Consider the following 134577-nt stretch of genomic DNA (forward strand, 5'->3'; position numbering starts at 1 on the left):
CTTACTAATGGTTTTATCCGACTGTGATGCAATGATTGTAATTATCCAACCCTCGGGTTGCAAATTTGGTAATAATAATAATAATAATAATAATAATAATAAGAGAATAATTTATTGTCATATTTATACATAAAGGCATTAAATGAAAATTGATATGATCTATCGATGAAATAAAATAGAGTAATTAAAATCCATTTTGCTCATAAAAAATACGTACTGCTGATGGGTAAAAGCTATTTGAAGTTGTCATTAATGACCGTGTAGTCGATTTGATGACACGGGTATAAGTAAACTATATGCTTTATAGTTTATACTTACACCTTCACTCATGAATACTGTGTACAATTGTACCCCTAGAATCGGCATCACCGGTATGACAGACATGGTAGTCCTAGGAATGGAAGTTCAGGAACTGTCGGCTATAGTACCGTACAGGTAAGTGTTATGTGAGGTATATTCCGATTAGTATATAAGACGAACGACACCTGTATTGAAATATATCTCCAAAAACGTCTTAATTATCCTTTGAAGACAGACTCTTTGTTGAGGTCCTTTGCTGGGAAAATTGATGAAATCGAACACAGCAGTACCATGCATTTTATTAAGCTATATAAATCATAACCTACTTTTGACTTTGCTTACATATTTGTGGTCAGGGAATATTATCTGTGAGGTTGACAGCAGTTGAACTGAATCTTAATAAATACTCGCATTTCAACGAATAATCACCCCTTAATCCGAATAAAGCGCTTATCGCCACTATTACATATCATCTCTACATCTCCAGATATATTTGATTCAAACCCTTAATGATAACATCAAAAGTTGCAACTTTACAGTAACCCGCCCTAAATTTTGCCACATAAGCGATACATTCAATCTGATTGGAAAGTTACCTTATCGATGTTATATTTCCTTAACTCGTTTAAAAACAACGAATTACGTTAAGAGTCAATATTTAATCCAGTTATCACCCCCATAAGTCAAACATAAAACCTGCAGTGTTCTTTTCTGATTGTCACATATTGACTTATTGGTTTAGTCATAGAGTATCTTGAGTGGGCTTTTTTTCTGTTTTTTTTATTTCACCCATGGTACAGTGGCGGGTTATTTAGGGGGTTGCCAGGGGGGTCCCGAAAAAAATTACAACACTTGAAATTAGAATTTTGACTAGCTGAATCGTAGTTCTAAACAGAAACAAATTGCACCGTTCACCCCTAAAATACCATTTTTGGGGCCTGCTGAAGGGCCCCGAACCCCAAGCCTACGGGGGGTGGAGGTGGAGTGGGGATGGGGGCAGGAAGGTCGGCTTCGCATCCGCAGACCCCCCTCTTCAAATGATCTCCGACTGTGCCGCCCCTCTCCCCGTGGCTCACAGTGAAACAGTGAATATATCACATGGGGCATTATTTGAACCCTTTGGTCGTCGAATCTGCCACTGTGCCACTCCTATCCATGCTCACTAGATTGCTGTCAACTTAGCCGGCTTAAATGTCTGCCCCACCTACTAAAAGCTGTAAGGGGGTAATCAACTTCCGTGCGCGCTCGGCTGACAGCAAATATACAATCATAGGCCAACTTACCTACTATAATAAGTCTGCCCTCAGAAACCTGCACATGTTGCAGTGGCATTTGGTCATTGAGGCAGGTGAGTCTATTTCAGCCTGGATACACCTCCTCCCCCTTAATAAAAAAGGTGTAACTTCACAGGCAAGATGACAAGCACGTTTTTTTAACACGAAAGCGTTACTTGGCTAAATAGTTGTTCTCATGTCATACAGTTGAATGTCAGAAATTGAATGATAGAAATCTCGGGAAATTTAGAGGCCTGCAAGCGCAGGGAAATTATATGTAAAGAACTACATATATAAGAAAAATTTTAATATTATACTTGTCGTACTGGTATTGTATTATCTTCATTCTCAATTATTTATTTTTTTGTGATTAACATTATTATGTTGTAAATTGTTGTACCGTACTTATGACAAGAATGTCACGGTAAATAAACTGCTACTAGCCGGTTAACTTTGATGTTGACAGCAATAACTTTCAGGTGACATCAGATGACACTAATTGCTATGTTTCATTTAAGTATGACACATTGGTCTGGATACAAGGTTAAGCGATTTCTTCTCTTTGGTCTTATTTCAAGATCTGAGTTGTCATAAACATTTTTATTAATCAGGACACTTTTTCTCTGCAGTTTTTTTTTTAGCCATAAATCACCCACATACAAGTTTATCCCACCATTTTTCATGGGTCTGTCACAATTGACAACCATATTCATTGTTTTAATATAAAGAGGCAGATCTGAGACCAGGCTGATGGCTAAAGACCGTCGAAGCAGAGCTGAAACAATTGGGAGATAACCCATAAAACACTGCCCTTGATTGTGATTGCAGAGAGCACGGGAAAATCTTTGACGCCATCCAGCTAGCAAGAGGAATTGGGGATGATGATATTTATTGTGCTTCCCAAAAACCTGCTTTATGTAAATGAAAGTAATGATAAATTAATTTTATTATAAAATTTAATGTGAGTCTTGATGCGACTGTCTAAAACAATGGCCTGATGAAATAATGCATGTGTACATGAAAACAATATATTTTTTTACTTCTAAGGTTACAGAATGTGTAAAGCCTATAATTAAATGGTTGACAAAAATAACACGTGAAGGGTATCAGGATACATAGGTGGCCTCAACATGAGTGCTGCTTTGCACGTTTTAATATATTACTAACTACATGTAGGCGTATGTGTGCGTCATGTGTGCATAGTGCGTTGGGTGTATAGTTCACTCTTTTTCACTAATAATTATATAGTCAATTGACATTTTCCAGACGCCGTATATAAATATTAAACTTCGTTCAGATCCATTAAGGTCGACAAAAGGAACAAATTTGAAAAAATTAACAACGCCATTTAAAGAATTTTTAAAATATGCACGAAGAAACAGAGATGGTAGCTTGGAAATTTCATGCACGATATTTACGACCGTTTTTCTACTCCTCCGTGAAATTGCTACATTGCAGGGAATCTTTTACAAAGATCATATTTCGAAACCATTTTTCAGGTAGATCTACAATATAACAGGGAATTCATCTCGGGCTACGGGGTCCCATATAGTTATTACAGTTTAGGGTTAGTTGGAGTATTGGGGTTAGTATATGGGACGAATGTCACCTGTACAAAGTTATGGGAAACGGACTGCGATTCCTAGCGGACTGCCATTCCTGTCACTCCGGTACCCACCCGTTGGGCAGATCTCCCTTTGCGGAGCAGACGGTGGATTCTGCCTACTGGGAACTGAAGTCCAGCACAAAACCTCTAATCTTGATAATTTTTTCTTTATTTATACAATTTATGATGTTTATGTTTTGTACAAGGTTGTCCATTCTGTTCTTCCTCAGGGTATCCCTTTGATTTTGCATGGATTTTGAAATTTCTTGAATGGTAAAAGCAATTTATTTATTAAATGTTTACAAAAGTAGAATGTAAAAAAAATCTTTACACTAATGTCTAAGATTCTTGTACAATTAGAGCTACATGTTAAGTACAAAAACATTGGTTCTGATAGTCTAAGAGCATATCATAACAGGCCCGTAGCCAGGGGGTGCTTGGGGGTTTCGAAAGAACCGACCTTTTTGCTTGGAAAAGGTCCACTCTGGGTACAATTTGACCTATGTACATGAGGATTTTATGGTAAAAGGTCCACTTTTTTCAGAAAACGACCCCCCTTCCGAAATAACTGGCTACGGGCCTGCATAAACCTAAACAGTACTTATCAGGGGCGGATCCAGTTATTTTCTGACAGTCTTCCAAATTATCTTTGTTGATCAATCCTTCATTTTTGACCGTCTTCCGACAGAAAAAAATTAAAAATTAGATACCCGTCAATGTAAACTTGAATATCTGACCGTCTTCCGGAAGACCCAGAAGATGGCCTCAATCCACCCCTGCTTATGATTTCATTGAAAAAAGGTATGATTGATACATTTGGGGTATGAAAGTAAGAAACATTTAACCCGTCCAACAAAACAGAAGTCTCTTACTTTTCCTTCAGTTGGGATAAAGATGAGTACCACAAGGAGTAAAAAAAACTTGCCGGAATGAATTCTGAAGAAATTCAACAGATGCCCCCCCCCCCCCCCCCCCAGCATTTTCTCAGCCTTCAGCCCTTTTAATACATCAATTAGACCATAATAGACAAATGAGTCATTTACTAACACTACCTGCAGATTTTTTTAGCACTAACACCCAAATTAACCACAAAACCCACTAATTAACCAACACACCGTAGAACTAATTAGCATCAACACAGCGATACCTAGCACTAACATTCATCTGCTCTGGTAGTGCTGGTTAATTTGTGGGTTATGTGGTTAATAATGGTGTTAGTGCTAAAAGATCTGGAGGTAGTGTTAGACTGGGTTCCCATCCCAAGAATGACTGACTAACAGGATTGTTCCATCTCCACGGGATTTCTCTCTAAATTGCTTTCAGCTTAGGTGGCTGAGATGTCTGGCATGCCTGCTTAACTATAATCAATTACCCTCGAACAGTTTCAGTAGGTGCCCCAGACATCTAAGCCACTTAAAGGGATAACTTTTCGTTTTGGCCAAAAATGAATTTTTCTGGAGTAAACAACAATTTTTCCATACTTACCAATGGTTAATGAATCCATTTTTACATTCAAAGTTAGTCCCTGTTTTTTTTTTTCTAAAAAGTTTGTTTTTTTTGTCAAAATCTCTTAAGAGATTATAACAGAGTATAGCCATCAATGGAGGTCACATGGTCTAAAGACAATCTCAAATATCAGAAAAATAACTATAACTGCTGTTTTTGTAGTAAAACAGAATATATAATATTTCTATGAGTTATTCACAATGTTTTTATTGTGAAATATAGACCTCATACAAAGAGTCATTATCCCTTTAAGTTAATTGCAATTAAGCAACAAACCACCTTGGAGATAGTTCCATCCAAAGTAAGTACGATATCTCCGGGAATGGTCTCTTAGGAAACGCCTAATTCGTTTATTATAAAGCCTTTCAATAGCATGTGGTCATAATCGTCTCCTGGACTTGTGACCCACCAGTCAGTAGATCTCAAAATGAAACTTAGGCTGTATTCCCAGAGCGTTTAGATCGATCTATCCCTGCAGTGAGTCTCACTAGATTACTGTCAGATGATCCAGCTTAAATGTCCGTCCCGCCTACTACAAGCTGTAAGGGGATAATTAACTTTCGTGTCCGCTCGGCTGACAGCTATTCAGCGTGAACCCCCAGGGAGTTAGGTCGATCTAAAGTAGATCGATTTAATCTCTGGAAATGGGGTCTTAGACTGGGTTCCCTTATCTAGTTTGATATAACAGGATCAATCCATCTCTGAGGATTAATTACTCCCTAGTGGCTTCAGTAGGCATGACAGACACCTAAGCCGCTTAAGCTGATTGCAATTTTGCAAGAATCCCCTCAGAGATAGATCGATCCACAGCTAGTATGATAGGGTCTGGGAATGGTCCCTTAAGCTCAGAGTCCAATAAAATAGGACCTCCCCTTGGTGTTGTGTACAGGCTGAGGGTGAGGTTTGGTCACGCACCACTCGTACCACACATTCTTCTGAGTAACTCGACGCCAGAAGTGGATTTCTAATACGTCCCCTGGCACCAGGTGTATGGGGTTCTGGAGGACACAATTAACAGACATTAATTCAAAATTGAAATGCAGTAAAATTTCTAAATTCAATAACATTTTCTGTCATTTTTTTATTAAGTGAGATGTGCAATGTTGTGGGATATGCAAATATAGTCCTTAACTAAATTTATCTAATCAAAAAATTAATAAGCATACTTGTTTGTCTTAATCATCAATATTACATATAAAAACTGATAGACTTTATCTGCAAAAAAAAAAAAAAAAAAAAAAAGTCCACTTTCTTATAACAGAATATCATTTCTATTGAAGTAAAAATATGATAACACAGAACTTACAAATTATATGAAACAAAACATATTTATTCACTCACTTTTATTGGAAAGAAGATTGGAAACCAACTAAACATTCCAGGGGAATGGGTCTCTGGAGTTATACCTGGATACAGAGAATACACTCAATTAATCATTATCTTATCACTTGTAATTGTGGGTAATTATGCTAATATGAGAGGATTGCCACAAAAGACATTATATTACATAAAAGCACACTGCATTCAAAGTTAACAAATATGAAGCCAAAAATGAACCAATTACAATCAACTTCAAATAGTATTTTTCACACTGATATAGATTAACTGTAATAAGAATTTCAATGACTATTATTCTTTTAACTGTTGAAAATTTAGGTACAAGAATAACGTTAATCTCTGTCCCTCTAATCTTTTATAGCTTCAAACACAATTTTTGCCTTGTCCAAGTAATATTTGGCCACTTACTTAATGTCACGTCGCCATATAATCTAGTGTCAAAATATCCTCCAAATCCATGGAGAACACAGTCCTGAGTGACAGAGAATTGGAGACTTTTATACCGTGTATTGTCTATCAAACCTGAAAATATATTGAAGAGCAATAAAAAATTACATTCTTTCAATAAACCATATAATGATATAAGTATTATATAAATGTGACTTAGTGCAAAGCAACTGGCAAATACTAATTTGATCAATCTTCACAAATACATTTTAAATTATATGCAAAATATCTTAACTAACTTTGAAAAATAAATATGCTGGCACACAATTTGGGGGAGAGGAGGAGGGGGTTTCCACCCTCTCCTTCCACCACTGGAAAATGCCCCCCCCCCTGCCCCACTAGAAATCCCGAACCAACCTGTATAAAATAGCACTGGGTAATTGTTAGCTGTCTTTGCTTACTGTGGTCTTATTAGAGAGAAGTTATAATAATAAAATAATAACAAAGAAAAATAAATTAAAAAAATAAATAAACAGTGCAGGAGGCGGTCATAATAGTTAGGATAAAGGCTAGCAGCACTGTTACTTACCTCTGTTTGGATGAACAAAAGTAAATAAAGACTGGCAGTCTGCAATATTAAAGACGTTGTGCAGCCTGACAACATATGGTGTTTCAAATGGAGCCTAGAAGCAAGAATGCAAGTTCCATTTAAGCAGTGTGTGAAAATAATCACAAGTATCTAACATCTTTACCAAATTGTTTTGTAATTGTATTTATACTAAACAATTCATATCGCATCCCACCATTAATGCTATTCATGAAATTTTTAGATTTGCCCTAATTGTAAACAATGACAGCATTGTAGCAGGTGATAAATTAAATGTGTTGTGATGAGTGTGAAGCCACTGTACAAGACAAGACAGCATAGTGTTGGATGTGACAGCATTGTGTTGGATGAGACAGCATTGTGTTGGATGTGACAGCATTGTGTTGAGTTGGATGTAACAGCATTGTGTTGGATGTGACAGCATTGTGTTGGATGTGACAGCATTGTGTTGTGTTGGATGAGACAGCATTGTGTTGGATGTGACAGCATTGTGTTGTGTTGGATGTGACAGCACTGTGTTGGATGTGACAGCATTGTGTTGGATGTGACAGCATTGTGTTGTGTTGGATGTGACAGCATTGTGTTGGACATGACAGCATTGTGCCGGATGTGACAGCAATGTGTTAAGCAAGACAAACTGGTGCTTGGTATGATAGTATTCTGTTTGACATAACACTATCTCCCCCACCTCTGGATGTTTATCTTTCTCCCTGCACTGTCTGACCTCATTATACAGCTTGGCAGACTGGAGAGGGTTCAAATAGGACGTGTACTCACAGGGAATGCTAATTCCGTCCTCTGAAATGTTGGAGATCTTTGAAATTTCATTTTCTAGTGCCTATTTACATAATATTTAGAAATCCAGATTATACTCCATACACTTGTTGGCACAGTAAAAGGAAAAAGGAATGAGAGGCTAATATCTATTCTTGTTAACGTTTTTATAATAATTGTTTGAAAGTAATAAGAATACAGCAATTTTCACAATTCGATTATATTTGTGCACCATCTATAAACACTAGAAATATCTTTTTTTGGTTAATAAAACAAACTACAAATTTGAAAATTGTTAAAAATCAACAAACATTATTCAAATGTTCGCATTTACCTTTGAGAAATCTTTGAGCACCATCTAAACACTCTGGAGAGAGTTCATTGTCGCTAAATGACCCGAGGAGTTCACTGACTAAAATGTCCGCCTTCTCTGGCGCCTCCCACTCTCGCATGTCACATGATACTACCGTCACCTGGTTGCCCCACATCTCCGCTTTCAGGTTCTCAAGACTGATAGAAAGATAAAAATAATAACAATAATAATGCAGCAAAAGTTGTATCACTGGATAATGAGTACAATATACAAAGAAAGAAGAGTCAAACTTGAATGGCTTGAATTTGAGTATTACCCAATCTTTTTCAAAGCTTACCGCATTCTAAAAATATATTGTTTTTTTTCTTCCTTTTATTTTAAATCCACACACAACTGAGAATTTCAATTAATATAACTTCCTTAATTGCTTCATAGGAGACACGTACACTGCTACAGGACATCAATGTACACACAAACATTTTATTTATTTTATTTCAATCTGTTGGTAAATTCATAGTGAAAGTTTCAAACCTAATACAGGCCAGCTTCTTGATTTCTAAGTGTCCACAGAGTGCCTTGCGGAAATTTGATTAAGTATACATTAAACCTGAGTGATGCTCAGCGTGATGGACTAAAAACAAACTTATTATGTTCAAATAAGTTAAGAAACATTATGATTGGTCAACTTACGTGACAACTGCATTTGGGTTTTTCTCCACAGCGTATATCCTGAGCTGCCTGTCTGCATTCTTGGCTGCGGTAATGGCTGCTCTCACAAGAGGACCCCTGCCAGCGCCCACAACCATTAATATGCTGAAATGAAGGCAAAATGATACAATGTGGCAAGCCATTCTTGCTGACCCCTGTCTTTAGATTCTTTGTGAAACACTCCTAGTCGACTGCAGCGTAGTCGACCTAGCTAGGTTACTCAACTCGGGCTAGTCTACTATGGACTTAAGATTCTTTGTGAAACGGGGGCATGGGCAACTTTTTATGAAAGGTACTTGCAATTCACCTGCTCTCAGTTTTCAACTTTCAAATATTTTTTAATATATAAATTTGAAAGTATTAAGGAAGAGGGTGACAGTTTTCAAGAGTAAAATAAGTTTAATTTTATATTGTCACCAATTATAATTAGCAAAAACTATCCACACATGCCATGTTTAAAATAGTGCACACGGAGTAAACTTATTGCAGATATGAGGCATATTCACGGTATTATGTCATAAATACTGAACAATAATAAGTTACAACCTTTAAAGAATAAACACATACTAAAAAGCCTTACTGATGTCAAAGCTACATAAAATCTGAAGTTATAAAAATCAGAAAAAAAAATCCTAGATCATTGTTTGAAAATTTGTCTTAAAAATAACTCATAGAAAATTCAACTCACGTGACTTTTGAATCTTTCTCCTCTGGTAAAACCCTGTCAAGAAGAGCGTAATAAATTGCCTGGAAAGAAAAGTTATCAACATATTAGAAAATGTACTGTATATAGTGTATTCCAGACATTTTAAATCCTGCACAGTACTTCATTTCCCAATTTATCAAGTACTTTTCAAAATTTCTCAAAATCATTCATAAACAGCCAACTTAACTTTTTAAGAATCAAAAATATATTTTTATGTTTTATCAAAACAAGTTCAGTTACGTCATGACTCGTATAGGTTTAATATAATAATGCGTGCTACCTTTTGGTATTGGGAGTATTTTACAGGATCCTTTTCAAACGTCTCATACGTCTGGGATTCCAGATTGTCCATTAGAGGCTGAAAGATGAAGATTGGTGCAGCACCTGTTAAATTTGAGCCAACCCCAAAAGTTAAGAGCCATGCAAATAAACCTACCTTGTGGCCTCTCGTGCAAGTAAACACTTCAGCTGGTCAAATTTGTAACAAGAATTTTAATTTAGCTCAGTTAAAACAAGTTAACTTGTAATCAATGTGACTGAAAAAAACAACAAAACAATTAGCTGCTTAACTCTTATCAACTCTTCTTTTTTGTTGTTAAACTTCAGATAGTTTGAAATGGTTTCACAATTGATTCAGGCACTGCATGTGTGACTTTATGACTGTGTGTGCGTGCGTGTGTGCGTGTGTGTGCATGGGTGCCTGTGTACGTGTGTGTGTGTGGAGGGGATGAGATGGACAAATTTCCCCTTTTTTCTTTTCATTCACAACAAACCAAACATAGATGGCGCTGCTGTGATCCCATCTCACCTGTAGAGGGCACTGTAGAAAGTCTTCATATCCCTTAGCAAATGCACTGACGGTATCAGGCGGGTCTCTTGATGCAAAGATATGTTCCATGTACTGGTAGTATGGCCTGATGCCTTTCTCTGGGTGGCGGACGACACCACTTATTATTAGTTGAACATCTAACTGAAAAAATCAAAAAACAATTTCCTTTCAATGATCAATGTTAAGCTATTTTTAGACCCCGATTCCCATTCCTAGGTCAATCGCGCCTACAAAGCTGCAAAACGAAACTTAATTACCCTTAAACAGCTTCAGTAGGCGTACCAGACATCAGAACTACTTATACTAAATGTAATTTACAGAGAAACCCCTTGGAGATGGGTCGATCCTGCAAGGTTGATCTAGGTATGGGAACGGGGTCTTAGTTTCAATTGACAGGCAGCATGTGTACAGTGTAACACTTAATACTCAATGGTAAATAAACTTCTCTCGATACCCTCTGCAGGCTAAGACTGCAGCTAATATAAATATTGCTCTCAATAACTAGTAGTTATGCTTTTTCATGTTTAAACAGTTCAGCAATCAACAACAAATATGAATATAACAACACATAGATGATAAATCAATTAAAAATGGAAACATGCCTGTTTTCAAATCAACATAAACAGCATGTTATCCTTCAAACTTACGTCAAACAATTTTTTCACAAAATTTTGATGTCCCTTAGAAAGCACAGGAAAGCCTTTCTTATTGGACAGAAATATACTGGTGGGTAAGATGGCCGCCTTAATGTTCTCCCCACACCAGCGCCTTAACACAGCCTCGTCAGGAAGGTCAGCTGATAGTTCGAGTGCCAGTCCAATTTTTTTCGATGTGTCGCATATGGTGCGGAATAGGTCCCACCTGATGGATGACATAGAATGGAGCAAATTTTTTTAATATGTCATTTATATCAAAATATTTCATGGGTATCATTTCTGATTAACATGGGCTCCAAAAACTGTGTGAGCACAAACTTAAATGATTTTATGTCAAATACTTCCTTTACCTAGTAAATGCTAATGAATTTATTACTTCCCTGGCCAGGCATATTCTTTTAAACTCAAAATGAAAATGCAGATTCTGGTGGTTTACAACATTCATTATTGAATTTCAATGGCAATTTTTAAAATAAACAAGTGAATAAAAAAGAAGAAAAAATCCCCACCATTTCCAAGTATCGTCCTCCCAACTCGTGGTTTCCTCATCTGTCTGCTGTGACTGGAAGACTGCAGAGGCGACCTCTGCTGGAGATCTCATTGGCACCTGGACCCAAAACTAGAAAAACCAAGAAAAATTCATACATGAAAATGATCAAATACAAGCTGAAAATCTTTCATACCATTTGCTTACAGGTTTGACAATGTTTGATAGTCAACATCAATATCATACATCAGTGTGTTAATGAATTCTAAACATTGCAGCCTTTTCTTTTGTCATATATTTGTGAGAGTGGGCAAAAATTTGTTCTCCAAGAAGTCACAAAAACTTTATTATATAATTGGTAAAGAAAAGCAGAAATTAATTTCTGAATCAGTCCCTGGCCTTTTTGCAATCAAAATCACAAGAATCAAAATTAAAATATTCAAAACAACTAAATCAACTTCTAATTTAAATTTTATTTAAATCTAATAACTTTTAATTAACATCAAATAATTTTAAAATACCTGCTGGTTTGGTCCTTGTGTTACATGTTCATTAAGAAATCTGGCAGCATTGACACATTTCCCGTGTTTTAGCTTCATCAGCACTGCTGGTAAAGTCAAATGTGCAGCAAAAGCCAGCTCCTCCTGGAAAGCCTGGGCAGGAACAGAACAAAAACCAGAGAAGTGGTCCAATAAGCTGCTATTCACACTTGACCTGTATTTAAGTGTTTTCAATCACTTCAATAAGTTTGAGGATAACAAGACACCCACACTGTTATCCATTTATTGTTTTAACAGTGAAAAGTGAACAGCTTTGAGGACAACTGTTTGTACACAAAAAAAATTCTCTTCAGGACATATATCCTTTGGGAAAATTGCTTCAAAATTTTATCATTAATCAACAAGAATTTTTTTTTCAGATTCAAGACTATGGAAGACAAGTTTTTAGGTTAAATATTACATTACCCTCTAAAACAGCTTTAACAAACACATTATTGACATCTTTTTCATCTTTTTTGAGATAAAATACAGCATGTAAATTTACAGCTTCATTAAAAATCATACACAATATCAATTTGCAAATCAGACTGCATTCACTGTCAAGTGGCATGTCTTACCTTCTCCGAGTTCTTTCTAGTACTTTCAACCTCTGAGTCCAAATCTATCCATGGGGAGATCTTTCCTACAATCAAACTGCCCCAATCTGGAAAAGTTCAATGCACTCAAGATTGAAATTAGCACATAAATTGTGCAACCTGACCTACATTGCTTATGAAGTACAGTGTTCAGATCAAGAGTTATTCAATGAACAAACCAATCAATGTGCATTTGCTATTTGTTAGTTTAAAGAGAAAGGGCAAAATATAAGCCTCAAACCAGTGTCATTCTGTGTTAGTGAGGACCACATGATAATAGAATTTATACAGACCAGCATTTATAAAAAATATGCTGGACTGAAGGCATTTTTCCTGAACTGACTGTGAATTCCAAAACTTTTTCAATGACATGTTGTAAATTTGATGGTGGTCCCTTAGACTGACTGTGCACAATTTTCTACCAGTCCTCAGGCCTTATAAATAGACAAGGCATTTACTAACACTACCTGCAGATCTTTTAGCACTAACACCCATATAACCCACAAATTAACCAATACTACCAGAGGCCTGAGTCCTTGAAAAGTGAATCATGAAGAGTGAGACCACCAGTTTTAGTGAAGATCCTGTAACTTGAGTGACAACTTACCCGTGGAGGTCAACAGGAGGTCAGATCTTGTGAGGGGCCCTTGCCGTGATTTGGCACTTCCTTCTATAAACTCTCTCTTGTAGCGCGGATGGACCATAGGAATGCATACAAAATCAAAGCTGAAATTGTGAACGTAAAATGACAAAAAATCTGTACAATGTGTCTTGAGGGAAACATCAGAAACATAATAAAAGAGGATGCTAGACATATCAAGTGTGGAGGGCCATGTGTAAGATAAGTGTACAAACTTCACATTTTACCCTCTTTAAATTAAGTTTATAATCATATCATAAGGCAGATATTGATCAAGTGGGTGGAGTTTGTTCAGCATCATTTAATTATCCATAATCCATTGCTTATTAAATTATTGAACTTCCATTGAAGATTTCTGTTACCTAAGCTAATCTTTCTACAAGTATATGAACACAACTAATTTAAAAAACTCTGCAGTTTGGGTTATGTACTAGTAAGACTATTTTATTAAATTTATTTTTAAAAAATACTCGACATTCTGATTGATTTTAACGTGTTATATGACAGTCTTGTATGACAGTCACAAGCGCCGTTCTGAGCGCTTTTCAGATCTATAATTTAATCAAGCTGACACAAAAAAATGTGGTGTTTCTCCATAATGCAGTACATTACATGTGCATGTACCAGTAACTTGTACGAGTAGTTGAACTTGTAGTGTAGGGTTATGATTTGTCGGCACACACATCATAGTGAGTTTGGAGAAACTTGCTGAGTATTATAGTTTGTTCCTTGCTAAACAATACATATTTGTAAGAAGTTACATACCCATCCTTTGTCGCACTCTCAACAGATGTGTTGATATCTGGACAATAATGAAGGTCTCTCCCGCACGACACGCGTACTGCCATTTTTCGTTTAGAGCTGACCTTGACCTTTTTGGATTTTTACTATTAAAAAGTCCACTTATATGAGAAATACATATTATGATAAATACATCATTTTAAATAAAGAGGCTTTTTGTATTATAGACGAAGAATAAACCCCAATAAAGAAGCTCATTATCACATTGAAGTGATTCAAAAGTGCGAGATACCTCATTCTGTGCAGAACGCTTTCAAGATGTCTGCGCCCTTGGAGACGCACGCTTCGGAGTTAAAACGATACAAAAACATCCCAGTTGTTGTCGTTGAGAACCACAATGAAGTGCGTTACTTTGTTGGTTACAAGGGAACGTTTTCATGTTAACACTAGATATTAAATTGGCGTGTTAATTAACTCACTGATGTGTTATTACGGTACTTAGTGGACGTAATTATTGTGCCTTACAAGTTAATACAAGTACTTTGTAGGTGCTCCATTAGCAATGGACTAACTCAAAATCTTCAATTTCTACATGTATCCTTCGTAATATATTAATCGTCTAAACATTGACACTCATTTTTGCATTCTAATACCCGACACGGGGGCGCGTCTCGATAGTCCGAAGGTTCATTGGTCCGAAGGTTCATTTGTCCGAAAAGTGGTAACGTTTTCATCGATTTTTTAATCAAGAGTTCATTGGTCCGAAGGTTCTATAGTGAACATTCGGACTATTGAACCTTCGGACTATCGCTACGGCCCCCCCCCCCTCCCCCCCCCTCCCCCCCCCCCCCCCCCCCCCCCCGACACAATGAGGAAATTTAATCACTCAGGCACGTCCTGAAATGATAGCAATGTTGTGTTTTTCTTTTCAGGCATTGCCTCACATCTACAGGAGCATTGGTTCCAAACATCTGCCACTGAAAGGAATCACTTTGATCCATTTGGATGCCCATCCTGATCTCCTCATTCCCAAAGATATCACGGCAGATCAAGTCTTTGACAAGGAGAAATTGTTTGAGTCAGTGGTGATTTTGATAATGTTTTTAAGTTAATTTGAATAAAGTTAGATTAATGAAATAAAATAAAAATTAAAAACAATTAAAATAAAACAAATAATAAGAATAAGAAGAAGATAAGTAAACATAACTTAGGAACAAATTTAGGATGTATACATGCATCCTCTACATGTATTAAACTTTACAATGTACATAGATACAAAAAACCATATGATATTATACTCTGTATATAATATATCTTCAAAACCCCAAATCCAGAAATTTACTCTTAGTAAGATGTATTTGATTTTTAAACTACTTATTTTTAACAACAAATAAAAATATACTCATTGATTCATAAAAAAAGTATAATAAGAAATAAGAAACAATGTAATACTAGTATTAAATATATCTGGATAATCAAACTGAGTGCATTTGATACATTGTAGGTCACTGAGCATTGAAAACTGGATTATCCCTGCAGTATATGCAGGTCACATCACTGATATTGTGTGGGTGAAACCTCCCTGGGCACACCAGATGGACGACCAGGAGATGGTCTGCTGCTTGGGAAAACACAAGACTACTAACAAAATGATGTGGGTAGAAAAATTTTGATCATTTCAAGTGCATAGAAGCCATACTTTAAATGATCTACTAACTTAATTAGGACTTATGTAAAAAATATTTCATCAATTTCAAAAAATGAGAATAGTCAACAACTTAACTGTATTTTCATTGATCTTTTAAACGTATTTCTGTTGGTTTGCATTGTGATTTTACTTACCGGTATTTACACACACACATATATACATATACATTATGTGTAAAGTTTGATTTGTAAATTTCAACTTAAAACCATTTTTAATTGAATAAAAATTTATTTTTATATCAAAAATCTGATTCAAACTGTACCGGGGTACAACATGCATTTTAGGATATCCTGCCCAGAAAACTACTTTATCAGTGAACTGTTGTTTGCCCCAGAAGAAGATTTGCTAGAAAAGAAAACACTACAACTGAAAGTGCTAACAATGGACTCTTCTACAGAATTGGAAGCAGCAGTGGGAGGAGATAGAAATTTTGATAATATATCAGAGTCAGCGTCAAAATGCTGCTGCGAGACTGTGCAATCTGAAATTGTTTGTGATGATTCTAAAAAAACAACTGGAATTGTCTGTAGTGTATGCTGTAATGCTAAACTGGAGCAAGCTGCAAATACCTCTGATAAAAACTGCTCCAAACAAAATCTTCTACATGCACCAGGAGTTAAAAGAGTTTTGTTGGATGAAGAGAGGGATAATAAAGATGACCAAATAAAAAGAGTAAAACTTGATAATGGTTCAGGACAAATATCTGATAACAGTAGTTCAAAAGACATACAGAATGTAAACAATGACAGCACCATCACTAGGATTGTAAACAGTGTAGAAAAGGCATCTAGCAAGGCTTATATTCTTGACATAGATTTAGATTTTTATTCCACGCAGAATCCATTTAAAATAGCTTACACTGAAAAACAGTTTGAAATACTAAACAGACTGTATTATTTCAAAAGACCTTCACTGGGAAGAGAAGCTGAAGGCACCAGGGAAAGAGAAGCCCAGTTAAACTTTTTGCAAAATGTATTCAAAGATTTGTCGACTGGAAAGACATTCCATGAGATAAAAACTTCTACACAGGAAAAAGACCTCCAAAAGTGAGTCATTAGGTGACATATTTGTTGACATTTATATATTTTCCTAGAAAAGTTTTTGTGATGTTCTTCTGCTGCTTGATGGTATTGGTTGATAACTTAATCTTTATCAGTGACTTATTATATATCTGAGATAAGATATGTTCATCCAGTTTTTCATGAAGTAACTTTTCAAGCAGCTTACGCTATTTACATAGAAACAAAAATGTAACCTGTTTATGCGTGAATAATAATATTCATTGCATTGTTTGCATCTCAATCATTTTTTAAGCATGAGCACACAACTCACCCAAAATGCCAAAAGTTTTGAAAAGTTATTAAACTGGCCACATAATTTTTTTGAACACATTTAATAAAAAATTAATAAACTTTTAGTATTATCTTTTAACTGTGTTTTATTATCCTACTTCAGGATAAAATTGGTTGAAGAACTGGTCACAGACCTCCAGAAAAATACAGCTTCCATTGATTTTGAATGGCTTCATGAGGTTGGTTGTACATGTGATGATACAGAGTTACCTCATCATATAAGCAGCCCAGAAGAGATAATTGCCCTTGTCAGGGCCACTAAGTCATCTCTGGAACTTCTCCCTGTGAATCCTATAATGATTACTATATCCAGGTATGGATTGGAATGAAACAAAATTTAGTGTGAATTAAAAAGTTAGTATTCATTGTATATTAAGTTATAACTGCTCTTTAATGATGACAAAAGAATGGTCAAGTATTTCTGAAAGTGTAAGTATTTGATTTCTAGTCATAGGAAAAGTTGGATGAATGGAACATGGCCCTTAATGTGTGTGTGTTTTTTTTTTTTTTTGCTTCTTTTAATTGTATGAAGAATGTTTTAATTACTTATTACATAGAAAACATACAAAACTTCATTGACCCATTATCAGGAAAAAATATTGATGAGTTCTTGAAGTTTTCCAACTTTACAAATATTAACCCTTTTAAATGGCTTATGAAAAAAGTAATAAATTAGATTATCAAATGCCCTTTTCAGGTCCAGTGAGGATGACTACTGTCCCCCCAGTCAAGTGGACTTTATCCAGACCCAGGTACTGGACATGCTGAAGGAGGTGTATGGACAACTGGACATCAGATATGATTATGAAACAGAGTGACGGAGTTCTGCAGTTTTCTGGGTTTTTTTTTTGTACGGATGGACTCCTTGCTCGATGGTCTAGTTCTTTTCTTTTTTTTTTTTGTCATGCATGCAGCCTTTATATTTAATACACAAGAGATGCACATATTTTGGCAAAGTGGATATTTTTTCAGGACACAATAGGTTGACAGTTGTAGTTATATCATTGAACCTACAATACTCATTATCATGAACACCAACAACGTTAGTTTTCTTTAAAATATTTTGAATATATTATGAATAACTAGGGATTGATGTAATAAATTTAATGCACTCTCAGCAATTTTCTCTAGGTGCACTGTGATATATGTTGGATTAAATACTAAAACAGATTGCCATTAATGCAGATTAAAGTGTGGTTCTAAAATAGTTTATTATAGTTTAACAAGTGTTTTTTTCTAATTTGATACTTCAAAATAGAGTTCTGTTTTATCCCCCAGAAGAATATAATTTTACAAGTGTGTTTTTTTCCACATTATACGTCAAAATGGAAGTTTATTCTCTCCCCCAGAAGACTACCAGTTCGATGTCATGGCGGTCCATCAATACTCGTCCTCGTTCTTGCACGCAGCTATTACGTCTGGGTGAGGATAGTCTGCCAAAGATCGTTCCTAAAAAAACAACAATGTTTTGATTCAGTAAACAATTTTGGGACATTTCATAATAAATTGAAGAAAAAAAGCATTTCAGTCACGTTTTGTGTAGTATTTGCATATATATTTTTTTAATTCTTTTGCTTAATACTAAAGTGACCTCTCACATCACAAGAAATTCTGTGTGTAGTGACCCAATTAAAACAGTTGAATCGTCAACGCTAATTTTGATGCTGCATTCAGGGGTTGATTCAGAAATATTTTCTGACAGTCTTCCAAATTATCTTTGTTGATCCATCCTCCATTTTTGACATCTCTTCCGACACAAAAAATTAGACACCCGTCAATGTAAACTTGAAAATCTGACCGTCTTCCGGAAGACCCAGAAGACGGCCTAAATCCGCCCCTGGCATTGTTCGAAAGCGTAAAAAAGACACAAACAGGAGAAAAATAACGAAATTGTGAAATATTCATAACTCCTGACATAAATATATCTACGAATATCATGTTTTTGAATCCATAATTAACAGTAGAGACCTGGATTTTGTGTATGAAATAGGTGACAGTGCAGATGTGAAATATTTCAGTATCATTTATTACCGGTACTGACCAATTTCTTTCTTGTTTCTTCTACCTGTGCTTTCATGGATGCCAAACATTGCTAAAAAGCAATAATAAATAAATAAAAAAATAAAAAATAAATAAATAAATAAATAAATAAATAAATAAATATTATTTCTATCTGAAATATTTTGGTTTCAATTTTTTGTGGCTCTACTGAGTAACTGCAAAGTAGAAACAGCATTAGGGGGCGCTGAAGTTATTGTGCTTAGTTTCCAGTTTTAATTTTTTTTTCAAAAACGATTTTGGCAACCAAAGAAAGTGTCGTTATGTCTGGAAGGAACATATATTCTAGCTGCATATAATTACAGCTGGGAATCTAGGTCCGGGTAGGGCAGTACATCCTAGGAAACACGGCCATATTACATGTAGCTACTGGTTACCATAATCAAGGAGTTAACTCCTTGCCACCTTGCCATAATCGTTTTTGATAAACGAAACTAGAAATTAACTCCACCGCTCTCATCTTCATAGCTTCGTATGTGACATTTAAATACACCATTGAATCTGAAGCTTATAAATGATATTTCTAATATGTTATTTGTTTCATCTCAAATACTCGCTAAACCTCACCATCGGCGACTGGCGTCTCTCCATATAGCATTCCACCACAAGGGTCCACTGTTGCGATAGAGGCTCACATTTCTGCCATGGGTGACTCTCGCTGCGAGGCTTCCACGGTGCTGCCGATCTTTGGACACATTTGGCAGCGTGATATTTGTTGGTTGGTTCCGAAGAATCCTCCATTTACGTCGATTGCTCAGTTTTAATGTATTAAAGATTTGATATCGATAATTTAGATTTAATGCTATCAACTCTTTCAACGCAAGTGGTTTTCCCGTTGGTTGGTTTGGTTTCCACTGCAACCAATCTAGCTGTGTGACGTAATAATACTCATGCGTTACTGACGTCACAGACGATGGTGATTTTATGGCGTCACATTTATCTTTACGTCACAATGGTTAATGCTATCGGTACTGACTATAGGAACTTCTCATAAGTTCAATAAAATCAATAAATAAAGGGAAAATTGCAAGGAATTTTAATCTAATCTTATTTATTTATTTATTTATTCATTCATTTATTTATTTATTTATTTATTTATTTATTTATTTATTTATTTATTTATTTATTTAATATCTTGGGTGTATTTAAAGGTCCAACGCCTATAACCAGGCTTTTGTAATCAGGTTTTGAGAGAGAGAGGAGAGAGAGAGAGAGAGAGAGAGAGAGAGGGGGAGAGAGAGAGAGAGAGAGAGAGAGGAGAGAGAGAGAGAGAGAGAGAGAGAGAGAGAATTACAAACAGGACAGGTTTTTTATTAATAAAAATACTGTTTTCGCCTTGGCGTCATGTTTAATAAACCTAACACCACTTTGCCTATAAGCTAAGTATTAAAATAATATATATAGGTCTGTATTAAGCAGTATTCTGGCTACAGTAAATGTATTGCAATAAGGGAGAGATACGGGTTAATGGAGGAACGCTTGTCTAAAGATGAACAGGTACAACGTAGAAAGATTGAACAAAATAACCGAACAATGTCAAAAGAATTCAGTATGGTACTGTCAGCAAATATCATGATAATAAGGTATCGGGCTTAAAATGGAATGCAGAACATTTCTTTATTACAAATTCGACATGTTCATTCCTTGCATCATTTGACTTATTTTGCAGAGTGTATAGTCGTTACATGTAAAACTAGCATAGTATTATAGACAGAATATCAATAATCACAAAGCGTCGTCGTCTTCATCCGAGATGGATTCTACTGCTTCAGCTTTTTTCATGTCCATTTTTAAATTTACCATTTCTTCCTCATCGACAGGTAATTTTTCTTTGTCCTTGCTGCGGCGAACTCCTTTCTCATTGCCGTCTTTCTTTTCCACAGCGTCTTTGAATTTCTTACCCTTATCAAAACACTTATGTTTTATGGTAAGTGCAATTAAAGCCGAGATCGGTGGGAACATCTGACATATGGACTGAATTATGGGAAAGATGGCCGCCAAATCCCCTTCAGGTTGGGCGAGAGAAAACTGAAGAATAAGGATAGGAATACCTATATTCTGTATGCCAGTTTCTAAAGAAATCGTAATGGCTCTCTTGCGGGGCTGCCGAAATATTTTAGCGATTACAAACCCAAACAAGAATCCGCACCATGGCGTTAACGCCCCGACGCCAATCAAACGCGGACGTTTACCCATCAGTATCCACATATAAAGATTTACGTATACCCCAAATGAGTACACATATACAATAAATATTAACGCTAGGGGGCGTATTAAGCGCTTCGTTTTGTCGGCCATGTGAGGTTTCCAGAGGCGAAAGAGAATGCCTATTAAGATAGGGCCGACCAGAGACGCTATGGTGACGGCAATGGAAGCGTATGGGATCTTGATCTTGCTTTCGTCGATGTAGAATCGCCCCAACAGAAATAACCACAGCGGCATGACGCCTAGGAGAAAAAACGTTTGTTATCTGAAAATCATACAGCTACTCTTTTTATGTGGGAAAACATTATGGCAACAATTATAAAATTAAAAATGAAAAAAAAAATGAAAATTTAGAATATCTTTAAAAAATTAAAATTAAAAAAAAAAAAACAAATTAAAAAATTTGTCTCCGTCAAATTATCAACGTCATCTGCAGAAAAGTTGCAGAAAAGTCTTCCGAAATTGTTTTCACGAAAAATCCAAAATGTTAAATATCAAAGAGTAAGTCTCGCAAATGTGCATGCCTTACAGAAATCAGTGGCATGAAGCGCAAAATGCGTCATTGTACATGCATATGCATGGGTATATGTGTGCGGTGTGGTATGTGTGTAGTAGCATTGCATAGCATAGCATATAGCATTGTATTCCAAAGTGTCATACCCAGTGACACGCAGGTGCTCAGAAACGTCATAGTAATGCTGAGCTCCAGCTCCCCTCCTAGCAGTATAGTCCAGACGTTACTGGACCCACCCCCGGGACTACAGCCTATGGTCAGAAGGCCCAGGCCGAAAGCGTCCTCGATCTGTGTGATCTGGCCCACGGCGAACGCCAACTGGAAGAGGTAATTCAAACTGGAACTTAATTGTGGTTTCTATCGGGATTCGTTTCGTATTTGCAGATTTATTTCTTAAAACAAAATAATAATAATAATAATAATAATAATAATAATAATAATAATAATAATAATAAATAAATAAATAAATAAATGAAATTAAAAGACAAATAAATAAAAAGGTCCAAAGTATTAGCCTGTTAAAAAAGAGTAGTTTTTCATCATCTTGAACAAAATAATAAATATTCAAAATCTTACTGCATCTTTTTCTTGTCACCGTATTTGCAAAATTCTCATATTGAGAAGGGGGTACGGGATAGAGGGCTTTCGGCCTGAAGCCGAATTCAAAAATAAACACTTACTAGAGGCATGAGAACATACTGGGACGCAAAACCAATAGCTGGCGCCAGAGGCTTCTTCAAAATGTCCCTGACGATGCCCATGTCTAAGGTGCACCCCATCAGCATGGTGAGAAACGCCACGAATGCTGACGTCACGACCCGAAACGCGGTATCTATGGGCCTACGTTTTCTGATAACTACGACGTCCTCGTATACCTTGAGTATAGAAGTAGTATTGTCACCCATATGTGCGTCGTCGGAGTTGGTCTTAAAGTTGTTGTTGTCAATTTTATCGGCGATTTCGTAGAAATTCAAAGTGATATCAGCTCTGCCCAAACGTAGTCCTGTTATTAGTAGCTGTCCCGAGCAGGACATACCGCTTTCAAATTCGCTACTGTTTTTGAATCCCTCTGTTGAGAAAATGAAGTTATTGTTTTGTAAGACCCTATAGTTCAAAGTGTCATTGTTGCCTTCGTGACGGTAAATAGTGACGTTTTCCAGAGACGAACCAGTTCCAGAAGTCTCGTTGCTGCCAATAGTGTTCTCATAGCGGTCGTTGATATACTGCACGCTTGCTACCTCAACATCTGTTACAGCCACGTGAACTGAAAAATTCCTCCACTGCGGACAGCTAAAATTTAAAAAGACGAGCTTTTCCTGTCCTTCCACGATCAAGATATGAGAGGGATCAAATGAAATGTTGAAGTCATGCGACATGGCGGGTACCGCACATGTCATAACAATCCAAAACGCGATGTATGGACTTAAAAGCATTTTGTGCTGTTCATAGACCGACAGTGTGTTAAGATATCACCTCGACTTTTCCTGTTTGTGTTCACACGGATAAGATAATACGGCTCCGATTACTATTCTTAGAGCGCATTCAGAACACCGGACTATCCACAGATCAAATACGGCTGACCCACTTGAATGCTTGTTGCGTAATCCCCGCGGGGAATCTCTTCAGTGTCTAATAGGGAATGAAGCGGCAAGCTTTTTAGAGGATCGCCATATTTGATCCGCGGATCTGTTAGCACGCTGTTCTGAATGCGCTCTCATATTATTATCAGTTTTATTTGCGGTCAACGATAATATAGAGGGTGAGGTAATAGGTTATATAAATGGAGAAAAAACACTTGTGGACCCGGAGTTTTTGCTATGGCAACACGAGGATGAAAAGTTTGGGATTGGGAATAAGTTTTCTATCATTTCATGGAATACGGGTGGTAACATCTCTCAGGTCTGTCTCGCTTCGCTCTAATATTGTTTCTATCTTTCTTTTTTGTTTGGGGTGGGGTGTGTGTGTGTGTGGGGGGGGGGGGGAGGGGGGAGGCACAACTCCCGAAAACTCCATAAAATCTGTTTGTAAATAGCAAACACAGATAACATACGTATTAACACTAGTTAATTTATAAAGAAGTAGAACGAAACAGCAATAACACAAATACGTTAATGAATACTTCCAAACTTTGAAGAGCTTTTATCAGTTTAGGGAATATGACTAGGTGGTCATAAGTAGAGCAAAAGGTCTTCAAAGGCCAATCTCACACCAGTTTTGTCCCATATAAAGACCTTATATACCTAAACGATTAGTGCCGTTTTACACTTTTCTCAATTCTATTTAATTAATTCTAAATTAATGCTTTTTCAAGCCTTTGAATCAAGCATATTTAGAATATTTTTTCAAGATAGGTTTGCCACAATATATGTAAAACAAACAAACAAACAATATCCTTTAGCTGATAACAATGCTCTTTTTCTCTCTGTGTCAAGCTAAGCAGATACTTTGGCAGAGATGGCAGGATATTTACTAATGAATATGAGCCGCATCTTGCACTTTCCTAATTAATAAAGAAAATCAAATATTCTTATACCCGTGTTCAAATCACGTGAAAACAAGTCGCTGCATCATGTAAACATTTATTTATTTATTTATTTATTTATTTATTTATTTATTTATTTACTTATTTATTTATTTCGGTTCACTTCTTTGTGACCATGGCGTACCGAATCCAACATAAAATAATAATAACAATAATAATAATAATAATAATAATAATAATAATAATTAGCAGAAGAAGAAGAAAAAGGCCAAAAAAAAAAAAAAAAATAGAAAATTGTTAATATTTTCTGAGCACTTGGCTCGTTCACAAAAACAATTAAAACTCCTTCAGTAGTTCGACGGGCACCAGTTGTATGGTTTGAGTGTTGACGGTTAGGCCTATTCATTATACAACGTTTTATATATATATATATATATATATATATATATATATATAGACCTACAATAAGTGCACTGACATGGTATAGCTGGCGCAAAATCAGAAGTGCACACGTGACAATTTAATCATTGACAATTGTTCCAATTACTAGTCCCAGGCATGCGTTCACCAAGGACCTGGGGATCTCAAAGGCTACCCAAAGCGGTGTCAGTTATGCTTACATATCATTTCACTGCGGAAAAGGCAGCGTTAATTATTTGCTTTATCCCAATCGATTGTTTCATTAACTGCATGGCAGCATAAGTGAAATGTAATCACTCGAATTGTGAAATTGCAGAAAGGCACATTACGCGTGTAAAGCAGTTTGCAGCAATCCGCTGTCTTAGTACTTTCAGATAAAACTTCGACTAGATTATTTGCTCTGTCCACAAAGAAATGCAACGTCATACATATATACGTAATACATTACAAACGGTGTTTGTGCTCTATTATTTTTCTGACTTAGGCCTCTTTGATTTACTTAAAGTATAAATAACGTAAATTAGGGGTTTTAAAGATTAGCTTGTTGAGAGTTTGCATTGTATTCCGACAGATGAAGAAATGAATTAAATAAAAAACAAAAGCGTCAATCAAAGCGTTCAATATTTGAGATCGATTTATCTCCCAGGGGTGGATACGGGTGGATTCTTATTCCTGTATCTGGCACCAAAGGTTTGCCTTTTCTTTTGATGCAGTCACGTCTATCATCACCAATACCCTAGATACGGGAAAGTTGCTTCGACATTCTGGGCTGTTTTTATAAAAAAAAGCTATAGCACGAAAATGGGTTTAGACTTCAAGACCAAAAATTGAGCCTAGTTTAATCCAAGACAAATCTCTTGTGTTCTATTTGTGTTTAAGAATTAAGTAAGTAATCAAGTAGTAATCCAAAATTGGGGTATATATATGTATTTCTCGTTACAAAACAGACGCGATAACCCATTAATTGCTGATTTACTTTGTGTCAAAGATCATTTGAACTTAAAGAATAGACCCATTTTTAGTACATAGCTTTCTTGAGACTGGCTTAGAGACCATTCCCACAGATATTTAGATCGATTTATCCCCCCCACCGGGAAGTCTCACTAATTTGCTGTCAGCTTAACAGGCTTAAATGTCTGTCCCGCCTACTAAAAGCTGTAAGGGGGTAAATAATTCAGCTCCCGGAAACTGACGGCAATTTAGCGTGAACCCCCAGGGAATTAGGTCGATCCAGATGGATCGATTTAAATCTGTGGGAACCCAGTCTTAGTTCTACCGCGTGAGCAAGGGGTGCACCGCATGTAATCTATAATGGATTACTAAGTGGCTATTACGGATACCCTTACGATGACATCTGACAACTGCCTTTAAGACACCAGTTTGCTTGGTTTCAACTTTGCTGTCGAAAAGGGTGACCAGGAATATGACACCGTCAGTGCGATGTATCGTACTTTTCATTGCAGCAGCTAACAGTCTTTTCTCCTATTCCTTGGGCGTTAATGTAACGTTCAGTCCAACGAGCATTCTCCTTATTGAGGAAAGAGGTACAGCGCTTCACTTCAACTATAGTTGTTATGGCTGGATGAACATTTCCATACGCGCTTGGACCAAGGACAGTCGGGTTGCCAGTGCGCGGTACTTTGACGACAGTTTCCATGGTGACAACAGTTCTGTTTCTATGACGACAACCAACCCAAGTGCTGTTGTTACTCCGCAGCTAAATGTAGAATGCAGTGGCAAAATTCAAATCAATGCTCGGCGGCTTGGACGGACCGAGATTAGCTTAGAGTTCACGTATATAAAAGAATATAACAACCAAAAAGCAGGCTCTGTACATGTGGAGCTTCAAACTGAGACCGTCGTCTACCCTGACCTGGTGGTCATACGTGCACCACGTCTGATAGATCAGATATTTAGGTATGTCACAACAACATTGGTTGCTATTATCACGTTCTTTATGGGCTGCACGTTGAACATAGAGACCGTGAAGGGGATTCTGAAGAAACCAGTCGCCCCTTTGCTGGGGTTTTGCTCTCAGTACGTGATGATGCCTCTGGTAAGTGGTTCTTAGAAACAAAGGGACCATTCCCAGACCCTATCGTACTAACTGTGGATCGATCTATCTCCGAGGGGATTGTCGCTGTATTGCAATCAACTTAAGCGGCTTAGATGTATACACGCCTATTGAAGCTGCAAGGGGGTAATTGATTATCGTTTAACAGATTCAGTACGCGTACCAGACATCTAAGTCTTTTATGGTGAAACCAATTTACCGAGAAACTTCTCTGAGATGGATAGATCCTGTTAGATTGATCTAGGTATGGAAACCCAGTCATAAATACCTAGAAATGATATGAAGTCGTTGTGATATACACTTTGTTCGATTTTAGAGTTGTTTTTCGGTGAAATGCCGGGACTTTCTCTAAGCATGTATGTCAAATGAAACCCTGTGACCCTTTCGTAATATATTCTTTGTTCTGGCAAGTGCCGCTCAAGTGACAATGAATTTTCTCGTTTTTTTTTTTTTTTGCTGATTTGCCTCAATAGGTGCGAATCTTTAATATTCACGAGAACCTATGTCTTGCAGAATACTTTGCTTGTTTTTGCTCAAAAATAATAATTATTATTATAATTATAACAACATTTGTTTATATTTCGCAGCTGGCTTTTGCAGTCTCTCAGATCACTCAAGTGGAACCAGCGTTTGGATTAGGTCTTCTGACCATAGGCTGTAGTCCCGGGGGTGGGGCCAGTAATATCTGGACCGTCTTGTTAGGAGGGGAACTGGAGCTCAGCATCACTATGACGTTTCTGAGCACTTGCCTGGCTCTAGGTGAGGAGAGAGAGAGAGAGATAGAAAACTATCTACTCTATTAAAACTAATTACCTTGTAACTCGTTGGAAATACGGTTCCCCGCAAATACTTACGAAATTGCCTATCACTTCTACATATGTATAAAGACCTAATACAGATAACGTTATTTTGTTCTAGGCATGATGCCCCTGTGGCTATTCCTCCTGGGCCGTTTCTTCGTCGATGAAAGTAAGATTAAGATTCCTTACGACAACGTCGCTACAACTATTGCCACCCTCGTGGGACCTGTCGCCTTGGGGTTGCTTTTACATCTATGGAAACCCAAGCTTGCAATGAAGTGCAAACGTCTTATACGCCCACTAGCGTTAATTTTTCTGATATATATTTACACGTTTGGGATGTACGTCAACTGGTTTATATGGGGTTTGCTGGCAGACCACTCTTATCTTCTCGCAGTCGGTATCATCACACCTTGGTGCGGATACATATTTGGGTTCTTCCTTGCAAAAATATTCAGACAGCCTAAAAGACGCGCCATAACAATCGCCTTGGAAACCGGGATCCAAAACATCGGTATACCAATAATCATTCTGCGGTTCTCGCTTCCTCAGCCTGATGGAGACTTGGGGTCCCTGATGCCTTCTCTTCAGGGGCTGTCACAGATGCTGCCACTGTATCTCATACTGATTGCGTTAACCATTAAACGTAGGTGCTGTGATAAAGGGGACGACGAGGAGAGTGAGTGTGAGTTGAAAGATATTAGCAAAGTTGAGAACAGTGTATGCAACTCAGCGTTTGAAAAGCACGAGAATGGAGTAGCACTAGACGCAGAAAAGTTGGAGAAAGACAACGAAAATGGGAAAAAAGACGAAAAATAGGTGTTTTAAATGACCGGTAGAGACGTAGATCAGGCCTCAGATTCCCGAGCGCAAACGCCAATATTAACGAGCCGCACCTCAGATTAACAAGCACAACGAAAAGTTACCGAGCACAAACTTAGCGTTTCCAAGCACTAGCCGTAGATGCATGTCTCTATAAGCGCAATCAGAACAGCAGACTAACAGATCCGCGGATCAAATATGGCCGACCCACTTGAATGCTTGTTGCGTAATCACCGCAGGGAATCTCTTCAGTGTCTAATCGGGAATTTTAGCTTTTTAGCGGATCGCCATATTTGATCCGCGGATCTGTTAGCACGCTGTTCTGAATGCGTTCTCATATTATCATCAGTTTTATTTGCTGTGAACGATAATATAGAGGGTGAGGTAATAGGTTATATAAATGGAGTAAACCACCAGCGGACCTAGAATTTTTGCTATGGCAGCACGAGGATGAAAACTTTGGGATTGGGAATAACTTCTCTATCATTTCATGTGTAACGGTTCATAACAAAGTACGCTTTTCTTTGTTCTTATTCTTGTTTATACAATACTATTGTGCTGTAAACATATACAGAGCGATGAGCAAATAAGAATGCGATCATCATAATAATCTTATTCGTAGCTATAATCTGATGCTATTCTTCCAAATGTTCTGAGGCTGGAGAAACCATCCTTAAATCCTGATAATAAACCTACTGAGCACCCGTGGCATGAATAAATACATGTAATAAATGTGAATAAATGGTACTAAATATGGATATCTCAACCGCTAGTTTGTATTTTTTGTGGCACTCATCATGTTAGTTATGGTATCTGGAATGGAAATCACCATTCATAGCAATTAACATCTGTGATGTATTCATTTATAGATAAAAGCACATGAAACTGGGTGCGGGACAACCTTTTTGACCAGTGTTGTAGTTAATTTATAAAGAAGTAGAACGAAAACAAACACGTGCGAATACTTCCAAACTTTGAAGACCTTTTATCAGTTTAGGGAATATGACTAAATCGTCACAAGTAGAGCAAAAGGTCTTCAAAGGCCAATCTCACCCCAGGTTTGGCCCAGATAATGACCTTATATACCGTAATGATATGTGCCGTTTTACAATTTTCTTAATTCTTGGAAAAAATAAACTAATCCTTTTTCAAGTCTATAAATCAAGCACATTTAGACTATTATTTCAAGACAGGTTTGCCGTGATATTTGAAAAAACAAACAAACAAAACAACCTTTAGCTAATAATAATAACAATTTCCTCTTTGTCTCTGTATTAGAATTTAAAGATACATACATCTTTGAGTTGGGCTTGCTGTTATTTTTATTCGTGACGAAATTCAACGTCCCGTGAACAGTTAAAACTTCTGTTGCGCGCTGAACTTGTAATGGAAAAGAATCAAGCAAAGCAGATACATGTACATTGACAGATGAGCCTTATCTTGTACTTTCCTAATTAGTAAATAAAAATCCATATTCATTATACTCGTGTTTAAATCAAGTGAATACAGGTCGCTGCATCCTGTATACAGTTTATTTATTTATTTATTTATTACGGTTCAGTTCTTTATGACCATGACGTACCGAATCCAATACGTAGAATGAAACATAATAATAATAAGAAGAAGAAGAAGAGAAAGACGGAAAAAATAAGAAAATTATATATATATATATATATATATATATATATATATATATATATATGTATATATATATATATATATATATATATATATTAGCTCATAAACAAAACAATCTAACACTCATTCAGCATTCTGAAGACTTAAAATTCTCACAAGTTTCTCTTCGACGGGCACCCGTTCCATGGCTCAAGTTGAGAGTTATTCAACGTTTGATTTTATACATATATATTATCAGGGGCGGATCCAGGATTAAATATAGGGCGGGGGTGGGGGGGGGTGGGGGGGGGCGCGGATGCAGAGCCGACCCCACCCACCCCCACCCCCACCCCCCTTGGCGTGGGGTTCGGGCCCCGAAAAGTTTTGGTATTTTAGAGGACGAATGGTGTCATTTGGTACTGTTAAGAAGAAATATTCAGCTAGTCAAAATTGTAATTTCAAGAGGGCACCATTGGTGTGATTTTTTTTCAGGAATCAAAGGGGGGGGGTCAGGACCCCCCTGACACCCCCCTCTAAATCCACCACTGTATTATCATATATATATATATATATATATATATATATATATATATATATATATATATATATATATATATATATATATATATTGACCTACTATTAGTGCAATGTCCCGGTATGGCTGGCGCGAAATCAGAAGTGCGCACGTGACAATTTAATCATTAACAGTTGTCCCAATTATTAACCCCAGACAAACGTTCACCAATGCCTGGGGACTTCAAAGGCGACCCAAAGCGATGTTGGTTATGCATATATATTAGTACACTGGTAAAAGGGCTGCGTTATTTATTTGTTTATATCCCGCGATTGATTGTTTTGGTTTAATACGTGGCAGTGTAAGTGAAACGTAATCACTGAAATTGTCAAATTGCGGACAGGCTGATGACAATATTTACAGCAGTACGCGGCAATCCGTACTTTTAGACAAATCTTGATTATTTATTTATTTGCTATGTCCACAAAGACACAACGTGATACATTTACGCAATACACGAACAAACGCTGTTTTTTTCTCTTTTATTGTCGCTAGATTAAGACTTAGACCTATTTAATTTACATTCAAGGTACTTTACGCACGTGAGGATTTTTACGATTAGTTTGCATTGCAACAGATAAAGAAGAAAATTAAATTAAATTAATAAAAAACAAACAAAAAACAAAAGCGTCGATTAGAACATTTAAAAACCAAACATCTGAGATCGATTGATCTCCCAGGGCGTTCTAGTTTTGGATTCTTATTCCTGTACCTGGTACCAGAGCTTAGAATTTTCTTTTTATGCAGTCACCGTTATCATCATTAATACGCTAGATATCAGGAAGGTTGCTTAAACGTCCTGAGCGGTTTTAAAAAAGAGATATAGCAGGAAAATAGGTCTAAACTTTAACACTCAATTTTGGCCTATTTTAATTCAGGACAAATCTCTAGTGGTTTACTTATGTAAAGTAATCAAACATTGATCTAAAATTTGGCATATGTTTCTCGTTTCAAAACAGGCAGGATGACCCATTAATTGGGCGCTACTGATTTACTTTGCGTCAAAGATAATTTGGTCTTAAGACTAAATCCGTGCCAGTCAATAGCTTCTCTTGTGAAACCGCCCCACAACATACATAGGCGTAGTTCTAGCGCGTGAGCAGCACGTGCGCCTCATGATAATGTAATATATAATGGATCGCTTAGTGGCTATTACGGGTATCCTTACGATGGCATCTGAAAACTGCAGCTGCCTTTAAGACACCAATTTGCGTGGCTACAACTTTTCTGTCGAAAAGGGTGACCAGGAATATGACACCGTCAGTGCGATGTATCGTACTTTTCATTGCAGCAACTAACAGTCTCTTCTCTTGTTCATCGGGCGTTAATGTTACGTTCAGTCCAAAGAATATTCTTCTTCTTGAGGAAAGAGGTACAACGCTTCACTTCAACTACAGTTGTTCTGGATGGATGAACATTTCCATACGCGCTTGGACCAAGGACAGTCGGGTTGCCAGTGCCCGGTACCTTGACGACAGTTTCCATGGTGACAACAGTTCTGTTTCTATGACGACAACCAACCCAAATGCTGTCGCTATTCCCCAGATTATTTCAGAATGCTATGGCAAAATTCAAATCAGTGCTCGGCGGCTTGGACGGACCGAGATAAATTTAGAGTTCACGTATATTAAGGCAAATAACACCCAAAAAGCAGACTCACCGGTGCTTCAAACTGAGACCGTCGTCTACCCTGACCTGGTGGTAATACGTGCACCACGGCTTGTAGATCAGATATTTAGGTATGTCACGACAACATTGGTTGCAATTATTACGTTCTTAATGGGCTCCACGCTGAACCTGGACACCGTGAAGGGCATTCTGAAGAAACCAGTGGCTCCTTTGCTGGGGTTTTGCTCTCAGTACGTGATGATGCCTCTGGTAAGTAGTTCTTAGAAACATACATACCTAAAATATGAGCGCATTCACAACAGCAGTCTTAGGCTGTATTCCCAGAGCTTTTAGATCGATCTATCCCCGTGGGGAGTCTCACTAGATTACTGTCAGATAATCCGGCTTAAATGTCCGTCCCGCCTACTACAAGCTGTAAGGGGTAATTAACTTTCGTGTCCGCCCGGCTGACAGCTATTTACGTAGCGTGAGCCCCCAGGGAGTTAGGTCGATCTAAAGTAGATCGATCTAATCTCTGGAAATGGGGTCTTACAGATCCGCTGACCAAATATGGCGACCTAATAAAAACTTAATTCCCGATTAGACACTGAATAGATTCCCCGCGGAAATTGCGCAACAAGCATACACAGGCCCGTAGCCGGGGGGGGGGGGGGGGGGGGGGGGGGGGGGGGGGGGGGGGGGAGGGGGGGGGGTTTCGAAAGAACCACCCTTTTTTGCTATGAAAAAGGTCAAATCTAGATAAAATTTTATCTAGGTACATGAAGGTTTTATGGTAAAAGGTCCACTTTTTCAGAAAACGAGCCCCCATTTTAAATTGCTGGCTACGGGCCTGATACAAGTGGGTGGACCATATTTGATCCTCGGATCTGTTAGTCTGCTGTTCTTGATTCACTGTTTGTAATCGTTGCTTTGTTGGGTTTAAGAGGTGTTTTTCCGGTGAAATGCCAGGACTTTCTCTGGGTTTTTGTGTCAGATAAAACGCGGGCACCCTTTCGTAATATATTCCTTGTTCTGGCAAGTATCGCTCGATGAACAATGAACTTTCTCACACATAACGGATACAGGTAGTGCATATCTTTTGCCTAAACATGTCCAAAAGATGCGAATCTTTAGAGAATCTTAAGAGTTTAAATGTTAAGAAGACACTATGTTTTGCAGATTAATTTGTCTTTTCTTAATAATAATAATAATAATAATAATAATAATAATAATAATAATAACATTTGTTTATATTTCGCAGCTGGCTTTTGCAGTCTCTCAGATCACTCAGGTGGAACCCGCGTTTGGACTAGGCCTTCTGACAATAGGCTGTAGTCCCGGGGGTGGGGGCAGTAACGTCTGGGCCGTCATGTTAGGCGGGGAACTGGAGCTCAGCATCACTATGACGTTTCTGAGCACTTGTCTGGCTCTAGGTGAGGAGAGAGAGAGAGAGAGAGAGAGAGAATTAGAGAGAGAGAGAATATGTGTGTGTGTGTGTGTGTGCCACTGTGTGTGTGTGTGTGTGTGTGTGTGTGTGTGTGAGAGAGAGAGAGAGAGAGAATATCTACTTTATGAAAACTAATTACCATAAATTGCCAATCACTTCTACATATGTATAACGTCCTAATACAGAGAACATCATTTTGTTCTAGGCATGATGCCACTGTGGCTATTCCTCCTGGGACGTTTCTTCATCGATGAAAGTAAGATTAAGATCCCTTACGACAGCGTGGCTACCACTATAGCCATCATAGTGGGACCCGTCACCTTGGGGTTGCTTCTACATCTAAAGAAACCCAAGCTGGCCATGAAATTAAAACGTCTTATACGGCCACTAGCGTTAATTTTCCTGATATACCTTAACTCTTTCGGGTTGTACGTCAACTGGTTTGTATGGGGTTTGCTGGCAGACCAACCCTATCTACTGGCAGTCGGCATCATTACACCTTGGTGCGGATACATATTTGGGTTCATCCTCGCAAAAATATTCAGACAGTCCAAAAGACGCGCCATAACAATCGCCTTGGAAACCGGGATCCAAAACATCGGCATACCAATGCTCATTCTGCGGTTCTCGCTGCCTCAGCCTGATGGAGACTTGGGGTCCCTGATGCCTTATCTTCAGAATTTGTCTCAGTCGCTGCCGCTGTATCTGATTCTGATCGCGTTAACCATTAAACGTAGGTGCTGTGATAAAGGGGACGACGAGGAGAGTGAGCGTGAGTTGAAAGATATTAGCGAAGTTGACAACAGTGTGTGCAACTCAGCGTTTGAAAAGCACGAGAATGGAGTTGTACAAGACGCCGAAAAGTTGGAGAAGGCCTACGAAAACGGGGAAAAAGACGAAAAATAGGTGTGTTTAGAACGACCGGTAGAGACGTAGATGCAGGTCTCTATAAGCACATTCAGAACAGTGGACTAACACCTCCTCGGATTAAATATGGCCGACCCACTCGAATGCTTCTTGCATAATTCCCGCGGGGAATCTATTCAGTGCCTGTCTAATCGGGAATTAACCGGCAAGCTTTTTAGAGGGTTGCCATATTTGACCCGCGCGATCCGTGAGTCCGCTGTTCTGGATGCGATTTATGTGGTACGTTTGTGCACCGCCTGTAATCCTAGTTTTTGACCGAGACTGCAGTTATTAAAAAAATCTAGACACTCCTTTTAATTATTTTTATCATTATTATCGTTTTTTATAACGGTGTCTGGAGTTGTACATTAACTAATTCACTGGACTCTTATTTAAGATCTATGCTTACATGTTACCCAAGAAGTAACTATAGTCGGATCATCTAGCTTGATTCCGTGCAGTTGGACGAAAACGCTTATCAGTATTCCGAATACCAAATGAAGATAACCCGCACGATTAATCGTGTCACCTACGAAGGACAATTTGGGTCGCTTAAGGATGCCGATTGGAATATTTTAACTGATCCGATCATTCAGATATTTTTTGTGTATGAAGGTTAAAAAATTGCTTCCCTTTGCGAGTAATCAAACTGTCTCCCGCCTTGTTTTCATCAGCTTAACACGGGCATGCGTATATAGACAGTTACGTTCATATTGTCGTTAACTAGAGAACAAAAGCGCGTCATCTGTTATCATGTTTCTATATTAAAGTGTTCCATTGCCTATTAAATGCATACAAATACGTACTTTAACCAATACAACCCGTCTCATTCTATTTAAAAAGACTCTGATAATTGAGGTAGCATGTAGTAGTTAAAAAAGAAAAAATAATAAGAATAAAAAAGTTAGTGATACGGAAAGCAACTTGATCGAATCCCCGTTTTTTTTTTCTTTTTTTTTTAAATATATATATATATAAAGGTAACAGTTAAAACTAAACAAAACATACTTTGCCTGCTACGACTTTTGATAATTTCCATCAGACATTTCGCAGTCGACGTAATCAAAAAATAAAAATAAAGATAGACAATAGAAATGAACAAAGCAGCACGTCTTTGAGTTTGCATAAAGTCTTTCAAGGTTATGACGGTAGAAAGGCACGTAAAGAGAGACCAATATCCTCTCCTCTCGTTCAATATCCCATGGCACAACCTGATACAAGTGGTATACATTTGTCCCTCTTTTCTGTCAGCTAAAAATCCTTAATTCTGACCTCCCAAACAGTGACCTTGACCGAATAAAATCTCGACCAGTTAAATTGGGCTTTGTTCCACTGTCAAGTTTCATAAGTGGAATCTGTCCAAAATATAAGTCCCTATAACTGCCAAATCGTATTTTCTGTTGACTTTAAATTTACTTCGTACCTTTGTTTGGGTAAAAAGATCTTTTTTTTTTTTTTTTTTTTTTTTTGCGAAAATATGCATGACCAAAATGGCACCTAGACTTTATATATATATGTCCTGGAGCCCCAATGAAACACATAAAAAACTACAAAGGAAACACTTCTAGCCTCATGCATGCAATGGAGTGAATGGTTGTGACCTGTCGGCAAAAAAGAGCTTTATCTCACTTTATTTGCGAAAGCCAGGTTTGTCTGCATAAATTTTGCTAATATTTGCTCGACTGTTGTTACTGTCACTGGCGCCGTAGAACATACTCAATCTTTCACTGTCAAAATCAGTTTGTTTTAGTTTCGATTTGTTAGGTTCAAGATCGGTCGCAATTATATCTAGCCCTGTCTTCTCTAACGCAACCAACGTCAGCTTGCTAGAATCGCAACCATCTTCAACAGGAGCATTGATTGCTAACGAAATACCTTTGATTTTGTGCCACTTATTTATAGACATTTCTTTATCATTTGCCATTGAAATTTAAATCACAGTTCTGTTTTAGTAGACCAAAAAACGCAGGAAAAATTCTTAACCAATTTCTTCATCCTTTCAGCTTTTACCCTTTGAATACGTAGGTAATAAATAGCTTATTTTTACAGTTTTTTTATCCAACTGGCCAATCATTTTATGCACAGTAACAACCGCCGGCCACTTCCTGAACGAGGTCACAACCCTCAGTGGCAATAACATTCTTCAAACACCCTCAAAATTTGAACAATGTAAAAAAAAATATATAAACGTATGGGGTAAGGAGACCCCACAAAAAATCGAACAATTGACCATTGAAATATGAATAAATTTATTCATTCATTTCCATGTCAACAGTTTGCAGTGACATTTTATTCTAGTATTAAACTTTCATTCAAACATTATAAATGTTTAAAGTAAACATGGCAAATGGAGCGCAATTTACACATACCCCTGTATACGTATAAAATATTCTTTAATTGTACAATTAATGACTGATTGGAGATTACAAAACAGCATATTGACGAAAAGCAAAATGTACTTGTTATATCATTTAATTCAAAACCAGGATGTCTGTGCCTTACGTGTACAAGATAATATCAAACTTAATCCGCCACATAGTTTGTCGTGTGATTGATGCTTCCTTCACTCTAATTGTTCAATCGTTTTATTTTGAAGTTTATCTTTATCTTTTGCTGTTGCGCGAGGTAGTAAATAAAACTCTGTTATTATCTTTCATATTAGTTATAAACTACTTTCTAGTTAGTCCCCGCGTAGATTTCTTCCCGTTTCTATCTCTACCTCATGCAATCTCTTACGGCCATCTCTCGTTTACATTACACGCAGTTGTATAAGTATCATAAGACCATGTCAATCAACTCACTTGCTATATAAAACACTCCCCGCCCCTTTTTTTTCCTGGCTGTCAATTACTAATATTACATTATTGATATTATGTGTCCCTCACTTCAATTGGTCAGTCGTCTTATTGATAATATGTCCCTCACTTCAATTGGTCAGTCGTCTTATTGATAATGTGTCCCTCACTTCAATTGGTCAGTCGTCTTATTGATAATGTGTCCCTCACTTCAATTGGTCAGTCGTCTTATTGATAATATGTCCCTCACTTCAATTGGTCAAAACCACGGACTACGACAGGGTCAAAATTATGCTTGGTGGTTACGTCAAAGGTCAATATAGAATTTTATCATACACTGAATTCTCGGATATAAGATTGTGTTCTATGCTTATTATACAACAGGATGAAATAATATTTAATTTATATTTGATTATAAAAATGTTGATAATTCAATTCCAAAAACTGCGCACAGACTTCGTGTCCCAAACGTCTCGACTTTTTCATGAATTTAGACATCTCTGTAATACTTTTAAGTACATTAAAATACATTAAAATGTATAAAATGTATAAAGAATCATCTGAAGTCTTACTTGGCTCTTTCTGAAATACAATATGTATTGAAATGTACAAAAATATAACGTTTTATAAAAATAGTTCATCTTGAAGGATGTCTTCAAATTTCTTCAAATGGCCGACAACTTGTCGGAGACGACCTCCTTGTCTTGTCCACTTCCTTTGACGTTGCTATTACCATTCAAAACCACACCATCTGATTTCAAATTCTCCATTTCTTCTTCTTGTTTCGCTTGTTCGTACTTTTCATCCTTGCAACACCGTTTCTTTATTGCCATCACGGCGATGGCTATCCACAGGGGGAGAGGGGTAAATGTGGCGGCTGCCGCCACGGCGACAATTCCCAGGTCTCCAAGCGGTGGCGGGAGAGTGAACTTCAACACCAGCATCGGTACGCCAATGTTCTGAATGCCCGTCTCTATTGCTATGGTGATGATGCGATAACGAGGCTGGCGCAGAATGGCGGCCACCGCTGCGCCAAGAGTGAAACCCACCCACGGCAGCATGGCGCCCGCCGCGAGTGTTTTCGGGGTGAACATCTGGAAGATGTACAAGTTGGCGTAGATTCCAAAGCTAAAGATACAGAGGATTATGATGACCATGATGGGTTTGATTAATTTTCCGATTTTCTTGGCAAGTTCTGGTTTCTTGTAGCGTATTGCGACACCAATAGAGACCGGCACCATGATGCTTACGAGTGAGATGAGAATGTTTTGATAAGGAATGACTATCTTGTAATCTGGTCCTTGTAAGTAGAGCTGACCTAGGGTGAACAACCACAGCGGGATCATACCTAGTGAAAAAAAATAATATCTATACCTTCCAGGGTGACCATAACATTTCAACACCTTGTTTGGTACGTGTACAACAACAGGCGCATTCGGAACAAGTTGATCCACGGACTAGCAGATCCGCAGACTAAATATGGCCGATCCATAAAAAAGCGATGCCGCCAATCCCCTGATGGTCTCCCCTCATCCAAACGCGCCTTCGCTGCAGGGGCCTAGTAGTTAAACTTCAGAGCCGAGATTCAATCTGTTTAATGGCGCATGTGGAGGCGGGGAGCCAATCAGGGAACAGGCGGCTTGCCTTTAAGTGGGGTTGGCCATATTTAGTCAGCGGATCAGTTAGTTCTGAATGCGTTCATAATAGTGACACTGAGTATATTGCAATGGCATATATGCACGAGAGAGAGAGAGAGAGAGAGAGAGAGAGAGAGAGAGAGTGTGTGTGTGTGTGTGTGTGTGTGTGTGTGTGTGTGTGTGTGTGTGAGAGAGAGAGAGAGAGTGTGTGTGTGTGTGTGTGAGAGAGAGAGAGAGAGAGAGACTGAATCTTGGAACACTTACCGAGTGAAGCCACAGTGCTGATCAGTGTCATTGTCACACTGAGAGAAATGTCACCATTGAGTAGGTAGGTGTAGACGTTGCTCACTCCACCCCCGGGGGAACACCCCAGGGTAAAAAGCCCCAGACCCAGGGTGGGATCCAATTGTAGAGCGTGTGTCGCGGCAAAGGCAGTCTGGAATGAATTCATATACAGTTATATGTACAGGGTCAATGAATTGTGCGTCACATGGACACGATAAATTATATATAGAAAGAGCACAATTTTACAAACGAGTCCACATACTAATAAAGACAATTCATTGAAAAGAAATGATACATACAACCTTTTAGATGTTTGAAATTTTTTAGCCGATTTTATAGCCTGCGCAATGCATCAGATAAATCTTATGAGTTGACGTTTAACCGATTTTTGACTTTAACTTTACCAGAGTACTGCGCGTGGAAGAATGAAGATTAATAAGAATAGTCAAAAAGGTAAATGGATAGATTAATAAAGAAAAGAATATAGATCGGGAAAATATTTTAATATATATTGTATAAGCGTGTTTTATTTGCATTATAACAATCAGTGGGGGTTACATTGCTACCCTCTGTAGCACACGTACCTTATATTTCTAAAGGTAAGTAAGGCACTTTGGTTAACGCTCAGGAGAGGCAATCATGCACTAACGTAACACGATAGCGTGAGTAAAAATCACCAACAGCTTTCAGAAGCGAGGAAGTCTAGGTTAGATCTTCGTGTAGACGAACCGTCAAGAGAAAATGTTAAAAAATGGTATCTTAACAACACGGGTATTTTTAAAAAAGGCACGTGCAGTTGTAATGAAGTATATAGAAAATGCATATGGTTGCATTCAATATTGGAAAAGGAGCTTTAAGTGGCTTTATATCAAAAACCAATCGCAAGCGGTGCAAGTGCCCTTCCATGTCTTACGCAGCCATCTTCTCATCTTACCCACTTGGGGCATGAAGCAGAACTTTTCCCTTTATAAACCCAGAATTATCCCAAATTGAACCTGTTTCCCTCAGCGTATTGTGTCTCTATAATCCAATAGTGCCATTTGACAACTTGACGCCTTAATATGCACAGGTGAACCCTGAACTCTGCAGACACCTTTTATACAAGGGCCCCGTTTTCAATTTGATAATCTTTTTAGCCTTACATCCACATTGTAAAATGACTCACTAAAAGTGCTACCGGCCGTTCACTGCTAAGACTGCTGCCAGTGTTTAAAGTAGTTGAAAAAGATCGAATTCTACTCGTATAGAAATTGAGGAAAATAAAATTGAATTAAGGAAAATGAAATCGTATTTTGACCTCATTTTTTTGTCAAACGTTTGGTCGTCACTTGGGACCTAGACTAGGAAATAAACCTACATGTATGGGGTTTGATGGAATAATTTCTTTTATAAATCCCCGACAAATATTGGGAACATTTTACAACAGATATGTAGAGATAATGGAGACCCAAGGAAATACATTGTGTCTGCTAGCAGCCAGTGCATTTCATGTTCTAAACACTTGCATATAAGCTTTGAATAAACAAATAAATAAATAAATGATAAAATTAAATAAATATTAGGAAATATTAGGAAAAATAAATTAACTTGCAATGGTAAAAGAGTGAATACTCGAGGTGCCTTAAAATTTTTCCAGAAACCACCCATTCAACTATGATGAACTTCTATATCAGGCAATGTAAAAATTCTCAGACAAATGACGTCTCTGTCAGTTTGACGTGATTGCAAGGTGACCAATATGCTGGTACGTGGTAACGATAGAGCTAATTGGATCTCATATAGTTAACAATCCTCATCATGCAAATATCAGAAAATAATGAAGATGATGATGCCGCAAATGCAAGGTAGTCAACGTCGGTTGTTTAAGATATCCTTGATAATTGCCAATATCCCAGAAAGGTAACGCAAAATAATGAGACGCCGTGGAAGCTTAGGAGATGTAAATCCTTATTTGTCAAGTCATCACGGGCAGGCATACGTGCACTGGTCCTAATTACGACTGTAACACATTTTACACGGCGGATAATGTGCTCAGCGACACATATTAGTTTCATGACGTTACTGGTTCCCTTCAGTTTTGCTGATCAAATTTTACCTGAAGACGAAATATCACAGGAGTTTGGGGGGGGGGGGGAGGGGGGCTCTCGCGGGCAAGAGGCCGTGTTAACCCACACTGTTTTAAGAATGTAGAAAGCAGAGATTTTCTTACTTGTCGTGTTGAAACCCAGAGACTGCTTTCATGACTTAGTCTAAGAAAAATTTTTTAGTGATCAAGATGAATTTTGAGATTTTATTAAAGCAAGCATTTAATTTTCATGGAAATTTCAACACTATTTACCCTCATAACCAAGGCATACTATATATATATATATCCACAAACGTTGACAAAGTTTGGGTCAATTACCAGAGTTTTTCAGTTGAGCCAATCTAGTAATAAAGGAGACTGGTGAACTCGTAACTGGGAAAAGTGGAAAAATATGAGCTCGAAAACGGGGTTAAGTTCGCAGTTTCCCCAACAAGTTAGGAAAAGCATACCTTTGTTTTAAAAAGGAAAATGCTAAATTTATTTATTTATTATTATTAAAACACATGCATATATACACACAATGGACAATAGAGGTGTCACCCCCTGAATCAGAGTAATCAAAGTTATAATGCCTGGTCTACTTATAACGTGACTAATGAGTATAAAACCGCTGTACCATGGAATTGTATTGTTGGTTTTTTTGTGAAATTTGGTGTTAATAAAATGATACCAGGAGCATATCATTCCACAGTCATCTACATTGTATCTCCCCCAAAGTATTGGTTCGGTAGGGGTGACACTTCTATTGTCCAGTGTGTGTAGATCTATTGCCTTTTATATGGACCCGGTGTTCGAAAGGATCTACAGGTGAATACAGAAATGTGTCAATCATATATAAGACCCCATTTCCAGAGATTAGATCGATCTACTTTAGATCGACCTAACTCCCTGGGGTTTCACGCTAAATAGCTGTCAGCCGGGCGGACACGAAAGTTAATTACCCCCTTACAGCTTGTAGTAGGCGGGACGGACATTTAAGCCGGATTATCTGACAGTAATCTAGTGAGACTCCCCGCGGGGATAGATCGATCTAAAAGCTCTGGGAATACAGCCTTAGTCACTAAGCGTAAGGAAGCACCCTTTGTCAGCTCACTTAAGCCGTGCACTGTCTTAACAATAATATTACGTAGAGTGAAAACGCAGTACGTGCTCATTAGTGCTTCGAGAGACAGGGTGGATTTCAGCCGAGATACATTATTACAACTATCGGGTTAAGCGCATCCTTATTCACGCTATACGGGACAGACAGCTGATGGAGGTATAAGGGTGTAAAACAGAGGTTTTTGGGGTTTTTTTCATAATACTCAGATTATAAAAGAAAAGCCCAGTGACTTTTGACCAGTGATATGAAGGCGTATTCACTCCGAAAACGGTAAATAGAGCGTGTTTTATATAAAGATTTACGGTTCACAGCAAAATAATTTGATACATTTATTGAATGACTCAACACCTGTCGATTGGGCTTCTTAGTACTCTGTGTGCGATGAAGTTTTATTTACTTTGTTTCTTGCCTGCTTTTTTATTCACTTATTTAGTCTTTTCAGACTTTAGAACCATAATTTAGATATAATGTTAACTAAAAAAACATGCTCCGTCACATAGGAGACTAATTGCCCTTAAAATATAGTATTTCCCTTTTATTTTTCACTTGCTCTTTCACATTTACAATGCTACATGTATACGTCGAATGTCAAGCCAGTTGGGTTTAAAAATCAGAGGCAGTGTTTTTAAACAAGAGGAAAACAATCAGTGTAATTATAGTACTGAAATCGGTAAGAACACAGCATTTCGTTGTTCTTCTAAATAAAAAAGAGTAAATATGCGCACTGTGGTACATCAACGCAACTCAGTATGACCAAAGTGCTGTACCGGGGCACATGTACATTTAACACATGGAGTCATCGCAGGCAACACACACACACACACACACAGAGAGAGAGAGAGAGAGAGAGAGAGAGAGATGCCCAGAATCCAAGTTGGATTGTAAGATTACCCGTAATACTGAGTTGTATGTATATATTTGCCCGCTAATAATTTAAAAACTTTATGTACCATTGATGATGGTGATCGTTCGCATTTGTGTGTGTGTGTGTGTCTGTGTGTGTGTGTGTGTGTGTGTGAGAGAGAGAGAGAGAGAGAGAGAGAGAGAATGAGAGAGAGAGGGGGGAGGGGGAGTGAAAGAGGGATACTAACAGGGATAGATAAAAATAGGGATTGAAGGGATAGGTAATTTTTTCTTCCACTTACCAGCGGCATAATTATAAACTGACAGCAAAATCCGATGGCAGGCGCGAAGGGTTTTTTCAAGACTTCTTTCACTACCGCCAAGTCTGTCTTGCAGCCCATGCTTATGTTGGCTATCACAACCAGTAGGATGACCACCGCAGTAAAGATGCCATCCACGGCCCGGACTCGCCGGATGACACTGATCCGGTATCTGACCGGGAGATCTTCCCATTGGGGCTCGCCGCCTGCTAGGGACGAATTTCTGTAGATGGAAAACTCCAAGTGGGTGAACCCCAGAAATGTTCCTGTTATGGGTATGCAGTGTTCCCCGCACAAATCTGCCGTTGTTTCCACTGAAGTTGAGGCGGTATCATTTTTATTTTCCGCTCTCAAACTGTCGTATCCTACCCGCATCGTCTCGTCTGCTTTGACTTCAGTTTCGCCGAGGGGCACGACAGCAACTTTAACCCCACCATTATCCGAAAAAGTACTGTCCTCGGCACGGAGCGTGAGTAACTTTTCCCCGTGGGGTCGGATCTCCGCTCGGGCGGGGTGGGAGTATCCGACAGTCACCCGCACCAGCAATGGAGCAGAACCGCCCAGGTTTTTCGCCCAGTCGCGAAGAGTGAAGTTGAATTTAACGTTTCGTGTCTCACCTTCTTTCAGCAACTGTATCTCCGGAGGATCGAAATCAAAGGTTACAGGACTCGATACGTTTGCCCCAGGGTCGCTACTGTCTTGCAGATTTGAGGATACAGCCTTGGGCACGCTCTCCCCGCTTGTCGTTAACGCCACGACAAGGAGAGCAGTTACGACTCGCATCTGAAACGTCATATTTCCCCCTCACCAACAGTCACCAGTTCGGGGAATACGTCAGCCTGTAATCCTTCGATAAAGATAAAAACAAATGTAGAAATGTTCACCCAAATAAAGTTATCAGCCCGGCAATAGGTCGCAGACCTATCTGAAACGCTGTCACGGTTTCTTGACTTCTATATGTATAACGCACTGGTATGCACCCGTGGTATACTACAAGTAGCAGCTATGGTGTTAAAGCACGGTGTAAAGTTCCCCTTCACTCCGCTGCTGTTGTGACGAGCCAGCCCCCAGTGCTTGCCTGAAAGGGAAGTATAAGACCATAATTGAGAGGACGATTTCACACGGTTTATAACACAAAAGCGCACTGAATTCTCCGTGTTTACCGAAGCGATTGATTTCAGCGTGTTTCATAAACGTGGTCGAGAACGTGTGACGCTGGAGCTGACGCACTAGTGATGAATGGTTCACACGTCCGTACATGTGAACTTTACTGGAGAGAACTACATGTGTACGTGCACTTATATTAAGGCCATATTGACTCGACCAACTTGAGTATAAAATTATTTTGTTACGCTGATTGTATATATATTATGTATATTCTGAGCTTGTAAAAATAATTTGTACTTTTTGCTCACGGTGGAATAAACTATCTATCTATCTATCTATGTATGCTTAATGTACGTTAAATATATACATGTGTGAAAATGGGAGTATGTAATTACAAATGTGTATGCAAGTGCACGTGTTTTCCTACAGGTCTAACCCCCCCCCCCCACACACACACACAGAGAGAGAGAGAGAGAGAGAGAGAGAGAGAGAGAGAGAGAGAGATTCAATTTCCAATAATCCCACGCGGACGCAGTGGAAGCACGACAAGAGAAGAAATACGATCACACAAGGACGCTGATCCAAACGCTAGGAAGTAATCACGTCCTTGAAACCGCATGTTTTTGTGAACGCTCTTTATATTGAAATACCACAGTCCAATCATGTACTGATAAAGTGAACAAAATGACAAATATAGGTTAGGTAATCAATAATAAACCCTGACTGTGTTAACACAGTAATGCAGGGGCTTTTCACTTATACTTTAAGTCAACTTCTCTATGGCTCAAGGACATTTTATTTTTGCGATATAAGCTGATGTTTTTCAGACTTCTTGATAAAAACTCGAAGCCTTACATAACGGCGTATCACACACTGGAAGACTCGCTGACGAGATAGTGCAGATATTGTAAGGGCACACAGCCTCGGTGATTCAGCGTCAATATCATATTATCAGCGCGTTGGACACACATTTAAAACATTGGCAAACATTAAACAAGTCATGTATACACCATAAAAATAGTTATACTCGCCCCAGTGATAAGATAAATGTAGACACATAGAGACCGAGATGCTAAAGGAGAAAGTTTCCAAAAAGATTTCAGTGCTGCAACTGACAAGCACAATGTGTAACGAAGTAATATGTTCACATACGATTACTTCCTTGACTTACTGAATATCACTGCTACTCCACTTGTCTGCTTTCCTGTTGTATCGCCTGTCTTGTCGAACCTCAGACCTTTTAAACGTGGTTGCGATTGTGCTGTAATCGCTCACCTGTGTGGACGCTTAATAACGTCAACCTTTTAAATGTCCCTCTGTCAACCTCGAGCTGCTTTGATTAACATATAGGTCACAGCCCGACGTGAGATTTTTCAATTGGGCCCACAACTCGTGTTTACTTTTCACGACACGATGGTTACATATAGTAGTACGGTGTTAAGTTCCCCTGTTAAGTAGTAGTAGTAGTAGTAGTAGTAGTAGGTATTTATTTCAAAGAAGTTATACAGTTTTATAACATTAAATATGAGACTAAAACACTAAAATCTTCTCCTGCAGTAGACGCTGCAAAGATATCAGTCTAGACAACTGTTGCAAACTGCAATTAACGTTTAGAATATGCAATAAACTTCAATGAACACTTAGAAAATATAATAAACTGTCATAAACATTTAAAAAATATCACTTAATGATAAAAATGACAATTTCTTACTAATTTAAATTCTGTCTTTGGAAGATTCTGTATATTTCGTCAGCCGTCCCACATACTTCGCGGCAGTTCTCCTGTTCCCAAAAAGCCGTTACAGACACAAAGTTCCTATTTGGATGATTACCCCTGACTTGTAAAGAGGTGCAATGGCATTTAATATGAGGTACTGTCTGAATTTGGTCACATTTACACAGGCACTTTTCCGGTGGCAGGCGGGACCCAAAACCACGCCCCACAGCCAAGCCATGTAACAACAAACGAAGCCTATAGTTACAGTTATTCGTTCGTATTTTATTCTGTTATGGGTTAGGCTCGAATGTTGCTTGGTGTATAACTTATTTTTTATATTTTTCGGACTTCTGAACAAATTCTTATATGCTTTCTACGGGCCCGTAGCCAGGGGGGTTCGGGGGGTTCGAAAGAACCGCCCCTTTTGCTTGGAAAAGGTCCACTCTGGGTGAAATTTGACCTAGCTACATGGAAGTTTTTATGGAAAAAGGTCCACTTTTTCAGAAAAAGAACCTCCCCCCCTTTTGAAATTGCTGGCTACGGGCCTGTTTCTATGTCTTTTTCCAAAGCGTTCCCGCTCAACACCACTGCGCATATATTACACGCAGAACTTTTGTGAATGGTATTGCAAAGATACCATGTATAAAAAATGGGTCGTCCAGCATTACGGAGCGGCCTTGAACGATTTTGGACATTAATTTGCGTTTAGCTTCCTTTACCCTCGCTTTCGTCGACGTGGAGATTTTTCAATGAGACGAAGCCCTTTATGTGGTGGTCTGCACACCCAACGCTGCTTTAATTAAAGAACGGTACACTACTTCAACTACATGTAATGCACCTTCGACCATTGACAGTGCTTTTGCAGAAAATATTTAACTTTGTTCTTCGATGAAAATCGTTTTAAGTTATAGTTTAACCAGGGAATGAAATGTAACCTTTATTTTATATCACTCAGTCTTTTTATATTTGAGAAAAATAAATGATAAATATATTAATATTTCTCAAATCAATTTTCTCTGTTCCCATGCCTCCATATATCTTTTTTTATTATATCTTTATGACTGAAACAAATGACACTCAATCACAAAATTCCGGTTTGGGCTAAGGATACTCGATAAACTTTGCTTGACGTCATAATCTTTATAACGTTACAAATAACAGGCCTTGAGGGGTAGTATCTAGACCGTGGAAAAACAGCCACATCCTTATCCATCCCAATATTCTTAAGAATATTTTGTTGTTATTTTATTGTTAGATAAATTTTATTGTCATTGAGGTCAGTAAATGGGACGGAATCGATAACAGCCCAGACAGTGAGGACGAATATAAGAATGGACCCACCGGGCCGAGTAACGCGCTGACAAAAGATCGGGAAAATCTGATCTCTCTAGTTTCGAGTTTCTTCAGAAAATGTATAGAGGTTCAATTTCTTTTAAACGTTCGCTCTCCAGGTGAAAGAGATATTCTAATTTATTGGAAGGTAATACTTAAGAGCGGCATGAGTAGCATCAACTTTGCAGCGATTCTTTAGAAAATGGCAATGACAACTAGGACGGAAGTGTTTAACTTTAAAACGCACTATTAATTCCCCTGGAACCAATCCCTCTCCTGATTTATAGTGGACTGAAAAATGCACCGTTCCAATCCAGTTACTGCCCCCTTTTATCGGTTTTCTTGGATTTCGTTTTTGAACAGTGTTTTTTTCTTGTTTTTTTTTTTTTTTTTTTTTTTTTTTTTTTTTTTTTTTTTTTTGGGGGGGGGGGGTCAAATGGTCCCCTCTTGAAGATAGAATTTTCACTAGCTGAATCATAGTTCTAAACCGTACCAAATGGCACCGTTCTCCCTCTAAAATATTAAAATTTTACGGGGCACTTCACCAGGCCCCGAACTCCACGTCAAGGAGAGGGGGGGGGAAGGATCGGCTTCGCATCTGCGGAACCCCTTCAAATAATCCTGGATCTGCTCCTGTTTGAAGTAAGTGTTATTTTCAAATAAAGACATTTGTAGCAACTGCGTCTGTACTGTAACTATGATCAAATAAGCACTATACCGCCTCATTAAATGTTTTGTCTTAATGTAAGCGCCCATCAACCATAATGTTCAGGTGCTGAGTAATTCCATTTTAATTCTAAAGAATTTTATAATGACTTTAAATGTGAAGGCTATGTCCTTGGTCAAGGGGGGTGGTCACCTTTGACCACCGAGGAACATTAAGTACCTCTACATCGGACGTCTCTGAATAAAATAAGATTTAAATAATGATTAAAAATACATAAACATCGGTCTTATCTTAATTTATAAAGAATACCATTTAGTGGAGCGGACGCATCACGTGTGGTCGACCCCAAATCAAGTTCATTCGAGATAATCTAAGACTGCATTCCCACAGCTTTTAGATCGATCTATCCCTGAGGGGAGTCTCAATAGATTACTGTCAGCTTAGCCGGCTTAAATGTCTGTCCCGCCTTCTAAAAGTTGTAAAGGGGTAATTAACTTCCGTGCGAGCTCAGCTGACAGCGATTTAGCGTGAACCCCCTGGGAGTTAGGTCGATCCAGATGGGGATGCAGTCTAAAACTATGGGAATGCAGTCTAAAACTGGTCTATCTGTACAGCGTGAATGAAAGCATCATCCTATTTTTTAAAATACCGCCCACATTTCTTACATATCCCTAGAAAAATTGATAAACAAGAAATTAAAAGATGTACGGAGAGAAGATAAATCCTGTCAGTTTTTATTTATTGCACAACTGTAATTGCTGCCTTTTTTACTCTTTTACTCCCCGCTAAAAACTCCCCGGAATCTCGTTTGATTTCACGCTAAATCGCGAGACTTAAGGCTATCTTAGATGAGGAACTGATGACGAAGTCTTATATTTATTACAAATTGTCGAATCTTCTATGTATCGGCGAGCCAGTCTGTTGATGTACAATTCTAAACGGATGGAGCACATACTAGTACGGTTGTTTTAACACTATAAAGCGCAAGTAGCAATAACATTCATTTATTGCCCTAAGGTGCATAAGAACGCATTCAGCACAGTGGACTAACTAGTCCGAGGGTCAAATATGGCCGACCCACTTGAATACTTTCCCACGGGGAATCTTTTCAGTGTCTATTAGCGGATTACATGGCAATATTTTTAGTAGATCGCCACATTTGGGCCTCGGACTAGTCAGTCCCCTATTCTGAATGTGCTCTAAGTGTTAAACAGGGACAAATTGTTCTCAGCTCTTCTGCATTCAAAATATTCCCTAGCAGGAGGGCTCTGATACAGGCATCTCAGAACTGGAGGTCTTTGGCGTGGTTTCTCCGTCTATTTCAGGTTTAGCGGAGTTATAACTTGACTCAACATTCCCATCGGTCTTATCGTTCTCTTGTTTCTGACAAAGGTTTGTTCCGGAGCTGTTGCCTGAAGGGTTTTGAGAAGAGGAAGCCTCTTGAATGGATACACGCTCCAATTTCTTCCTAGCATTGGCGTCAATGGAGCGCTTGCGCATTGTCTTATTGACGTATCGTGCAGTCAGTAGAAAGAATATAAAACATATTGTTAGAAGTGCCATTAACAGTAGCAGGTAGTAATCCGCTCGGCCTAGATGTTTTAATTGTTGCACGTCTTCGAAGCTGATCCAATCTGAAGAAAACCAACAGTTTCATTCAATACAAGTAAAAAATCTTTAAATGAACAGTTCATATTCTTGCTGTCTTAATCTTTATATGATTAAAGAAAAAAGCCTAAAGAGACGCCATAGTAATTGTTTAGTTTGGGAATCACTACCCACGTTTATTAGTGTGTATTCGTGTCAGCGTCCTCCGTCAGAGGGGCATTAGAAGCAAAGGATGTATATCTACTCAGAATACTGAGACATTGTCAGGTATTATTTCATACCTTTTTCGTACTTATTCACAAACGCGAGAACCCCAAATGCTGCAAAGTACCCCAGTCCAGTCGCGGTCCAGAAGAGGCCGAGTGCCGTACACCTTAGGCCTCTAGGAGCCCCCAAGAACGCCATCTCCATCCCTAGTGAGAGAAATAAAACTTTGTACCAAATAACTTAGAGCGCGTTCAGAACAGCGGGCTAACTGATCAGCGGATCAAATATCAGCAACCCACTTGAATGCTTGTTGTGTAATCTTTGAGGGAAATCTATTCAGTGACTAATTGGGAATTAAGCTTTTTAAAGGGTCGCCATATTTGATCCGCGGATCTATAAGGTCGCTGTTCTAAATGTACTCCAGTAGTAAGTGGTTATCTGGGAAAAGTTTTTCTATAAAAAGTATTTCCACAAACAAAACTAAAATGTAGGTAAAAGAACATGCAAAAAACTGGAAGCAGAAGAGTGTGTATTGCTCGTTTCAGAAATCTACAAGTGTATAATTTTAAACTGAATTACCTAATATCAAGCAAATGGCTGAGTATGAAAGGTATGAAAAGTATAGCCATAACTCAGCCATCCGTGAATTAATAAAATGTACTTGCAACAGACAATCTTGAAATTTGAGATCACCATATATAATTAAACGTTGATATTTTCGCTTCAAGTTAAAACAAAAATAAGAAGTCTACTATATGTAAAAAAAATCCGTCTCACCTGAAACAAGCGTCATGATTTCCCCCGCGCCAACAAGAGCATACTGAGGAAGAAGAATGAAAACTGACAGGGATGCGTTCCCGTTGTGGTCCTTGAAGTCTGCCTTCCGAGCTGTCTCCATGTTAATAGCGAGAAAAGCTGATATCACGGCACAGGCAACACCTATTCCTGAAACGTTGGAATAAAATGGCAAAAACAGTTAATTGATGAGCATTCCTTGTGTGCTTCAGAAATGTGCAACAGTGGCTGATTTCATATTGGATTATTACATAACAAAATGGCTAAACAATTGATTAATAAGTATGGCGGGGGATGATGCACAAATTCAAGCGTCTACAGATAATTGAAAAATCCATTGTGTTAGGTGTGGCACTTAACTGGCGATTGTGTTAGGTGTGCCATATTCCTGAAGACTGTGCTGCGTGTACCAGTTTACAGAGGATTTCATTTTTAAGCCCCCTTTACACTGGGCAGCGTCCTTTCTGCGTAGTACGGCCCTGTTTGAAGAGTTAAAAAAAAACAATAATACTTTACGTGCAGACAACTGACCGATCATTTAGCATTCATTTTGAAACCAAAGCGATGCTTGTGCCTCCTTTTTAAGACCACAGCGATGCCTGATTCATGGTTGCACAAAGGAAACAGAAAGGACGGCGTCCGCTGTAAATGGGTTTTTAGGAGCTCAAGTTGTTTGCGGACTTCATTGTGATAGTTTTGCTACTTGGGTGGGCCGTAGGTTGCTCTTTTGTGTTTGGAGTCTGTACATGTATTGTGCAAGGCAAATTAATCTACATGGGGGGTCCCCATGTAGATCAAAGATAGAGAGAAAAAACAACTAAACTTGAAACAAAAATTCGGTTACCCATGCGTGAGAAAAGATCCACCTTCAACTTTCGCCATCGCAATTTGGATTTAAACAAGACAAGAGCTACTATTGTTAAAACGATGACAGTAATGTCATTGAAACTTGTTAAAAAGGTGGAAGAGACCAGGATGTTGGAAGGAGAAAGCAGGAGTGTTGCCTGAAGTGAATATGTTGTCAGCATCTGAAAATAAAGATGAAACATCTATTACATCCAACTGAAAATGAATTCTAATTATGATAAATTATCCGTTGGAATTCAATGCCATTTCACTTTATGTTACAGTTCAAGGTGTTACTTCTACATGTAGCATCGAAAAATTTGAATTTGTAGTTTTTGTGACGACCCTGTTGTGCTATTTTCCAAAAAAAAAAAAAAAAAAAAAAAAAAAAAAAAACCCACACATTTTCAGCCATAATCATTTTAAATGTTAATCTATCCTTTATTTTTATATACTATATTATATGTACAAGATCTACCGGGGGGTAGTATTGGAAAACTTTATGAAATATGACTACAAGACATGAGGTTGATTAAAAGCGAAGGATAAAGTGCAACTGGTAGGCCCTGAATGTGTCAGAACGGTTAAAATGTAACTGCAATTAATATTTTTATACCTGTGAATAGATAATACTAAAGGAGAAAACGGAGGAGTTCACAAGAATTAAAGTGACCAGTCGTTTAAAACTACTGGCAGCGCCCTCTCTTCTACGCCGTCTCTGGCCTGTCACATGTCTTTGGCGGTCCTTGGATGACCGCCGCCAACTTTTTATCAATATCCAAACCTCTCCACATGTGGTTAACCCTAGATGTGCGGACAAATATTTAAATATTATGTATTTTATTTTGTCTAGCGTTGTTGAAGGTATACAAAAATGTAAAAGCGTTCTTTTTCAATGTTTTAGTCTCATTACATTGTTATTTTTCTATAAATTTTATGAATTTTGATTTCTTTAACTCTTGTATTTTTTGTTACTGAATGTCCATGTTTAAAAACATAAGCAGAAAGTTACATGTATGTGATGTCATTACATTCTAAAATTAGTTAAATATATACTCATTTATAACAGATTTCAGTATGCTAAAAAATCTAACATTAAAACATATCATAATTACCTTCTATTTTCTTTTCTATTTTATAGCGTCTCAGTCCAACCAAATATAACAGCAGAGCGGCCAAAGTGGCTGCAAGAGCGGGCCAAAACTGTCCATCCCCCGCAGGCCCAAAGACAAACGTCACCAGGTAGTTCACAAGAAGGGCGCCACAGTTACGTAACAAGTAGAACCTGAATTCAGATAGTATTGAAACTGATCTTGTTGTTACTTTTAATATGTCATATTACAAAAGTATCTTCGCAGGCCCGTAGCTACATGTACCTCCGTAGCAACTGCAAAAGGGGGTTCTATTTCGGAAAATGTGGACCTTTTGTTATGAAAACTTAGTGTGCCTAGATCAAATTTTTCCAGAGTGGACCTTTTCCAAGCAAAAAAGAGGGTTCTTTCGACCCCCCCAAACCCCCTTTGGCAACGGGACTGCTTCTGTTATATGTCTCTACGTACACCATTTGGAAATTGGAAGACTGAAAAATACTGTAAGGTATTGCAGAACTGTAATAAATAATATCAAGGATGTTCATTTTGCAATTTTGCAGTATTCTGATGCCTTAGCTAATTTTTTTATCTGTCATATTTTTCAGGGATGGGGTTGGCCTGCCATTTTGGTTTAAAATAAAGGGGAAGGTCACTGCCTATTCCCTATGACCAGCTACATGTAGGTCCAAACTTGAAACTAGAAAGACAGGTCTTCGCTAAGTAATCCCAATCCTGCTTATTGGTTAACTGTAATTACAAAAAAACAATATTAACTGGTCTCAACCAAAATTTAGGTAAACCAAGTTCTGACTTATCCTGAATTTTTTTGCACATAAAAATTTGAGTTATTATCGCACATGTCGGTGGTAATAATGATTACATAGACCCATTCAGAACAGTGGAATAGCTAGTCAGAGGGTCAAATATGTCCGACCCAATTGAATACTTCCCCACTGGAGTTCAGTGTCTATTAGCAAATTAGACAGCAAGCTTTGTTGTGGGTCGCCATATTTGACGCTCGGACTAGTTAGTCCCTTATTCAATGATAACTTACATAAGCATCACTAGTTCACAGTTGTACTCGTTCACAGTCAGCTGCGTTGCTCCCAAAATTGCCAGTGTGGGTGACACACACGCCTCCGCCAACACGACAAACGCCACGGAGGCCGTCGCTAGCGACTTCTTGCTGGTTTTCTAAAAAAAAGAGTATCAATTAATTCCTTGAGTGTTACTCACAGACGACAATTTGAGCGCATTTAGAACATAGACCGGCGGACCTACTGATTCGCGGACTAAATATGGCCGACCCATCATAAAGGGAAGCCGCTTAATCTCCTTGTGGTCTCACCACCTCTACACGCGCCATTAAACGGATTAAATTTCGACTCCGAGGTTTTATTACTAGGCCCTCGCAGGGACGGCGCTTGTGGAGGCAGGAAGACCATCACCTACCGAATCAGCTAGGGGTAAAGATAATTACCCCCTAACAGTTTTACTAGGCGTGACAGACGTTTAAGCCGGTTACTTTGATAGCAATTTAGTGAGACTCCCTAGGGAGATAGATCGATCCAAATATCTGTGGGAATGGGCCCTAAGAGTATATGAGAGGAGGACTATACACTTTCAAGATAAGACAGTAGTTTTCTCAGAGACATGACTAAACTTCAGGGAGATGTAAGTTCTAAAATTAAGTTCCATGCATGCTCAAGATTCCCACACCAACCTGTGAATCCACTGTAGATATCTCCAACATCATGGCGCCTACAATGTATCATCAAACGTCATGTAAATGAAAGATAGACTTAATGCGCAGGCGATTTTTCTTTGTCGTTTAAAGTGTTCTTTTATTTCATATTGAAATGTTTTTACTATAAAACATCCGATATATATACTTTGTTATCACCGACTTAATTCATGTGCGTGAAATTGCAATTTATACAGAGACAAAAAGAAAATAATGTAATGCATATATAGAATCATGTTAGGGGTAGTTTTTAAAACGTTTCTATATACAGTGGTTTTTAATACAAACTAGCATGTCCAACAGACAAAGGTTGGCATGTAGTGCAAAAGCGTTAGGTTCTTAGACCCCATTCCCAGAGCTTAGATCGATCTACTTTAGATCGACCTAACTCCCTGGGGGTTCACGCTAAATAGCTGTCAGCCGAGTTGGCACGAAAGTTAATTACCCCCTTACAGCTTGTAGTAGGCGGGACGGACATTTAAGCTGGATTATCTGACAGTAATCTAGTGAGACTCCCCGCGGGGATAGATCGATCTAAAAGCTCTGGGAATACGCCCTTAGTCTGAAATATCTGCTTAACTAAGTATAGACATTTATCTCTAATCTTATGATTGCCCCACTTTAATGTTACATGAGTATGTCGAGTGTTTCCCGAGCTGTGGGTTATCTAACATTGCCTATTGTTTCAACTAGGCCTACTCACTGGACACCTGCTTCAAGTTACACATTTTGAGTGAAGAAATGCGGATATATCTTATCACAAACTCTAATATGCTACCACATTAACTGCCGTTATATTATGTTCTTGGTCAATTGCCTGTGTGCACGTTAAGTCAGTTTAAGTAGCTTTTCAAACTAAATGGCTTCTGATATATGGTATAGAGTATATTACATGTATTTCTCGCTACTGCATTTCAACCGTATTTCATCCATCGTTGTTCCATGTAAAAGAAGAAGAAAAAAACAAGCAAGTACATGAATTAACAACTTAAAGTGGTAATAGAATATGAAAAAAATACATGTCCCACTTACCAAGTAAATAGAAGGTAAATCCCACCCCCAGTGTTTTGCGTTTCCCCAGCAAGACATCAGCGATAATTCCTCCGAAGAGCGCAGCGCACTGACCAAAACCTGAAAAGGATAACAACTGTTCATTTTGGACAAAAAATGAATTTTTCTGTGGTAAACGACAATTTTCCCTTACTCACCAATGGTAAATGAATCCATACTTACAACCAAATTTAGTACCTGTTTTTTTACTAAAAGGTTTTTTTGTATTAATCTCTTAAGAGATTATTTCAGAGGGAAGCAATCTATGGAAGACACGTGGTCGGATGACAAGCACAGATTTCAGAATAATTGCTATCAATGCCGTTTTGGAGAAAAACAGAATAGATTATATTTGTATGAGTTGTTTACAATGTATTTATTGTGAAATATAGATCTCTGTCGTATATGAAGAAAATAACAGTTAATGTATCACTGCATATGTGAAGTCGTCCCAGCAAACTGAAATCTCATCATTTACTTAGCTGTATCAAACAGCACACAGCCGTAGATAGTTGATTTTTCTGGGGCCATAGCAATAGTCCCAGGCCCGTAGCCAGCGGGGGTTCGGGAGGTTCAAAAGAACCACCTCTTTTGCTGGGAAAAGGTCCACTCTGGGTAAAATTTGGTCAAGGTACATTAAGATTTTATGGAAAAAGGTCCATTTTTTTTTCAGAAAAAGAACCCCTCCCCTTTTGAAATTGCTGGCTACGGGCCTGAGTCCGAAGGTTCAATAGTCAAAATGTTCATTGGTCTGAATGTTCACTATAGAACCTTCGGACCAGTGAACCCTTGATTAAAAAACTGCTGAACATGTTACCACTTTTTCGGACCAATGGACCTTCGGACTGTCGAGACCCCCCTTTCAAACTGAGAGCACTTGAAAAAAAGACTTTATGGATTGTTAACTGATAAAAATATTCCTATGGCACATGCATGTGGCTTTATGAGTCTATCCCTGCATACAAATGAGACGCAATGCGTACTTTCACTTTCATACAGCAATGTTACTGCGGTCAATAAATGATATAAGACACCCTAATCTAAGTAAATTTTATACTGATTTATTGTACTAATACACACACACGTACTCACCAACAAGCAGCATTCTCTCGAGCCACGCATCATCCATAGTTGATTTCAAATCCTCATGCCAGTATCCGACCATGTTTTTAACGACGCTGAAATAGGCCACATATTGAAAGAAAGTTAAAATCAAGATTATGATGACCGCGGACGCTCCGCCACGATTATTTGCGTTGCGAAGCAGATGCTCTTTTTCGTCTTGCGTATCCGTCGATTGGACGTTCATGTCAACATCTGACGACTGCTTCATTCTGATTTCTCTACAACGGCGATGAGATACGTTAGGACGGTCTTTACCTCAAAGCAAACGTCATGGTTTCATCTTTCCTCCGCCGCGAACTCTGTTAATTTACAGGTTAATTCATCACTTCCTTGTCAACAGTTGGCCGAAGGTTTAAGAAGTCTAAGGCCGCCCTAAAAAACAGCTCTTCATTTAAAAGCTTGTATCTTAACATGGACCAGAGTAATTCCCGTAACTAAGTCTCGTAAAAACGTTTTCCTGGTTCGCATAGCTGGAAACTAGGTCAAGGTGTATCTATAAATAGTACGTTATCGACCATTAAAGAGCAAATGTGTGGTTGTTGCGTACTATAGGACGGACGAACCTGTGACATCTCCCTTTGCGTTTATTTTGATAATTAAGATACTGACAGAGTAAAAAAAATAGAAAAATGATGAGGACCACAGATAGGACAGCGAGATGGGGGTGGCGATTAAGAATCCGTTTTTCTCTACACTCCGTGGATGTTTTAACTTGACGCTAAGCAAAAATTATCGAGTGTATGTACCATTGATGTGCTGGTGTCGACTTGGGGATTTTCTCTACTGTGGGTGAAGGGTTGATTTCTTTTTAGAGTAGCCATTCCACGGAGAGTTATTTATTTATTTATTTATTTATTTTTACTTATTCATCCATTCATTCATTTATTCATTTACAAGCAATATGTAGCATATGAGCCAGAACCTTGTGGGCCTAGCTGGTAGTGAGGTAGTTCTTTCTTTTCTGTCATTTTATTTTACAAAGAGTTTGGCGATTGTTTAATTCCCCCAGATTATTTAATTCTCCCGGAACATAGATTGGGTCCTAGCGCACATCAGCGGTTGATGAAGTGAATGTACATGTACAATACACACAAGGTAGATGAAGACTTCACATTTGCTGATCCATTCAATAAAGGAGGTTAGCAAAAATGTTATCAATCTTTAATTTTTCCTAAAAAAATGAAATACACGATGCAGCCCATTATTCAATGGTACTGAGCATTTTCAAGGGTTTTAATGTGTTCTTTTCTGGCGAAGGCAGAGGAAGATGTGGGGAGGGGGGGTGGTGGTGCTGAGTCAAGAATTTTTCTTGGGGTCCGCCTATGCCAGATATGTTTATACGTATAATGATAATAATTCACATTTAAATCCTGCTAGAAATAGCACATTGTACTAGAGCCGTGATTATATTTCACGGGCGGATGTATAAATATAAAGTATATAAAAATTGTGCATTGCAATATAAAGATAATGCAGTCTAAACTATAGCCGCGTACGTGGTTGGTCATGTTTTCACTTTTCTTTGAGAAAACATCTTTCTATACAGCATTGTGTTTTACTGTTTCTCCCTTTGAGAATGTATTTCATTGGCTTGCACAGTAAGGACAAATTGCATTGGGATAAATGATTGACGGTTTACTAATCATTCCGATATTTCTGATAGCAGAGATAATGCATATCACTGTTCACGGATGATAATATTTAGCTGATACTCTACATGTAGTTCAGCTAAATACATGTATGGTACAACATACACACATACATATGGAGTGAATGAAATAAGTCAAAGCAGTCATCGAATCAGGTAGAATTTAAACAGACTGGATCAATGGGAGTCAAATTTCGGGTGTTAAATTTAGATGCAAATTATTGAGCAGAATCCATCGAGGACTATCTTCAGAGCTATGGAGTCGTCTGAAATTTTAGACCATGACGACACAGTAAGAGAGAGTTACTCTGATTCCAGTTTTGAGAACGTGCCTCTAGTGTTGTCATGGCAACGAACCAATCTTCTTCTCAGTAGCGAGACCGCCAGAACTGTGCTTATAATACTGGTGGCCTCCATCTTGGAATCCGTCGCCTTTTCTGCGGGCCAGGATAGGTTCATCACTTTCTACCAAAGTTTCAGTGAAAATGAAACTAAATCTGATGGAATCAGATACCATTTCTTAAGTTTAGGTATGTCAGATTTTGATAAAAAAGGGTGTAATGAAGTTGTAGCATTACGGAACATTCAACAGATTGTTGAAAATTCGAATTGTGTAGGTTTACCGATAAAATGAAGGTTTATCTGCTCACTAATCATTAACTGCCATTTTGAATGCCTGATACAGGGTATGAAATCGATATTAAGGCCTTCATTAGTGTCATTCAATGATTTTCCCTTCTGAATTTTGATTTATAATATTTAAAGCATCACTTACAAGTGCATGCAATTCTTTATTCCCATTGAGTGTATGAAGATTATTTAGTGATAGCCACCTCTCACGGGTCTCAACCACACTATTTTTTAGAACTTAAAGAAGGACAGCAGGTTGGAGATTTTATCTTAAATTAAAGGTCTTAGCTGTTTTATTCCCGTTGCATTCATTTAATGTATCTTCATAGCATCTAATTATACTTGAAGCACAGCTTCAAGTTCATTGTGTGACGTAATATTGGGATTTTTGGAGAAAAAAACATCATTTTCGATTTCCGGATGTTCTCAAGCACCTTGACAGCTATAAACATGCTTTTAATGGTATTATGACACTTGAACAAAGTACTACAAAAGGGATTCGGGATTTTCCTTTAAAGACTTACTGTTGAGTTCATCTGTAAAAACGTGATTTTAGCCCTATTTGAGTAGCCCCCCTTACAAAATGCACGCCAAATTAACTTTCAATACTTTCGGTCAAAGGTAATAGGTACGTTTCTGCTTTGAACAGTGTTTTACATTGTAGCTAGAGCGTATTCAGATCAACTTGATCCGCGGCCTAACAGATCTGCGGACTAAATATGGCCAATGGCTTAGAATGCATACCCCGAGATTTCGAACGATCCGGAGATTTAGATTTAGATCGATCCAACTCCCTGGGGGGTTCACGCTAAATTGCAGTCAGCCGAGCGCGCACCATAGTTAATTACTCCCTTACAGCTTTTAGTAGGCGGGACAGACACTTAAGCCGGTCCAAGCTGACAGTAATCTAGTAAGACTCCCCACAGGGATAGATCGATCTCAAATCTATGGGAATGGGGTCTTAAAAGCAGCGCAGCCTAATTCCATGACGGCCTCCCTCCACACACGCCTTGCTAAGATTCAATGGGTTTAATGGCTTGTGTGGAGGCGGGGACACCATCAGGGCATTTAGCGGCCCTGCTTTTAAGTTCGATCGGCCATATTTAGTCCTGGGATCAGTTAGTCCGCGGGTCCTCTGCTCTGATGCTCTGAATGCGCTCTCACACTTACATTTCTTCTAGGTGCGAGCTACTGCCTCAGTGCCCTGATCGGGTTGGTTGTGGACAGCATTCTTGGTCCATATGTAACCTGTGTTCTCCTTTATCTGGTGTATATTATAGGTGAGATTAACTCTGAACAAGAACTTTTTTCTCTTTGCCAACGAGTTCACAGTATGTGGTCCCGTTATCTACATGTATAGTTAGACCCCATTCCCAGAGATTTGATCGGGGTTCACGCTAAATAGCTGTCAAGCGAGCGGGCACGTAAGTTAATTACCCCCTTACAGCTTGTAGTAGGCGGGACGGACATTTAAGCCAGATTATCTGACAGTAATCTAGTGAGACTCTCCACGGGGATAGATCGATTTAAAATCTATGGGAATGCGCCCTTAGTCTGTTACCAACATTATGTCGGAATATGATGTAATTTCAGGATAGGTCCAAATGGGCTCAATTTTGGCAGTGAACCATTTATCAATAAATGGTTAATTATTAGTTAATTATTTATAATGGCGGAAGTGTACGCTCTTTGAACGATTTTCTAGTTTTATATTATTTCAAAATATTTTTCTCAGAGGCGCACAGACATTTGCGTTAATTAAGGTCTTTAAAAAGCAGCGTGAATGAGACTTAATGAATCTTGATATAGACGAACAATTAAAAAATGAATCTTGATATAGACGTACAATCAAAACAAAACAAAACAAAACTGTGTACCAAGTATGTTTATTCAATCTTTTTAAATGCGGACATGTTTTGTCATAGTATTGATGTCCCGTTTACATTTGCAGGTATGGTTTTGCTGGAGTTTGCACCGGGAGCGGTAAGGCTATTTAGAAACTTTACTTCATGTGGTTATATCAACCTTTCTTTATAGTATCTCTTACTTCATACTTAACCTCGAAAAGCTCGGTACTTTATACCCCGTATATGTAAAACATAGAAAGTTTTGCCTACTTTACAGGTATTATTTATAACGATATTATATATGACACTGAGTTTCAAACACTGGAGTTGCAAAGAACCTCTCGTACCTGTCGTTATTTGGGGACATAGCGATTTCAGTATTTCTTGATTACATATTTTAATTTTCATGAAAATTAATTTTCATCAATTCTACAAATAATCTCTAAGTCTCAGTTTGGCTAAATGTCACAGAGTCTAAAAAATCACAACAAATCTTGATTCCTGTTCACAATCACTGCCTCTTGTGTCCCTATAATTACATTTTTTGTTTCAGCATGGAGACAAGACGACGATGATGGTGGTCGGGCTGATATTTACAAGCATAGGTTTCGCAGGCATTGAGACTATCCTGCCGATATACGGAGCCGATCAGATACAGCAGCACCTAAAAGGCGTATATATTCACTGGTAAAGTCGACATGCGTGTGTCTGTGTATGTGTGTGTGTTCGCGCGCGCGCGCGAACGTATGTTGATGCGTGCGTGTATGTGTTTGTGTGGGCATACGTGTGTGTGTGTGTGTTTGTGTGTGCACGTACGTGTGCGTGTGTATGTGTGTGTACGTATGCATGTGTGTGTGCGTGTGTGTGTGTGTGTATGCGTGCTTGTGTTTGTGGCATAGCGTTAGGTGAGACAATGCATATTACCAAAATGTCGTTCGGATCCCACGGATTTTGTCAGGGCAGTAGCAGTTAGCAGTTGGTCATATTTTTATATTTTGTTTGACAAATACATGTGAACTTCTGAATGTGTATTTACTATGTATTACCCGCCAAAGCTGATGGAAAATATTCATTTGTTTCATTTTTTATTCAGCGAAAGTCAGCTGCAGTTAGTATATGGCATAATGTTTTTTTTTTTCACTGAAATCTGAATTTACGTACAGTGCCAACGTGTTTCAATATTGTTTCGTTCCAGGATTTACCTTGGACAAAATCTGGGGATAGTAATTTATAACATAATGAGCATCCTGGTGAATTTACTGGGCGACAAGAAACTCTTCGAACAGATTCTTCCCGGCACCATTGGCATTGTCCTCTCTTTCCTGGTTTTTCTCTCAGGGTCCAAGTGGTATTCAAACAGTAAACTGAAAAGTAAGACTGATTGCGTTAGATGTGACGTGGATTGCTTTATTGGTTGTGCTGGGTGTGAACACGTTCTTTTTTAACCCCTTTGACCATCTTAGTGTTCACATTTGGCTTACTTTTTACGATATTCCTCTTTTTTTTGCTACGACATTCCTCTTTTTTGTTGTCACCTGGGGAAATTAGCAAGTAACAATTGTTCTGAAATCGTCCACAACAACACTTTAAAATCAAGCAATTTTTAAAGAGGTATAATGTACAAGTGCCAATGTAGTGTTAAAGGCATGTATGTCACTTTCTGTCTCCCCAAAAACTTAAGCGAAAATATAAGTGAAGGACGAAGAAAAATATGGTATTCGAAATTTGGCCTTTTATTGAACGGTTCCTCTAGTAAAAGAATAGTGTAAAGTTATTATATAGCATTAGACAATGTTGAGTTAATTAAAATTACGTTATGTTATAGTATGAATGATAAATAGCTAAACAAATAGTGCACACATTTTCATTTGTCGGATTGCAAAGAACTTCTCTTTGTTGAACCAGGTGATCGGTTACTGGAGGTTGGCAAGGCCCTTGCGTACAGGTGTGGTCTCCGCCGAAGACCCTCGAATTGGAAGTCTTCCAACAGCTCATATTATGTGCGACAGAAAAAGAATATATCCATTGCAAAACAGCTTATGCGGATAGTTTTAGTGAATTCGTCTGTGTTTGGATTCAGCACCATTGACGCCAAGGTACGTGACTTCCATAAAATATATGTACCGGGTATATACAGGGTGCTTACGGAGACGATTAGGATACCGATCTAAATAAGGACTGGTGTATATTGCACGAACATCTTTGACTGGGTTCCCGTTCCTAGATCAATCTAAAAAGATCGATCCATCTCCGAGGGGTTTCTCGCTAAATTGTTTTCAGCTTAAGCAGCTTGAATGCCTGGCACGCCTACTGAAGCTGCTGCTTTAATAAATCAAATACCCCTAGCATCTTTAGTAAGCGTGACAGACATCTAAGCCGCTTAAGTTGATTGCAATTTAGCAAAAATCCCCTCAGAGATAGATTTATCCACAATTAGTACAATAGGGCCTGGGAATGGTCCGAGGGACTTATGAAACAACATACTACAAGTCGGGATGAGGGGTCGAGGAAAGACAAGTGACGGATGTGACTCTTTTGTCTCTCGCTTCGTTTTGTAAAGATATAAAAAGCAGACTGCAATTTTAGTATAATAGTAGGGTACAAGGACGAGGAATGTGCTTGTTTCTTTTTTCTCGTTTTACTTGTCAAACTGTCTTTTGGTTAGGGAGTAATGCCCAGCAAACTTAACACGTCACGTTCAGATCACGTGGCTAGACGTTGCTATGACGTTATAATGTGGTAACAACGTGCTAGCCACGTGATCCGAACGTGAGGTGTTTGCTGGGTGGATACATCCGAAAGTGGATATATCCACTCACCATCCATTCACTTTACCCTCTCGAACCCCCTGATCCGCCAATGTAATGTACCAACCACTATCACGCCCTTCTTTCAAATGTATCAGGAAAAAGCATGTCATCCTTAAATTGTAAGATTTGTTGAGGTTATGTGTAAAGAATGAACAAGTATAACGATCATTTTTCAAAATAGGTTTCGAACGCTTATTACGTCCAGCAAGGCGGATTAAACTCTGTTGTGGAGGGTGCAGATCTGACCAATGACTATCCAGTAATGTATTATCTGCTGTATTCTGCGGAGTTGGCCGCCATTATTATCGTGATCCCCGTGTTGGTGATTTGCATCTATCCGGCTCTTTACAGGAGAGGATACATGATCAAATATTTTCCACGGATGAGTAAGTAATGCAATGGGCGATTCAGATTGTGATAGGTGTGCTGTTCAGTTGTGTTTGGGTGTGACGCAGCTGTTCAACCTTGCTGTGGCCAGCTTATGCTGGTGCAAAACACGTGTTATTAACCATGATTAGATTCACGCTAACCACGCCTGTCACACACACACACACAAAGTTGTTTTTGTCAGATTTATTAACCACAGGTCATTGGAACCAAGACTGAAAGGATTTTTTTAAAGATATTGTTGAAATGACTTAAAACAACCACTTATTCCAAACTGTATCTCTGCTCTCAGTTCACATTAATAATGTGTGATAAGTTTAATGACATGCTTACAACGGCCTTTTTTGTCCTGCAGGTTTAGGGCTATTCTTTGCGGCGCTGTCTATTGTGGCTGCTGTAATCCTAGAATACCACAGGCAGCAAGACTGTCAACAAAACAACGGCAATGCCACCGTCAGTGCCTTCTGGCAGGTACCGCAGTACTTTGTGCTGGGGGTGGGGGAGAGCCTGACGTATGTGACAGGTATGACGTGTTCCCTCGAGATTGGCCTATTTCCAACAAACCACGTGACGTCATTTTGAATTTCCCCTGGTGGGAAAATGATCAGAATAAACCCAGACCCTTAGTGCTAATTTTATCTAATTTAAATTATAAAATACTGTAGATCACACTCAGTGACATCTGGCGGTAAATGTGCATTTTGGCTTTTTTATTCATTCAAATAGTGTTTTTTTTTAAGTAAAAAATGGTGGACGCATGGGATAAAGCTATTACGGATGTTCACAATTTGATTGTTTTTTTAATGTGGACGCCGAGCACACGTATCTACGATGAATTAACCAAAAAAAAACGTGTGCAGGAATTGATGCATGAACTTTTTGTAACACAGTGAGAAATTGAAAAGAAATTTAATTAAAAAAACAACGCCTGTTTGTAAAAATGTCATTAAAAGAACAACTTTTTCAATATTTGCTGTTTTTCCAGGGATCGAGTACGCCTACCTGGAGACCCCCCGTGGTCTGCGGTACCTGGCTATGGGGCTGTACAACCTGGCGTACGGCTTGGGCGTCCTGGCAGCGGTACTGATTACCGTGATCGTCACTAAATACAGACCAGGTAACGGTACATGTTTATCACTCTCTACCAGGGACACAAAGAAATGGTTTTCTCTAGATTTTCATATATATTTATCTGTTTTTTTTTTCTGCATTTTTCTGAACTGTCCTGCATTCCTTTGCTGATGAAAATGTTGTCATCACCCGGCTGGTCTATAGTAGAGGGAACATGTGTGTAGCGTGTTATGAAGACAATTTAACATTGGGTTTATATGATAATGAAATCATTACAATATACAGTAATGCAATAAACTGAATCAATTAGATTAATTTAATTAAACTTATTTTTGTATCTTATTTTACTAAATTTAATGAAATTGAATTTTGAGTTAAAGTGAAATATACAAATAGGAAGAACATTTAGATTAAAGTCTGTGAAGATATTTTTGCTTTTTGTTTATTTACAGAATGGTACCCCCAAGACCAAGCCTTGTGTCCACTGGGAAAACACGGCATCCAGAATTTTCTTCTTATTTTACTCTTCTTACTCTGCATCCTGTTGGTGTGCTTTGTCAGTGTCGCTCTCATAGTTCGGAGACAAAATCGCTCGAAGGATTCAGAGGACGATGAACACAGTGGACCTATTTATATACGGACCTCTGCCTCGTGGATGCGGAGTACATCTAAAGACGAAACGATGGTGATAGGGACGCCGTCGTATAACGGTAGTTCAAGTGACCGAACATTTTACTGAAAAAAAAAAACATATATAGCGCAAGCCTCAGTTTCATAAAAAACTGAAGTCCGTTCCCTGGCTTCGTTGTGAGTGTTGTTACACTGCTCCTGATAGGATAAGATGGGCCCATGTGACCATGCACGTGACTTTGGTGATTTTAATTAAAATTTCTTTAGCCTGGGAACCTGACTTAATTTTATTTATTTATTTATTTATTTATTTATTTATTTATTTATTTATTTATTTATTTTGTGAAACCGGGTCCTGGCCTTAATTTGTGGTCGACTATGTACATGCCGTACACAGTATGATAGCTAGTAAATACATGTACAATAATCAATTAAACCCCTAATTTCCAGAGGGACAGCAGACCACTGGTTTGTGGAACATGTATAGGACCAAGGATGCTTCTAAGAAATCATTTTTGACCCAACAGATATACATGTAGAACTTCGCTAGGAATGGACCAGAAAACTACAGGGCCTTCATATATAGGCATGGCTGGTTCTCTGATGAAGCGAAAATTTCTTCTTCATTGTAAAGGCCTTTCTTTTTTTCTATGTATAAATAAATTGCTTCAAAATGATTCAAATTAATGTTTTTCATCTACATGTATCTGTGGATCAATACAGGAGCAATATCCGACACGTCTGTCATCATATGAATATACTATCTTTTTAGAAATGAACATCTTCATAAAGTAAGAATAAATTAATAAAATAAAGTTCCATCAGAATACCGCTATGCAGCCTGTAATACGATGATTTCAGTGTGTGTTTCATTAAAAAAGAAAAAAAATGAGAACACCCCTTCCCCTTGCGGGCTCCTATAGTAACAGAAAGCATTGATTTAGCCAACTGGATTTGTTGTAAATGTGTCTTTATAATATTTGGGAGGTTAATATTGAGATAGTTTTAAGATTTTTATAGGAATCATTTTATCCATATTCCAATTAGTAGAGATATTTAAGTTACAATAATGACATTTTAAACGTCGACTGGGAGTGTGATGGCGTAGGAGGGGTTGTCTTCCAGAACGGATGTAAACAAAGATATCCCCAAACTTCGGCGTCAACGCTTCAAATATGTGAGGATGATTGTTTACAGGGGGTGACAAAAGTATTGGACCGTTTTGTTTGAAGGTGGAAAACAGCTTGGTTTGCTAGTTTTTTCTTTGTTTTATTGCAATCGGTATTTTATTGAAGACTGGTTATGTCAAGTTAATATCTTAAGGTTTACAGACCAACGTTTTTTGCCCTGCCATAACGCATGTTATTATGTCGGTATTTACGTTTTGTAGGATGGTCACGTGATCTCAATAAAACCCTGGCCCTGTGGGGTGTGGTGTTATCATCTTGGAAAATGCATTGATGATTCCTGTCCCCAAATATGTTTTCTACCGATGGTAAAAAAATGCTCGCCCCGATTGTGAATGCAAAGCTCGTGGTTCAGGTTTCTATGCTTCGACACCAGTTCACCCACCCCGTAGAAACCAATGCACCCCTAAGTCATTATTAAGTGGACTGTCTAGCTAGGAAATTCATGTTCTCAGGCATCCAAATAAGACGTGGGCGATGTTCTCCATATTCTCACTTGTCCACAAGCGTTGTTAACGGTGAACATGGTCTCAACAAAAAAAAAAAAAAAATGGCGCCAGTTCTGATCTACGGTCTATGCAATGGTTCTTGCATCCCATGTCGCTCTTCTTCGTTTGTTTAACAGGTTGATAAGTGGTTTTTTCTTGTCAACTTTCTTTGAACACTTTTTTTAGCTAACCTCAACCTGTAAATTACTCGACCAATGCAAAACTAATTCGCTGCACGGTCGAAACTTCGAAGCCTGTCCAGCATAAAAAGACACCTGTTGTCTCCGGCACTAGTCTTCTTTTTTCGGCCATTTCTTGGTGACTTACGGGCATCACCAGTCTCCTCCTACCTTCTCCAAACTCTGTATACAGTCTAACCAGGCTCACAATATCTGGTTGCTATCTGGGAGACATTTATACCCTCCCCCTCCCTCAGAAAAACAATTTCTTATCTTTCTTCATGTGTGAGCTTCCCCGCCTTCATCGCGACAGGAACCTGACAGTCAGCAGGACATTTATCGCCTGTTACGCGAGTAATAAACCACAAATCGATTTTCATGAACGGGTCGTCCCCGATGTCACATAACGCTCTATCCACACGGACGGTGCAACACTTTTGTCACCCCCTGTACTTAAGAATTATACGGTACAATTGTTGGCTTATTTGCAGTTATTCACATCCACTTTTATCGACAACATCTATAAACGCATCGTATATGTAGTTATTCATGTCCACTTTTATCGACGGAATCTATAAAACGTATATAAAGTTTTATATCTCAAACGAAGTCAAGGAGAGCACAGATGTCATTAAAATCGAGTTAAGACGCAATAAATCTCTGTACGGGGACGCTTTATGGGTATGCAGACCCATCTTGAAGACCTCTCGGACACTTTACCTGCGTCACCAGGAACACACCTTGAACTGAAGAGGATATTGACAATCAAATTATGTGCAAATACCGGTTGTATTACTGTATTTATATAACTTATATCTGGAATATAAGAATAGTTTTAAGTTAAGACGGACCGGCAAAGAATTTATTAGGAGTGAGGATCGCTCCAATGATTTTATTTTCCTGAACAAGTCAAAAAGGTAACAGGAAAAATAGCAAATGATAGTTTCATTTTGGATTTAGTATACCTTTAAGACTGGATTTTCAAAATTGAATTTCAAAAAAGATTTAGATTAAAAATACGTCTTAAATTATTTGTCTAGAAGATATGACAGAAAAACTAAGCAAGGTAACATTACTATCCCGTTTAACAAACAATGATCTCTTAAGTGGGAGTAAATTAACTGATTGACAAGTTTTGATTTTTAGTTGATGTTTACGATTTCCATATTTTGTTACAGATGGAAAAGGCAGCAAGATTAGCTTGTATTGCCATGACTGGCATACTTGTTCTAAAGTGCAGTGAGGCACGTAAGTAGCATTGGTATTTGAACCGAGAGAGTTGTCTTTGAGCTGTCTCTATTCATTTATCCAGACTAGGAAAATCGTTTATACATTGTTGGATATGAGGCACAACCAAATTAAAAGGAAACATTATGATTATCATTATAATCTAAACAATTAGTGTTTGTATAATGCCAGTTAACTACATGTGCAAATGACCTTTATCATTCTTCCAAGAATTATTTCTTTCAAAAAACACTGAACGGGTTGTCAAAAATACGCGCACAAGGTGAACCGTTGTTTAAAATCTTATACTTGTACTAGGCTCCACTTGTATTCATTATGAGACCCCAGACTAGGAAAATCGGTTGGTCAAAGCTTAGATGTCTGGCACGCCTACTGAAGCTGTTAGGGGGTAATTAACTATCGTTTAAGATCTTAAAAGTTGGCTTTATCGTGACACCTTTTTCCTTATATCCACATGTACTAAGTATTATTATTTCCCTTCATGACAGTGTTATGTCGTCATCCCCTGTATTTCACCGGTTACAACTGCCTTCGGAAACAGACCGACTTCAACCCCCAGACATGCTACATTTCCCCGGCAAACCCGCCTGAGAGCCAGAAACCCACGTGCCAAAATGGCGGCAACAACTTCTGGTACATCCACGTGGGTGGTAAGCGCACAGACTGGGTGCAGGGAACGGACGCCATGTGCTTGTCTATCTCGTCTTTCCCTGCACCGTGGGGTACGAAGGAGTGCCAGTTCAGCTGGACCGAGGAAGGATGCAAGCAGCTGTTGCATTGGGCAGGCTGCATCCCATGGACAAGTAAGAAAATCTAACCAAACTAAAGAACTTTTATGTATTTTTAGTCCACGTGGTTTCAGTATTTTTTAAAACAGTGTTAGGTTGTCACATCAGGCTGTTTCCAAAATTGTAACCTCCACCTCCATTTATTTTGAGATAGGGATTGGTCGGTGCTTACTGTAAACAAGATAAAACATTCGAGATATTTATGGGCCAATTTACAATCATCCATATGTATAAAAGACTTCTGGAATATTAAGATATCTCTTTATTGTTTTATTGGGTGTAGCCATTGACATCACTAGTGCCTCTATAGTACTTTCCCGACATTAAATCAACTATTTCTCGATATAATAACAGAAATTATTTTCTCTAAGGGACAGTTCACATGGAAAGTCTATTTTCTAAAAATCTATTTTCTATTCGCGGTATCTTGTGATCACGGTCTGTGCCCTGAATATCCCGCGGCGTAATTACTGGCAGCGCGAGCCAGTTACTTCCGTGATCACAAGATACCACGAATAGAAAATAGATTTTTAGAAAATAGACTTTCCATGTGAACAGTCTCTAAGATTTCTTTCTTGTTATCACTTCAGGTCCCACGTGCTTCGACTGCAACAGTGCCTGGGACGTGTGTGACCGGCGGGGTGTGACTGACCCTTCTCTTGTCGCCAAGACTCGCTGCCCTGGCACCGGCGCCTGCTTCACGAGGAGGGACAAAAACGGAAGTAGGTTGTGCATGTGCATAAACTTTTCAATAACCTCTGGAATAAGCTTCAACTCTTTATAGATGAAAAACCTGGCATCTGTTTGAATCTCAACGATGGAACGATGGAAAGCATTTTTTTTTTCATTTTTCATTAAATTGTCAAGCATGGGAAACACTACATTTTTAAGTACCTAAAAAGCGTTCATATTCTCTTGGGTCACATCAAATTTATGTATAATGTTGAAAAAGAGATCGGTTGTTCAGTTTTGGAAAAACGTTATTCTCTAAAGACAAATGTGTGAAAATATTGCGAAAAATGTGTCACCCGGGTAGAGGGTAGGTATTCACTGCTTGATAAAAGAATTGCAACAAAACACGCACTCTGATAAAGGTTTTAGTACACCCTTTTATCTTTTGAACTCTGAATGTATGTTTGTATAAATATATCGTGTTAAACTCACTTTTCAGTGGTATACAGAGGCTGTGCCGATGGCTGGGACTATCTTGCTGACGTCACAACAGCTATGGGCCCCGGGGATACCACCTGCCTTAATGGCGGCGGCTACGGCAGCTTCGTAGATCGCTGGTGCCTCTGTAAGGGGGAACTCTGTAACGGCGGGGCGATGCCTGCTGCATGATAGATAGAGTGCTCCTCTGTTCCTTACTGGTGTCCTTAATTTTGACTTGATTGTTTTGTTTATATGTGAGATATTTTATATACAATCCACTGACGGATTTAGTGGCGGTCCTGACCCCCCTTCAATTTCTGGGAAAAAACAGCAATGCCCCCCCCTCTTGATTAGCTTAATCATACTTCTAAACCGTACCAAATCTCAGCGTTCGCCCTATAAATAACCAAAATTGTAGGGGCCCTTCAAAAGGCCCCTAACCCCACCCCATGCGTCCGCGGACCCCCCTCCCCCCCCTCAAATAATCCTGGATCCGCCCCTGCAATCATCGTCTTTTAGAAATTAGTCCTACATGAACTAGGTACATTCGGCCGGTTCGTGAAATAAATGTATCATATTGGCCTAGATCTGAGCCATGTAGAATGTAGACTTACCGCAAGTCTCAAAATTTCTGGTATGTAATACTTCAAGTGATATGGATATATATAATTGAATGTTTCATTATTTTCTGCCAATCGTGGCAAATATTAATTTTAAAAACCTATACTAAGGAAATACAACACGATGTCATTTGCACTGTTTATGGAATAATTTCTTTAAAATATCAGTTTTACTGCTACAAAAGCAGAAATAGATAAATGCTTGTTTGTTCTTGAACACAATAAACATGATAAGTATTAAATAATTAAAGAAAAATAAAATTCATCGCAGCTTATGTCAGCACACTAGAGATATACATTTATAAGGCTATGAAGAATAACGTCCTGCAATAATGAACTTAATCTAAAAACTATAGCAGTGCAAATAATTGATTATAGAGTTTGGTTCCCTCATTTCCCTAAAAAGGCTCAGAAATGAAAACCAGCTAAAACAAGAATAGAATTAAGACCTTATAAAACATGAAATAAACCCAAATATCACCTATTTTTATACATGCGTGAGCGTTAATGCATTGTACAAAAGAAGAAAATCGGTTTCAGCCCAAACCGCATTGACGCAGTTTCACTTCTTCTTTCAACCTTTCAATACGACACCGGAGCCTCCTGAAGAATACGCCAACAAATGCGTTTATTGTGTCGTTGTAATATGAGATTTTCTGGTAAAAATAGACCGATGTACTTATTTTTAGCGGGCGGATTCATCGGTCTCACCTTACTTTTAGCGGACCCTTGTTTGTTTACACTTTGTGCGATGCATTTAACTGTACAATGCCACCTGTTTTTTTGGATCGATAAAAATGCTCGTCTTAGCGTCTTTTTGTTGTCCTTAATTCAATACTATCGTTGTTTAACGTACTCAAATAAACACCTTCATTTTGAATCTTCTGTATACACTTTATGCTAAACACATTTCTTTTAAATGTAGTAAAATATATATTGAAATGCATATTTCACATAAGCTAAATTAGCTGGAATAAAAAACACATGCACGAACACACACTTACACATTTTTTATTCCAAAACTCAGAATTGCGAGATCTTTAATGTGTTAGTGGGCAATGTCAGAATGTTTTTTTTAACTTAAAAGTTACTATCATAGTTCTTTTATAGTGCATGTGCAATGAAACTTGGCGTTGCAAAAGTAATTATTATTTTTGGGTCATTCTACTCTCTCTCTCTCTCTCTCACACACACACACACAAACACACACACACACACACATTCATTTCCAAACAAAACGTAAAAATCATCCACAGGAACAACTAACCAGTATGGTAGCTGTCCTATCCATATTGGCGGGAAACAGAGTCTAGAGATACACCACACTTATTATATATATATAATCCAGAATCCAGGGACGGATCCACATTTGTTTTTGTTTTTTTCTGACAGTCTTTCAAATTATCTTTGTTGATCCATTTTCCATTTTTGACCGTCTTCCCACAGCAAAAATTAGAAATCCGTCAGTGTAAAATTGAAAATCTGACCGTCTTCCGGAAGACCCAGAAGACAGCCTGTATAAGCGTTACAATAACTGTCGTTGGAAACGCTTTACTTAGATTTTACGGTTAAATATTCACCTCTTGAAGTATCAATTGATAACTTAAGTAGACATGGGCCATGGCAAATGTTTTTTTCTTTCACTCATCAACGGTTATTTCGTGTTTATTATATATATTTTAGATGTAAATTGAGATTTTGAAGACCTTTACAGAAATATCTACGCTAATAGTTATTCATATTCATGATCAACTGCGGCCCAGTGTGACAGGAATGGTAGTCCGCTAGGAACCGTAGTCCGTTCCCTATTACTTTGTACAGGTACTATAACCCCAGTACTCCAACTAACCCTAACCTGTACTTATCATAAGGGAGCTCGGACTTCAATTCCTAAGACTTCCATTCCCAGGACTACCATTCTTAGAACTTCCATTCCTGTTACAATGGCACTATTCTCTTAATCTTAATATGCAGTATCTTTCGATTCCGAGAATTAATTGTCACTCCGATCTACATCGTGATTACGAAATACGTTTCTGAGAAATCCCATTCACTGATGTCTGTGAGCTTTTTTACCTTGATAGTTTTGTGACATTTTGCTATTGTTTGATTTGATGTTTTGAATGATATGCAATTTCTGAGGCATCACTTTCTGGGGTATCACTTCACCGTGAGACAATAAACGCTATTATTATTGCTAGTTATAGTGAGCTTTTTTTTAAACCCAATCTGAGCGTGCCTTAAGACATTATGGCAGCGCGTGGGATAATTAGGAGCATAGAAACCACAAAGAAAGTGAGACATTTTTTCTCCTCATTTGCAAGTTATCTGCTCATTGTGTCTATGGGCAACCTTCTTCATTCCATTAACGAACAGAGCAACATCAGCTCAAAAATGCGTTGCAGACTAGAATGTGAAATAAATTACTGGAATAGCTACAGGGTATTCGCAATTAGTTTTTGATATCTTAACTTTGAATTAATTTCGTTTTTTGTCGATGGACGTGGGAAATCTTAACTTAAAAGAAATATCAAGACAATAGGCATAGTGGAGTTTAGTTTTACCATTTATTCTTGCAACTATAAGTTGAAATGTACATGTACCTTAAGAGATCTAGAGTGATAAAAGTAACTAAAACACAGGAGATGTCCCATTGGTAACTTAGAAACCTCACGATTATCAAGTGCAAAACCCGATCTTCATGTAAACTGTAAAAACAGACAGACAAACTCGCTTTTTATGGAGCTGGTCTGTAAGTTCAATATAACCCCTGTTACACCGGTGTAACGTGACAGAGAGTCCTCTACCCATTCATTTGTATACAGGCAAGCTCCCCCCCCTTGATTTTAACCCATTTAGACCAGGCTAACCCTAACCATTATAACTTAATGGAGGGCAGACTCTCTGTTATAGGGACCTTCAGTTACGTTACACCGGGCTTGTAAAAGAAAAAAATGGCCCACTCTCACAACTTCTGTATGTAACAGAAAATAAGTTTAAATATTCAAAGTTCATTCACCCTGATTGAATATGATGTTGACTATCAAATGTTGTCACCCTCCAGCTTTGAAGGCGAAGAGATCGGATAAAAATGATATATAATATTATAATATGATATTATGGTATAATGTTCAGTCTTCAGTGTGACAGGGGCTTAAATATCCATTACAAGACGTCAAGACCACAGATTAAAATTATGTAATAAATCGGACTGGTGGCGTTATGGATAAAAAGGAAAAAAATTCTTAGAGGGTTTCATAAGTAATGTCTTTCAATTCTAGGAGACCAAAAAATGTAAATAAAGTAAAAGATGATAGACTGTTGCTGTTTTCCCCGAATTTGGATTCTCTGTGATAGTGATTCGGATGCTTTCTAAAATACGATAGGAACATGCAGAGTTCTTTTATCAGATGGTTTCCCTATGTTTAAATTTGCTTCGCGAGTTAACACCAATAGTGAAATTTAATTCCTTTTATCAATCTTGAACAGGGGAATACAGACCCTGATTCTGTTCCAGGATCATAACCTAGATCTTACTACCATTGATATCACTGTAATACTCTCTCCATATTATATATACACGTATTTACCGGTATAAGCTAAATAGAACGGGCTTAAGCTTTACGGTACACAAACAACTGCAGCCAAGGTGTCTTTAATTTAAAGCTACCTAGTTCGAGATATTTTAGGTTAAACGATACCTATGGAAAATCTCTTCCCATTATGTGGATATTGCCCGCACCGATAATAATAATGATAATAGTGTATGTAATAATAATAATGAACTTTATTTAAAGAAAGTAAAACATGTTAAGTGCACATACTTATCTAACACATGGCCGATAACTGAATACGACTCGTGACATGTATAATATTCAGGTAACTACATGCATGGTGTATATATTTATCTGTTTTGACATAGACAAGGTATGTTCACATACCGCAGTGACTTTTCTTTGGGTAAATGTTGACAAGCTTTGGCAGAGGATATGGTCAGCATTTACACATTTACCGATGCCAGCGTGTACTGCGCATTATGGATTCGCTGAGGGAATAGGATGGTGGTGGTCGTGTGTGGGGGGGACGGCAGGGGGTGGCGGTGGGGGGGGGGGCAAGGTTGGAGTGGGGGTGGCAGGTAGAGGGGGTTTAGGCAAAGGGATGAAAACCAATGGCCACGGTTCGCTCTCGGCAAATTTCAATGAACAGTAAATGAAGATGTTGTAACACTGATATATAGGATACAACATTGGGATTAAGTTTTGTCTCGTTAGCGCGGTTATGATATTTTTAAGTTAGAGGGAAGAGAAGGGAATGCTTTTCCGTGGATCCATCTCTTAAATGACAACTTTAAGAATTACATTTTGTGTACTATCTAGGCGTCAGATATCAAATAACATTGAATCATAGGTAAGAAACTGGGTTTGTTACAACTTCTTACCTTGCAACCAATTCTACTTTGTATCGGTACACTGTAATTCGTACCCACAGTTAAGTTTAGAAACTGTGCCTTTTCTATGAATATTAGTTCATAATAGAGTGGAAATGTAACCTTCAGACAATGGCAGTAAAATTAAGTAGATTGGAGTGTTGTCTTTATTTCGTTTCGCTTGGGACCTTATAAATCACGGCACCGCCCAACAACAAACAAGCATATATAGACCTAATAATGTATTTGGGTTCATAGTAATAGAGCCAAATGCCTATTTTAATATACGTTTCCCATTCATCGACACGTATTTTGATGCTATTGTTTGAACGTCGAAAATCCATATGCGTAACTGTACAACGTAGAAACTTGTGAGTCTTTATATTGTGACGCAATTGTATATGCCCTCATATCCGAAGTTAGTTTGAACCTTTTATCCATTATCCGGCCGAGTGATTAAATACGCAGAGAAAAATAATTTGTTATTTCCTTTAGGCATGCATGAATCGGCGTGTTTTTATTTAATAGAGAAACGAAACCCGCATTGGTAAAAATATGAAACCTTTTCTATGTTTCCGATACATTAATGTACGCAGAACTTGTAATTCGATCGTCGAATCTTTATAGATAATTGTAAGCAATCTTATATCGCAGTTTTATGGCGATTTATTTGCAGTGAGGTTTAGGTCGGACTCACCAAATAAGAAAGGAATGGGTGGAAGCTATTGTCTTTATGCCTGATATACATGTATTATCCCGCTACATCAGACAATGTCTCATCTTAGGGACCATTCCCAGAGACTATCGTACTAACTTTGGATTGAACTATCTCCAAGAGGATTCTCATTTAATTGCAATTAATCTGGGCGGCTAAGATGTCGGTCACGCCTACTGAAGCTGATAAGGGGCGTAATTAACTATCGTTTAGCGGTTTAGTAGGCGTACCAGACGTCTAAGCCACCTTAGCTAAAAGCAATTTAACGAGAGACCCCGTAGAGATGGACCGATGCTGTTAGATCGATCTAGGGATGGGTAGTACATATTGGAAACGTATTGAAACTAATGCACCAGAAGCTGTTCGATTTATGATTTCAGATTTGCCAAGTTCAATTAATGGGCAAGGGCAGATGTTTGCAAGAATTGGATTAAATTTTTCCACGTCTGTAATGACGAATTCCACCGCGCTAGGCAAGGGGACGGACATTGCGTGCATTCAGAACAGCGAATTAACTGCTCCGCGGATCAAATATGGCGACCAAAATAACAGCTTGTCTCTGAATTCCTGATTAGACGCTGAATAGATTCCTCGTGTGGATAACGCAACAAGCATTCAAGTGGGACGTCCATATTTGATCCGGGGATCTGTTAGTACGCCGTTCTGAATGCGGTTGACCCATTTCCCCTGACTCTGATTGCTGCATAACTGTTTTGCAATACTCTGTGATACAATATATATACTTGGTCCAAGCATTATTTGACTACACTGAATTATCAAGGTTTTGGGGGACATAATGACAACAGTGTACTTTCGTGTCTAAAATTATGTCAGTTCTTCTGTTTTTACATATTTTGGATTTTCTATATACATGTATATTTGAAAGTGCCAAAACTTGACCAGGTTACCAAATTGATAATGTATACTGGTTCCATGAGCAGTTAAGACATGAGTTATTATATTCGATTACTTGGTGATACTAGTGAAATTAAAAAAAAAAAAGACTTACGAGCAATTGTTCCCAGCATTGGGTCATTTATCAGTTTTAATATTATGGTATTGGCTCGTAAAAAGACAGGTTCATTTACTGTACCTTTTCATTTTTGGTTAATATACAAATAATCTACCAAATGAAAGACATGCTAGGCTGTTCCACACAAAATCAAGTCAAGATTGATAAAAAAATAAGAACATCTTTTTGTTTCGGGAAGCATTTCATCCATGGCGATTTTAAATAAGATGCGATGCGACCTTTGGCAAAACACGGCCGGGTAACGTGAGAGATAGGGCAACGTTCAGTGTTTGTGGCAGACGATTTCCTAGCCTGTTACAACATGTCCCATCAATTCATTGTCAACGATGTGGAAGAAAAATTGATGATATCAGCCGCGGTATTCAAAGTTTCTGAAATGTCATGTTCATTTAATATATACCAGTACATTCACCCTTGTTATTTTGTAAGTGACCGCAAGCTGCGGCTCCTTACACGGATCACATCCTGTATGTCTTTCAAATGTCGTTTCATAGGAAGCACAAAAAACCACGCGTTTTCTGTAAACTGTAAACAACCATATCGTATAGCCACAGTCACCGACATGTTGTGCTTTCGGTATTGATATTTCGTGTTAATCTTCAAAACATTTTTTCCTGACCTACTTCCAAGGGTCGTTGAACCAACACGTGGGCTACAAAGATCCACGTTTTAAGATGGTGTAAGACTTGGTCCCCATACCTATATCGATCTAACAGGATCGATCCATCTCCGAGGGGTTTCTCTCTCAATTGCTTTCATGTCTGGCACGCCTACTGAAGCTGCTAAACGACAACCAATTATTCCCTAGTAGGCGTGACAGACCTCTAAGCCGCTTAAGTTGATTGCAATTTAGCGATAATCCCCTCGGAGATAGATCGATCCACAGTTACTACGATAGGGTCTGGGAATGGTCCCAATAAAATAAAAAAATATCATTATCATCGTCTTAGTCATCATCAAAGGGTACCATCTACTCTCAGCAGGATTTTCATGAATCGCCATGGCCTCGATCTTGTGCCATTTGTATACTTTGACTTTAATTTTGATTGTTTCATTTTATTTTATTGTCCACCTTTATTGTTCTTGGTCTTTCCCCCCAACGTTTTCCATTTAATTTCCCTTCCAATAGCAACCGCTGCAAAATATCTTTTTCTATGGTACAGTCAAAATAAGTTAATTTTCTTTTCTTGATGGTGTTGAATAATGATCTTTTTATTTTTGGATTATTTCATATTTCCTCATTATTTTTGTGTTTTGCCCATGCTTTTTTAACTTCCTTCTACACATCCACATTTCAAACGTTTTTCAGTTTTTTCATCGCTGTGTTTTTTTAGTGTCCATGTCCCTGAGCTGTATAAATGTGTTGACCAGATGAAACATTTAAAATTTTAAAATTAAAATGATATACAGCCTTGGATTGATGCCAATGCTTCTTGGTTTTAAAAATCAAACTAAGCTTCCAAATACTCATCTTGCAATTTCTATTCATTTTTTTTATTTTTCTGTCCCATTCACCCCCTCCTGTTGTCATGACCAGGTACTCCATGCTTCTGACTTGCTGAATTGCTTTTTCTTCTACAGTTATGCTGGTATTATCCTCTGGAACTGTTTTTTTTTTCTTTGCTCACTTCCATTTCTTTTGTCTCTACAATGTTAAATTCCATGCCGCATGGTTTTCATTTGATGCTAGTAACTCACGCAAGTCTTTTCTGTTAGCAAATCTGTATCATCTGCATATCGCAGATTATTAATGTTGATTCCTCCTATATACGCACCTTTCATATATTCGATTTCTCTGAACATTTTTTTTCATTATACAGGTTGAATAAATTTGGTGAGAGCACAACTCTACCGTACCCTTTTCTTCATTTTGAATTCATGCTCTGTTTTTACTGCTGCTGTCTGTTTCCAAGAAAGTTTGACACGATTTATAGGTCTTTATTATCTATCCCAATGTCAGATAGACCTTTAATCATCTTTGAATGCTTTACTCACAAAATAAAATAAATAAGATAAAATAAAGTTAAATATAACTGTACATAGAATATGAACACATTGCATACTTTCAGCCATGTTCTTTCGTTCATGGGTGTTAAAATCCGACACGATCTTTGTTTAATTGTTTTACCACTGACTTCTTCGAACATCGTGTCTTTTAAGGATATCACAAGCCCGATGACATTGAAAGTCCATTAACTATAGGCTTGTAAATGTTACCTCTCTTTCTACGCACATTTAGTTTCTATATGGATAACCTATTTTTTGTCACGCTAGTAAGCTTAGATTGTGTAAGCTCTTGCTTCCTAACTCCCTCGTGACCAGCTAGCTATCACAATGACAATAGAAAAACTTACGTAAAGGAGCAAATAAAGAGGCGGAGGTGTATGGAGTAAAAATAAACACACCCATTCTTCTCTCGCAAATGTCTCATATCTGACACGCAATATTCGAAAGAATTGAATGATGGTGGCGGTGGTGGTGGTGGTGATAACGGGGAGGGGGGGGAAGGGGGGTCAGGGGCAGATCCAGAGATATTTTCTTACAGTCTTCCAAATTATCTTTGTTGATCCATCCTCCATTTTTGACCGTCTTCCGATAGAAAAATTTAGATACCCGTCAATGTTAATTTGAAAATCTTACCGTCTTCCGGAAGACCCAGAAGACGGCCTCAATTCGCCCCCGGGGGGGGGGAGGGTCCACTAGGATATATTCGAGGCGCTGTTTGGTCAAGTGGAATTTGAATTGACATTTTGAAGGTGCTACATGTATAAGACACTTCCAGCAGCGCCAGAATACATAAACATGAAAAAACTTAAGAGCGGGCGTTTTGCCTTTAACATGTAGCTGATTGAACCAGAACGATACCAATGAAGGGTAAAAGGGTCCTGCCGACAGATGGATGAAATAAAAAAATCAAGTCGTTGTGAAAGAACCGCCCTTTTGTCAGGAAAAGGTCCATTCTGAGTAAAGTTTGGTCTAGGTACACCAAAGTTATTGTAAAAGTTCTCATTTACGGAAAAAGACCCCCCCCCCTTTTGAAATGGCTGGCTACGGGCCTTCAAACTTTTTCAATATTAAGCTCTTGATTGAAGAAATTTCTTCATTCTTAAAACTTAACCAACTGATGAAATTCTTCTCTGTATATTTGAATATTTGTATGTTCGATGCGAAGCTCTGCCAACGAATTCTTATGGTTGCAGTGCGACGTAATGCAAGCGAGAAAACCAAACTCAATAACAAGGCTGACCACAGCTTATATCCAGCTTTATTCAACTTTTAGTGCATAAAACACTGTTTCAACAACCCAATAAAACACGACAAGGTAAACTTTTGACGGGGGTCCTTTAAATGTTTGGTTCGTGCTCAAAATGTGGTAATACATCTTAATCCGCGATATCGTGCTCTGTCAATATCTGTCGTTTTTGACAGCAAAAAGGTTTTGGTTCAATCAGTTTGATCTGACAGCGCCTTGATACTACATTGTTAAACAAGATTATCGTAGACAGGGCATTTTTTCAAGTCAATTTGTACCGGTCTCTCCTGGGTAATATACACCTCTTTGGACATATTTCATAACTACCTCATCAGTTTAAGATTGATTTTGTGTCTTCCAGTTAAAGGTTACTGCCCATATGTGCGTGTATGATGTGCGCTCACGCACGTGTGTCTGTGTGCACGCGTTTGTACATATGCGCATGGTTCTACAGGCGTGCTAAATGTGTGCGTGCGAACGCTTGTGTTACAGCAAACGCATCTGGGCCTGTCTGGACCCCGTAACTCGAAAGTATCGCGCATTGCGACCGAACGCAAGCGTCTCGATTCCATAATTCGCCCATACTCGCCCCATATAATGCATTGTAGCCTCTATGTGATATCGCTATTCGCCATACGTGATGCTTTCGAGTTACGGGGCCCTGATTCCATTTCAGACTGCGTGCCCTTTTCTGAATGCGTCTTTGATTAAATATGCGTGCTGTGTAGGGGATGCGGTATACATTGATTAGTCAAACAGATCTAATTACCTCATAAAAGAGATCAAATCCCATTTTATAACGATGTAATCTTAGATATAAATCTTATCTAAACACCAATGATTCTGCAGAAGCAAAATATCAACGATTCCTTATGGATGGTGTGATCACTTTTCTTGCATTGGTGTATGTTACTACCGGTAGAATTGCCTATCATCAAACAAACGTTGAAAAAGATCATTCGGATTGAATTAGCATCTTGTGGGTAAGTTCAGGCAGTTTTAATTTTAACAACTTTGCAATTGCATTAATATGTCGATAACAGCATGTCGCACAAATTTACAGGTAAAGAAAGTGAAAATGAAAACGACGGCCAACACTTGAGAAAAAAAAGATCCATGGACCTTATTCGATTTCTTGTGAAGAAATAGATTCACTGTGATCAAATATAACCTTGAGTGGAGACCAGATCAATACTGCATGGCTTTAGCTTTTACTTACCAGCGAAAACGGATAGAAGTCAAACCTTTGTGACCCAAGTCACTTATCAATAAAGGGAAATTTAATCCCAAGCAATAACCTTCTGTTTTTAAGATAATAACTTAGAAAGCTCAATATTGAATTTGCCAAAAACACTGATTCAATAATGATCCTTATGTTATAAACGATTCCATTTGTTTTAGTCTGTCTTATTTTAGTCTTCATTGTTATTTGATTCATGCAACTAATGAAAATGAATTAGGAAAACACGATTCACTCTAAAATGCCAGGACGTGGAAATAAATGAGTTTCAAGTGTTGATTACAAGAACAGAATATATATATAATGAAATATGATTCACATCATTCTAAGTTAAAAGCCCAAAATTACAGAATAAACCTTGGAGAAAAAAAAGACGGCCGGACTTCTTGCCAGTCTCTTCTTTTTCCTCACCGATTATTACCTACGCCAAGGAGATTATGTTTTCACCCCTGTTTGTCTTTCTGTCTTTCTGTCTGTCTGTCTGTTTGTTTGTCATCAACATAACTCAAAAAGTTATGGATGAATTTCGATGGAATTTTCAGGGTAGGTCAGAAATGGATTAAATTAGAAGTATTAGTTTTTGGTGGTGATCCGGATCAATAATCTATCAATAATCCATAATCAAAAATAAAAAACTAAGTTATGGACCGATTTTGATGAAATTTTCAGGAACTGTCAGTAGTGGGCGAAGGAACAGATGATTAGTTTTTGTGGTGGATCAATAATCAATCAATAATGAATCAATAATCAATAATCAAAGATAAAAAAATCTTAGTCATTATAGAATGAAAATTTAGGGGTGAAACGGCATTGGGTGGACACTTTGCTGCCTTGAAGGAGGTCTGCGCTCTCGGAGTGCTTTTTTGGTTATTATTATTATTATTATTATTATTATTATTATTATTATTATATAATTTATTAAAACAATAAAAATTATCAAAATAATTATGACATATTAACTGGATGCATACATGCTCTACATGTGGTGGACGATCTTGCTATATATACACGTGCGCTTTGGATAGATATGGTCATTTATTTGTCTACCCTTCCAAAAGTCAATATCTAAGGAGACTCCTGCGTGCAAGTAGGTATATTCTACTGCCGTGATGTTTACGTTAAGTAATGAAGATTGTACCTGGCATCCCCATACCTATGTTTAAAAACAACGCACAGCGTTCGCATTGTCTGACGTCACCAGCTGCCGGCCAATAACAGCAAAAATGCCGCGACATCGATCGTATCTCCTCATATAAATACTTAGTCAGCGATTATTTGATCTAAGTCGAATACAATATTGCCTAGTGTAAATATTTTATGTGTGCTGCATGCAGATATTACCTAGAGTTTCTCTGGGCTATTCTGTAATTGCCACGGTTATTCATCAAGTGAGAGAAACTTCAAGACAGTATCTGCCGTGTTGAGCTGTATCATTTAGAACGACAAAGAAGCCGTTTTCGTACTCAAAGACCCAGTCGCACCGTACTCACTCACTGCCCCTGATCATCATGAGAGGAGATGCGAAGCGCACGCTTTCGACGCCTGTGGCAATACCTGAGAAACACCAATTCCATCACAGTCACACCGTCGGTGAAATTTCGACAGGTAATGGAACTGATGATTGCGGAGGTAACCTTTCTCCTACGGAAGCCGCCAGCGACGTCAATAGCAATAAACCACCGCAGCGTAGGGCGCCCAGTTTGAAATACTGCAGCTCTAAGTACCTTTACTCGGCCCAGGTTCAAACTGATATGGCGAGAACCAGCGGTGGAACCAGTCCCAACTCACCCGTATCATCAGGGCTTTATTTCCCTCACTCTTTATCCCCAATACGCTCTCGTGCGAATTCAGAAAATAAAAAGGACTGGCGCCCACGGGATGGCGACACTTTCTTCTCTCCTAACCCACGCCCCAGAACGTGGAGCATGCCGGCAAAACACTGCCGCCGACGCGGCCAATCGGCGGACGAACCCCTGCCACCGGCCGTGTGTGCCATTCCGGAGTACGCAGGGAACGGTCAACTTCAGCGCGTGCGATCGTTTACCTTGTCGTCAAAGGGCCTGAAAAATAGAGGGGACTCCTACAAGAAAAAGACCACCGGCAGCAACCAGAGCATGGGGCAGTTGGACAATTTCTGCTCTCTCGTCACAGAGGAGGAGTTCCGGCAGCGCACCTCCAGTGTAAATTCCCAAGGAAGTTTGACGCACAGAAGTTGCGGAAGCGGCTCGAGCGAGTTTCGCCCGTCCTACAAAGTGGTGATCTTTGGCGCCGGGGATGTGGGCAGAACGTCCCTCACGAGACAATTTATGACCTCAGAATACATGGGGGCCTTCGACGCGAGTTTTGGTAAGTTCTACTTCTTTCGTGTTTCTCCGCGTTTGTAGGGTACGCTGTGATAAAGCAGCTTCTGATCGGAGACCACATTTTCAAAAAATATCATATATTTTTCTTTTAATATTCTCAATTACAATATAAAATTATATGTAAGGCCGTGTGAATGTAAGCGGAATAGAGTGCATGTATTCACGCGCGTTAGCGCGTATCCTTATCTAGCCTTGGGATTTTCGTTCCATTTCCTGTAACTGCCTCTTCTCAAGGAAAATATCCATTTGCCACTCTGTCGGGTAGATAAAAGATAAAAGCTAGTGTTCACTCAATCATTTTCATCTGGTTAATTACCATTCTTAGGTAAGAAAATTCCACTTTGGCATTTAGAGTGAATGTCACGTTAAGATTGTATTGATTGGTGGACATGGAAAGAAGCGCGGGGGGTCCATTGGGTTTGACATTCCATTCTGTCCTATGAATTACATTTGCCTTTTTTATCCTATGGGGAAACAGGTTTCAGTCAGGAATCAAGCATATGTTTGATCTGACGTGCAAAATCTCTTTTTGGTGTGTATAAAAAGTTGGCCTAAAATGAAGATATAAATGTACTAGCGTGTCTCTAAATCCTCAGTTAATCGTATTGAGATAGTCTGTCCTTCTTGAACAAAAGGCACATGCATATTTCTGAGAGATACATTTTTCTTTTTTGTTAAAGAAGCACCTATGCTCAAGCTGCTAACCTCTTTATTTTTAGTTTTCTAACTGGCATCACACCTGTGTGGCAAATACAGCCCCTCCTTGAACTAGTATCAACCCATTTGATCCTAATTGCAACAGCAGGAACACGAATTTAGCGGTGCTTTGAAGTTAGGGCTGTTTTGTCCAGAAGTCAAATTCATCATGAAATGAAAAAATGTGTACAAAAGAAATACATAAGAAGTTCATAAGAAATACGCAGATTTTGTGGACTCTCTTTGCCCCCCCTCCCCCTCCCCCCCCCCCCCACACACACACACCCACCCCACCCCACACAAACCCCACTACACTCTGCTCAGCTTTTCGTATTCGTGGTAGAAACGAGCGGTTCAGTTTAGAGTGCTTTCTTGGGCAAATTAAGTTCTTTCTGAAATCAGACCCCTGATGTAGGTTTCTTACCATAATTATATATAAAAGACCAGTCCAACACAAGATATTTTACCGTGATTACAGAATAATAGCGCTTGGCTTAGCAACTAAGAAATCGGAATGGCTTAATTCCTACGATTAGATGCGTTAACCACAAGTCTTAAGTTTAAGTTAAGTGTTGACAGGATCGCCTTTTCGTAACGACTGATGTAATATATACTGCTTAAGTACAAATATATAGATAAGTAGGTTTCGTAAGTCGAAATTAGTTTTTTCTTGTCGAAGACTGTCAGCAAACAAGGTACTTGTCGCCTTTCGATATTAATGGCACTGTCTCAATGGCCCAAGTTATGTAATCCTCGTGCGACATTAATCAATAGATGTGGATTTCGTAAGCCCGATTTTATTAAATATCTCTGCGTCAATAACTGAAAATGGAAGACGGTGCTCAGATATCAGTTTCGTTAATGCCAATGTTGATTAAAATTGATGACACATTGATTAATCTGATACCTTACTTTTAATTCCATTTTTATTACACAATGGCGCCTTCGCCGGATCGTGTGCACCTAGGCAAAGAATGACATTTCACAAGAAAATAGGCGGTTGTGCTGAAACTCCATCGTTTTTCACATTTGACATTACTGTATTTAGCAAACTAATCATTTGGTCGTTCTTATATTGACGTATCTTTTTCATGGGTGTTGAAGGTGTGACATCTAAATACGACATCTATCATTAACAAGTGCCTATATAAATTGCGTCTGCATGGTGTATGTACTAATAAAGAAACTGCTATTAGTATGAGTGCGTTGTAAATAATCAGGGGCAGATCCAGAAATATTTTCTGACAGTCGATCTTCCACATTACCTTTGTTGATCATCCTCCATTTTTTGACCGTCTTCCGACAGAAAAAATAGCTACTCGTCAATGTAAAAATTTAGAAATTTGACCGTCTTCCGGAAGACCGAGAAGACCGCCTCAATCCGCCCCAATGTACTTAATTTTACACAATTCATGCTAGTTTGTTTTCAATGTCCCTTTCATGTAGATGCATGTGTACCTACATAAAATTGCTGCTGCTGTATCATGTAGTGCGAAATTTAAAAGCTGGGGGTTAAACGTTGGATCCACTCACTGCTACGAATGTTGAGCGTTGATCTACACACGAAGATCTTGAGAAAGCGGTCAGAATTATCCGCTAGTATTATCTTGATAGATATCGAAGACCTTGAGGGCTAATGGTGTTTCGAAACATTTGTCCGAGACCCGCATTTAAATTCTAGTGCATGTGACGAACCCTGGATCAGAGGAAGTCGTGGGCTTTGAAAGCAATTAATTGGTTCAGCTGAAAGTTCACTGATGGCGGTTAGTGATGTGCTTATACACATGGATGAGTATATTAAGAACAGGACTAACTATCTATAGGAACGGAAATAGGCCAGACCACCAGATTAAATAATTTAAAAATGGAAATCTTCAATCTCATGTTTAAGCTATCGAGTGGTCTGGTAATTACTTCGAGCATCCGTCCACCCCCAGATTCATTTAGACTACCCTTAGCAGAATATCAGGCCTGCTGCAATTTCTCTGGCAAATTAAATGCAAACTTGCAAGAAATTTTTGCAAATTCGCTGCAAGTTTGCTGCTAATTTGCTGCGAATTTGCAGCAAATTTGTTTCAAATTTGCAAGAACCTGAATACTTTCTTGCAAACGTACTGCACACTTAATATGTTCTTGCAAATTTACTGCTATTTTGTTGCAAATTTGCCAGAACATAAAGACTTTTCTTGCAAACCTGCTGCAAACTTTAGTTGTTATTGCAAATTTGTTGCAAATTAGCAGCAATACAATTCTTCTTGCAAACTCCCGCAAATTAGTTGCTGCAATTTTGCTAGAATATAGCTGCAAACTTTTCATTTTGCTAAAGGTATTGTAAATATATTGTCTTGAATCTTTATCATTGACATGTGCTCGCAAGAGAACCTATTCTAACAACATATTTGAAATTAAATCAAAATTTATAAAACAAGCATTCACCGGCAAAAATAAAATATGTAATGTATAAAATAAAAATACGAAAAATATGCCTTGATGTCTTGGCTTTCAACAAATATCAGTGGTTAAACCCCATTTACACTGGACGGTGTCCTTTCTGCGTCCTTTGTGCGACCATGAAACTGACATCGCTGTGGTCGTAGAAAGGAGACACAAGCATCGCTTTGGTTGCAGAAAGAATGCTCAATGATCGGCCAGTTGTCGGCACGTAATTCTTTTTTTACTCTCAAACGGGGCCGTACTATTTGGGACGCTGTCCAGTGTAAAGGGGGCTTTACAAGTTTGCATAATATAGCTCACGCAGAAAACAAACCAGAGACCCTGATGATATACGGGTAGCAACTTGCACGAGGAGATAATTTTGTCGCTAACAGTGCAAGAAACAATAACACGCGGCATCCTTATTTTAGACAAATATTTTGTCAAAATGACGAAATTGTAGAAAAATTATATTTGTACGAGTAGTTATTAAGGTGATTTAGTCCTCAGGAATGTTTGGTTTTAAGGGTGATTTCGGGCCATTTCCCTTTAAAACGTTTCCAGTGTGAGCTTGGCCCACATGCTAGTGCAGTATTTGTGGGCTTTTAGACCATTTATAAAGATGAAACCCTACGTTTCACATCTGACAATCACTATAAATGTACCTTTCCACATGCAGCCTTTTATTTTTAACAATAACTTCTAACATTTACGGGTATTCAGCAATTATTACGGTCATAGGACTTGGAACAACTGAACTCTGGGCACGAACAATGTCTGTGCTTCGATGATGACACATGTATACTACTCACTTGCTTTTCAGATGCAATATACTCTGATGAACACTCCTCTTGAAAATTTAATGTTTGAGAAGAAATTTAATCGGTCAAGAAGGCTGCCACATAATGTCATTACACATCTCGGTAATGGCGTCTGTGTGTTACTTAAAACCGTCTTTTGTACCTTTAAATCTGTGCATCACCCTCTACCGGGTTCACTGACTGATTTTTCACCAGATATTCCATACAATGTCTCTGGCTAAATATGGTCAATCTTTTACCCGTGGCTGGTTGAAAAAATGCCTATAATACCTGCCGTCCTGGTAGAGGGCACCTGTGCATAGTGACACTGTGCATTTTGTTGTATATATTTAGTAAATCCTAAATGTATCTGCCTAATGCGATCATTCAGTTTTTGGGTGGCTGCTAGAGAGCTCGAATGGTCTTTCTGTCTTCGTTTGTTCTAGAAACGTAAAGTCACTTACCTTCACAATCTGAATCAAAATCGTTCATTATGTCATGCAATATATCGAAAATGATAGCTGTTTTTTTCTGTTACACAAGTGATAAAAAATTTTGAAATCTTGTATTTTGCAATGGAATATACATGTACAACTGTTACACGTGCATTGACTTTTTTCGTAAGGTTAAATATTTGTGCAATACATTACCGTCGGTGAATGATATATGAAAATCGTTTTTTGAAATCTTGATGTGAAATATGAACATTTTTTTCGCTATCTTTCCACTTCATTTACAGACAGCTATGGCAGACGCCAACGGTTCGAATATTAAAGATCTCGTACATATACAAATTGATGGATCGATCCAGCAATCGCATTTAGTCAGCTTTATTAAACTGCAAAATTACTGTAAGATAAGTTCGGACTGAAAATATGTGCATGGTGGGAAATCTAGGAGAGAAAGTTAGAGCATTCTATGGCACCATACGCGTTCATTGTCCAATATCGCTAGAAATAAAGAGTGGTCGTTTTACAGTTAATCAAAAGGGTTGGGTTAATCTAAACGTACTAGCTTCATGTTACTACGGCTATCGGTTAATATGCTGCTAAACTGTTAAGTGTCAAGTAAACCGACTGCGTTTGTTTGTTTGTTTGTTTGCTTTTTTGTTTGTTTTCTTGATGACAAGCCTTCGTATTTCCAAAGTATAATATCAGCACTATTCAGACGACTATTTAGCAAGCAAAGATATGCCATTACAGAAAGGGTGGAACAACTTATTCCTCTTGCGCAATGTTTCTTCTCACATTTGTGGAGAAATATGGATACATGAAAGAAAAAAAGGCTATTTCACAGGTACTTGTTAGAGCTAAAATGTTGCCAAGATTCAGTTCACGGTTTGAAAAGGTGCAGTGCATTTGAACCAAATGGAAGAGTTGGCCGAGCTGAATCTCTGTACACGACCCGACAAGTGCTTGATGCCAAAACAGTCGTGATGAGGGGAGGGGGGGCAAAGTCAGTTTATTTTTTACTATTTTGAACACTGCTTGTCTGATTTCAGGACAAACTACAGCTGCAGCGCGATGGTAAATAACCGTGCACTAGGTTTTCAAGTACAAAGAACAAAAACAGGGAGTAGTAGGTTAGTGGTAATTGGTGCCACATCGTTTCAATTCAGACATATCTATCTTCCAGAACCGTTCGGTACTTAAGATACACCGGGCTTAGCAGCTATTTTTATTCTATTTATACTCTACATATTTTCTCATATCTTCTTCACGCTATTACATAAACCGTTTTCTCACAATCTATTCCTGTCATGAGTACCTACTCAGGTGATCCTGAAAGTGCCATTATATCAATGAGCATTTCTCACACGTCTCACGCTCAGTCTTTATTTAAGAGAGAATTTATCGCCGGTTGATAAGTGCATAATTTACACAGTCTGGCCATCGAATTAATTTTGCTTTGCCTCTTCTTACACATGTAATACATTCGTCCCTGAACTTTTATGAACATGGCGTTTTGTAAACATATCTATTAAGTCTTAATTAAGTCTTATTAATACACACAATACTCCCGCTATTGTTATTTGTATAAGTCCCTCGTTCTTTTCCCAGGCGCAATCCACTTCTTTCGTCTCTTATAAAACATACATGATTCAGTCCATGTGTTAATTGCTTCTCGAGTCTAGCATTAAGTGGTCTATACCTGGTTTGTCCGCAAAACACTCCTTGTGTCCAAGATATTGAGGGACTTAACTAGCACGTGGACATAAGTGTGATCATGTCGAGTGTCGCTTAATTGAAAACTGATGGAATACTTGGAACAACAATGAAGTTAATCTCGCCACGTCTTTAATGGACGCTAACTGATTTGTTTTGACCATGTTTAAGATGACCCTTACTTGCCTTACAATGCATCTTTCACAATATGATGTCTGGGCATTTAAAAGGTAAAGGCGTCCTATGCCTGTCTCAAAATACCTTGATTTGTATACCTCATCAACGCTTTCAGTGAGGGCGGGAATGGTATATTGTAGATATTTTCGAAGGATAAATCAAACTCGAGGGTGGGGTATACTTGGTAAATTGGTCCATGCTAGCACTTAAGCTCAGCGTGGCTTATCTGTGGCATTTGTATCCCTCTTATGAAAACTCTGTGCTGATATTTTGGATAGTCATATTATACAAAAACGGACATTAAATTCACGATGAGACGACCTCCACCCATTATAAGGCCAGTTTAGACTTGCGTCAGATGGTTCTGTCCAAAAGATCCTTGTGTTCGTGGGTAAGATGTGCGCACGCTCGCATGTGTACCGCAGATTCACTGTGTAAACTGGACAGTTACTTTTTCTCCTGTAATTATTTTTACGTTATTACCATCTGGGCTTATTTGCGCATCCTCATCATAATTAGCCTGGTATCTGGAAGCGTTCGGAAAGATTGATGGATCGTTTTGCGTTGGTGGCACTTCCTTATGACGCTCAGCTTTTAAAAGTTCCCAGTATCACTTGCATTTACTTTGTAGCCCCGTCTTTTTTCCTTATTAAAAATAAGCATTAAAAGGCTTTCGCTGATTGATTTAAACGGTTTCACTAATTAATTACACCGAGACAAGAGTTCCCTTAAGTGTTCACACTACATTAGATAAAATATAAGAATAATCATAAACATTTACCTTCGACAACATTTTGTGAGTTTCAATGGACGAGGAGTATTAGCAGTGTATTTTCTATTGATTGCTAAGGAAGCCTTATAACAAAGTCAAGGAAATCCGTTCATTACGGGCCGCCGCCGCCCACTACTACTGCAACTTAAATGCTGTTTCTATTTATGCCATCTTTATTGGCAATCTTTCTTAAATGCAGTCAGACAATTTAGAAATAACTACAGTGGTTTCAAATAATGCACCCCATCTCGATCTGTATTAAACATTTGGCTTAACTGCCTTGAAAATTATCCTAAATAAACTGGACATGGAACGGGTATGTATAGGAAGATATAAACGTTTGAAAATTGTGATTGATCGCAGCATTTACACGTAATAAAGAAAGGAAGCACGTGGACGGAGACGGAGTTCCGCTTAGAAGTCGTAAACATGGGAATTCAGGTGTTGTTTTTTTAATACTAAAAATAAACCGAATTGACAATAACATCCTTTGAGGTAAGCGTTCTTAGAATCGCCCTTGTTTACGCTTGCCGCAGCAGAAAGAAAACAGACAACATGTTTTGATTATTGACGAAATCCTGAAAATCGGCGTGCCTTGTCAATCACAGACGTCACGCGATAACCATGGCCTTACCCCCCCCCCCCCCCCTTAACAGGTTATAACCCTGAGTATCGAGGTGAAGAGGATCCCTTCGCCTGTACAACATTTACCTGCAATACACACGCAGTTTGTACATGTATTAGTGAGTGAGATAGCCATCTTCATGTATTTTAAAACAACGGTAAAATACATCCCTAAATAAGGGTACTGTGCAAAACTATTGCTTTGACCCAAACTCCCCTTAATCAACAGTATATTGATTTGGATGGCAACATCATGGACGTAAGATTGGCCAATTACGTAGGTTATGAGATGAATAGATGTCGTGAGTACAAGGAAAAGGCCAAACTAGAGGTGTGAGCTAAAGACTTATTTTACACCATTTACATGAAAAGATGTCCTCAGAGTAACATACTTGTACATTGCAGTGGCGGATTTAGTACACCCGTTACATATAAGGATGTCCTTAATGTTACATACTTGTAGATTGCTATATTTATGTCAAATGTTTCCATAAATCTAACTATGGAATAACAGTGCTGTAAATAAGCAACCATACAGGTGGTTGCTTCTTTTTCATCGGAAGGAGTTCAGCGCTATAAAATTTTCGGCCATGTTGTCCTCAATCATTGTACGTGCACATGTACTTTCTGACACGCAATCGGCAAATTTTCGAATGTCCGCAATACTCCAGAGGCAGTTTACTTCTAATCCGGCTATCCAAACCGGGGATTGATTGGCATGTTGGGCCTTTCTTAATTGAGTTAACATTAATATATTTAAAAAAAAACTTGACCTGCATTATTGATCCTTTTCAAAAACCTGTTTTTCATTAGATGTCGATCTTTATATCTTTTAAGCAAACTGTTTGCGTTGTTAGCATGGCAACAGCGTTTCTCACTGATGCTGGTGGTTTACTTTTATTGCTAATGCAAGTACATGTAGTGCTGATACTTATGGGGCAATAACTTACTGATTTTGTTCTCACTCATTTTGATATAAAATGACGCTATTTAGCTTTCTATTACCGTCTTTTTAATTCAACTGACAGTATTACTAGTTATAAATAAATAAACTGGGCAGTTATGGTACGTTTATATTATCAATATTATCAACATCGGTTTCTTTTTTTATACAGAAATGATAAATTCACTAGATGGATATAATCCCTAATAACTTTTGAATATCTTTTTAGAAATTTTTGAATATTTTTTTAAACTGAAATCATATCGATATTGTAAGTTTCGATAAAACAGTAGGTCTACACGTAACATAACTTCACGTTGATAGATTGACAGGCAAAGTGATGTAGACTGGAATTGTACATAAAGCATAGAATATAATGAAAAATTAAATTTAATATATAAATACATGTGTCACCAAGCCCGCTATGCCAGCAGTCATCACACTGTCACGTGATATACGGAGCTGGATATCGCCGACGTCATCATGATCAAAACCGTACACATAATTTGCTGAACATTATTTCAAGTGGAAACGCGACCTTCAATCGTTTGTATAAATCTTATTCTGAAAGACACTTCAAGGGTTTCAAGAAAAGAAGCATTGCAAGAAAGATATATTTAGAGCTCGTACAAGAGACGAAGCGAGAAATTATTCTTGGAAAGATAAAGGTGCAAAGGAAAGGAAAAGCTTCAAGGTCTTTAAAATCGGGAACCAGAGAGTAAAAACATCTGCCTTTTTTTAAATAAACAACAACATGACATCTATGTATCGGTCCAGTACTTGGAATTGTTTTCGAAACATGTACAAAACACAAGTTTCCTGAATTTTTTTCTTCATTCAAGTTTCTCACTGCATTTTCAATTGTTTTCGGAAATGAACCGACGCTAATGGGTAAACAAGCCGTTAGCGTCTGTTCATTTCCGAAAACAATTGAAAATACATGCAGACCAGTGTTATGCATCAACCGATTGAACAGATGCCGCTATAAAAGACTGGCCAATTATTTTGAACTTAATTATTAAATGAAAATGGAATAAAACATAAAATCCAAGTGCAAGAATTGGTCGAGTAATGATTTCCGGATTGAAAAATTCATTTTGGCGGGTGAATTCTGTGGAAAGTCCCTTTAATACATATATAAATAATATTGATTAAGTTACATGATTTTGCAATATCACCTTCTTTTCAGTTAATTATAAGTTTACAACCTGCATATTTGTACCAAATCATTTCATTGTCACTACTTCTAATTCACACGCCATAAACCCGATTTATCTCATACCAAATTTATCAACCGATTTTTGCAAACATTTCTTCCATGTCTCTCGCAGCTTTTCAGTGTTTCTGTCCCTGGTATTCCCCGCGCAGGCAGCCTACTCAGCGGCCACTACGGTGCCGTCGCATTTAAGTCGATTTTCCCATCTTCCAGCGCTGGCCCCTTTCTGTGATAATGGTCATTATTACACACGTAAATCCTAAATCCGAAAACCACTGGACGTCAATGTGTCCGTATTAAGTTCATGGGTCTTAATGTTACGGAACGGGCTTAAACGAGCTTCGAGTGACGAGGGATGGGTTTTAATTAATTAAGAGGCTGAAGCGCGTTGTTATAGCGATCGGAGTGGGTTAATCTAGATGGCCTTAAAAGAGATTTTAGACATGGAAGTGCACCAAGGTGAAGATATAGATTTATCTGCCAGACAAACTGACAAATAAGTTACTTAGTAATCTTAAGGTCAGCAGTATGCAAACCCCTCCCCACAGACCTTTCTAATAAACGCCCGCATGACTGTAAAAACGTGATGATGCCCGCCGCAAACCAGTTACCACTCGACCTCCCTACAACGTTATATATTTTCACGTGTGGTGACGCGTTTTATTGTCACACGCATTACCACCAGGTGGCTGTCCATGTATTAAGTTATACGTCAACTACCAGAGGACGCAACTAAATGCTTTCAATGACTTAATACAGGCAAATCTCAGGTAACCCCCCCCCCCTTTACGCTGGACGGCGTCCTTTCTGCGTCCCGCAGTACAGTCCCGTTTGGGAGTAAAAAAAAATATTTTACGTGCCGACAACTGGCTGATCATTGAGCATTTTTTCTGCAACCAAAACGATGCTTATGCCTCCTTTCTACTGCCACAGCCAGTTTCACATGGTCGAACAAAAGACGCAGAAAGGACGCCGTCCAGTGTAAATGAGGTTTAAGAGAAGGCAATGAAATTCCCCCTGGACATTGACTTGTCTACATTTGGATATGATAACAAGGTCGGGTGTTTTTTCACAATAAATACTAAATCGCAAAAAATGTTTTCAAATCAGTTTCGGAGAAGGGTTGGTCATTTCCGTATCTCACTGCAATTGCTGTGGCGTCTTTGCGTTAATGCACTATGCCACCTAGCCCGATATCTTTGTAAGATTATAGTCAAGAGAATTACAAATGGCGATATCAAATTCAACCTTAGTATCAATCAAATATATCATGAACATTAGGCGCCTTCTAGTTTGATTACATTTATGAAAAGCGTCTAGATAACAACTTCAGGGAGGAAAAGTGAAACGGAATAACAAGTCATTTTGTAAGGATATGATTTGTTTCAGTAGGAAGTGAATAGCTTTTTTCTCCATAATTGCATTTTGTACATAAGACTATATCAGCTTGCTAGTACTCGCGCCGCCATTTGTGAATACTCCAGAGCTTACTATTTCAGACTTTTTTCTGTCCACATAAGGACAAAGACATATGATCTGACGTCTATATAACTGCATCTAAGGGAAATTATCGGGTTTTTGTGTCTACTACAGTCTACCATTGAGTAAAGACAGCGTGGCTCTCTAACCAGCTCCTAGATAAAATTGTTCGCCATTGAGGTATGGGCGGGGGAATACAGCGATATGATTTTATGAGTACTTTTCTGACATTTTTGTGACATTTTATTTTTCTCTCTTAATTAACCCCATGCTCCACGTCTCCAGCTCTGTACCGTTTCAACTTCAGCCTCTCTTAAAAAAAAAAAAAAACGCGCCTGTGGGTTTAATTATAAATACTTCAATATTTTTTATTAAACACAGTTGCAGAATTACCAGGTGTTATGACTGAAAAGAAAGTCATGACATATTAGGGTATTAATTTGTTGAAAGATTTAACTCTTCACCTTGGTGTGAAGTCATAAGGTACTAATATCGGACCGTGGGACATTCTACTTCAAACGGGCACTACACCATACTATCAGGTCCTTGATAATTATTCACGTTCGATATTTCTGAAAACAGATTTCTGACTCATAGATGTGACTAATACGATTTGTTTCCTAGAAAATAGGCAGATATAATGAAATAACCGTTCACATAAGCAGCATAGATGGGCGTCAATGACCTGGTTGGGTCAGGCTAGTAAGACCATAGCGGTATCCACGCGAATCCAGTCTTGGGTCGGCTTTATCTGGCAAACGTACACGTGCACGTAGAATGTCAGGCGTAGGCAAATGGCAACTGGCAAAAGAGAAATGACCGATGGACGATGAAATACAGTAGTATGTGAAACACACAAAACAGACATAAGCACATACAGGAGAGAGAGAGAGAGAGAGAGGGAGAGAGAGAAAGAGAGAGAGAAAGAGAGAGAGACCCCTCCCTTTGAAATAACCATCTACAGGCCCGATGCGCCCTATTCCCCATACATACATCATTGTTTAGAGCACATGCATGTACATGTATTTGCGATACATGCGCGTCTCAAATTATTATTAACACCAGCTTGTACAGGTCAATCAAACACAAGTTATGACAGCGATCGGTCAGCGCCATATCCTCGACTTGATATCCCTAAACCTAAATAGTCCAGTGTAAAATTGTAAAACATTATATCCCAGGATGTTAGTTAGGGACGAGAGGGTGCAAAAATCTCTAGATATTCATCGTGTCACCTCTCTCACGATTGTAGTGGTAGGAAAAAACTATTGCTTTGTAATAACTGTTTTTATGTCCATAAAATGTATTGGAACTGGCACCGCATTAATATACTAAGGAATCCGAACAGGACTCACTCGATAATCAACGTGCGTCTAAACCACAGAAAGAAATATCTTAGGATATTCAATGAATTCGCGTGAGAGAGCAGATTACGAGATGTGTCGGGACAAATTAAATTGAAAAGGTTGAACTAAGCTTTCTATTACCATTGACGTCGTTGAGACTGCCACAGCTAACGGACACGTACAAGTTGCTGCCATTGACGGCGTAACGGCGTCTGTGTTGTTTCGCCTTGGACTTATGATCCAAATACAAAAAAGCAAAATAAACGGTATGATTTAAATGATTTTAATCAACATCAATATTGTGCATTAATAACGATACTGATTGGATTGATTGATATATAAATACATAAAAAAGTTGTAGTGTTACAGTACACGTTTGGCCGGTAAATCTATGGACCGGTTTACCGTCTTCAGCCAAAAATTGTCATTTCCGTATCTTATGCTAAACCACCTGTGTATTTGAAACTGAGTTTTGATAATACACATAATTAACGCGACCTTCACGAAAAACGGGTCCTAATAAGATGAACGAAACTTCCAAGGTCATATGATTTTTGTTATGGAGCAGGCTGGTTCGAATCCTACATGTGCTGATATGGGGAACAGCTTTCCTTTCTATGTCCGCTGCATTTTAGTGTTGATATAATCTTAAGTTTTTTCATTTTCCTTTAAATTTTAAGGCTTTGCGAGATAAATATTTTACTCCTGACCAAAACCAAAAAAACAAATGTTTTACCACCAAAGTTGCAAAAAATAATGCTTCCCTCACTTTGTGTATATTTCCAGACCTAATGTCAAACATTCGTCATTTACGCCCGAATAGTCTGTTGTAAAATATTTATATCTCGTGATAACGAATATTCAGTTAATCGTGGTATCACAGGCCCGTATGAGAGAGAGAGAGAGAGAGAGAGAGAGAATGACTTACTCAGTTAAAGGCGACCTAAATTACATGATCTAAGCCATCTGTTTATTTCTTTCAGAGGAAGTTGCAGAGAAGTCCGTGTCCGTTCTACTGGACGGTGTGGAGTCCGAAATGTACTTTCTTGACCCTCCTCATGACCAGGTAACTAAAACTAGCTTTGATATTTCCAGTTATTAAATGATAGTGACTCACCAGGGGCATATAAAGGCCGTCTTCTTGGTCTTCTGGAAGACGGTCAGATTTTTTTGGTTTACATTGACGGGCATCAATTTTTTTGTCGGAAGACGGTCAAAAATGAAGGCTGGATCAACAAAGATAATTTGGAAGACTGTTAGAAAATATCTCTGAATCCGCCCCAGCTCACTGATGACTACATGTATATACAGTGTAGCTACTGGTACACAAAGCTGACCCTCGACCAGGGTCACAGATTGATTTTTCACTAGATGTTTACAGATAATGTTTTTAGCTAAATATGGTCAATCTTCTAACTGTGGAAAATGTGCCTATAATATCTACCACCCTGGAAGAGGGCACACGAAGCTATATCCAAATATCTATATCATTTCAAAGACTCGACTGACTATCGTCAATCTACACTAACTTAAACTCTGGTGGTAATTGAGCCTAATATCACTTGTTGTTAAATGTATGTAGGATAAAAAACATTGTAATTCACCAGCGAATCCAAAATTCCCTTTTTGAAAGGGTTGGGGCGCTGGTTTTGTTAGTACTCGCGTACTCGCTAGCCTGAGTGTCAGGGCACTGTAAAGCTAGCTTGCTTGCTATACATTTTCATGTGTTGGATTTACAGTGTGTTGCTGATATGGGTTATATATGAAATCAAGATCGAGCTGGCAAAACCGAAATCTAGAGCCTAGGGTAATACTAGCATACTCAGGGTGAAAAAATCTTGTTAGAGAGGATTTCTTAGATATGGAGGTAGGGCGTGATTTACCATTACTGTGAAACGCCAGCTGCAGTATCTCTGGTGTAGTTGGTCATTTACTATTGAGGCGCACGAAAAAGGAAGCGATTTACCACTAGTCCTCGGAAACTCAGGGTGAAGGATTTTCTATCGAATTTGATCATTTAACCACATTCGTTTTTGTTCGATAGGGCACGAAGTTGATAAGTTTTAACTCCAATCAGAAAGTCCCTTGCGGTAAACTAAGAAATTGATATGTTGGCGAAACATCAGAAGAAGGAATTAAGAATTACCACTGGGAATCGCTTCTACTGTTTCAAATAGATCGACCTAAATGGCATAAAATGACTAGTTCAGTTTCAATTACGGCATTGGAGGGCGAAGAGTATCTCTCTTAAACGCAATAACCTAATCCTAAATGACGAAGGCTGTCTGGGGTGATTTTAATTATTTCTTACCGGGTAGAAATTAGTTATTTATAATCTGCACCAGTTTTCTTTTGATTGGTAGATCGTTAAGGCTTCTTATAATGAAGAATTATTTAATTTGAATCCAAGAATGTTTGGATTTCATGAAGTATATGAGTAAACACATATCAATCTAAATCATACCCATTGGGTACCAAATAAAAACAGATGTCGACTCAACATTAAAGAAAAAATCAATCAAGTCAAGGGGCTTTAATCCACCCGCTTATACAGATTCAGTTAAGATATTCAGATCAATTTTATTTGCAATTCAGTCAGGATTGTATAATCAGTCTGCCTGCTGGGGTGGCCCTAGAAACACGTCCCAGTCGTGGTGCATTCTTGTATTGTTGGCCGTTATTCGAGTTTCGAGCACGCGCGCTTCATTTCATGGTAGATTTAAATAAATTGAATTTTTACATCACTATTTAGAAACAATAAAAAGTACCCTAATTCCAGACAAGCACAGCAATTTAACCAGGTGTAGGTTTTGCTAGCACTAGACATCCCCAAAAAACATATCAAAATTCAACAGTAATTATAAATGGATAGATTGAAGTATGGCAATATATCATTTCAGAACATTCTTCTCAATTACTTATCACTTGGAGCAGTGACCTTAATGGTAATCTGTCCAGCACAGGCCTTGAGCCACGAGCTGACCTCTGCAGCCTCATCTCCCCATCCTGTAGGTTGGCCCAGAGGAATCCTTAAGAATTACTTTGTTATTTCTACCACTCCAAATGGCAAAAGGAAATATCTGCTATTAAGGCATCTGTTGGTTCTTTTGCCCAACAGGGAGGCGCATCACTGAAATAAATGTGTTGTTCTAAAATAAAATCGATCGTGATATTTGGAAGAATGGATTAAAATATAATCTTATCATAATTAACTTATTTTCCAAATATAATATGTACAAACAAATGCTCTATAAATACCCACGACACAGAAGGAATGAATTGCATCCGTTCTAGAAAAAACACCTGTAATTCGAAATGGTTTGTTTACTCGTTACACAAACGTGAAAAAAATCTTGTTCAAACTCAAATTAAATGGATTTTCACGCCATGAAGTCTTTCATTCTGTGCAGAATAATTAACTCTACCGAGGAGATGGTAATTTGAGGAAATAACGAGTTCAAAGAGTTTCAAAAGGTTGCAGAAATAGTGGCAGACCGACTGTTCAACTACATTTGGGCCTCTGCTTCACAAAAATGCATCCTTTTTTAATCTGGTTTAAAACTGCTACAATAAGATCGGCAGTTGTGAAAAGCTGACCTTGCATTATTGATGAAAGAGCTTTTTTAAAGAGTGGTTAATAATTAAAAACTTGTTATTGACATACCGTTTGGCTGTTGTTACCACGGGGATCAAAAATCACTGCCAAAACAATTTGCGCAGTTAAAAGGCATAAGGAACAAAGATAACAGCTATGATCTGTGAAACAACTTACTCGGCTAAAAAATCTTAGCCGTCTATGGTATGATCAAAAATCGACTTATATCGAAAGATGTCCTAATTTGCAGTTATTTCTGCTCATTTCAGGACTACACCTACCACGAAGACGCCGATGCCTTCGTTATCGTGTACTCGGTTGTGGACCGGCAGAGCTTTGACTTTGCAGTGGAATTACTGACCAAAATGAGAAAACAGGAAGGCATTGACAACGCCATAATATTGGTTGGAAACAAGACAGATATCGTCCGTACTAGGCTGGTTACAACTGAAGGTATGTTCCACCTTACGTTGGTCGTTCTTGTCCACTTATCATACGTTTATTAGTATCTGTAAATATAAAAGGCAACAAATACTTAGTAGGTACAAAGATATTCACCTCTTTGGTAGGCATAAAACACATTTTCTGTTGATGACGAGTAACACTAACGTATGCGCGTAACACTAACGTATGAGAAAAAATGGCAGACTTAAGCCTTAAATACATCTCCAGTACGCAGGCAAACGTTGATGAACCCGGGGGAGATAAAATGTTTTGAGCCTGTTTAAAAATAAGTTGCTTGAATCGAAGTTTAATATTATGCTAAAAATTATATACAAGATATAAAGGGACAAACTAGTTACAATATCGAAGAGAAAAGGATGGCTGCCCAAAATGACCAAAAGTCCATTAGGTGGGTTACTTCCGGTTTCGTCATCAAAGCCTGGATGGTGTTCATAGTACCATGGCATCATTGCCCAGCCTCGTCTAGTTTTATTAAAGCTAACTGTGCCAAAATACGCCCAGCACTTAGCCACCCAACCGCAGAAACTACACCCAATTCTTTTTCTAAATTTGGAAGACAAATCGATCGCTTGATGACAATAATAACTACTACCTTCATTAAAGCCAAATTTGTTCAGTCTGTCTGAGCACTGCATTCAAACAGCCAGACAAATCTACTGGTAAATAAACTACAGACAAGTAGATATACTAAACAATTAAGGCTCTTGTTTATCTCAGACTTAGAGATTAATTTCCGCCATTCGATGATCTACCAGTATTGTTCCTGTCACACTCCAGCCATCCATTCATGTAGTTATCTTACCACTTAATCGATTTGAGTACATTTTGCTGGAGAAAAACTCTGCTTCCTTCCTGTGATTTAATTCTGCTTGACTGCCTTTTATCACAATGGAACATATTTAAAAAAACACACACAGTGCTGTTTCCATCCACTCTGTTATTTTTGCAAGCCAAAGGACCATTTAAGTACGACTAAGGGCCCATTCAGTATGGGGGACTTACTAGTCTGAGCGTCAAATATGGCGACCCACTACAAAGCTTGCCGTCTAATCCACTAATAGACACTGAATAGATATCCCGTGGGGAAGTATTCAAGTGGGTCGGCCATATTTGACTCTCGAACTAGTTAGACCCCTGTTCTGAATGAGGCCTTAATCTAATCAAGATCACCACTGGCTCTACAGGCACTACAGTCAACAACCCCCTTATCCTAGAAGCCAGCGAACCTTGTCTCGCAAGGGCGATCTACCCAAGGTCTGGGAGAACAGATGTGATTTCTCGGCACAACCCAAATATTCAAACACTACATTCCTTTCTGGAAGAAACTCATAAATCTCATTAAAGAAACCCATTGTGACTTGTTTTATCATATCAGGGAGTGCATTTCTTTCTTTGTCATTTTTATCATTAAATCTGTAAAGCTAATCAATAGTTATCCCGATGATGACTGGCGAAGTAAGTCCAAATACGACAAATTAAACAAAAAAGGATGTGTGTGTGATACCAAATAAATCTTCATATCGTTGCTTTGCGTGCATAAACGCATTGATAATGTTATCTGGGCAAAGTTGTTCTTAAAGCATCGAGAAATCATCTGTTTAAGATTGAACAAATGTTTTATCATGATTGATGTTTTTTTTACATGTATATTTGCAAGTGAAAAAAGGCAAGTGGGGAAGTTAGATAGATGATGAAATTTAAATATGAGATTGTCGTCTTAACAAAAAAAAAAAAAAAAAAAAAAAAAAAAAAAAAAAAAAAAAAAAAAAAAAAAAACAAGTTTTGTATATGTGCGTCATTGTCTTATTCAAACCTCCTTTTTATTAAAAAGGATAAATTTGCTTCCGTGAACTAGGTAGCTAACGAGATTTTTTAAAGAATGCATTCACTGCTTTTTTTCACTCCTTTAAATCACGTCAACATTTGGCGGTATTAAGTGTCAAGACTTCCAGACGCTGTAATACGAAGTAATGAGACTTGGAAACACGACACTACAGACGGAAGATATAGTTGCGTCATCGGTTACTGATGACGTATTCGACTACTTAATGATTGGAATTAGAAAGGCTATAATAAAGACCAGAAAAAGCTAATCTTCGCAGTTAAAGATGGCGTTACTCTTTATCATGCAAAGCGGTTAGCTTATAGGCACTATATTCAAGCTTCTTGTCCAACGCTACCTGACCCTTAACCTTGCAGTTTAGCTAGTTTTTCCCAATTAACAGTACCAGTATTCTTATCAATTTTTTTCATAGGCCTACTGTAAAGACACTCCATGTCAGATTCTCATCTATCGTTGAAAATATGATAAACTAACATGATATTGGACGCCTTGGATTTCAAATCATTTTGCATAACAAGGTTTGAAAGATACCGTAACCCTTACAGTGTATGCAACTTTAGAAGGATGTTCGAAACTTGAATTGCGAAAGCAATTTTTACTTAAGGGCAACCCTGACGTAAGTAAACATAAAATCTTTCAAAATGTTTTGTTTGTGGACATATTTCTGCTCAATAACAATGTGTTTATCCACACGTAAGTGCATGCGGTGAGGGAAGATTACCCCTTTATCTTGTACACACACACAATGTGAGACGATACCTTGCAATTATGTGTGTAAAATGACTCCGCTTCTGATTCAGTGCCAACTGAGGGAAATGTCACAAAAAAGAGAGAGAAATAGCGGTGTTTTTGTTAGTATTGTTACAAGTACAACAATACGCATTGAGATAATGACGGAAACGAGATATTATGTTTCTGATAAACAATAACATTATACAACTCCATAAAACATTACAAACACGCCATTTCTTGGCAACATACGTGTGTTATTGGTAACAATTGTCGGCAAGAAAAAATGCTGTGGTTAGACATAGACCATCCATTTTGAATGCATAAGCTGTGTTACATTTTCTGTTTTCGTATAATCACCAGTTTTTCTGTAACCTACTCAACGTCAGGGGGAAGGTGCTAATCAGTTAAACTGATTGCATTCAGCGGGAATCCCTGCAAAGTTGGATCGAACTACGTAGATCGATGTTTACAGTGGGAATGAGCCCTAAAACGCAACAAGCATATTTTGGCGAAAAACACCAGTGGGTACACATGAAACCTCCTCAATAGCAGTTAGCTGTATTTTATCACACGACAAAACATTAAAAAATGTAATTTAAGCCATATTGCAATCTTAGGCCGCATTCCGAACAGCGGATTAACTAGTCCACGGGTCAAATATGGCCGACCCACTTGAATACTTCCCCACGGGGAATCTGTTCAGTGTTTATTAGCGGAGAAGACGGCAAGCTTTTAAGTTGGTCGCCATATTTGGCTCGTGGACTAATAAGTCCGCTGTTCTGAATGGAGCCTTACATTCCTGATCCGTTATATGATTTTTACACGATGATTTGATTGGCGCCGTATATAATCAAAGAGGAGGAGCTCTCCTAAAACTGGGGTAGATTGCCTTGCGTTCATACATTTCAAATGGAAACACAAAAACAAAAAGTCGTGTTGTCACGAAATATTTGCATCTACTTAATCAGATCTAGCGTGTATTCCGACAAAGCCCTGTTAACCACTATAATCGTTGATGGATTCGCTCTGTGGTGACCTGCCGTGCTCAGCTTGAAGACATGTCGACAAATCCAGCGAGGTTTCAGTTGAAATACTGCGGCAACACGTTAGTCTCTTTGAATGCTACTTGTTATAATTAACACTGAGGTACTTATGAGGACACTCCATCATTAGGTGCTATTTTTGCCTGACATTTTACTGAGCTATGACGTCAGAAAATAAATCACTTTTAGAAAAGGACTTAAGAAAAATCGAAACACAATGGAGAACAAGGTGCCTCAAAAACAATATTTTCTCGCCCAGTTTTTCATCGAACATTCAGTTACTATCAAAAGCGATTGATAAACCACAAAATTAATTTCATTTCCTTTTTTTCAATAGCCCAATCATCCTCCGCAATTCTCTAACCCTTTCAAAAACCCCATTTACGTGCACTGTGTTAATCAATTTGTCAGTTCCAAATCTTGGCTCTGGTAAATGCTAGTTGCCCACCGGCTTTTTGTTTATGGGAAATTACCCAGCACGTTAACGGCTGAACGTTCTTGACTGCGCCTGATTTGCGTGTGTCTGTCTCATTCCTGTCTACCAAATAGACAGTGTTCGTTTTTCCTGGCCATTTGGTTCTTTTCTGACTATTATTTCAAGTCTGCTTAAAGTGACATGCTTCATACGTTGTGATTTTTATTGAGAAATATAAATACATTCAGACCGTTTGTTTATTTAACTAACATTATTTGTTACACAGTAAATACTGAACTGGTTTAGGTGTAAATGACGTCACAAGAAAGCCGCATCACTTTTCATTTTGTCAGTTTACCTTTATAACCAATAATATCCGTTAGCATCTGCGCCAACAGCAAATTAAAAGAAGTACATTAAACCATCTTTTCGGGTCAAAGGTTGTTTGAGCACACCATAATCTGGTTTAGCTGTCAGTTGGTTTTTTTTTTCAACTTTCTAGATACGTCATAACCACTTTTTTAAAATTTAAAAATAAAATCACTACTGTGATTTTTACATCGGTTTTGCCTTCACCTTGTTTTGAAAATATTCCACATTAGTTCAGGTGCAATTCTTGATATCTACAGGTAGTCCTACGGAACCATTAAACATATTTACCTTGGTTGCTTTTGAACAACATTGAGAAACTAAAAAAGACGACAGCCAATTACCCTTGCATATTAAGAGCATTCATGTAAAGTAAAAGAAGTACAAGTCTTTGAGACATTAAAAATCAAATTACTACTGTGATTTTACTTCGGTTTTGTCTTCACTTTGTTTTGAAAATCTTCCACATTAGTTTAGACCCAATTCTCGGTACCAGCACATAGGCTAGTATCTGTGTTCCCATGGGGTCCGAGAACAAATTTACCTCGGTTGCTCCTGAACAACTTTGGGAAACTAAACAAGACGACAGCCAATTGACACTTGCATATCAAGAGCATTCATGTAAACCTTTTTATTAATTTTCACTTTTCTCTTTTCTTGTCAGAGGGCCGAGACGTCGCTGAAAGGTTCGACTGCAAGTGCATCGAGACATCAGCGGTGTTGAACCACCAGATCGACGAGCTCTTGGTTGGAACGCTGAGTCAGATCAGGCTAAAGGAAAAACAGAACGAGAAAAAAAGAAAGCAAAAATTCAGCATTGACGCCGTCGCATGCCTCCAGAGACACTCCCCAAAGAAACTCATTTCACGCTTCTGGAAGAAAAATCCAGTTATTTCTAAATCGTGTGACAATCTATACGTTTTGTAGACGAGACCAGTATTGTATTTTTCATCATAACAGGAAACTTTCACCGAGTCAGGTTTAAATAATATGCTGTAAACGGAAACCATTGCGTTGCATAAACTGGAAAATACGCACTTTCCATTGTGAAAAAAAAAAAACGTTTACAGTATCGAATTTCCTTTAATCATTTATTGATCGGTGACGAAGCGTTGTATCTTTATGTTTTTAAGAAACGATTTCATTATTTGCACCAAGGACCGAAATCATTGTTAAACGCCTTGTGATGTTAAAGGTTATTTCACCGAGTTAAGCAACATACATTAAGCTTTATAAGATATGTTAACAGTGAGATGATAGGTTTAAGGGAAACCATCATAGCGCGCTAAATTAACTTAACAAGGCAGAAAACAAGGGACGCATTGATGCCTGCATCTTCTGTCTGTACTTACTGATAAGTGTGTTGGTATTGACCTTCAGAGAGAGAGAGAGAGAGAGAGAGAGAGAGAGAGAGAGAGAGAGAGAGGAGAGGTAAAACGGACCAAAGATTGCACATGCTATTTTCCAATCTTCACATATCGGACGCCAAATGCCACTTTACCGTCAATCTTACACCTGCCCTATACCTATCTTTTCGACTACTTCAAACGAAATCTACAGAACATTATTCGATGTGGAAGCAAACAAAAAACCTTATGCTCTAGAGACAACGTTCATTGATGCAGTAATCAATTCAGTTGGCAGCGTAAGATCAGTCACTTGACAGCTACTAAATGTCACGGTATGCGGAGCTATTCTTCCCAACACGTTCAAACTACACTCGTAATGCTACGGTGCAATATTGTCAATACAAAACACAGGATATGTAAAGCAGACAAAGCACTGGATTGACAAAACGAAATAGTTGATAACACATGTACAGGTTTTCACGTTTTGACAGCCCAAACCATAGTTATTATTGACCTCATAGATTGAAAATAATGTTTTTTTTTATTATTTATCTATTTATTTATTTATTTGTTTGTTTGTTTGTTTGTTTTATTCATTTATTTTTTGCAGAATTCTATCGTCAAAAAATTGCAGTTTCAGTGTCAGGAAGAAAAATGTGTTATGAAGCTGTTTTGGGTGCACGTCACCGCCAATATAAACAACAGGTCACAGTATAAGAGTTGTATCTGTAAGGGAAATTTAAGTTAAGACGCAATATCTTTTCGTAATCAACCTGATTTTTTACGACTGAACTTGAATGAGAGGTCGCCGTATTTCCGTCGTCTGCACCAAGAGTTGTCCCACCCATATCTCTGTGTCGTCAGTCTAACTCAAGTTCGTCCAAATACACATGTACATACTGATATTTTTAAGTTATATTTGCACTTTTAACACGCTGAAAGGGAACACGATGATCAACAGGGAATATACTGAACGTGTATGTGGATTCAGTGTAATAATCTTACGTTGATTCACAATGTTTATTGAAGACACTGTATAATATGAACACTGAATGTGATTGTTAATACAGTATTGACACATTAAAATGAACAAATACGTTTTTTATTCGTCAAAATAATCAATATTGGAACGATGGATTTTGGTATTAAAAAGGATGTAAATATACAAACGAGCCTCTGTGTACTTATGTTGCTCGACGAGGGAAATGAAATGTAAATAAAAAGATTGTTGAATAAAGAGATTAAAATAAACAAAGTACAAAGGACTGATAATTTAATTCTTTTACACATAAGGGAATACACTTTTTCATTTTTATCTGAAAACTACTAAAATGCCATACACGCAATAATGCAAGTAAGATATACGGGAGACGGTCGCCGTATTGTGTTAGATGTGACAGGTTTGCTATGTAGCAATGGTGAAGGCACCGCCACGAGCGGCGCAGTGAGTTAGTTCCGTTTTCTGTTATGGAAGCTGGATTGCGAACGTCGAAAACCACAAACTAAGAAGATCCATTGTTGAAAGGACTGTATTGTAACTAGGGCCGGATTTAGAAATTACCATTTCCATCACCGTTACACATTTTAAAAAATCCTAATGATATATTCTTTTCATATATTCTTCTACTACGGTACTTTTTTTTTCGTTTCTAAGTTTCTCAGTACCATCCAAATATAATATTTTTAGTTTTTATTTAATCCTTTACCATTTTACATATATTTTTATCTGGCGACTTGGTGACCCATTGCCCTTGGTGCCCTAGGTCTAATTACACAACATCGTAAAAAACGTGGTGGATTCGCCTGGGATAAGATAACTATTGTTATATGGCTGAGGGACTTGATTAGCAGAGCGCAACCAAGACTGGGCTCCCATCCCTAGATCGATCTAATAGGATCGGTCCATCTCCACGGGGTTTCTCGCTAAATTGCTTTGAGCCCCGTCTTGGGCGGCTAAGATGCCTTGGACGCCCACTAAAGCTGCCATACGATAGTTAATTAACCCTATTAGACTCAACAGGCGTGACAGACATCTAAGCCGCCCAAGTTTATCGCAATTAAGCGAGAATCCCCTTGGAGATAGTTCGATCCAAAGTAGGGACGAATGGTCTCTTAATTAATGCAGACTATTTTACTTCCCCGCGGCCAGTGCATTTTTCCTTTTGAAAAAACGGCTCCAACAAAACCGCTTGAACGAATAATTCTGTGAGCGTAAATTACTCCCAACATGTAAGCACTTTCCTTTGTTGTCCGAAAAAGGTTCTTTCACTTCTAAAAGATCCTCCTTGGCGCCTGAACTCATAGCTACCTACTCAAAATCCTTTGCTTTTATTATAAATTTTATTTACTTTTTTTTTTTTTTTTTTTTGCTAAAGTCTGTTTTAACCGCAAGACACTATTGGTATGTTATTGATTGTTATTTGTAGCTTGTGTCGCCCTTTTCCCAATACTTGCTTACCGGCCCCGCCATCTTAATTTTTGATGAGTAATTTGAAATCTTAATGCCATTGCTAGGAAATGTTTTTAGTGTTTGTGCTGCGTTAAAAGACAGCCGCCACCAGAAAAAGTAAAATTAATCAAATCGGCACTTCATAACTCTCGTTGCAGCAGTTGGTCACTTTGTTTCAAATTTTTCTCCCAAACAATAAATTTTGACAAATATCCACTCGTAATAAAATGAACTGAGAAAGATCTCCATGTCATTTCACCATACAGTAACCCAGTGGACGGTATACATTCAGAGTAATAGTCCTTCAGTATGTTAATGGCTTATTCAATATGAAGGAGGAACCTTACATGTAGACGATCATCACAACAATTACCGAAGTCTCCTTATTACAGTGTAGATATCTATGATACCAGCGATGTCACGGACTGGGGTGGGGGGGGGGGGGTGGGGGGGGGGGGGGAGGGGGAGCATGAACAGGAAGAACATGGGTGGATCAGAAAAGTGGCGTTTCTTTCGGTTGCGCGTCGACAGGAAAGTTTTTCTCTTTCCGGGTAACATCGGTATGTAAAGAAAACAATAGGATGAGATATTTACAGGTTTGAGTTTCAAAAATCAAAATAATTACACGAAGGACAATTAACCAATTAGTAACTGCACTTTGATGCAAAATTAGAGCTCGACAACGAAGTGAGCTTAACTGAACTCTGACGGCGTAGAGATACATATCAACGACCTGATTACCGACAGTATGCAGGATATGCTGATTATATTATGGTGATGCATTTTTTTCTTCCGCTAACGCTCTGCTGGAGCGTTCCCAGTTTCAAGCACACATTTCTACAAGTGCCTATGCATGGAATCTTGAGAGAAACCTTCACAGAAAATAATTTTAGGGGGGAGGAAGTTGTACGCCTACGCCCTTGAAATCATTCGACTAAAAGCCGTCTTTATTAATGGAATAGTCGCACAGGAAACCAGTTACTGTATTATACACGTACTTGGATGATAGAAGAAAGAAACTCGAATTCGCACTGTATCTTAACATACGTGTACGTACTGAGGTGAGAGGCGTAAGAAACTACCAGTTTTATCAGGACTTCATCAAAGTTGTGATTGAATATGAAACCAGTAAAGTTCATCTGAGGTGAAAAGGGCGAAACAAGTATTCCCCAAAAACCTGTTAAATGCAAATGTTGGTGAAGAAATGGAAGCCAGGTTTAAGTCCTTCATCTCGATCTACGCCATTCTGCTTCCAGGTGAGTGACGCGATGTTGTCTCGAAAAGAATCAGGTTGATCAAAACGAACATGGGGAAAATGAAAGAAGAGATTTTTAAATTTGAGTTAAAACGCCCCGAAATGCCGTTAACGCCCACGTTATACACGTAATACCATGTAGACTTTTTGAAAAAGAAGTTACTGAAGCCATTCTTGTATCGGATAAGTTACCCATTCAACTTCAGCGTTGTAAATACGTGTTACTGAATGAGAATATATTCTGGAATATTCTGGAGAAATTTTATATATCATGATTTTAAAATATAGGATATAGTGTCTGAACCAGTGGTGTTCATTTAGTCGGGAAGCAACAGAAACCACATTAATTTTGGTGGATGAATCTATTATGAAGGCTATCTGGACGTTTAATGTACCACTTGAAAATTATGTACCTGGCAATGTTCAGATTTATTTCTTCACCTCAAATAAAAGTAATTGTCCAATCTACCATTGAACGAATTAATGTCCCACATCACCTAAATGTGTCTTGAAAGTGTATCGGTATACGACTTCCGGGTATCCAACAATTTGGGCAGAAAGCACTTGATTTGAATCATTCATCAGTTTATAGAAAGTGGCCCGCTGATGGTGACAATGATGATGACAATAAGGTAGAACAGCAATTACGACATGTTTAAACCTCGTGGTCACAACGTTACCGCTACATTACACTCCCAAACCCAATATAGAAGTGCATTTCACATGCTGAAATATCAAATACTAAATAAATGAATAAAATTGAATGTATTCGAAGCTGTGTTCAATTTTTAAAACATATGTATGTATAGAACAAAAGTCCACGGCTATCTCAATTCTACATCTACTTTTAATTTCCACCATGTCTATATATTATGTATGTAATGAGCATTCTGTATATGTATATGGTTCACAACGCCGTAGCAACGTCGTAGCCAATTACTGTAGTTCCGGTGTAACATGAAAATCTGACTCCCATGAAAATGTGACTCCCCAGTCAGATTTTCATTATGAAAATGTGACTCCCCAGTCAGATTTTCATAATGAAAATCTGACTCCCCCCATGAAAATTTGACTCCCCCTCCACAAAACTTCATACATCTTATTTTATTTGAGTATATGACTGTGATCTTGTAGTATGTAAAATGGATGATACGTTGGCACATTTTTTGTAGTTTGCAGTGAAAATTCAAATGAAAAAATAAGAAAAATAAAAAATGTGCACTTAATGAAAATCTGACTCCCCCGTGAAAATTTGACTCCCCCATCATAAAACTTCATAAATCTTATTTTATTTTGGGTATATGACTGTAATCTTGTAGTATGTAAAAAGGAGGATAGATTGGCACATTTTTTTGTAGTTTGCAGTGAAAATTTTAATGAAAAAATGAGAAAATTAAAAATGTGCACATAATGAAAATCTGACTCCCCCATGAAAATATTACTCCCCCTCCACAAAACTTCATAAATCTTCTTTTATTTTGAGTATATGACTGTGATCTTGTAGTATGGAAAATGGATGATACATTGGCACATTTTTCGTAGTTTGCAGTGAAAATTTTAATGAAAAAATAAGAAAATTGAAAATGTGCACATGGTTAAAAAATTGAGAGAAAAAAAGTAATAAAACACAGAAAAGGTGTTGAAATGATCATCAAATATTAAATAACTTTTTCATAGGGGAGACAATAGGCGATTAAGTGGACATTTTTAATTTTCTTATTTTTTCATGAAAATTTTCACCTGCAAATTACAAAAAAGCGCCAATGTATCCTCCATTTCACATACTACAAAATCACAATCACATACTCAAAATAAAATAAGATTTATGAAGTTTTGTGGAGGGGCAGTCATATTTTCATGGGGGAGTCAGATTTTCATTATTTGCTCATTTTTAATTTTCTTACTTTTTCACATAATTTTTCACCTGCAAACTACAAAAAATGTGCCAATCTATCCTCCTTTTTACATACTACAAGATCACAGTCATATACTCAAAATAAAATAAGATTTATGAAGTTTTGTGGAGGGGGTGTCAAATTTTCATGGAGGAGTCAGATTTTCATTATGTGCACATTTTTAATTTTCTTATTTTTTCATTTGAATTTTCACTGCAAACTACAAAAAATGTGCCAATGTATCAACTATTTTACTTACTACAAGATCACAGACATATACCCAAAATAAAATAAGATTTATGAAGTTTTATGATGGGGGAGTCAAATTTTCATGGGGGAGTCAGATTTTCATTATATGCTCATTTTTAATTTTCTTATTATTTCATTAAAATTTTCACTGCAAACTACAGAAAATGTGCCAATGTATCAACCATTTTACATTCTACAAGATCACAGTCATATACTAAATTAATTAGAGATTAATGAATGTTTTTTTGTAGGGGGGTCAAATTTTCATAGGGGAACCACATTTTCATTATGTGCACATTTTTAATTTTTCTTTTTTTTATGAAAATTTTCACCTGCAAACTACAAAAAAGTGCCAATGTATCATCCATTATGCATACTACAAAATCATAGTCATTTACTCAAATAAAATGAGATTAATGAATGTTTTTTTGGGGGGGAGTCAAAATTTCATAGGGGGAGTCAGATTTTCATTATGAAAATCTGACTGGGGAGTCAGATTTTCATAATGAAAATGTGACTGGGGAGTCACATTTAAGGGGAGTCAGATTTTCATGGTACACCGGCGTGGTTTGCTTGCCGCAGTTAGGATTGCTTGATAACGAGCGGATTGAGTAGCATCAGAGCCAAGTACAGGCTGATAATTTTACTCCCTCCTCTCAAGCTCGTTTTGGCAAATATAAAGACGGCTCCAATAAAACCGCAGAACCGAGTGAATACTTTTGTTAACTGAAATAAACACTTCCCACACAAAAATACTTTCTTTTGTAATCTAGAAAAAGGTTCTGTCATTTATGGGGTTTCCTCTTTATTTGCCCTTTGTTTAACGTGTTTAGGCACCTCAACTCAGAGACACCCTGCCAAAATTCCTGGTCTTTTTTACAGTCGAATGTCGTAGCTTCTATACACTGCTGACATGATCATTATTGAAATTAGTCGCTTATGCCCCCCCCCTTTTTTATTTGAAAAGGCGTGTAATAAGCAGACCCGCCGTCGCAATTTTTAAAATAGAAAATTGAAATAAAATTGGAATTCCAAATACAATTGCTTGGAAATGTTTTGGTCTTGTGAAAAGACGAACATTATTACAATGTCCATGACAGATTGAAAACAGTCATTTCATTTGATGTGCGATAACACGGTAGTAACCAGACAAAGTAAAATAAATCTACTTGGCACTGCATAACTCCCCTGATGCAGTATAAGTCGCTTCATTTTAATTTCACTGCCCACCAGTGCAATCTAAAAAAAATCGCTCGTTATACAACGAACTAAGAGAGACGTCCATGCCATGACTTAGTGCAAAGAATACGTCTTGACAAGCCGATACCAATTATTTTACGTAACAATACAGCCACAACGCGTGACTCTGCCAAGAAGAAAAAATTAGATTTATGCGGCCAAATGTTCATTAGCACAACGAAGCTCTGCTTTTGCTCAAGGGTAAATAAGATAAAGCCCATATGACTGAAAACCGTCATTTATGAATAACGAAAAATAATAAGATACAAAGTGACAAAAATGGGGGGATAATCATACTCCCTCATACTATATAAGAGCTATAATATAAAATTAAGAAAGATTAATTAAGAAAGATATTGGAACAATTGGAGAAAAAAGTTGGCACAAGTTCACATTGACGAGCATCTTATTTTTTTTCTGTTGGAAGACCGTCAAACATGAAGGATGGAACGACAAAGATAATTTAAAAGACTATCTCTGGATCCGCCCGTGCAAAACAACGATTACAATTGCTATAAATCAGATGAATGGAAAAAAGGCTCGATATTTTATTGAGAAATATGTTTTACAAGTAATATTGGTCATTATCGGATCAATCTTGAAATTCCAGGTACGATTAAACGTGGCACAACAATAATCAAAAGAAAATAAGTTCTTAAATAATAAAAGTATGTTATTATTATTATTATTATTATCAACTCGGCGCTGCGTAGCTCCTTCGATGCAGCCTACTTCACTTCATTATAATGTCCCTCCCCTGCAGCACAATCTAAAAAAATCCACTTGTTATACAACGAACTAAGAAAGATATTCCTGTCATGACTCAACACAAAGAATACGTCGCAACAAAAAAAGGTTGACACAAACTCTTTCACGTAACAGGATTCTATGTTTGTGCAGCTACAATGCGTCGCAATATCAAGAAGAATAAATAAAACCATTGGTCTTAAGACGCTTTTATTGAAGAAACAGTCGTATAGGAAACTCTCAATACATAATACTGGGGGAATAGAAGAAAGAAACCCAAAGTGTAGCTTATTGTACGATTACGTACACAGGTGATGGGTGTAAGAATCTCCTAACTTAACCAGGAATTCACCAGAATCGTGACTACATAGGAAACTAGTTACACTGAAAGTTAACTGAGGTTTAAGGGCTAGACAAACATCCCGAGAAATGGAAGCAAAGGTGTCGTCCTTTCTCGCCGGCTGCGTCGTCTTACTTCAAGGTGAGTGCCGTGCACGGAGTTGTATGGAAGAGCATCTGGTTGATAAAAATGAACATCAGGAAATGAGTGAAGAGAGAATCATTTTAAATCCGGTTAAGTGACATTTCTAGTCAGAAATTTAAAAGTCCCAGTACATGTATGGCGCAGATGACTGTTAGTACGTAATAACATTGGGTATATATGTTACTGACGCGATTGTTGTATTGCATAAGTGAATTATTGTGTGTAACCTCTACGCTGCAACAAACGTGATACTTAATGACAAAAATGCGACGGTAAGAAACCCGAAGCACGACGATACATCAAAACGCTAAAAGACAACATGACCCACCAGATATTGTACCACAATCCTTGCCATAACCTTGGTCATATTACATATAATGGGGGGCAATGTATACCTCATAACTCTGTAATTTGTAGCTTAGCGGTGACGGGTGCCTGTTATAACCAGAGCAGGGTTAGAAGAGGTCCACAAGGTATCTTATTATGTGAAGTACACTATATATGGGGGGGGGGGGGGGTATGAAGTAAGAGTAACGTCTTAACAGTTAGCTGACAAAGGTCTAACACTGATTACCTCCACTTGCACAGCAGTCTATTGGCAGTAAAAAGATGTCTGGAACCGCTCAAATTTACCAATGAATTAATATTACAAACAGATTCGAAATACAAACACCGCTGTATACGTAAAGGTTGGACAACGCGTTACACGACGTATTCTGAAGAATTATAAACCATAAACAAAGACATTACGTGAAATCACCGAAAATGCTTGTGAATTTTTATATGCTCCCCCCTCCCCTCCGACAAAGAGGAGCATGCTATACTTAGATATACGGGAGGGTTTTACTATCTTTTCTTTAATGTTTCAAAAATACAGTCATAACGAAAACTAACAACGAAACGTTGAAATAAGTTAATGAATCTAATGTAAACGGGCACACGTTGTTAGAGCTACAGATTTTAGTACTCCGATTGTGCTTATGTACTACAAAGCAACAACAGTACAGTATACGTGCTTTTGACAAAATTTCTGTTGACTTCACTGCACTTGAAAGAATATATTAGCATGTAAATGCATAATGTTAAAAGGTCGAATTCTTATTAAACCCGTTTAAGCAGGTACAATGTATATAATGCTACAGATTATACGCGCTTTTTGGAGGCTTTCTTGTCGTGTTCAGCACTAAGAACGGGTTTTTGTTTAGATTAGTGTGACTCAAATTGTCATAAAGATTATAATAATAATAATATATTTACTACTACCTCTATGTTAGTCTGTTTAATATGCATAAAATAGGAAAACGCGTCTTGGAAATATATAAAATCTCCGTCTACTTACACCCATTTGAAAAGAAAGTCTTAAGTGGCAAATGTAACGTGTATTCCAATACTTCTTTATGTCAAGTTAAAGGTAAATCTAATACCCTCCCGACAAAAATTTAATTTCACTCTTTATTTTAATCTTCCGAACAAATAACGCACTTAACTTGCAAAATGTTTGTTTTGCGATTACGTATATTTTCGATTGTGCAGTGAACTTGGTAAAGACATTTCATGTAATTCTAGTGAAATGTACACAGTGATTGCGTACTGTAACCAAGTATTTTAACAAAGGTATTGTTTGTGTTTCTTCATTGTCGAAGGAGTCGACGGTTCAGGTGACTTCACCATGGGACTCTGTAGGAATGTTACAAGACTGTAAATCTATAAAATTCCTATTTGGAACCCTGTTGTATTTTGGGCCAATTTTCTAAAGGTCCCTACAGGAAATTTTAGAAAGGGCAGCGTGATCTAAAGCTATGACAATAATCGGTCGGGTTGATAAGACGACGACATCATATTTTTCCACGACACCTCAGTCTTTTCAAAACGGCATATGAAGCATAAATTTGTACAGCTCTATTTGTACAGTCCTATTGAATGACAAGGGGTCTGGACATGATTAGATCAGCCCCCTGTCTTTCAAAATCAGAGTGGCTCCCGTGTCAAACCCCCCCCCCCCCCCAACATACACACACTCCCAGACATTATGATCCGCCCATAGCTTCTGAGCTGTAAACACACAGAACCTTGTGAAAAGTTGCCAATATCTACCCCCCCCCCCCCACCTCCCCCCGCTTTCGGTTTCTGAAAAAATCTCACCAATATTCCCTTCTTGAAATTATACTTTTGAATAGCTGAATCATGGTTCTCAACCGTACCCAATGGCACCGTTTGCCCTTCTAACACCAAAAATTTACGTGGCCCTTTAGCGGGCTACAAACCCCACGCCAAGAGGGGCGAGGGTCGGTTTCGCATCCAGGGCCTCTCATTCGTAAAAAAAACCCGGACCCTCCGCTTTCAAATATTCCTGAATCCGCCCCTTATACTTTCTTTATAAATTTCACTTCAGCTACCACGTGGTGCCTGGGCAAGTCCATGGAAACTCAGCTATCAGAGGATCTCCTGTCTAACTACAGTGCCACGGCCAGACCAGTGACGAACGCTTCACACCCCGTCCTGCTGCGGGTCGGGTTCGCCTTGAACCAAATCATTGACCTGGTGAGGCACAGACAGTTACCAATTAGTGTGGTGTCTATCTTAGAGGGCAGACAGAACAGCGCGCAGACTAACAGATCCATGGATCAAATATGGCGACCCACTAAAAAGCTTGCTGCTTACATCCCGCTTAGACACTGGAGAGATACCCGGCAGGGATTACGCAACAAGCATTCAAGTGGGTCGGCCATATTTGATCCATGGATCTGTTAGTCAGCTGTTCTGGCTGTGTTCTTATATGTAATTAACTGTATAAATAATAATTATTATTATGCATACTTATAGTCGTGACGCTGGTAAACAACCTGAGTTTAAAGACGCATCACTTCCTAGTTCGGCTTTAATACAGGACGTAAGGATTAATCGCTCAAATAATTTCAGGATGAAAAAAGCCAAGTTATGCTAAGCAGCGTGTGGTTGAGGCTTGTAAGTATCGATTTCAAGTGGAACCTATAAAAAACTTTAAAACAAAATAAAGCTAAAAATTGGAGAAAAAAACACATCTTTTGAATAGCAAAAGATGGTCATGTGTAACTCACACTACCGAAAACGTAACAGTTCTTCCTTAAATGGTAAATACAACGCCAAATTTTATATGACAGGAAAGGACCATCGATGTTCAAGTATTCTAATAATTTTTATAATTAAATTTTCTTTAGCTTTGGACAGATGAGTTTCTCCAGTGGAACTCAAGCAATTACCAGGGATTATCGGAAATACGGATTTCTACTGCCGAAATATGGATGCCTGATCTTACGCTTTACAACGAGTAAGTTTTTTTTAAATCTGAAATATTATTGAAAAAAGGATAAGTGTAATTTTTATTAAGGAATAATTAAAAAAAAAAGTGTTATTGTAAAAAGAGATTATGGTAAACAAAGACTGCTGTTGGTAAACAACATTAAGATACAGTGCACATGTATATGCCTATGGCGGAGAACAAGCAGGCACGGAGAAGAAGCGATCTTCTCCGTGGGCGACCAGCTTTTGTGATGTCAGTCTACTCTATCCCTATCATTCTTCAGCGTCCGCGAAGAGGAGCGGGGTTTGGACCAATACAAAGTCACCGTGTATCCAAATGGCGCCGTCTACTGGTTAACGCCCAACATTCTGAAAACCTACTGTAAGCTGGACGTCACCTATTTCCCGTACGACCAACAAGTTTGTCCGTTCAAGTTCGGTTCATGGAGTTACCACGGATTCCAACTGGATGTGACAAATCGAACCGCCTCAGGCGACACATCAAGTTTCGTTGACAACGGTGAATGGGAACTCGTGGACATCCCAGTGCGCCGCCATGTTGTCATGTACGGGTGCTGCCCAGAGCCATACCCGGATGTAACCTTCTACATCGTTATAAGGCGGCGATCTCTGTATTATATCTTCAACATAGTGCTTCCCTGTGTGCTGATTAGTTCTATAGCTCTGGTAGTGTTCTACTTGCCCCCGGAATCCGGCGAGAAGATTGCCCTGGTGATAACCGTTCTTCTCGCGCTCACGGTCTTCATGCTGTTGATAGCAGAGATCATGCCGCCCCAGTCGGAAGTTGTGCCGCTGATTGGTGAGATTTCGTTCCGAAATTTTGAATGATATTTTGCTTCAGACGTGTTATTAATTAATTAATTAATTAATTTATTTATTTATTTATTTATTTATTTATTTATTTATTTATTTATTTATTAACCTTTGCAGTCTGGGCGTCCCTCTAATTCATAAACAGACTCAAATGTATGTTTATACTGTATCTGTTGAAAGGATTTTAATTAGACTACTGTATTGTAATTACACCTGTTTTGATAAAATTGCAAACCTATTTGTGTGAACATGTTTATGGAAACCTTGTTCTGAAGAAATAAGCTATATGTTACCAAAAGGTGCAACATTTATTTTGCCCAAATCTATGACATTGAAAAACCGGGTGCAAATTTGTCGATGGCAGTTGGGTCTTATAAGTTTTTAAAGGCACAGATTACACCACATATTATTTTTTATTTTCTTGTATTTAGGCCAAGTTACTATATTAAACATATATCTTCTCTTTCAGGCCAGTACTTCATTGGTGCCATTGTATTGCTGTCTTTATCTACGGCCTTGACAGTGTACGTGATGACCCTGTACCACAGTGGCAACCATGCAAGACCAGTACCGGGATGGCTAAGAAAGGTGGCTTTCCGCTGGCTGGCAACCATATTATGCATGAGAGCGACGGTGAAAAGAAAAGCACGGGTAAGTGAACTGAAATTGACAAATAATTTTTGTTTATGGGGTTGGTATAAATTTTTAAGAAAGTCTCTTCATTTAGATTCCAAGAATTTTGTATGCATGGGTAAAAAGCACAACCTTTTTTCTGCTGCACATGCACGCTTAAATCTACATTTAAACACTTGTCATTTTGGTTTTTTTAAATCTACACCGCTTTTTTTGTTTATTTTGGTAACAAATAGGTTCACCCGGCGACAAGTGAGAAAAAGGATCAGCCGCACAACGACAAGGAGACAAGCAACACAACGCAAACTTCTGTCTGGACCGCTAGTAACAATGCCAACGACCATAGCCAGACGACGCCTTTTTCAAAAACAAGGGATGAAAAAATCACTGACGACAATGTCACACATACAAAAGGAGACGCTGAAGAAACAAACACGCTTCTGAGGAAAATTTTACACCATTTTAGTGCCTTGGCGACCTCCATGGCCGATCATAAGGCACACGAAAGCATTGAGACGGAATGGCATATCGTGGCAAAAATTATTGACAGGCTTTTACTGGTACTATTTTTCATCATGACTGTGACGCTGAATCTGTTTTTCTTGTGTTTCCGTCCCAGTTATGAGTATTCCGTAGACTGAGTGGAGAGTGATAAACAAGCTAGCTCATGTTTGAAGCTTTATCGACTGATTTACCAAAAAAAGAAAAAAAAACGCTTCTAGACGACAAGACAAAATAAAATTGTTGCCATACAAAATTACCACAGCCATCGTTATTAGTTGCTCCATGTTTCTAAAGCCCTATGAGTTGTAATGTAGCAATCAATATTGAAAGGTTCGCACTGTGTTTAATCAAAACGAAACATGCACGACGTAGAGCTCTGTATCAAAAAAGAAAACATGCTGAGTGGTTTTAACAACAGTCAGGAACGTGAGTACATGATTACCTTCATCCTGGTAAGGTGGTTCCAGTCGTAATCTAGCACTTCAATCTCGCCCAGTGATCCATCAACTTATTCAAATAATTTTAAAGCGGCGGAGAATAAAAGTCAGTCGATTTTTTAAATCAAATATTAACGTGGGAGTTAGTTTTTCTTTAACGTTGAAAATCCATTTTTGGCAGACAGGCTAATGAAAATTGTCTGTTGGATTGTTTTCATAAGTAATATATTTGTCTAGATCACAAGGATTTATCGGAAATACGGATTTTTGTACATTTGTCTAGATTTCTACACTAAATTGTATCGCTGTCTTATATTGTACTTTTCTGTAATGTCTGACGTACATGTAGAATTATGAAATTCTTTTACTAAGGAGTCAAAATTTAAACTACCCATTCCATGCAGGTGTCTTATATATGACAATACACATGTATAACGCCCTCTAGCGATCTATTTGTAAATAAATGAAAAACCGGAGTGCGCTGAGTGCTGTGTGCAAAATTCACAGCCTTTCGGAAGTATTTTCATCCTCAAAACTATAACAATTTTTCCATAATTTCACCAGTAAATTAAAATAGTATCTCAGCGATCATTTTGGAATATTCTCATTTTTATGGCTGTATATAACGTCGTGTATGTCCATCTTTCAATTAAACAGCAGGTCCCAGTTTAAGGAAAATCCCTGCTTTACACTACTAAAATAGTGAAGAGGAAAAAAAAAGTTGAAAGCAAATCCAGCACCCTCTACTTGCTATCTTGACCCTGCCTCCGATATTTATTTTATTTTTATTTTTTAATTCTTTTATTCCATCCTCAGGGGTTAAAAATTATAAAATAGTACACACTTCAAATCGAACACATAATTCCCATAATAAAATCATATAATGAAATCGCTCTAATATAAGTGATAAAATCATTCTATAAATGTGTTCAGGTTAAAATGTAAGACAGAGAAGTATTAAAATGGAATAAAATTTAAAAAGGCTTTGTTTTTTAATAAAGAATGCATGGGGGAATGGTGTAAAATTGTAAGTCGATCTGAATGGCTTATTCTACCCCTCTCTCTATTTTCGGATATATTTGGGGTTTATTATACTGCCATAGCATATGATTGTGAAATAACCTCCGGCACTAAGGCTCGTGGAGCTAACAGTGACACTGATAAGGACTTCGCTACTCTACAATGTATATTGCATATGCACTACTGGTATATGTTTACCTGATAATAAGGTCACGCCCAGAGTGTGTAGATTACAATTTAACCCCTCTCTCTCTCTCTCTATAAAACCTGATGGCAACAAACAGAATATTCAGCACCAGACATCTGACATCTAACTTCAACTGCCCTTGTTTCAGGCCTGTAACCAACAGAGACCCCCCCCCCCCCCCCCCCGAACCCCTTTTTGGCGGGAAAAAATCTCCTCTGCGTAAAATTTCTCTAGGTACACAAAGGTTTCACGGTAAAAGGTCCACTACAGGTATTTCAGAAAAAAAACCTTTTGAAATTGCTGGCTACGGACCTGTGTATAGTAGCACGAAGGCAATCACAATGACACGGACTTTTAGAGGCAACTCGTGATTATCATGTGACCGCACATACTCTATATACATTGGGGGTATTTATAGAAACCGCGCTATAGAGAGAGTAAGGTGAAGGAAACGATGACAATCATGAAGGCGAACTGTATTTTTACTTCCCTGTTCGTTCTTATACTTGGCTGTGAGTCTTTAGGTAGAATACCTGAGAGAGTTCGTTATGACGGGTGAGTGAACACAAGCTAGCTCCGATGATTTTATTTATTGAGATTACCAACTTTTAAACTAAAGGGACCATTCCCATACCCTATCGTACTAGCTGTGGATCGATCTACCTCCCAGGAGGTTCTCGCTAAATTGCAATCAACTTCAGTGGCTTAGATGTCTGTCACGCCTACTGAAGTTGCTAGGGGTAATTAATTATCGTTTAGCAGCTACAGTAGGCGATTTAGCGAGAAACCCTTTGGTGATGGATCGATCCTGTTATATCGAGCTGTGTAGGTATGGTAACCCAGTGAAAGATTCAACATAATTTTAACGCACATAAACAAACTCACAGACAACCAAAGTCATGTCACCCGCTTACAGAGTAGCAAACAGTCGGAGAAAGTCACACTATTGATCTGGGATCTCAATTTCATTATGTTGAATTTTAAAGGGTGTTTGATACACGACATATCTGAATAATGTATTGAAATGAAATGTCTGCTTCAGCCACCAAGTGATTCGAGTGACACCACACACTGATGAACAAGTGCGTGCTCTGAGACTACTGAAAGATAACGTCTTTGTCAACAAAGTGAGTAGAAGGACCCTTTATACTCATGATGCATTTATCTTATCAAACATAAATCAAAGTGCCCTTTATCAATAAAAGACAGCTGATGCACACATATTGAAATATTACAGGCCTGAAAAACATCTACATGTACCAGTGCTTGCACTTTCTATTTCAGCCTCGTGTGTTTTCCTAATGTGTTTACTTTTGCTTCTCTTTCCTAGATTTCTCACACGCTTGTGATCCGTGATCTGCTTTGTTTAACTCCCCTCTTGTATTAAAATTCACGTTGAGTAAAGTAAAATTCAGCCAGCGGCATTGATACTGCCCCTAGCATGTGATCCATGATCTCTCATATTCTGAATATACTGTAATTTAAGCAATGTTTTTCTGATTATTTGTGAATACGGTGTGTCTTATATTGGTTGTTCTTTTTTAAAACCAGTGTCAAAGGTCAGAGAAGAATTTCATCACTTGTTATGTTATAAGAATGAAGTAATTTTTCTCCAGTCAACAGCTTAATATTGAAATAGTTTTTACCTCCAATATTTCGATGTCTAACAGAAATATTGGAGGTGAAAACTATTTCAATATTAAGCTGTTGACTGAAGAAAAATTACTTCATTCTTAGTGTCAAAGGCACTCTGAATCTTTTATTCTCATAATGTAGGTAGATTTCTGGCGACCTCCAACAGGAGTCAATAGAGCAGTGGACATTCAGATACCACCTGACTACCTTAAGGTCCTGAAGGGGGCCCTGAATGCACTTGACTTTAAGCCAGAGGTCATCATAAAGGATCTGCAGGCTAAGATAGAAGATGAGCTCTTGTACAATTTGAAACAAAATGCTACTGATGAGTTTGACTACGGGAAATACCACTCACTGGATGAATTAAGTTGTTCAGTGCTTTAAGGAACCCAACACAATAAAACCAAATAATGTGCGACTTCTGAAAATTCCATTTTTGACACAAAGAACTTTTTTGTAAACTTCTGTGGTGTATTTGTTTAGTATTTAGATTCTGAAGACAGAAAAAACTTCAGAGCACTTTCCTCTAGTCTTTAAAGATTAAAAGCATTATTTAATTCACCATTGTCTTTTTGATATAGGCTAATATGTTTCAATATAACAATAATGGGACCTATGGTGGGTATAAACGGTTTTCCTCAAATAAAAATGATTGGTCTTCGCTCCATAAGGCCCAAGCTTGTATTAAAAACGTTAACACCCTCATTCGATGTCATTATTGTTATATTACCCACGTTCAGTCTGTCGTGATTTCTTAGGTAGAGGAATGGCTGAAATCTCTTCAAGAGACGTATCCGAAGCTGGTTACACTCATACCGCTAGGGAACTCATTTGAAGGGAGAATGATAAACGCCATTAAGGTCTGTTTAATACAACTGACGGGATTTGAAAACTGGAATTAGACGCTTGGAAATGGATTCAGCATTTAGATTAAAAGACTACTTTCATTTTAATTTTAATTAAAACTAATGTGACAGACACACTGTCCAAAAAGCGACCTATGTGTTCAAATTTTTCAATTTTTTTCTTCAACTTACACGCCCTTTTCCTGTCTGTTCAGATAAGCAGTGAGCATTCTACGGGGAAATTGTCCTTTTGGATGGACGGCGGGATACACGCACGAGAGTGGATCTCTCCAGCCACGGTCATCTACATGACAGGACAGGTGAGTAGAACGCTCTCTGGGCTTTTAGTAGGCCTTATAAACGGATTAGGCGTTTACTAGCACTAAACGCAGATTTTTAAGCACTAACATCAATATTAACCACCTAACTTACAAATTAACCAGCACTACCAGAGCGGATGGGTGTTAGTGCTAGGTTTCGCTTTGTTGGTGCTAAATAATTGTACGGTGTGTTGGTTAATTTGTGGGTTTGGTGGCTAATAAGGGTGTTTGTGATAAAATATATGTGGGTAGTGTTAGTAAACGCATAATCCGTTTATAAGGCCCGTAATAGATCAGTTTTAATTTGTCTCCCCCCCCCCTTCCCAACCCAGAAGCAGGGGCTGCAATCATTCATTAGTTCTGGTAATCTGATTGCCGTGTGCTTGACCGACACAAGTTCTTGAATCAACACCTAGATACAATAGTGGTTGAAATAATTAACAATTAAATTGTAATCAAATTTATTTTAGAAACTATCACATTAGTCTATGTTGTTCAAACAACTGGGGTTATTAACTGATCTTTAACTAAAATTAAATACATGTATATAAATTTGATGCAGTGATAATAAAAAAAGTTCTTTCATTTCTTAATTAATCATTTCCAGCTTTTGTCTCAATATGGAAGCGACCCTGACGTCACGGAGTTGGTGAACGCCATTGACTGGTACCTACTCCCTGTATTCAATGTGGATGGGTATGTCTACACGTGGGAGAAGGTGAGAATAAATTGACGTGAACCGAGTCTCTTGTTGTATGCCTTTGTTTCTGTACTACCAGGTAGATTACAGTGGCGGATTTAAAGAGGGGTGTACGGGGGGTCCTGACCCCCCCCCCCCACTTCGGTTTCTGAAAAAAATTAACACCAATGGTGCCCTCTTGAAATTAGAATTTTGACGCTAAATCATACTCCTTAACCGTACCAAATGGCACCGTTCGCCCTCTAAAATACCAAATTTTTTCGGGGACCTTGGCTTCAGTGGGCCCCGAACTCCACGCCAAGGGTATTGCATCTGCGCCCCCCCCCCCCCCCCTCCTTCAAATAGTCCTGGATCCGCCCCTGGATTGATTTCTTTGGTGATTTTATCTGCCGTCGCAGACAAGCAGGTCTCTAGACCCAGAAATTTTAGATGTATTTTTCACAACGCGACTGGTTCCTAACTTTAGTATATTTAGACGTGTAAATACATGTATTACCACACAAAATAACTTCATAATAAATTTTCAATAAATGAATAAAAAATAAAAGGATGTTTGAACCAAAGGCGAATCCTTTAATTGGTTAATTATATACTGTTATAATCTATGATTTATGTGAAATAACCGTCAGCACCAAGGCAGCAGTTATCTGCACGTGCAGTTAACAGTGGCACTGATAAGAATTTCGCTACTGAACCAGGTATATTGCATATGTACTGGTGGTGTATATTTACCTGATAATAAGGCCACGCTTAGAGTGTTTTAGGTTTGATACCAACAGTTTCAACGGGGAGGGGGTTCTAAGTGACCCAACTTCAGTCATAAACCTTATTACATAGGAAATGCGTGGGAATTATGCCCGTCTCAACTAATGCAATCTTCCATCTGCATACTTTGCTTAAAAACAATAATGTTGTGGTTTATTGCCGATGGCAAGCTTCCCATTTGTCATTATCTATGAAATGTTAAACTTAATGAGATGTTCACAAGAACCTGTTTGGGTTACAAGATGCAATTGCCTGGTAACGTATTCATAATCTGCAAGGTTGAGACTAATAAGAGATTGGAAAAGCGGTGGCGAGAATAAACTGCAGTGTGCATATTCTAGCACAAAAATCAAATATCTGCACATGAGATGAAAGCGTGCTTTTTGATATAAACAATATTGCGAAATTGACAAAGCCTACCTTCTGATTGATTTCATGTAATTTGATTTCTGGTCTGGGTGTCGTTCGAAAAAAAAACATTAAAAAATTTCGCTGAATGTACATGTATGTATTAAAATGTAAATCCATTAGAATTTGCTAAAACGACATTTATTTTGTCTGTACTGTAATTTGATTCCCTCTGTACCTTTTGTGTTATTTGTCGCCCCAAGGAAATCCCTTTCCCCCACTCTTGATAAAAAAAGATACTCCATGAGGCAAATTGAAAATAATATTGGAAAAACGCATTGAAATTAGTAGAAAGGTTATTTGCAGGTAATGCACGTGGGAAAACATTTTAGCTTGGGAGAAAATAGCCGATATAACTTTTTTAACTTGTATTTCGGCATTTTGATCGACAGTTTTATAAATTCTCGAGAGCGTGGCAATGGGAGTCAACAACGGAAGAAATAATTGGATTTTTAGATAGAGTTTTTACTGTAGCCAGCATCTACTTTAGTTATATCTTAAATTTTCAATACTCATAAATAAAGAACATACTGTGATGAAAACCCTTTTGCTTGAGCTATTTATTACCTTAATTTGATATTTTGAAGAAATTATGGTCTCAGACGCTCCAAAATTGTCTTCGTGATCTCCTTTGCATAACGAAACTCGAAGTTTTGTTCTTGTGCTGCATACATAGTCTATATCAGGCAGAAGCACTCGAAAAAAAGGTACATGTTGCTTTTTTCCATTTTTTTAAATTTTGTTTTCAATACAATTTTAATCAAAACTTTCTTTTCAACCACCAGGATCGCATGTGGCGTAAGACTCGCTCCACTCATCCGGGCACCTCATGTGTGGGAGTGGATCCAAACAGGAACTGGGACTGGCACTGGTGTGGTAAGTTATGTCATGATGACGTAAGCATGCTGAAAGGAAATAAGTGTACTCGGGGTGGTGGGAAGCTTCCTTTGAATATCGCCTCTTCTCTCCCCCTAACCCTTACATTAACGTCTACGATGTGGTCAATTTATACTCTGGATTTTTTATGGAAAAGACAATTATTTTGTATCGAATTAATTAGATTGCCCATGGTGTAGGGGCCCTAATGTATATGTCTGTAACATTTTCGTTTAGTTATGCTAATTTGAGTAGTTACTAATGGGTTTGTTTCTGTTTTCTTTCAGAGGCTGGCGCCAGTAGAAATCCGTGCTCAGACTCCTACTGCGGACCGAAAGCCTTTTCGGAAGTGGAACTCCAGCACGTGACCAACTTCCTTGCGGCTCACAATGACACGTTGAAGTGTTACATCAATTTCCATAGTTACAGCGAGCTGTGGATGACGCCCTGGGGTTACACGCATACCCTCCCGCCAGATTACCAGCTTCAGGTAAAGCATTTGAGATCCGCAATTTGAGATACCAGCTTCAGTTAAAGCATTTGGTTTGCCTTCATGGCGGATTTAGGGGGGTGTCATTGGAGCCCTACCTCCCTTCGATTTCTGATAAAAAAACGCACCAAAAAAAACGTCTCCTTGAATCATCGTTCTTAACCGTACCAAATGGCGCCATTTGCCCTCCAAAACACCAATTTTTTTTCGGGTCCCTCGAGTGAGCTCCTAACCAGAAGCCAAGGGAGTGAGGGTCGGCATCGGAATTTGAGGTCTGCCAATCCTTAAAAAAACGCCCCCCCCCCCTTCAAAAAATTCTGGATCCGCCCCTGTACCTCTTATTAATTTTTGTTTTGCATGGACTCTTTGCATATTTAATTCGCACACATTACCATATTTCAAATTGTCAGGCAATTTTGTAGGTCAAAATTATATGACATCTCTATGCCACACCTAGATGCACTTTTTGTCAACGTACACGTACTGGTAACTGGTCTAAAATAGCTTGTTCCCAATTTCCTTTAAATTCATATGGGTCTATACCGAGTGGAAAGCTTGCTTTAGAATATACCTTTTAGCTGACATAGATATGAACAGGATACAAATGCTTTTCATTTTTATTATCATAACCTATTTTTTAAACATCGAAAATATCGCCTACGAAGGTCACCTTGCACTCCATAAACTACGATTTCTGATTCACTGAGTAATATGTAAAGTGGTTTTTTTTTCACACGTGTATACTCTCCTTGTCTTTCAGAACAAAGTCGCTGCTGCTGCGGTTGAAGCCCTGGCCAGCGTTAATGGAGTAAAATATGAACACGGCAGCATTGCCAATATCATATGTAAGTTTATTTATTTATTTATTTAACCTTTATTTGAGTATTCATTGAGTCTAATTAAAATGCCTTACAAATAATTTAATTATTAAAACTAGTTTGTAAGACAAATTATCAAATATCAGGTTGGATGCAGGGATGTTACTGTATGTAGTACAAACTTTACGTTTGTGGCAACGGGTTACATAAGTGGAAATTAAAATGACATATTTTTGTTGGATAATTTTTCACTGGTGATACCTGAAATTTGGCGCTTTTTTTTTTCTTATCGCTTTAACTTGAAACAAATGAATAAAATGATTTGAATTTTGAAAATCACTGTTTGTGCATGATGAAATCGGGGTATTGTTTATTTTACAGTATAAACAGCAACCAAATATATATATTTTTTATTTTTCTTTAATCTCTTTCCATTAGATCCAGCAAGTGGAAGTAGCGCCGACTGGACATACGGGGCCTTAGGGACCAAACTCTCGTACGGCGTGGAATTACGAGACAAGGGAAGACATGGCTTCATCTTACCCACTGACCAAATAATTCCATCTGGAAAAGAGACATTTGCCGCGGTCAAATCTATTGGAAAGTTTATTATTAATAACCCAGTTTGATTTATGATATTCGTGCTATATCGTGTGAATAAAAAACGAAAGGAAGTTTGGATTTTCATTGATAATTCTTTTAAAAAATCATATGAAGTACCAGTAGGCCTATAGTATGAAATTTCCTTTTTACGCAACTCTTGGCTAAAACAGACACCTTTGGTATGCCTTCAACTTTTGAACAGTTCATTGTAAGGATTCTTGAAAGATTCTTGATGAAATCCGACATGGCTCAAAATGCTTTATGTTTAGTTATGCTTGTTTCGTTTGTTGTAACATTTTACCTATTTTATTCAAGATCAGGCTATGCAATGATTTTTTTTTTTTTTTTTTTTTTTTTTTTTTTGTTAACTTCCCTTTCAACCAAAACACCCAATGGAAATACACCATAATGATAGACATTCCACTTACGTTGAGGACATGCAGTTTCACTACCTCCGCGTGCACTTGTACCCTCTTAGTGATTGTAAGTGCCAATTAACTTGACAGTGACATATCGATACAGGCACATGTTTCAGTGTACATTTTCATTTTTTTTCTTTTTTTTTTTTCTTTTTTCTTTTTGTCAACAGTATTATTACATGTTACGCGGTGCTTGTTATTCTTCATGTTGGTATCATATTTTAAGCAGCATCATGGTGTAGTGATTTTAAAAAATAGATTGTCAAATAAAACATGAATATTCAAATATAATTATCATTAAAAATAAATTATTATTATTATTACTATTATTATTTTGTCCTTGGGGAGTAAATCCATATAACTTTTACTCCCTCTTTCAGTGAATATAGCACGACAAACTGCAATCATCAGGGGATTGTTGTGAACTGGAGCGTGTTTCGAAAATAACCTTGCTCAAAATTATTTTCATCAATAAACGATATGCTAGGTATCGCCAAACGTTTTTTGCATCTAAAAATAAATAAGATAAATACTAAAATTCCACAAAATTTCTGGCAAGAGTTTCGTCCAGTGACCACAGGCCTACTCAACTACCAGACTCGGCACCTACGGATCCAGAATAAACCGGTATATCAGACCACACTACCCGTTTTCAAGGTGTATGTCAGATCGCATTACAGAGCGCTTAAAGGACAATGTTCATGTAAAAATCCATTTCTCGAATTTTGAAGATACAGCACTCAATCTATACACTAGAGGTATGTTTTAATCGATCCCCGCCATTTAAAAATTATAAAAACAATCTATTAGTAGAAAAAAAGCGTTTTAGTAAACCTCACCTCAATATGCAAAAATGAAGCAACAGATCTGGGTCACGTGGTACTGTGACGACAATCACGATAAAGGTCTATGAGACTCAACTGAGCTGCAGGTGCATACAGACGGAGAAGTTAAGGAAAGTTGTGTTGAACGGAGTTGAGGAATTTTCGTTATGCCTCGGTGTGTTGCCGTGGGATTCACCAAAATTGCAGCTCTCGTTGACAATCTTTCTTTGTCTGTGACGGTCTTCCGTGACTTACTTACTAACTTCGGTGACAATAGTTGCGATGCTCTAGATCATGGTCACCTCAGGTGGTTTAGATCATATCAAGAGCTGGTAGTCTTTCAGATTAACTGTCATCAGTTGGCAAACTTACTGATTGCTGATGCATTTTAAATGCATTGTAGTTGACCAAAAGCTCGTTTACAACAAACCTGTTAATTATGCACCGCTGCAATTCCCAAGCCAGGTAATAACAGGTATGAAACTCGTCTTGGTGGGCTTTCATATTTTTCAATATATCTCATTTATTTCATGGGGTTATTTTATTGGTATTTGTAAATGACGTTAAATATCAATACTTAAACAATTAAGTTCAAACACGGTCGCGAACATTAATAAAAGAAATTGCTCTCAGGGTATCTTGAAGCTTCCGTGGAAGAAAACGTGTTGAGGAAAAACAGGAAAAAGAGCGTTATATTAAAGAAAAAATGGGAACTGCTATAATAAAATGGTTCGTTATCCTAATTCGTTTATGCTTTGAGGATTTGTTTCTGAAGATTATTTCATCTGAAATATTAAAGAATTTAAAAGATTGATTATTTTATAACTTGAAACGCAAATTCTGCGTCAGTACGCAATTTTTTTTTTGCAAATTTGTAAGCTTATAACAACGTGCTATAAAGATCTACTCAAGAAAAAAATTTGCTTGGGTAAAATTGAGTACGGAATGAACTGGAGACACTTGGCTTGTCATTAAGTTTACACGAAAATATGTCAGGTAACTTTATACTGTCTTTGAAAGAGTAAAGATTGAAAGATAATTTTAGACAAACTTTGACGGGGGAAATACCTACAAAGAGTAATGGGCTATTTCGCCAACATCTTGTTAAAAATTTTACACTGCAATTCTATTCAAATAAGCTAAGGAACTAATTGCCAAATTAATACTCTCATCACATAACAGGGGGGTAACCAGACCTGCAAAAATTGTACGCACATATTTAAAAAGATTACAAGCACATACAGCAAAATGTAGACTTACGCAAAACATGAAGGACAGCGTAATCACAGCAAATGTACCTCATATAGTAGCTTAATTTCCATTAATAATAAAATCATCATTTAAGTCAAAAATATTCTTGCGATTTAATAACTATTTTAATTTACCCAGAACGGTATATTTATTTTAAAGGCGGTTAACTGAAATATAGTTTTATGATTTGTTTGTGAAAATTGCCCATGTCACCCTGTTAGTTTGGAGGTCTAAGCTGGATCAAGTCCGTGTTAACATTCCTATGAAGTTTTGCAGGAAAAATTCTTCCTTTCTTTCTCTAGCTCCTCGATAAACCTGGTGTTCAGATTTTATCTAGTACCCCCAGGTCTACGGGAGCTGCGCTTTGTAACTAACGCACAGGTAGATTTTTACCTGAGATAACTGGAGAAAAGCTTAGATAGAGAGTGCGTTCGATACAAGCAAGACAAATTGAATGCCATTTAACCCTCTAATTAAGAGGTAAAGGAAGTTCCAGGTAGATGGATGATTAAGATAGGACTTGTAAAGGTAACGGGCATTGTTTACCTCAGTTTAATAAAAGTATGCAAGACGGAGTGTCAGCGGTTTAATAAAATAAATTGAATTTCACAAATAACATGGACCTCATATGCAATAATCAACATTTCCCTTAACTCATTCAAATGCAGTGTTTTATACAACTTGGGATAACCATAATGAAATGCTTGTTAAAGAAATGACTAGACGGGAAATGGTTTTACACAGCTTCACGAGGATTTAGACCCCTCGGGTAAGAGATTTGAATGAGTATAAACTTTTATCAGAAGCCAGAGAAGTCATCTTACAGGTAGACAATGCAGCTCAGTTTGACAGCTAAGCACGCTCTGTTCTCCAGTGGCTCGATTGTCGTCATTGGACCACGTGACCACGTAGCTCATTAACTCCCAGGCCGAGCAAATAGGACGTTTTTTAAAGCCAAAAATTTACAAAATGAGCTTTTAATTTGTGTATTTGGATAAAGATATCGTTAGTTGGGCATGTTTTCTGAAGAATATGTTCCGTTCAGGCCATTCTGACGGCATGAAGCAAACCCTTTAATAAATACATAAACAAATAAAAGCTTATGTCTTTGATTTTACCATACCCTGGACGTGATCAATTTAAATATGAAAGAAATTTAACTGTTCAGTTAGTCAAATTTGTATTAGAGCAGGGAATTATATCCGATATCCTAGTTTGAGAAAAATTTATTTGTGCGGTAGACGTCCATGGCGCACATGACAGAAAAAGATATTCTTAAAGAGTGCCAGGGACAAGGGCAAAACTGGTCCAGGCCTACCCAACTACCAGACTCGGCACCTACGGATCCAGAATAAACCGGTATATCAGACCACACTACCCGTTTTCAAGGTGTATGTCAGATCGCATTACAGAGCGCTTAATAAATACATAAACAAATAAAAGCTTATGTCTTTGATTTTACCATACCCTGGACGTGATCAATTTAAATATGAAAGAAATTTAACTGTTCAGTTAGTCAAATTTGTATTAGAGCAGGGAATTATATCCGATATCCTAGTTTGAGAAAAATTTATTTGTGCGGTAGACGTCCATGGCGCACATGACAGAAAAAGATATTCTTAAAGAGTGCCAGGGACAAGGGCAAAACTGGTCCAGGCCTACCCAACTACCAGACTCGGCACCTACGGATCCAGAATAAACCGGTATATCAGACCACACTACCCGTTTTCAAGGTGTGTGTCAGATCGCATTACAGAGTACCATACCCCATCACAAATTTTGTAGGCCTACCTGTCATCCACCACACCGATTTTGCCTGGTGCGCTATGTGATAGCCATGATCGTAGTAATAGATAGACCCCGAGTCAGCGAGGGTTATGTGGCATACACGAGTGCGAAGCACGAGTGGATGTCACATAATCCTCGCTGAGGAGGGATCTATCTTATTTTGTCCACGTTTCCATTAGCGGGTTATAACGCATTCATGCGAGACGTGCAGTTATGCGAGTTACACCACGTCTGAATCTTTTGTTCTTCACTTCCACCGTGGTCTAAAGCGGGGTTGGAAAGTAGTGCATCTCATCTAGATTCATGCGCTGCTGCAATTTGCCCTGTTTATGCTAAAAATCTGACAATACCGCAATTTTTTAACATAAAATTTAGGTTCGAACATAGCCAATGATGTTTTGTAAATAAGAACTTGCAAACTTATATATTAATTTAGAAAAGTATACCTAATTTTGATAGCGGAAGCATATTCTGTCGGGGGTTAAATAAAATTAT

The 134577-nt window shown here is 38.1% G+C and overlaps 12 protein-coding genes and 1 long non-coding RNA gene across 17 annotated transcripts; 8 read left to right on the forward strand and 5 right to left on the reverse strand.

The window, feature by feature from the left end:
• Window positions 1-4724: 4724 nt before the first annotated feature.
• Window positions 4725-14161, reverse strand: LOC106152235 (protein arginine N-methyltransferase 5). The gene is made up of 16 exons (XM_087011467.1): window positions 14032-14161; window positions 13234-13352; window positions 12609-12694; window positions 12013-12144; window positions 11514-11623; window positions 10996-11209; window positions 10328-10489; window positions 9800-9877; window positions 9502-9560; window positions 8796-8918; window positions 8127-8302; window positions 7707-7816; window positions 7001-7094; window positions 6433-6546; window positions 6028-6092; window positions 4725-5684 (listed from the first exon to the last, which is right to left on the reverse strand). The coding sequence occupies exons 1-16, from the start codon at window positions 14112-14114 to the stop codon at window positions 5532-5534; spliced, it is 1878 nt and encodes a 625-aa protein (XP_086867593.1). The 5' UTR covers window positions 14115-14161; the 3' UTR covers window positions 4725-5531.
• A 44-nt stretch (window positions 14162-14205) lies between these two features.
• LOC106166936 (UPF0489 protein C5orf22 homolog) lies at window positions 14206-18732 on the forward strand. 2 transcript variants are annotated; one of them, XR_015333991.1, is made up of 7 exons: window positions 14206-14409; window positions 14940-15085; window positions 15512-15661; window positions 16000-16761; window positions 17171-17380; window positions 17765-17942; window positions 18417-18732. XR_015333991.1 is itself a non-coding variant. In XM_087011469.1 (6 exons), exons 1-6 carry the CDS (start codon window positions 14326-14328, stop codon window positions 17883-17885), a joined length of 1473 nt encoding a protein of 490 aa, XP_086867595.1. In that variant the 5' UTR covers window positions 14206-14325; the 3' UTR covers window positions 17886-18275. The 2 variants fall into 2 exon arrangements, 1 of the variants encoding a protein (XP_086867595.1); XM_087011469.1 differs by lacking the exon at window positions 18417-18732 and having other exon boundaries at window positions 17765-18275.
• Window positions 18376-19997, reverse strand: LOC147762060 (uncharacterized). Its single transcript, XR_015333992.1, has 3 exons — window positions 19693-19997; window positions 19109-19159; window positions 18376-18516 (listed from the first exon to the last, which is right to left on the reverse strand). It is a non-coding gene; the product is annotated as an uncharacterized LOC147762060 (long non-coding RNA).
• A 673-nt stretch (window positions 19998-20670) lies between these two features.
• On the reverse strand, window positions 20671-22760 carry LOC106166935 (hepatic sodium/bile acid cotransporter). The gene is made up of 3 exons (XM_013545597.2): window positions 22525-22760; window positions 21991-22162; window positions 20671-21572 (listed from the first exon to the last, which is right to left on the reverse strand). Exons 1-3 carry the CDS (start codon window positions 22747-22749, stop codon window positions 20851-20853), a joined length of 1119 nt encoding a protein of 372 aa, XP_013401051.2. The 5' UTR covers window positions 22750-22760; the 3' UTR covers window positions 20671-20850.
• Window positions 22761-25404: 2644 nt separating this feature from the next.
• Window positions 25405-28837, forward strand: LOC106166944 (ileal sodium/bile acid cotransporter). The gene is made up of 3 exons (XM_013545607.2): window positions 25405-26802; window positions 27408-27579; window positions 27739-28837. Exons 1-3 carry the CDS (start codon window positions 26170-26172, stop codon window positions 28437-28439), a joined length of 1506 nt encoding a protein of 501 aa, XP_013401061.2. The 5' UTR covers window positions 25405-26169; the 3' UTR covers window positions 28440-28837.
• A 2872-nt stretch (window positions 28838-31709) lies between these two features.
• Window positions 31710-34894, forward strand: LOC106166934 (ileal sodium/bile acid cotransporter-like). Its single transcript, XM_013545596.2, has 3 exons — window positions 31710-32511; window positions 33503-33674; window positions 33894-34894. The coding sequence occupies exons 1-3, from the start codon at window positions 31885-31887 to the stop codon at window positions 34592-34594; spliced, it is 1500 nt and encodes a 499-aa protein (XP_013401050.2). The 5' UTR covers window positions 31710-31884; the 3' UTR covers window positions 34595-34894.
• Window positions 34895-36826: 1932 nt separating this feature from the next.
• Window positions 36827-46123, reverse strand: LOC106166923 (sodium/bile acid cotransporter 5). Its single transcript, XM_087011569.1, has 4 exons — window positions 45941-46123; window positions 43645-44740; window positions 39291-39462; window positions 36827-38737 (listed from the first exon to the last, which is right to left on the reverse strand). Exons 2-4 carry the CDS (start codon window positions 44455-44457, stop codon window positions 38055-38057), a joined length of 1668 nt encoding a protein of 555 aa, XP_086867695.1. The 5' UTR covers window positions 44458-44740; window positions 45941-46123; the 3' UTR covers window positions 36827-38054.
• Window positions 46124-49205: 3082 nt separating this feature from the next.
• LOC106166933 (uncharacterized) lies at window positions 49206-57424 on the reverse strand. Of its 3 annotated transcripts, XM_087010308.1 has the most exons (10): window positions 56919-57423; window positions 55809-55907; window positions 54756-54793; window positions 54087-54226; window positions 53057-53226; window positions 52558-52745; window positions 51940-52123; window positions 51078-51245; window positions 50375-50506; window positions 49206-50119 (listed from the first exon to the last, which is right to left on the reverse strand). In XM_087010308.1, the coding sequence occupies exons 1-10, from the start codon at window positions 57157-57159 to the stop codon at window positions 49740-49742; spliced, it is 1740 nt and encodes a 579-aa protein (XP_086866434.1). In that variant the 5' UTR covers window positions 57160-57423; the 3' UTR covers window positions 49206-49739. The 3 variants fall into 3 exon arrangements, with proteins under 3 accessions (XP_086866434.1, XP_086866435.1, XP_086866436.1); XM_087010309.1 differs by lacking the exon at window positions 54756-54793 and having other exon boundaries at window positions 56919-57102; XM_087010310.1 differs by lacking the exons at window positions 51940-52123; window positions 52558-52745 and having other exon boundaries at window positions 56919-57424.
• A 1236-nt stretch (window positions 57425-58660) lies between these two features.
• Window positions 58661-66651, forward strand: LOC106166947 (solute carrier family 15 member 4). Its single transcript, XM_013545610.3, has 10 exons — window positions 58661-59129; window positions 60411-60509; window positions 61181-61212; window positions 61630-61763; window positions 62272-62447; window positions 62982-63172; window positions 64068-64272; window positions 64629-64796; window positions 65259-65390; window positions 65797-66651. Exons 1-10 carry the CDS (start codon window positions 58811-58813, stop codon window positions 66081-66083), a joined length of 1743 nt encoding a protein of 580 aa, XP_013401064.2. The 5' UTR covers window positions 58661-58810; the 3' UTR covers window positions 66084-66651.
• A 2029-nt stretch (window positions 66652-68680) lies between these two features.
• LOC106166948 (uncharacterized) lies at window positions 68681-71474 on the forward strand. The gene is made up of 5 exons (XM_013545612.2): window positions 68681-68745; window positions 69007-69076; window positions 69565-69879; window positions 70455-70586; window positions 71036-71474. Exons 2-5 carry the CDS (start codon window positions 69007-69009, stop codon window positions 71203-71205), a joined length of 687 nt encoding a protein of 228 aa, XP_013401066.2. The 5' UTR covers window positions 68681-68745; the 3' UTR covers window positions 71206-71474.
• A 12117-nt stretch (window positions 71475-83591) lies between these two features.
• On the forward strand, window positions 83592-107205 carry LOC106166932 (uncharacterized). The gene is made up of 4 exons (XM_087010314.1): window positions 83592-84649; window positions 98301-98383; window positions 101182-101365; window positions 106444-107205. Exons 1-4 carry the CDS (start codon window positions 83812-83814, stop codon window positions 106704-106706), a joined length of 1368 nt encoding a protein of 455 aa, XP_086866440.1. The 5' UTR covers window positions 83592-83811; the 3' UTR covers window positions 106707-107205.
• Window positions 107206-110381: 3176 nt separating this feature from the next.
• Window positions 110382-120952, forward strand: LOC106180887 (neuronal acetylcholine receptor subunit alpha-10-like). 2 transcript variants are annotated; one of them, XM_087010312.1, is made up of 7 exons: window positions 110382-110833; window positions 117839-117987; window positions 118366-118410; window positions 118644-118753; window positions 119010-119545; window positions 120029-120210; window positions 120429-120952. In XM_087010312.1, exons 1-7 carry the CDS (start codon window positions 110782-110784, stop codon window positions 120831-120833), a joined length of 1479 nt encoding a protein of 492 aa, XP_086866438.1. In that variant the 5' UTR covers window positions 110382-110781; the 3' UTR covers window positions 120834-120952. The 2 variants fall into 2 exon arrangements, with proteins under 2 accessions (XP_086866438.1, XP_086866437.1); XM_087010311.1 differs by lacking the exon at window positions 110382-110833 and adding an exon at window positions 115088-115443.
• Window positions 120953-122730: 1778 nt separating this feature from the next.
• On the forward strand, window positions 122731-131786 carry LOC106166930 (carboxypeptidase B-like). The gene is made up of 10 exons (XM_087010506.1): window positions 122731-122895; window positions 123383-123467; window positions 124117-124350; window positions 124734-124835; window positions 125036-125140; window positions 125748-125858; window positions 127799-127889; window positions 128177-128379; window positions 129140-129224; window positions 129636-131786. The coding sequence occupies exons 1-10, from the start codon at window positions 122795-122797 to the stop codon at window positions 129824-129826; spliced, it is 1308 nt and encodes a 435-aa protein (XP_086866632.1). The 5' UTR covers window positions 122731-122794; the 3' UTR covers window positions 129827-131786.
• Window positions 131787-134577: the final 2791 nt, after the last annotated feature.

Source organism: Lingula anatina, chromosome 4, assembly GCF_051362555.1.
Source record: "Lingula anatina isolate TDL-2025a chromosome 4, LinAna3.0, whole genome shotgun sequence".
NCBI classification, from domain to species: Eukaryota; Metazoa; Brachiopoda; class Lingulata; order Lingulida; family Lingulidae; genus Lingula; species Lingula anatina.

Excerpts from the sequence above, each read along its gene's own strand:
- LOC106166935 (XM_013545597.2), bottom strand. The coding sequence starts at position 22,749 with ATGGGTGACAATACTACTTCTATACTCAAGGTATACGAGGACGTCGTA. Across the intron at positions 22,163-22,524 it reads AGTATGTTCTCATGCCTCTA|TTGGCGTTCGCCGTGGGCCA; the intron begins GTAAGTGTTTAT and ends TACCTCTTCCAG. Across the intron at positions 21,573-21,990 it reads GAGCACCTGCGTGTCACTGG|GCGTCATGCCGCTGTGGTTA; the intron begins GTATGACACTTT and ends TTTTTCTCCTAG.
- LOC106180887 (XM_087010312.1), top strand. The coding sequence starts at position 110,782 with ATGGAAGCCAGGTTTAAGTCCTTCATCTCGATCTACGCCATTCTGCTT. Across the intron at positions 119,546-120,028 it reads GGAAGTTGTGCCGCTGATTG|GCCAGTACTTCATTGGTGCC; the intron begins GTGAGATTTCGT and ends CTTCTCTTTCAG. Across the intron at positions 120,211-120,428 it reads CGGTGAAAAGAAAAGCACGG|GTTCACCCGGCGACAAGTGA; the intron begins GTAAGTGAACTG and ends GGTAACAAATAG.
- LOC106166948 (XM_013545612.2), top strand. The coding sequence starts at position 69,007 with ATGGAAAAGGCAGCAAGATTAGCTTGTATTGCCATGACTGGCATACTT. Across the intron at positions 69,077-69,564 it reads TCTAAAGTGCAGTGAGGCAC|TGTTATGTCGTCATCCCCTG; the intron begins GTAAGTAGCATT and ends CCTTCATGACAG. Across the intron at positions 69,880-70,454 it reads AGGCTGCATCCCATGGACAA|GTCCCACGTGCTTCGACTGC; the intron begins GTAAGAAAATCT and ends TTATCACTTCAG.
- LOC106166932 (XM_087010314.1), top strand. The coding sequence starts at position 83,812 with ATGAGAGGAGATGCGAAGCGCACGCTTTCGACGCCTGTGGCAATACCT. Across the intron at positions 84,650-98,300 it reads GGCCTTCGACGCGAGTTTTG|AGGAAGTTGCAGAGAAGTCC; the intron begins GTAAGTTCTACT and ends TATTTCTTTCAG. Across the intron at positions 101,366-106,443 it reads TAGGCTGGTTACAACTGAAG|AGGGCCGAGACGTCGCTGAA; the intron begins GTATGTTCCACC and ends TTTTCTTGTCAG.
- LOC106166934 (XM_013545596.2), top strand. The coding sequence starts at position 31,885 with ATGACACCGTCAGTGCGATGTATCGTACTTTTCATTGCAGCAACTAAC. Across the intron at positions 32,512-33,502 it reads AGTACGTGATGATGCCTCTG|CTGGCTTTTGCAGTCTCTCA; the intron begins GTAAGTAGTTCT and ends TATATTTCGCAG. Across the intron at positions 33,675-33,893 it reads GAGCACTTGTCTGGCTCTAG|GCATGATGCCACTGTGGCTA; the intron begins GTGAGGAGAGAG and ends ATTTTGTTCTAG.
- LOC106166936 (XM_087011469.1), top strand. The coding sequence starts at position 14,326 with ATGTCTGCGCCCTTGGAGACGCACGCTTCGGAGTTAAAACGATACAAA. Across the intron at positions 15,662-15,999 it reads AAGACTACTAACAAAATGAT|GATATCCTGCCCAGAAAACT; the intron begins GTGGGTAGAAAA and ends CATGCATTTTAG. Across the intron at positions 17,381-17,764 it reads ATAATGATTACTATATCCAG|GTCCAGTGAGGATGACTACT; the intron begins GTATGGATTGGA and ends TGCCCTTTTCAG.
- LOC106166923 (XM_087011569.1), bottom strand. The coding sequence starts at position 44,457 with ATGACGTTTCAGATGCGAGTCGTAACTGCTCTCCTTGTCGTGGCGTTA. Across the intron at positions 39,463-43,644 it reads AGTTTATAATTATGCCGCTG|ACTGCCTTTGCCGCGACACA; the intron begins GTAAGTGGAAGA and ends AATTCATTCCAG. Across the intron at positions 38,738-39,290 it reads CAGCACTGTGGCTTCACTCG|GTATGATCCCGCTGTGGTTG; the intron begins GTAAGTGTTCCA and ends TTTTTTCACTAG.
- LOC106166933 (XM_087010308.1), bottom strand. The coding sequence starts at position 57,159 with ATGAAGCAGTCGTCAGATGTTGACATGAACGTCCAATCGACGGATACG. Across the intron at positions 55,908-56,918 it reads CGAGAGAATGCTGCTTGTTG|GTTTTGGTCAGTGCGCTGCG; the intron begins GTGAGTACGTGT and ends TATCCTTTTCAG. Across the intron at positions 50,507-51,077 it reads AATCATGACGCTTGTTTCAG|GGATGGAGATGGCGTTCTTG; the intron begins GTGAGACGGATT and ends TTCTCTCACTAG.
- LOC106152235 (XM_087011467.1), bottom strand. The coding sequence starts at position 14,114 with ATGGCAGTACGCGTGTCGTGCGGGAGAGACCTTCATTATTGTCCAGAT. Across the intron at positions 8,919-9,501 it reads GAGAAAGATTCAAAAGTCAC|CATATTAATGGTTGTGGGCG; the intron begins GTGAGTTGAATT and ends CCTTCATTTCAG. Across the intron at positions 6,547-7,000 it reads TTTTGTTCATCCAAACAGAG|GTTTGATAGACAATACACGG; the intron begins GTAAGTAACAGT and ends ATATATTTTCAG.
- LOC106166944 (XM_013545607.2), top strand. The coding sequence starts at position 26,170 with ATGACACCGTCAGTGCGATGTATCGTACTTTTCATTGCAGCAGCTAAC. Across the intron at positions 26,803-27,407 it reads AGTACGTGATGATGCCTCTG|CTGGCTTTTGCAGTCTCTCA; the intron begins GTAAGTGGTTCT and ends TATATTTCGCAG. Across the intron at positions 27,580-27,738 it reads GAGCACTTGCCTGGCTCTAG|GCATGATGCCCCTGTGGCTA; the intron begins GTGAGGAGAGAG and ends ATTTTGTTCTAG.
- LOC106166930 (XM_087010506.1), top strand. The coding sequence starts at position 122,795 with ATGACAATCATGAAGGCGAACTGTATTTTTACTTCCCTGTTCGTTCTT. Across the intron at positions 125,141-125,747 it reads TCATCTACATGACAGGACAG|CTTTTGTCTCAATATGGAAG; the intron begins GTGAGTAGAACG and ends AATCATTTCCAG. Across the intron at positions 125,859-127,798 it reads ATGTCTACACGTGGGAGAAG|GATCGCATGTGGCGTAAGAC; the intron begins GTGAGAATAAAT and ends TTCAACCACCAG.
- LOC106166947 (XM_013545610.3), top strand. The coding sequence starts at position 58,811 with ATGCAAATTATTGAGCAGAATCCATCGAGGACTATCTTCAGAGCTATG. Across the intron at positions 59,130-60,410 it reads ATACCATTTCTTAAGTTTAG|GTGCGAGCTACTGCCTCAGT; the intron begins GTATGTCAGATT and ends CATTTCTTCTAG. Across the intron at positions 60,510-61,180 it reads TTATCTGGTGTATATTATAG|GTATGGTTTTGCTGGAGTTT; the intron begins GTGAGATTAACT and ends TTACATTTGCAG.